Source organism: Microtus oregoni, unplaced genomic scaffold, assembly GCF_018167655.1.
Source record: "Microtus oregoni isolate MIOR12 unplaced genomic scaffold, Mior012 000003F_ref0000135, whole genome shotgun sequence".
In the NCBI taxonomy this organism is placed as follows: Eukaryota; Metazoa; Chordata; class Mammalia; order Rodentia; family Cricetidae; genus Microtus; species Microtus oregoni.
The window spans coordinates 21,409,024-21,528,685 of NW_024543062.1; the positions used below are offsets into that span (position 1 = coordinate 21,409,024).

General features: G+C 43.8%; 2 protein-coding genes across 6 annotated transcripts; both read left to right on the forward strand.

The window, feature by feature from the left end:
* The first annotated feature begins 17,379 nt into the window (after window positions 1-17,379).
* Window positions 17,380-93,854, forward strand: Ift81 (intraflagellar transport 81). Of its 5 annotated transcripts, none has more exons than XM_041649338.1 (19): window positions 17,380-17,403; window positions 22,778-22,945; window positions 23,807-23,910; window positions 24,763-24,943; window positions 28,560-28,649; window positions 32,310-32,375; window positions 32,682-32,792; window positions 34,523-34,607; window positions 40,498-40,661; window positions 41,855-41,950; window positions 44,235-44,381; window positions 68,807-68,956; window positions 73,166-73,294; window positions 74,737-74,826; window positions 81,962-82,048; window positions 82,961-83,032; window positions 83,454-83,539; window positions 88,647-88,692; window positions 93,268-93,854. In XM_041649338.1, the coding sequence occupies exons 2-19, from the start codon at window positions 22,802-22,804 to the stop codon at window positions 93,448-93,450; spliced, it is 2,031 nt and encodes a 676-aa protein (XP_041505272.1). In that variant the 5' UTR covers window positions 17,380-17,403; window positions 22,778-22,801; the 3' UTR covers window positions 93,451-93,854. The 5 variants fall into 5 exon arrangements, with proteins under 5 accessions (XP_041505272.1, XP_041505271.1, XP_041505270.1 ...); XM_041649337.1 differs by lacking the exon at window positions 17,380-17,403 and adding an exon at window positions 18,955-19,015; XM_041649336.1 differs by lacking the exon at window positions 17,380-17,403 and adding an exon at window positions 18,975-19,285.
* Window positions 91,543-91,995, forward strand: LOC121446614 (NADH dehydrogenase [ubiquinone] 1 beta subcomplex subunit 4). Its single transcript, XM_041649341.1, has one exon. The coding sequence runs from the start codon at window positions 91,543-91,545 to the stop codon at window positions 91,930-91,932; it is 390 nt and encodes a 129-aa protein (XP_041505275.1). The 3' UTR covers window positions 91,933-91,995.
* Window positions 93,855-119,662: the final 25,808 nt, after the last annotated feature.

A 119,662-nucleotide genomic window follows, 5' to 3' on the forward strand; every position in this document is an offset into this window, starting at 1 on the left:
ACCCCTGAATTCAGATGAATTAGAGCCTGCTACTCTGATGGCAGAGGCTAGGAGGAAACTCTGGATCTAAACATGCTTTTCCTTAAATAAATAAATATGCTTTTCACTGAGTCCCAAGCCTCTCCCACATGCAGCTGTTTTTTAAAATAAAATAAAAGTAAAAGCTTGAAGCATTCAGTTGCACTAGCCACATATGCCTAGTGGATCCCCTTTTAGAGAGAGAAGAGGTAGAGGGTTCTATGGGGTCAGTCAGGAGGAAGAGGAGAGTGTCGTGATAGGTCAGTGATGAAGGAGAAGGCTGTCTCAGGTCAGGGAGCCTAGGGGTCAGGGAAGCAGAGTATCCTAGGGGATGGGGAGGGGAAGACACAGGACTGGGTGGCGGGATGGGAGAGCAGAAGATTCCGTTGTTGCTATGGTGAAGGAGGGGAGAAAGCCAACAAGGAGAACAAGAATTCCAGGGTGGTGTTGGAAACTGGAGCTCATGAATTTGTATTGCAACAGTCTGGGTGACTGCACAAGTGACAGGGGTTGGGCCTTCCTCCCAGTACCACCCAGCCACCCCTCAGTGCTTGCCAACGGGTCAAGCGACCCTTAGGACTTGTAGCCGTTGGTACCATCTGGGTGTTATGAGCATCTACGGTGGTTCCTGAAGCTGTGAGCACAGCCCCAGGAACAGATCTGCTTCTCTTTATACAGCCCTGGCTGCCCTGGAACCCCTGTGTAGACCAGGCTGGTCTTGAACTCACAGAGATCCACCTGCCTTTTCCTCCTGAGTACTGGGATTAAAGGTGTGTGCTACCACGCCTGGTTTTTCATTTTATTTTGTGTTTGAGACAGGGTCTAAAGTACCTCAGCCTACCCTCAAACTCCCTATGAAACTGGGGATAACTGCAAATTTTTGACGCTCTGAGGTCCCACCTCCCAAGCACTAAAATTCTAGACATGTGCCACCATATTAAGCTTGACTTTATTTTTATTGGCACATGTCGATGTAGGCCAGTGCACGTGTGTGGAGACCATAGGACAGCCTGTGGAAGTTGATCCTTTCCTTCTAGCATGTGGGTCTGGGGAACAAACGCAGGTCATCAGACTTGGTGGCAAACCTTTTTACCCACCGAGGATCTTGCCCCATCAAGCCATCTTGCCTCGAATTATGTTCAGGTATACATTAAATAAACACTCTTTGTTATCAACCATCACCAACATCTGTTTTAGTCTATTACTGTTATAATAGCAAAATACCTGGGATTAGCAATTTATAAAGTCCAAGGTCATGGTGCTGACATCTGCTTGGCATCTCTGGAGGGCCTTTGGCTGCATCAAGTCGTGGTAGAGGGCATCACATGGTCAAAAAGCAAGTGTACGTCTTAGCTCTCTCCCTGACTCTTGCTATCAGCATCTTTCTATGTCGGCAAACTGACCTCAACTCCTGACCCTCCTGTCTCAGCCTGGTAAACGTTGAGATTACAAGTAGGAGCCTCCATACCTAACTGTTTTGTTTTGTGAAGACAGGGTCTCACTCTGCAGTCCGCCTTGGCCTCACTGTGTAGCCCAGGCTGGCTTTGAACTTGGGACAGTCCTGTCTCAGTCTCCTGAGTGCTGAGGTGACAGGTGTGAGCCAACACACCCAGCTCCGACCTTTAATTCCTTGCGGTATAAATAGCTCCTAGAGGGATTGCTGGACCATATGGTAATTCTATATTTAAGCTTCTGTGGACTGGTGGTGCTGTTTTTTGTTTAATCTACCAGAATATCCACACATGCCTGACAGCACCTCCTTTTTTAACCCCAAAGCTGCACTCTCAGGGATGGGAACACCCTTGTATTAGTGAGCACCATTAAAACTGAGCTGAAAAGACATTGGTTTGATTCCAGTCAGGCATTCTACCTCATAGAACATAGGGGAAGGCAGCATGAAGTCATACTGGATAGATGACAGTTCAAGGTGGGAGGGAAGGGAGACAATGGCAGAAAAAGGGAAGAAGAGCAAGGAGGGAGGGAGAGGCTGTGATGTAAGCAGCTACCAGCTTCCATCTTCCTGGAATAACCCCAACAGAGACTTGTGCCCAAGCAAGCCTGACCTAATTGTGACTTCCCACCAAGTTCCATCCCACACCATTCTTCCTTAGCATAATAATAAATCCTTATTGTGAGACATAGCCTTACTGTCAATTACTTACAATCAAACCACATGAACTCATTCTGTGTAGACAGAGGGCACCGTTCTACCAGTGGCTTGACTTTCTTGGGCCTGTGCTGTGGGCCTTCATCAGGGAAGTCTCAAGACCAAAGGGACCAGGCTGCAGCTAGGAGTGAGTTCCCAGACCACGGTACTATAGGAAAAGGCAGGGTCAGCAGACAGGAAGCAAGATGAGAGCCAAGGAACAGGTCAGGGAGCTAAGCTCAGGATTTTTTCGTAGGTGGGGGATGGAGTAAGAAGGGGGAGAGAACCCCTTGTTTCTCCCCATGCTGAAGAGAGGAAGGCACGGCTGCAGAGCCCAGGATTCAGGCTCTCCTGTCCAACTCATTGCTCTCATTAAAACTTTTCTTCTCACTGCCCATCTTATCAAGTCAAGACATTCTCTTGGTGATTACACTCCCCCCCCCCCCAACAGTCCCCCACTTAGCATCTACATGCCCCTGCCTTTTGCCTTCCCTTAAGCTCCACCCACCACATCTCTGGTTAAGTGCCCCCTGGGGCTGTCATTCAGGAAGAAAGAGCTCTGATTGCCTGATTCTCATTAAGGGAATTGTGAGCTTGTTAAGAATAAGCACCATGCTTGAAGTCCAATGAACCACAACTGTTAACATGATGGTGGTGGTGGGGATGATGGGGAAGATGGGGAAGATGAGGATTATAATGGGAAAGATGGGGATGATGATGATGGTGGGGATTATGATGATGATGATGATGATGGGGATGATGATGATGATGATGATGGGGATGATGGTGACAGACTGTAAGTTCTTAGAAGACAAGGATAGTGGCCACTCCATATCCAGGTTCAGAGCCGCAATATTTAACTGTTGAATTGTTGCAACGATTATTATTTTTTTCACGATGAATGCCTATGGTGGTTTGAATAAGAACGACCCCTTATAGGCTCATATATTTGAATGCTTAGTCACCAGGGAGCAGAACTCTTTGATAGTATTAGAAGGATTAGGAATGGCCTTGTCGGAGGAAGTGTGCCACTGGAGTGGGTTTTGAGGTTTCAAGAGCCCATACCAGGTCCAGTCTCGCTCCCCCATCTCTGCTTCGGGATCAGGATGTAGCTCTCAGCTACTTCTCCAGCACCACACCTGCCTGCCACCATGCTCTCTGTCATGATGATAATGATCTAAGCCTCTGAAACTCTAAGTGAGCCTCTAATTAAATGCTTTCTTCTTCCTTCCTTCCTTCCTTCATTTATTTATTTATTTATTTATCAAGACAAGGTTCCAATGTAGCTTTAGAGCCTATCCTGGAACTAGCTATTGTAGACCAGGCTAACCTCGAACTCAGAGATCCACCTGTCTCTGCCTCCCGAGTGCTGGGATTAAAGGCATGCGCTACCACTGTCTGGTGCTTTCTTTTTTCAAGAAGAGTTGACTTTGGCTAGGTGGTGGTGGCGCACGCCTTTAATCCCAGCACTCGGGAGGCAGAGGCAGGCAGATCTCTGTGAGTTTGAGTCCAGTCTGGTCTACAACAGCTAGTTCCAGGACAGGCTCCAAAGCTACAGAGAAACCCTATCTTGAAAAACGAACCCCCTCCCCCCCCAAAAAAAGAGTTGACTTGGAATTCGAGGCCAGCCTGGTCTACACAGCTAGTTCCAGGACAGCTAAGGTGGTTACACAGAGAAACCTTGTCTTGAAAAACAAACAAACAAAAAAAATTGACTTGGTCAAGCTGTCTCTTCACCACAAAAGCAGTGACAAAGGCAACGCCCTGCTTCCCTTTCTAGCTTTATTCTGAAGTCAACGGCCCTTTGTGCCCTTAGCTGTGGCTCATTGGATCAAGGAAGAACTCTAGCCAGGAGAGTCAAACTGTTGGCTGGCTAGTGGCTAGTCATGACTTCTTTATCAAGAATATGAATAAGGGCGTCAGAAGGATGACTCTGTTTAAGAGTACTGGCTCCGTCTCTGGGTCATTGGGCACTGCGCTACTCTACGTTACTCTAGGCAAGCTCCCTTTTGCAAGGACTTGAGTGCCTGTTTTCAATTCTTTGGAGGTAAAAAAAAAATTCTAAGAGCAGAATTGTTGCACCATAATGTCACCAGGACACAGTAGGTTTTCTAAAGACCTTCTCTCCGTCAAAGCTTCATCACAGTTTGCCCAGCAAATACCATTTTGAGTATGTAGGCATTCAAATCATATTAGTTTAAATCATATTTTTTCTTTATTTCATTTATTTATATTATTTGATTTTTGGAGACAGGGTTTCTCTGTGTAACAATCCTGGCTGTCCTGGAACTCAATTTGTAGACCAGGCTGGCTTCAAACTCACAGAGATCCACCTGCCTCTGTCTCCCAAGTGCTAGGACTAAAGGAGTGTGCCACCACCGCCTGGCTTATTTATTCATTTTTGAGACAGGATCTCCCCGTGTAGCTCTGGCTGTCCTGGAACTTGCTGTATAGACCAGGCTGATTTTTCTTCATCTAAAAAGAATTACCACATTTATTCACGTGAGTGTATATGGCATGTGTGCTGTGGTGTGCAAGTCAAGGTCAGAGAATAATGTGTGGGGACCTGGGGATTGAACTCAGGTCTTCCGGCTTGTTAGCATATACCTTTCGTCACTGAGCTGTATCAACCAGTTCTTGTATAATATTTTCAAGACAAGTCACCATAATGGCATGCTTTCATAGCACAATGTTTACTCTAGGGTGGAACCCAAGTCTGGCATCTGCATTTATTGGTTGTTGGATCCCAGACACGTGTTTTAACCTTTCTGAGCTTTGGTTCTTAGCCTACCTTACAAAAGATCCCAGATAAATAGGTACCCAAAACTCAACAGACTTTAGGGCCTCCCTCCGGTCCATAGGCACCTACTATATGAGTAAAATGAGAAGAATGTCAGTTGGTCTGGGGGCTTCCCTTTCTCTAAGAAAAGCAGCTCCGGGGAGAAAGGGTTTATTCGGGTTCATAATTCGAAGTCCACCACGGCAGAGAAAGACAAGACATAGTGTTCAGAAAGCGGGGTAAGAAGAATGAATGTGCCTAGCTCCCTTTCTTTTTACATGGACTATGAGCCCAGCCCTGGGAATAGGTGACACCCACAGCGTGAGTGTTCCCACATCAGGGAGCCCAATCAAAAAAAATCCCTTCCTCAGCCCCTGGGGATGTGCGCAAATACATCTCTTCCAGGTGATTCTAGATTCTGTCAAATTGACAGTTAACACATTAACACAGGTGGCAAAGGAGAGAGAGAGAAAGAGAGAGAGAGAGAGACAGAGACAGAGATTCCAGGTTGTTTGGAAAGCCTTGAGAGCCCGAGAGGCCTATAATGTATAGGTTTCCTGTCCTTTACTCTCTCTTTACTCAGATCGGAGGAGTCAGTAGTCCCCAAGTCCACCGTTGGTCCAAGGATAGCTCTGTGACCTCAGACAAGTCCCTTCCCCTTTGATGTGCCTGTTGGCCAGCGGCCAGGGATGTGACCAGCAGAGGGCAGCAGTGCACCAACATTCACTATGGAGTCTGCGCTGCTTTTGTCTGACCCTGGCCTGGAAAATTGCTGAGATGCAATACGTCACTCTTTTCGAAGAAGGTTATTTTGCTCTCAGTGCACAGTTAGAACAAGGTCTTCCCACTGTGTACGGATGAAAATGGTGAGTCTCCAACGCGTAAGAAATGTAACAAGGCTACGTATAAACAGTGGACTAACAGTCGGGGTCACAAGTGTCCTACAGTTAGACCGTTGGGAAGTGCTACTGCTGTGTCTGGGCCACTGAGCACTGAAGACCTTTCACCCGCTTTGTTTCATGAGGGTCTTTCTGAGCCTCGATAGGAGAGAATTCTCATCTTAATTCCCCAGTTTACAGCTGAGCAAACTGAGGCCTCTAAAACTCATTTGTTTTGGCACTTGGCTTAATCTTATAGGTTATTGTAGAATCTCAGGAATCGGAGCCCAGTAACAACGCAGTCTAGGCACTCTGCAGCGTTGCTGTTTTTAAATTTAACTTTGCAGGTGTGCATACCTGTGTAAGTTTGTGTGCACTGTGTCTGTGTACCATGTCTGAGCAGGTGCTGGGAATCCAGAGAGCATAAGATCCCCTGGAACTGAAGTTGTAGACGGCTGTGGATTGCCTGATGTGGGTGCTGGATATTGAACTTAGGTTGTCTGCAAGAACAGAGAGCTTTTAACTACTCTCCAGACTGTTTGTTTTGAGTCGTATGTGTGTGAGTGTGAGTGTGTCCATTTATGCATGTGTGAGTGCAGGTATCCTCCGAGGCCAGAAGGTGTGGGATCCCCTAGAGCTGGAGTTACAGGCAGCGGCCACCCAGTGAGGGTACTGGGAACCGCTCTCAGGTCCCCTGGAAGGGCAGTACTGAGTGGTCTCAGCCCCCTCTGCAGTTTTGATGCCACGATTCAACATGACTTCTAGTCCACGTTCTCAGTCCTGACTTCAGACAGTAAGGCGAGCTGCTTCTTTGGCTTAGCACCTGCACCAGGGGTTGGCCAACCTTCTAGAACTGGAATGGCTTTTGATCAACAACGGTCCTTAAAGGACTATCAGAGGAACCCGGCAGCTGGTGCCGCTCCCCACCCTCTGCGGCCCACTCCCTTGCTGATGGCTGTTGAGCCAGTTTGCGTGTGCAATGTCTTCAACAGACGCTTGGGCTGGACAAGCACGACTCAAATTAGCTTCAACAGAAGGAACATGTAACTTGGGTTTAACAAGCAAATTGCAAGATGGTGCGGGCAGACGCTCACCAACCTTCAAGGGTCTCTAATTTCTTAATACCGTCCCTTACCTTCGTCTGAGCGTTCTTCCTTGCCAGGTCCTGGGAACAAAGAACTGCAAGACCCTGAGAACAGTGACTCTGAGCCACCATTTGTCTCCTTCGAAAAGAAATCACCCTCCACCCATTTGCTCTCATTTCATTGGCTAGAAGTGGGTCACATGGGTTCACCTAACCCAATCCCAAAGTGGAGTAGTGAGATTGTCATAAAGGCTTAGACCAGGTTACCAGTTTGAGATTTGGCTTTGTGGGAAGGTAATTAGCAGTGTCTGTGGTAATCCCCGGTGTAGTTACTCTGGCTCACAGGGAACAATATCCAGCTCATACACTGTGGTGCCTGCCTTTAGGAGTGAGGAACTGCGAGGGAACCACGTCAGAGTCCTGGTCTCCCATGGCCCAGCCCGGGGTGTTTATACCACTTCCTTCCGTCTTCTACTCACGGTGGAAAACATGACACGGGATAAAAAAAAGCACAATCCCGATTGCCCAGACCCCACCCCTCAGATTGCGGCTACCTCCGGCTTCCCTCCCAACCCTGGACTAAAGTCCTAAAGACTGAAGTTCAAGTGCAGTGTCTCCCCAGACTTCTTTTCAGCCCCAGTGCTGCGGTGTGCGGCTCGGGTTCTCTGCGTCCCGGGACTTCTCAAACAGTTTCGATGAGCCCAGGGAGGTTGAATATAGTTAAGTGGAGGAAGGATACAGGTTTAAAAAGGGCGGCCTTGCCCAAAAAGACGGCGGGCAAGCTTCAGGAACACTGCAGGTGGGGCAAACATCTTTTTTGCATGGGAGGAGGGGTCACCCAGCACTCAGTCCCCTTTTCTGCTAACAGCACCAAACTGTCCTTGAGATGAGTCACTGTTAACCCTTCGTCCTTTCCTCCAGTTCCACTCTGCTCCCTGAGTCGCAGTGATTGGTTCGCGGAAGGGTGGGCACATGACTAGATCAGGCCAATGAGGTTCAATTCCTGTTGTTAGGACAGCCCCGTTGGATTCCACAGCTGAATTTACCTTGCCCTTATATAGGGCATAGAGGTGTGGCTCAGTTAGTAGAGCGATTGCCTAGCGTGCACAGGGCCTGGATTTGTCCCCTCGCATGCAATAAACCCGGTGTGGTGGTACATGCCTGTAATTCAATACAGGAAGTAAAAAAAGTACAGAAAGGGGTACCGGAAGTTCAAGGTTGTACTCAGCTACATAGCAAATTCAACACCTGCCCATATGAAGTCCTGCCTTAGAATGAAATAAAGCCAATATGGTAAAGAGTAGACGTAAGAGAGACCACAACCAAGGGCAACTTTGCAACTCCTCCATTTATGCTGAAATCCATGGCCTCTTCGGGTTTTAAATTACATAAAGTCAATTGCTGTTTATTCTATATATGTGTGGATTTTTTAAATAGGTGCTTGCCGTGTAGCTCATATGTCACTGAACTCATGAGCCTCTTGCCTCAGCCTGCTGAGTGCTGGGATTATATATGTGCCCTGATGACTAACTAGTCAATTGCCTATCTTCGCATAAGCGAGTTTTAGTGAATTTCTGTCATGTGGGTTGCAAGGTGCTCCGTAGATAAAAGTGCTTGCTGCACAGTCCCCTTGGCTCCATCCCCCCAAACCCACAGCAGGAGGACAGAACTGACTCCCAAAAGCTAGGCTCTGGCCCCACGCACATGTTGTGGCATGCGTGTTCCTGTACACAACCCCCCCCCACACACACACGGTAATTACAAGTGAACTAAACATTTCTGCCTCGCACAACAAAAGCTCGAATCCATTTTGTTGCTAAAAGGAAAGGAGAAAATGTCAGGCCTGAGGGTCGGGGGGGCTTCGCTGTGCCACAACGCCATCCAGCTTGGGATGTGGGTTAATTCTGCTCACCTCTCCCTACGCAAGTAGAGATGATCTGTCCCTTTTGGGGGAGGGGTAGGAGATGTGATTGACTCTGTAGCTGACAGAGCTTCATGGAAGCCATGAGGAGTGAAAATGCAAAGGGCTCTTCTGAAATGTCAGGATAATTTTAGCGATCCCAGAAGGGCTTAGACGGGTGGAGAATTGAGAAGTAAACACATATGCTGCAGGAGCTAAATGGCCTCGGGAAGGGATGATGTGACAATAGGGATGAGAGCTGGAGCTGGGCACGCTGGTGGCACATGCCTGGCACACACCTGTAACCCCAGCACAGAGGCAGAGGCAGGTGGATCGCTGAGAGTTCAAGGCCAGCCTGGTCTACGTAGGGAGTTCCTGGCTAGCGAGAGAAGCCCTGTCTCAAAAACAAAAACAAAGAGGAAGGAAAGATCCTGGGCTTTCTGGTCTACCCTTTCCTTCCCTTTTTGATAGACAGGAGAGACAAAGGGCTATTACCTTAAGAAAATGCCAGCAAACTGGAGATGTGGCTCAGCTGAAAAAGTACTTGTATAGCATACAGGAGACCCTGGGTTCAATCCCTAGCGCCATATAAACCAGATGTGTGGTGCATGCCTCTAAGCTCATCGCTTGAGAAGTAGAGGCAGGGAGATTAGAAGTTCAAGGCTATCCTCAGCTGCATATGGAGATTGGTGACAAGTGGGATGTATGAAGCCCTGTCTAAAAAAGGGTAGGAGGAAGCTGGGCAGATGGCTCAGTCAGGAAATTGCCTGTGATGCAGGGATGGGGACCTGTATTCTTATCTTCATGACCCACACGAGAGCCTCCCCTGTAACCTCAGTGCTGGTGCTGGGGTGAGCCGGGCAGAGACAAGTGATCTCTGGAGCTCACTGGCCAGCAGCCTAGACAAATCATTGCGCTCCGGGCTCAGTGTGAGGCATGGCCCAGATGGTAGAGCGCTTGCCTAGCATGTGGGATGCCCCGGGTTCAAGTCTCAGTACCACAAAAACCAAACCTTTGAGAGCCAATTAGAATCTGCCATACCCTTCAGAAAGGACTTCACAGAAGTTAGCGTGGGCTTCTCCATCCCTCTGCCCTCCTGCCCATTTCACCCACTGCGTTGCTGATATCTTGGTGCTGGGAACCAAACCTAGGGCTGCCTGCACACACTCTGCTTGCCCATGCCCCTACCTCCTTATGGTACCTTTTTGATCTCTTTCCCTTACAGGGACTGTAACCACTGGGCAATGCTAAATGACACGTTGGTTGTGTTTCCTCCTGAAATTCTGTTTCTGAGAGTACCTCTGCCTCTAAGTTCATACTGAGGCCAACCTTCGTCCCCCTTGGGGAACAACCATAGTGGCGTCCCTGTGCCAGCTCTTCTGCTGGCAGACAGTTGATACCTTTTCCCGCCTTTTGCAGGCACCCCTAGCAAGGAGGCCGAATGTCTTTGGCTAATGTGACTGAGGCCCCCACTCACCCTGCCCTTGCACTGCCCACAGCCCCATCCTTCTTGGTTTCCTGTGTTTGAGCACTTGGTCCCCAAGCTGGAACATCTAAGAGGCGGAGCATGCCTTGAGGAAGTGTATCAATGGAGGCAGGCTCCCCTCTAGCCTCGCTCTTCCTGATTGCAGGTGCAATGTGACCAGCTGCCTCCCCAAGTGGCTTCTCGTCAGGTATTTTGGTCACGGTGACAAGAAAAAGAAAGAATACAGCGTCCATCCCATCACCGCTCACTTTCAAGTTTGCTCCTTCCTTGGGGTTTGCTTCTCAGAGGATCGAAATGTCCAAAGCTCTTTGGGAAGTGAACTCATGGGGGTTTCACCCAAACTCATGATCATCTATTGTCAAGGAGACAGGGTTCCACTCCGTAGTGGTTAGGACCAGAGGCTTAGGATCGGGTGAGCCAACTTTCTCATGACTGTTCAAAAAAAGAGGTAGTTGCTACTGGCATCTAGCAGAGGTCTGAGATACTGCTGGATGTCAACAGTATAGACACAGGCCTCTACAACAGACTATCCAGCCCCGATGTTTACCACGGCAAGGTTAAGCAGAGATACTCATGGGACCACTCAAAGAGCTGTCTTTAGAACCTGGGGGTCAACAGTATGTCACTTCTGCTGGCTTTCAGCCTCCTGAGTCCACAGTGGCAGAGGCCAGAGGACTCCCAACCAGTGTTCTGTGTCATCAGGGGTGAAAAGAGCACAGTGAAGAGAACAGTTATTAATTGTTGAAACCTTAGTCAAGTCTTTCCAGCCCCTGGTGCAATGGCTGCAGCACAAATGAATTCTGGTGTTTGTTGAATGGCTGAATGATCAATGCAAGGCTTTTAAAACTCATCACCCACTAATTTATGTGCATTGAGGGAGTCACTGGAGACTCTTAAGAGACAGGCCTGGTCTTCTCCTTGTGCTCTGCGACAAGGACTATGGTTCGTCAAAGAAATGACTTCAAAAGATTGGGACCTCTGTGGCCAACCACGGAGCAGGGAGCCAGAAGCAAAGTCATGGGAAGTTTTGGATGAAAGTCGCGCTCCATTTAGGCAAGAAAAAAAAGAAAGAAAGAAAGAAAGAAACCCAGCCAGGCTTTGTGCAGCCTCGCTGTGGAACAAGAGCTGTTTTCTGGGCCCAGAACCTGCTATGTCCATGTTTAATTTCTTCCATCTGTCTGGTATCTGACCTCTGCTGCCCTCCAAACCATTGCCACATATTGTCTGCCTATGTTCCCATATAAGGCGATCTCTCTCTCTCCCTCCCCCTAGTCCTCTCCCTCTCTCCCTCTCTTTCTCAGGGTTGGTTAACAACACAAGCTCGCTTCCTCCGCCCTGCTCCCCCCCTCCTTCCCTGGCATCCTGTGCTGCCAGGATGGAGGGCTGAGCGGGAAGGGGCAGGGGCTGCCAAGGAATGCGGCAGGTTTATTTTTTACTCAAGCTGCATTCTTCGCCTGCCCTGCAGGCCTCAGCCACTTGGGGATGTCACATGCCGATAAGCTGGGGGGTGGTGCTGTGTGAGTGAGATCTGTGGCTAAAATCTACAACACCCCAGGTGTGAGCCATCGTCATGGAGTTGGGGTGGAAGGGAGGGGGCAGGCAGGGACACCGAGGTCATGGGATTCGCCTGTTCCAATTGCTCTGGCACCAGTTCCCAGAAGTTTGGTCTTTTTGAGAAGCAATGGCAGGGACTGAGATCTGTCACCACCGAGGCCCCCCTCTGGTACAAACTCAACACCTGCTAGGACATGGGGTGGATTTAGGTATCTGAGGGAACTGAATAGCCTTGTGACCCTTTGTGACCCCGCTGTCACTTTCCTTCTCTATCAAAATAGTAACATCTGTTGGGTACTCTTCCATTGTCCTAGAGAAAACCACACTCTACCCGGCAGGGTTTTCAGTCTCTCTCGTTCCCGATCGCGGCAGTGGCAGTTGTACTAGTGCCTGGCACACAGGAGGTGGCCAAATATGTGTAGAGCAACTGGGTGAAACAATACTTTTCAGTTTGCATCAGCCACGAAATGATAGCAGATTTGCCTGTAGCCTATTGCGTGCCCACAGGCATGTGAGAGACACTAGTTAAGAGCCAGGTCAAAATATGACAGTGAACAAGGCAGAGAGAACTGGGGGGAGGCTCACTGGTTAGAATGCTTGTTAGAATGTTTGCCTGTTCAGGATGTGTTCTTTGGGATGGATTCTGCTTTGTGCACCGTGTCCTCCAGGCTCATCCACGGTGCAGCGTGTATCAGTGCTCCACTTACATTTCTGTGTGTGTGCATGTGCGTGTGTGTGTGTACAGATTGTGCAGGTTCATCCATGGTACAGCACTATTTTATTTCTGTGTGTGTGTGTGTGTGTGTGTGTACAGATGTGTGCAGGTTCATATGTGTGCCCATGCTAATGGAAGCCAGAGGTCAATGTCCGGTGTCTTTCTCAATGACTTTCCACCTTATTATTAATTTTAATATGGTCTCTCACTGAACCTGGTGCTCACTATTCTGACCTGGACTGACTAACCAATGAGCTCCAAGTGTCCTCCTGACTCTGCCTCCTGATGCTCCCTCGCGTGCCTGGCATTTTCACAAGGATTCTGAGGATCTAAATTGGGTCCTCATGCCTGTGCAACCAGCACTTTACTGACTGAGCCATCCCTCCAGCCCCTAAGTGCTTTGCTTCTTTTTAAGGCAGACTCACATTTGACTGCACACAGACACCCTGGCTTCCTTGTCCGTTTGTCAGCTAACCCATTGTTTGGTTCCATCACTCCATCTGTGACTCTATCAAAGACCTTGACTTGACATCATCACTTCATGGGGCTAAGAAGGTCTCAGGCACGTGTGCTCTTGGCCTTCTCTCACCCACTCCCACCCTCCCTCCAACCTTTTCCTGCATGGTTCTGCGCTTTCTGATGGCCCCAAATGCAGCTCTATTGCTGGCTACCTTTAAATACTCCCCCTGAATTCTATAAATACACCAAACATTCAGCTCAGGCAAAGAAGATGAGGAGAAAAAAAATCATCCAAAACAAAAATACACTTTTTCTTTCCCATCAATGGCCGAGGGTTTCTGATTCACATTTTCTGCATTGACTCTGAGGTTTGTGCTTGGATTATTTTTCAACCATTAGCTCTGTATGGGTAGGAGACTAGGCCGCTTGGCTGGGCCTAGCAACACACACCTGTCCTCAACTATTCGAGAAGAAGATCATGAGTTCAAGGTCAGCCTGGATTCTGGGGTTCTATCTCCGAAAAGGAGGGGAAGCTGGGCAGGTAAAAGTGCTTGTCACACAGGCCTGATGACCTGGGTTGGATGTGGTGGTTCTTATCTGTAGTCCCAGGACTCCTGCTTTGGGATGGGAGGGGGAGACAAGAGAGTTGCCCCAAAGTCCACAGGTCAAGTAGCCTGGAGCGTGGAACAATAAGAGACACTGCCTCACAAGGTGGAAGGGAGGAACGGACTTCTCAGTGTTGGTGTCTGACCTCCACATGGTGCCCATATATGTGTATACATGAAGTAATATCAATAAAAGTTAGAATAAAAGACAGAGTGAGAGATTGCTGCTTAGAGAGCCCCCAGAGCCAAAGAAAGTCCCGTAATGAGTTCATGTCAACCCTTGTAGAGACCTTTGACTACCTACCTTAGTAGTCTGACTGTGGCCCTTTCTTCTGTCTATTCTAGGCCAGTGTGAGGCAGTTTAGTGGACCGGTGAAGATGGCTTTGGGATCGGATAGATTGGTGTCTGAATTTTGGCTCCATCAGCCATCAGCGACATGGTTGTGGGATTGGTGTCTGAATTTTGGCTCCATCAGCCATCAGCGACATGGTTGTGGGATCTCCGTTAGCTCAGCAGGCCTCAATATCCTTCATCACAGAATGGCATGAGGGTGAACGACTGGCCTCCAAAAGCCTCTTTGCTCATCATTTGGTTTCAGAATTCAATCTACAGAGAACCAGTCTGACTGTCCAGGTCCCCCTCTACAATCCATGGAGGATGAGTTACATGGTTATGAGAACCTTTCCCCTTTGGCTACCTGTTGGGGTCAGCCTGCTGGGAGATCAGGCAGGAGACGAGGGGTTGGAAGAAGATGGAACTGGGACTGTCTGCCTACAGACACTGCTGGATTAGCAGCTCCTACTAGTAGCCCTCTGATCCTTTCTTGAACTTCCTGCTTTTGACTCAGGGACTCTGCGACACCTTTGTTGCTGGTCCTCTGTAGGGCCACTTAAATCCTGCTCAGACCTTTGTGTACAGTCCTGTGTGGTACTCTAGTTGCGCAGGGTGAGCTGTTTCTATTGATGGAATTGCCCACTGACAGAAGTCCTTAGTCCGTGACTCAGATCTGACAGAATTACTTTATTTTGTATCCGCTGAAGTCTGACCTTGAGCCCCTCTCTGTTAGGTTGGAAGGCAATGCAATCTCATGGTTGAGTGTCCTCCCATCGGCACACACGCCGAGGGGAACCAGCTCCCGGGGCTTTTCTGGGGTAATGAGGCTTTGGGGCATCACATGATTGCTCACTCACTCATCACCCCACCCTGCAGCTCTGTTCTCTTACAGTGGCGCTGCTGCCTCTGTGCGACAGACTCCTTGTAAAGCCCAGGACAAGGAAAATGTCACTGACCATTGGTGTGTCCTCTGTAGAGTATGATCACCTCCTCTTGGGCTCTACGGCTGGCCTGGGTACCTCAGAGCACCTCTTGTGCCTGCTGATCCCCCTGAAGGAGGTGTCATCGTTGTCTGTGTCCTCCCCCCCAACCCCCCCCCAAAGACTTCACAGCTTATGTAGCAAATGCAGGTTTTCTTTGGAAGCGCAGCTTGCTAGTAACAATTGGGATTGCTTCTGGAGGAGGGGAAACAGACCACATCACACATGCTAATATCAGGGTCAGTTCTGACCCATTTGTATTTCTCAAGGCTGCTGAGAAACAGTAAGCTCTCAGCAAGGGATGACTTGATGGCGGCTTGAGCTGCTGGGAGAATGTCGGGCAAGGACTATGTTTCAATCCAAGTGGATTACCACGGAGTCTATATAAATTGTAATAGAAATTTGGCTACTTTATATAGCCCATTAATCTCATTGGTGATTTTCAGAGTTTGAAAACTGTAGTCCATTTGGAAGCAATATCCATTACCAGGAAAGCCTGAGAAAAATGTAGTACCAGGCATGCATTTAATTAGGCCTCTGGAATCTCATCCATTTAGCTGAATGTTTCACAGGATATTTATCTTTCTGCCTTTTAAGAAAACACATCCTGCTACCAAATGTGCCCACAAGATCCAACTGCCAGATCAGAGCGAGCTTGGGGTATCTCCAAACCTCAAACCTCAATTCAGGTTTCCATTTAAACCTAATGGCTTTCATCTCGACATAGCCTAAATGGCAAGGGGGTTAAATGACAATTAATGGGTAATGAAATGACCCACTTGTGAGCACATTCCGGTGTCTGGGTCATTTTCCCCCTGTTTTCAAAGGCTGAGATAATGTGGGCAGCGTGCGGAGCTACCCCAGATGGGATGGCATCTTGGAAACTGGCGTTCACTGAATGCTCGCTCAGGATCCAGAAATATCTCCTGGTCAGGATGATAGGTCTAAATTTAATACCCCAAACAGAAAATTAGCTTGGATTCCTTGGATTCTGCACAGGAAAGTTTTTGTTTGAAAGTTCTGAACTGAAAGGGGCTGGGGACGTTGTGTTTGTGGCGTCCCTCTGATGGCTGTGAGGATCTCTCCTGGCCCATAGTAGGAGCCTGCACTAGAGACAAATGATTTGTTGGGAGGAAGCAAAGGAGCAAGTTCCCATCGACACAGACACTCCACACAACGAATATCTGTTCGTTTCTTTTTTTAAAATCATTTTACATCTATTTGTGGATTTATGTGTGTATGTGTGCATGTGCACTCGTGTCCATGTGTGACGGTCAGAGGACAAGTTTCACCCCCCTTCTACTCTGAGGATTCTGGGATCCAAGCTCAGGTCACCAGGCGTGGCAGTGCCTTTACTACCGAGTCATCTTGCCCTACCCCCATTTTTTTTTTTAAGATAATGTTACACCTAGCACAGGCTGACCTCAAACTTACTATGTAGCTAACGATGACCTAGAACTTCTAGTCCTCTTGTGTCTGCCTCCCCATGCTGAGATAACAGTCATGTACTACCAGGTAAACATGTACCACATGGGTTTTATGCGGTACTGGGGATCAAACCCAGTGCTTTGTGCGTGCTAGGCAAGCCCTCGACTAATGGAACTACATGCACAGCTTTTAAGACGTAGCAGTCTTTCGGGCCACAACTGCCCCGTGTGGCTCCTGTTGACACAGCATCTCCCCCACTGCCAACAGGCCCAGCTCCTCCTTCTGGAGCATCCTCGCCACTATTACTGCTGCAAGAAGAAAAGAACCAGAAGATTCAAGAATGGTTTGAAGTGGGTGTGGTGCACATACGTGAGGTGGAGGCAAGGCAGAGTTTGAGGCCAGCCTGGGCCACACAGTGAGTTCCTATATACTAAATACCCTGTTTCAAAAAAAAAAAAAAACCAAGCACACAGGATGGAGTGTGGCTTGGTGGTGCACACCTGTAATTCCAGCTACTCAGCAGGCCCGAGACAGGAGGACTGAAAATTCAAGGCTAGCACAGGTGATTTAGCAAAATAAAATATGGCCAAAGAATTTTTTAAAAATTTAAAAAGAAATTGGTTAGGAGCTGGAGAGATGGCTCAGCAGTTAAGAACACTTGCTGCTCTCCCAGAGAACCCAAGTTTGATTCCCATCACACAATCTCACACACACACACACACACACACACACACACACGTTACAATCATCTGTAACTCCATTTCCATGAATCTGATGCCTCTTATGGCCTCCATGGGCACTGCATGCACGTGGCATACACATGCAGGCGGAAACACCTGTACACGTAAACCAAACACGAAAGTGAGAGTGTGCAGCCCGTCTGACGGACTTTGTACCGACAAGAGTCTGCTCTGGGACCGTTCTGAAACACGAGGCTGTCACTGCTAGCAGCCCATTCAGAGCAAAGTGGAGAGGAGCCAGAGAGGTGGAGGGAAGAAGTCAAGCTGACAGTGAGCGCTTACAAGTCACACCCGAAGGTAGTTTTATCCTTGAACTTAACAAGTACACAGTATCTAACCACCTGCTCTAATTTGCTTCTCTGTGGCTGTGATGAAATACCACAACCAAAAACAAACTGGAGAGAAAGGGGTTTGCTTGGTTTAGAGATCACAGTCCATTGTCAGGAAGTAAAGGCAGGAGTTTAAGGCCAGAGCTTGAAGCAGGAATCGCAAAGGGATACTTCTTACTGGCTTGCTTCTCCTGGCCCACATGCCCAGGGATTGCCCGCAGTGAGGTGGGCCCTCCTACACACAATAAATAAATGATAAAATAAAAATTAAAAGAAAGGGTGACGATGTACCTTCCTAGCATGCGCAAGGCTAACAGCAAGAGGTAGAGGAAGAAGAGGAGGCGGAGTGGGAGAAGAGGAGGTAGAGGAAGGGAGGGGTGAAGTAGAAGTGACAAGCCTTCAGAACTACTGTCACATAGGGTTAGAATCTATTAAAAATCTCAAATACAGTTCAGTTAAAAGGTGCCACTGGGAGATTACATGCAAGACTTGACCTGGCATCTGGGGAGTGGGGTGGGAGGGGCTAGCTTGCTTCAGACAGAATCAGCAATGCCTGCCTGTTGTGAATCTGTTATCGGGAATGTCTTCCTAGGTGAGTCCCACCAAGGTTTTATCTTGTGTCCCAGAGAGGAATCCGTTTTCTCTTAGGTCTGTCGACAGGCAGTCTGTCTCCATTTTTGTGGTTCCCGCCAAGCACCTTTTACCAGCTGAGCCGTCTCACCAGATTCTTTTACTGGGCCTTAATATGGCTCTTTCGGGTGGAGGTTTGACAGTATTGCTCCTTCAGCCCTCCCGTCCCCCAGTAAGCGCGGGGCTCGTCATCTGGGCTTCATCATCACCGGAACATTTTGCTACATGTCTCTCAGTTCTGGCCTAATTTGCCGTCTGTCTTACCCTCTCACTCCTACAGGGACAGAACCCCGGTGGGTCTTGTTCTCTATTGAATTCTCTAATAGTCAGCAGTATGGGGCATATAAGAAAGGTCTAATTTATCATTTGTTAGTTTTAGGTTGTGGTAAGTTTCTCCAAAGATGGCTGATCAACTAACCCAGTTTTCAGAGTGGGGCTCCATTTGTCAGTCTGTCTGTCTCTCCCTCCATGCGTCTCTTAATCTATACTCTATAATTGTTCCCATGCATGGTTTAATCTGGAGATACTTACATCGAAAACCTAAACTTGAAAACCATGCCCAGTGCTTCCTGACCCCAAACCCCATCTAGCCCTGCTTCAAAGAAGTAGTCGCCTCAAGTTTGGTAAGTAAATAAATGTATGAAACAGCACAAGCAAATAGCACAGGTTAAGTACTTTGTCAAGTGTGAACTGTAGAGGGTTCGCGACGGCTATTATCGCCCTAAGTGGGACCGGCAGCCCGGGACACCCCAGGCTTTCTGCAGTGATTCAGAACTGCAGGCAACAGGTCCAGCTTCCCAGCCCGAGGCCCCGCCCCCGGTGAGCGCCCTGAACCATGGGAAGTGACGTCACCGCATGGCAACCGTTGCCAAGGAGCCGTCTCTAGGAACCCGCTAGCGCCCGGGTGCCTCCGGAGGGGTGGGGAAGTGGTTTCGTGAGGAGAATTTGAGGTAACCGCGCCAACTCGCGGTCGGAAACTCGGAGAACCCCCAGTCCCCTCGAACTGCGCCCGCTCCCGGCCGGTGGCGGCGCCAGGGCCTGGTCGGGGGTCGGCCGCGTGGGGACCGGCGGGAGCGGGGTCCCTGGCCCCCCTCGGCCCCGGACTCTGTTCCTGGGACTCGCGGGAGCCAGTGGGCCTGCGCACGCCGCCCCGACTTGAGCCAGATAAAACGCGCGTCCTGGTTTTAATTCTTGCCCCGGCCCCCTGGGTGCTGCTGTGGGTGAGTGCTGGTGAATTAGCGCGGCCAGTTGCGCTGGAAGAGGGATTGTAATTGCTTTTGCTAATTTTAGCGCGCAGCGCCCGCCGGGCACCGACAGCCTACCTGTTTAAGAACATCCTTGTCCTCTGAAAGCTGGTGGGCGACCTGGGGTGCGGGAACCCCGACCGATTTCTTTCTTTAAAAAAGTTTTTTTGGTTGCCATATATTAGTTATGCATAATGGGTGCCATTATGCTATCTTCATCTTCATACATGCATACAGTGTCTTTTGATTATACTGCTCCGACTTCCCACTCCCCTGATTCCCTTTCCATTTCCCAACTCATCTCCCTTCGACTTTAATGATCCCCCCCCTTCTTTTTTGGTGGTCCTATGAGTTTAATTATGGTTTCTTTCAGGAGCATGGGTTACTTATCAGTGGCACACCATTGAAGAAAATATAGATCCCTCCCTTAGCAACCATTACCTGTCTATAAATACTCATGATCCCCCAGAACCCTGCTTTTCTTCTCTCTTTTTAGCAACATTTTACTCATTTATTCAGATATTTGGTTTGATTTTGTGTTTCTGAAAGAGAAAAAAAAGACCTGATAATTTCAAAATTGTTTTAAATTAAATATATGTGGATATGAAGATGTGTATTGATATATTTTTACAGCCGAAAACTTGAAGCTCCACAGTTTTAAAAAAATAAAGATAATTACTTTTATTTATTTTTGGTTTGTGTTTTGAGACACGGCTTCTCTGTGTGGGTTTCTCTGTGTATCCCTGGTTGTCCAGGAATTCACTCTGTAGACCCAGCTGGGCTCCAACTCAGAGATCTGCTTGCCTCTGCCTCCTAGCACTGAGATTAAAAGTGCAAACCACACTTCCTGGCTAAGATATTTTGATATAAGCTTAAAAGAAATCTTAAATTTAGAAGCTATGCTGGTTATGCCATCCTTTTCTGACTTTTTACTGTTTTATTTACTCATAATCGTATTATTATGAAATAGTAATATCTTTAGTTTTTTAAATGTTTTCTAAACATAAGCTTCACCCACCCAATTAAGGAACCCATTTCACGCCATGCTTGGTGGACCTTGATTTTAATCCCAGCATTTAGGGAGGTAGAGTCTAGGTCTACATAGTGGGCCTGTAGCCCAGGCCACCTAGGCCTACACAGCGAGATCTTTCAAAAGGAATTTTTTATTTTTTTAAGAGCAAGATGCTCATGGCTTCACTTTATATCTTGAGTGAAATAGTATCTATTTCATAGTTTTAACTAAGAAAGCATTAAGATAACTTTTGCTTCCTTTGTCTCACTTATCTTTCTAGTTTAATCGGGTCTTATGTAGCCCAGGCTGGCCTCAAACTCTGGCTCCTTCTCTCTCAGCCTCTGCAGTCCTAGGGTTATAGACCAATATACAGGAGTAGCAGTTCAGTCTGGGGTGGTTTTGATAAGGTCTCAAGTGGCCTACGCTGCTTTGACCTCACTGAGTAGCCAAGGTTCACCTTGTACTTCTTTTTGTTTTATTTTTTGAGACAGAGTTTCCCAGTAGCTATGGAGCCTGTCCTGGAACTCACTCTGTAGACTGGACTGGCATTGAACTCCCAGAGATCCGCCTGCCTCTGCCTCCCGAGTGCTGGGATTAAAAGCGTGCACCACCACTGCCCGGCCCACTTTGCATTCTGATTGTCCTGTTTCCATGTGCAGCCACTTCCAGTTTAGTCAGTGCTAGGAGTTGAATTCAGGGCTTCCTACATTTTAGGCAAGCCCTCGACCAACTACGCCAAGTCCCCAGCCCAGTTCATTTTAGTAAACAATTTCCCGTGGTAAAGCCTTTTCAGCAGTTGAATCAGATACATTTTTTTTTTTTTTTTTGGTTTTTCGAGACAGGGTTTCTCTGTGGTTTTGGAGCCTGTCCTGGAACTAGCTCTTGTAGACCAGGCTGGTCTCGAACTCACAGAGATCCGCCTGCCTCTGCCTCCCGAGTGCTGGGATTAAAGGCGTGCGCCACCACCGCCCGGCCAGATACATATTTTTTTAGTTTAGAATTTAAAGTATTTATTTTAGGTGTATGTTTTGCCTGCATGTATGTATGTGCACCACATGCATGCTGATGCCCGTGATGTTCAGAAGAGGATGTTAGAGTCCCCGGAAATGAAGTTAGGGATGGTTGTGAGCCACCACGTGGGTGCTGGGAACCAAACCCCAGATCCTCTACAAGAGCAACCAGTGCTCTTAACTGCTGAGTGTTCTTTCCAGTCCCAGAAACTCAGTTTTTTTTTTTTATAAGGTTATGGTCTTTCATAAAGGCCTTATTTCTTCTTGACTTAGGCTTCTGTGTTTTATTTTTTTTTAATTTGTTTTGTTTTTTGGCTTGAGGCCTATGAACAAGTTCATTCAGTCATTGTTTCCAGCTCAATGTGTATTCACAATGGAAATGTGATTCCTCATGGAAAGTACAGTTTTGCAAAGAAAGAAACAATGTACACCTAAGAAAGTAGAACAACATAAAAAGTAGCCTAAGGAAAGCCGAGTAGCCCATATGGTGGGGGTGGAGGGCAGACTCTGTTTCTTTGCTGCAGAACTTGAGGGTTTCCTGAGATAACTTGAACCTGAGCTTGGTGAGAGTCACACCCAAACAAGGGAAGCAATCCTGCCAGGCAGAGAAAAGTAGGTGGAAGCAGGGAGCAGTGACTGGGCCGGCTTCAGAGTGAGAGGCTGAGTTAGATCATAGAGGATCAGCCCTCAGTCCATAGGAAAGAGAGCTTACAGGTGATTTGGGATGAGAGGTGGTGGCCAAATGCTGGAGACAGTTTCCTCGTTGGAGGTAAAAGGAAACCAGGGCTTGGATTACCCAGAGTTGTCTTCTCCCAGGCTAATCCAGTAATAGCAATGGGTGGAGAGCATGTGCTGGAGACCTGAACAGCACTAGAGAACATGCCTGGGCTGTATGTGGTGTGTGGGCCCTGCTTGCATTCTGTGGGTGAGGCTAAGCACAAATAGGGGCTCCATCGCCAGATCTGCTTGCCAAAAGGAACAAGATCTAGATTGTTACCATAAAAATCTGATATTTTAATGTGAGTTACCAATTTAAAACAAAAACTAAAATTTTGCCTGTAATTCTTTCTTTAACTGTGTAGCTGGACTGGAGAGGCTTTGCCTGTAATTCTTTCTTTAACCCAGGGTAAAAACTGTGTAGCTGGACTGGAGAGGCTTTAGTGTAAGTGGACCGTGTCCAGGTGACTGCTGCCAGAGCTGATGTGTGGACAAAAGCAGTCAATATTAAATGTTAACAGCATATATAGATTCCATTAGAAATTTCATAGTTTGATTTCTTCCAACAAACTGGCCTTTCCCCCACATTTTGTATGCTGTACAGACCTCTCTGTACCCCTCTGTATATAGGATTATACTTCCTATAATCTTAGTTCTGATTCTCTCCCAACACTTTCTTTAGCTATCAAGATTAAGGAATCCCCTCCTCTTTTTTTCCCCACTTTTTAGTTTTAAGCTATAAAAGACTTAATCATGAGTGACCAAATCAAGTTCATTGTGGATAGCCTCAATAAGGAGCCTTTTAAGAAGAACTATAATTTAATCACATTTGATTCTCTGGGACCAATGCAACTATTACAAGTTCTCAATGATGTTCTAGCTGAGATCGATCCCAAGGTAAGTTTTCTCTTCAGTTCCATTTTTTATTAGTTTTTTTTGTTTGCTTTGTTGTTGTTGTTTTTTAACACAGCCCTGGTTGTCCTGGAACTCACTTTGTAAACCAGGATGGCCTCACTGAGATCTGCCTGCCTCTGCCTCCTGAGTTCTGGGATTAAAGAAGTGGCTAAATTTTCTCCTTCTTTGTAATGAAAAGTCTGTTAGGACAGCCCGCCTTTGCCTCTAACTATTGTGGGTCTGCAAAGCCCTCCTCAGGTCTTGTTTACCCTGCTTGTAAAGCAATAGTAAATGATCCCTACTAACGCACATTTCAGTTGTCTACGAAAAAAAGTTTGTTTGTTTTACATTTTATTTATTTTATGTGCTTGTGTATGGGCATGTACATGCTTATCAAACCCAAGAAAGAGGACAACTTTCAGGCATCAGTTCTCGCCTTCTACCATGTGAGTCCCTGTGATCAAATTGGGGTTGCCAGGCTTGGTGGAAGACCCCTTTACCCATTAAGCCATTTCGCTGGCCCCTCAGTTTTCTATTCAAACCTTATTTAGACATTATTTCTCTACTTTTAGACACAAATAGCTTTGGTCCTGGAATAAAGATGCATTTTACAAAAGGTTTTATTGTACTGCAGGTTAGCTCATGTCTTTTATCCACTTTCTGTGAAGCTTGACTTTCTAAACGTGAATCCTGACCTGACTTGTGTGCTCCCTCACTTGGAATCTGAGCCCTGCACTTATTCTGCTTTATGAAGAGACCATTGTGCCTGTTAGCTCCACCAGAACAAGCTTGTCAATGAGTTTAAATATTTTTCTTTGTTAAATATACAACAATGACATATTTTTCAATTTATTTATTTGTTAGCAAGATGTTGATATCAGAGAGGAGATGCCAGAGCAGACAGCCAAGAGAATGTTGAACCTTCTTGGTATCCTTAAGTACAAACCTCCAGGAAATGCTACAGACATGTAAGAATCTGCTCATATATCATGTTTTCTTAAAGCTCAAACCTCCAGATGCTGTAGTTGGTCTTTTTAGGTAACACCCGGCCCTCCCTCTTCTGATTGCCTTAGGACATTACAGAATTTGAAAACCATTTTAATCCTTCGAATGCTGTGTTGTCACGTAGAAAGTCGTAAGTGGGTCAGTTCTTCCCCTCTGGCCAAAAAAGTCAGGTGAATACCATTTTGTGATTTATGCCATTCTAGATAAAAATAACTGGGGCTGGAAAATGGTCAGTGGTTAATAATGTTTGCTGCTCCTTCAGAGGACCTGAGTTTAGTGGTCACAATCATCTCCAGCTCCAGCTCCAGGTATCAAATTCCCTCTTCTGGCCTCTCAGGGCAGACACACACACACACACACACATGCGTGCGCACGCACACACACACCTGCACACACAGCATGTACTTACACAAATATACACATACATATAAATAAAAATCTTAAGAAACCAAAACAACTTAAATGCTGCCCAGCCAGCATTAAGAATTAAGGCTTTGCTTTGGAAACTAGCTCTTGTAGACCAGGCTGGCCTCAAACTCACAGAGTTTGCCGCCTGCCTCTGCCTCCGAGTGCTGGGGTTAAAGGCATGCGCCACCACTGTCCAGCTATTTAATTTTTTTTCAACACAACTTCTTGGATACTTTAGTAATATATTGAGGATTTAGTTTTCTGACTAATGTAAGACTGACTTTAGCCTCGTATTCATATTTTAAAAATTGTTCTGTAAAGCAATAAGGACCCTGTAAGTTACGCTGTGAATCAAGGCTGTCTTTTCCAGTTATGCTGACTGCATCTGCGGTGTGTTTTCTTCTTAGGAGTACCTTTCGTCAAGGTTTGGTGATTGGAAGTAAACCTGTAATTTACCCAGTGCTCCACTGGCTTCTTCAGAGGAGTAATGAACTAAAGAAAAGGGCATATTTAGCTCGTTTTTTAATAAAACTGGAGGTGCCAAGTGAATTTCTACAAGATGAAACTGTGGCCGACACCAATAAACAGGTACATATAGTGAACAAAGCTGCTTGGCTTCAGTGATAATCTCTCTCTAATTGTTACTTTAGGGTTCCAAGTGACACCAAAGAAAATGGTGTCAGCTGTGGTCATATCTTAAACAGTGACTTTCACACACAAATACTATTATTTGGTGATAGGAAATGGATGGTCAAGAGCTTTCTGTACTAGGTCATTCTGGGTAGATGGACTCCTGGGCTGGAGACTGCAGAGCACTGTGCCGATCAGTAAGGTAATTATGCAGTTTGCCATCCAAATGAGAGAGAAGCTGCTGTCGTGATAGTACACCAGGACAAATGATAGACTTGTGGGCGCTGCAGCTGATGCAGGCTTGCAGTTCTTTCAGGATAGAGAGTGCATTTTTCTCACCATCATTGGCTTCTGGCCTTGGATCTTTCTTTAAGCTCTTCACTACTGAGGTCTAATTCCTGGGTCCTCTTGTCAGTACCTGGCTGACCACAGACGGCAGAAGCAGAGAAACCAGGCTGGATTTCAAAGAATTTTAGTTTTTTTATACTTAGATTGATTTTGGGGTCAGTTTGTTATGAAGTTTGTAATTCTGTCTTTTCCAGTAGACTATGAGGTCCAAGGAGACAGGTGTGTCTGTCTTTGTTTTCTTCCAGGCTTTAGTATAGTGACTTCTGTATATTGGTTGCTTAGTATTTGGGCTGAATCAAAACAACCAAATATTTTTATTTTTCATCTGTGTATTGTTATAGCTGTCATCAAAAGTAAAGTTAATATTGGTCTCTTAAAGCCACGGCTGTATGTACATAGGTCAAATGCCATAGTAAGCACTTATGTGATAAAACAGGGATATGTAAGTGTGAAGTATTTCTACTCCCTTCTCACCCCCTTCATAATGGGTTCATATGTATTGCATAGATCACTAGCAGTGATTTTAAAAGACTGCATTTTGGATATCTGTTTGATATGTTTTGGTAATGTCAATTCCTTTAGAGGAAGTTTATTAATAGTATCTCTTAATATACTTAGCTAATTAAGAGGATAAAAGGCAATAAAGATGTTGTTCTTGAAGCGTGTCTGAGAGGTATGTGTATTTAAAAAGAGCACATTTAACAAAGATACTAATAAAAATGATGCCAGGTGGTGGTGATGCACACCTTTAATCCTAGTACTAAGGAGCAGAGGCAGGAGTATCTCTGTGAGTCTGAGGCCAGCCTGGTCTACAGAGCGAGTTCCAGGACATCCAGGGCTGTTAAACAGAGAAACAGTATCTCGAAAAACCAGTATATGTATGTGTATATATACATACATATAATACATATATATAATACACATATACATGTGTATATATACATATATTATATGTATATGTATGTATATATACATATACATATATGTGTATGTATACATATAGAGGGGAGGGAGAGGAAGAATGTTGTCTTTCTGAATGAAAAGTTTTAGAATGAATGATTTGTAGATTTATAGAATATGATCAGTCAAAAATATTAATTTCTTGATGTTATCATTTAAAAAATACTGTGGTGTGTATGTGTGTGGTGCTAGAGATTGAAACGGTCTTTTTTTAAAAAAAGTAATTTTTTATTTTATGCGCATTGGTGTTTTGCTTGCATGTATGTCTGTCTGAGGGTGTCAAATCTTGGAGTTACAGACAGTTGTGAGCTGCCATGTGGGTGCTGGGAATTGAACCCAGGTCCTCTGAAAGAGTAGTTATTAGTGCTCTTAACCACCCAGCCATCTCTCCAGCACCTGAACCTAGGGTCTTATGCATGTTAGGTACATGTTCTACCACTGAGCTATACTTTCAGACCATAGACTACTGCTCATTTAAAAATTAGGGTAACAGCTATGGTATTATTCATTAATCTGACTACTGTTTATTACAGGCCCGTGAGGATTATGTCCTATAGTAAGCCCTGGGGTTCTGAAGGTATTCATACCAAATGCATTCTAGCCCTCCTGGCTATTGCTGTTTCCTGGAGGGAGGCAGACAAGTAACTACTCTGTTATGACATGATCTCTACTCTGATAGACAAGGGGCCAAAGCAGGCTTCGCTGAGAACAGTGGTAGCTATGCTCGGACTGTGAATCTGTTATCCAGGTTAGCAGGGATGGTGTTGCAAGTGTTCTCAGAGGGAATAGGATAGGTAACCTGCAGGTGGGAGCCAGGGCTGTTCCAGGGACAACATAGCAAGAGTTGAGATCATGAGAAAGAAAATAGCCAGAAATGGAGCCAGAGAAGTATTTAGTGAGGAGACCATGCAAATCTTGTTTTTATATGCTGTATGGATTGTAAGAATATGCAGGATTTTGTTTTTGATTTTTGATATGTAGCCCATTCTGACCTTACACCCCTGATCCTTCTGCCTCAGTCTTCAAAAGCCTAGAATTACATTATGCAGTCAAGACTGCTTTTTTTTAAAAAAATATTTATTTATTTATACAGTGTTCTGTCTGTATGCCTGCATGCAGGCAGAAGAGGGCGCCAGACCTCACTACAGATGGTTGTGAGCCACCATGTGGTTGCCGGGAATTGAACTCAGGACCTTTGGAAGGGCAGGCAATGCTCTTAACCACTGAGCCATCTCTCCAGCCCTTTTTTTTTGGTTTGTCGAGACAGGGTTTCTCTGTAGCTTTGGAGCCTGTCCTGGAACTAGCTCTTGTAGACCAGGCTGGCCTCGAACTCACAGAGAGCCTCCTCCCAAATGCTGGGATTAAAGGTGTGCGCCACCACCGCCCGGCTGCTTTTTGTTTTTTTTTTTTTTTTTTTTTTTTGTTTTTTTGATTTTTCGAGACAGGGTTTCTCCGTAGCTTTTGGTTCCTGTCCTGGAACTAGCTCTTGTAGACCAGGCTGGCCTCAAACTCACAGAGATCCGCCTGCCTCTGCCTCCCGAGTACTGGGATTAAAGGCGTGCGCCACCACCGCCCGGCTTGCTTTTTGTTTTTTAAGGCAGGGTTTCTCTGTGTAGCTTTGGAGCCTGTCCTAGAATTTGCTTTGTAGACCTGTAGACCAGGCTGGCCTCAAACTTACAGATCCACTACCTCCTGAGTGCTAGGATTAAACCTAGTGTGCCACCACCACCTGGCAGTAACTGTTTTTTGTTTTATTTTGTTTTGTTTTGTTTTTTTTTTGTTTTTTCAAGACAGGGTTTCTCTGTAGCTTTGGAGCCTGCCCTGGAACTAGCTCTTGTAGACCAGGCTATCCTCGAACTCACAGAAATCAGCCTGCCTCTGCTTCCTGAGTACTGGGATTAAAGGTGTGTGCCACCACCGTCCGGCTCTAGTAACTGCTTTTAAGAACATGTATTTAAGCCGGGCAATGGTGGCGCACGCCTTTAATCCCAGCACTCAGGAGGCAGAGGCAGGCGGATCTCTGTGAGTTGGAGACCAGCCTGGTCTACAAGAGCTAGTTCCAGGACAGGCTCCAAAGCCACAGAGAAACCCTGTCTCAAAAAACAAAACAAAACAAAAAAAACCAAACCCCCAAAAAAACCAAAACATGTATTTAATGTTTTTTTTCTAAGGATTTAAGTGATTGCAGCAAGTTAGTGGGCAGCTTGATGAAGAGAACATGACTGGATGTAGTCATAACTGGTAACCTGCTAACTTCCTCTTTCAGTATGAAGAACTGATGGAAGCTTTTAAAACTCTGCATAAAGAATGTGAGCAGCTCAAAACATCTGGATTTTCTACAGCAGAAATAAGAAGGGTAAAGAAATATCCATTTGGACTTGAATGATACTATATTCAGATTTTTGGTAAAGAAATATCCATTTGGACTTGAATGATACCTTATTCAGATTGTTTGACTTTAGTTAATCCAGGCTGAGTTTTAACTGTATGAAAACTAGTGATGGTAAATGAGTGCTTTGTGGGCTTTAGTATTGGTGTGCACATCAGTTGGTGGTGTGCACATATGTGTCTGTGTGTGCACATAGAGGCCAAAGATGTCTGGAATCTTCCTTTGCTTTCTATATTAGTTTTTGCGGCAGAATCTCTCACTGACCCTGAAGCTTAGGTTAGCCTGACTGGCCAGCGATAGCTGTCTGTGTCTAACCCCAGCACTGGAATTCCAGGCACACTCAGTCATGCCCAGCTTTTCCTTTGTAGTTCTTTACTGAAAAAAATCAGCGAGGGCTGTGAGTTCATGTTTCATGTTGACAGCTAGCCGGGATTTAGAAATACTTCATTTTGACTCTTTATTTGGTATATGTTCTATATATGATATAGAAAATGCAGAAAAGAACAAAGAAGGAAAAGTTGTGTTGTGTGTATATGAGATCATGCAGTACATTATTACCTGTCTTGCTTTCTTTATGAAGGCTCGAGGACTACCTCAGGTGTCATCATCAGGGTGCCGTTATCCTCCTTAGAGACAGGGTTTCTCATTGGCCTGAAGCTCATCAATTAGGTGAGACTGTCAGGCCAGCCAGGCTCAGAGAACCCCCTGTTTCCACCTCCCTAGTGCTGGGAATGCAAGTGTGTGTTAGCATGCTCACTTACTGTGCAGGTGCTGGAGAATGGGATGGGACTCAGGTCCTGCCTTTTGTTTGCTAGACAGGCTTTACCATCTGAGTCTCCCACGGTCTCACTGCTTTCTTAAGGTTTTTTTTTTTTTTTTTTTTTTTTTGAATTTTTGAGACAGGGTTTCTCTGTAGCTTTTGGTTCCTGTCCTGGAACTAGCTCTGCTAGACCAGGCTGGCCTCCAACTCACAGAGATCCGCCTGCCTCTGCCTCCCAAGTGCTGGGATTAAAGGCGTGCGCCACCACCGCCCAGCTAAGGTTTGTTTTTATGATTTTTAAAATGTGTCTGTGTGTGTGTATCTGTGTTGGGAGTATGTGCATCTGTGTGGGAGTGTGTGCATCTGTGTGGGAGTGTGTGCATGTAAGTGCATGTGCCTGCAAAGTCCAGAGATGGATGTTGGATTCCCCAGAGCTGGAGTTACAGGCATTAAAAGCGGCCTAACATGGATGCTGGGAGCCAAACTCAGGCATACATGCTCTTAGCCCACTGGACCATCTCTTCAGCCCCTTGCTGCTTTTTAATTATTACTTTGTGAGTGTGTTTTCATTGTTAGCTTTCTATGAAATTATAGCAATGTCCAAATTAGTTTTCTATAGTACATATACATTAATCATATTTAGGTTTTGGCTTAATTTTTTTGCTATTATAAATAATGCCATGATTATCAACATAATTTTTGTATGGCTGTGATAGTTTCTTTGCAATATTTTTTAGATATATAATTGCTTGTTAAAGCACATAAATTATTTTAGGGCTTTTAATACATGTTTTCCAGAAAATATTTTTTACTTTCTGCCCAGGCGTTTAGGTACTTTCCTAAACTTGCTATTCTGACTTGCATGAGTCTTGTATTTTTAGAATTCCTGTGTTATGAGTGCTATCTTTATATTCTCATTAAATCAGAGACATCAAAGTTTCTTCCTCAGGGAAGCCGTCCCTGACTCCCTAAATAGATCACTTTCCCTAGTTCTTTTCCTGTTATGGCATTCATTGCCCTTATAATTGCCTTAATTTCTGTCTTTCTAAATGCATGAAGCCCTAAGAAGGGAAGGGATATGCCTGTGCATCTTCACCACTGTCCTCCCAGTGCCTGACACGGGGCCTGGCATTTGGCAGGCCCTCAATAGGAGTTTGTTGATTAGAAATGGAAGGTGAGCTGAGCTCCGGTCGATAAGAAGGCCTGGTGAGAGAGCCTTTGCTGTGCTCTGGGAATGATGACTCAGAATGCAGAGTCTGATTTTAATTTCATTCATTATTACTAAATATTCTTGAACCTCTTCTCTGTAGCAGATTTAGATAATATGGTTAAAAAAGAAATAGAAAAGAATTCACTCACAATCATGTGCTCTTGAGGTACCTATTGTTGACAATTTCCCTTGGAATTGAGCTATATATAAGTATTGTAATTTGCTTCTTTCAAGGAATGTCATTTCATGCCTTTTCCATGTCATTAAACACTCTTCTAATGACTTTCATTTTGTTACACTGTAGTTAATCATTGTCAGACATTTAGATCCTTTCAAATTTGAGCTTCATCGGCATCAGTATAATCCTTATAGAAAAGTCTGGATTTAAGTGAACATTTTTATTACATTTATTTGTGTGTGTGTGTGTGTGCGTGTGCGTGTGCGCGCGCACGCGCCAGCATACATGTGGAGGGAGGTCAGAGGACGGCTTATGGGAGTTATTCTCTCCTTCTACCATGTAGGTCCTAAAATTGACCTTAGGTTTTTCAGTGCCCTTACCCACTGAGTCATCTTGCAGACCTTAGTGAACATTTTATTAGGATCCCAAGTGCAGTGTCCCTGATGCATCTTTATTCTCACATTATCCTTTAACACAGCACTGTCAGTAGTGAGAGTGCCCATGTCCTGACGTCCTACCAGTTCTGGCTACCATTGTTTATGTTACCTAGTATTAGTGAATAGGTTTTTGGTTTTTGTTTGTTTGTTTAGGAAGGATGTTAGTTTTTCTGTTTTCATTACCAACTATTGTAGAGCTGATTTAAGAAAGAAGGCAGTTTATTTTTAATTTTTTTTTTCAGAGAGAAAATTGGTTGACAAACCCATATACAATTTTACTTTTTTGGTTTTTAGACACAGGGTTTCTCTGTAGCTTTGGAGCCTGTCCTGGAACTAACTCTTGTGGACCAGGCTGACCTCGAACTCACAGAGACTCACCTGCTTCTGCCTCCTGAATGCTGGGATTAAAGGTATATGCCACTACCGCTTGGTTTTTAAGAACACCAAATGGGTCAGACATGGCGGTGCATGCCTCTGGTCCCAGTACTCGGGGGGCAGAGACAGGTGGATTTCTGGGAGTTCGAGGCCAGCCTGGTCTACAAGAGCTAGTTCCGGGACGGGCACTAAAGCCACAGAGAAACCCTGTCTCAAAAAACAAACAAACAAAAAGAAACAAAAGCCCACCATAACCTTAAAAGTAATTTTGATGGGAAATCAGCAAGATATATGGTTTGTTATTTAACAAAGTAGATGGGATGTCAGCAGCTGTTCATGTATTTAGGCCTATATACATTTCATTACGGAAGATTTTTGAAGAATCATGTAGCCGTATTTGGAATCAGAACACAAGTGTGCTGGCTGGCAGCTTTACCTTGCTGTGCTATCACCTGCTTTAGTTGCTTTTCTAGATGAACGCCAAGCTGCCAAAAAAAAATTCTCTTGCATAAAGCCCTGGGGGAAATGGAAATGCCCTTAAATCAAAAGAGGATCTTTGTTTCTTGCTGCTCTGGTTGTGATGGGATAGTAGAGCAGGGCTTGTGCAAAACCCACCTCAAACCTGTAGACTGAGAGTGTTTTTAATGGCCTCTTTACTACTGTTTAGGACATCAGCGCAATGGAAGAAGAAAAAGACCAACTCATGAAGAGAGTTGAACGTTTGAAGAAAAGGGTAAGTCGGGAATTAGCCCCATAGACTTCAGTGAGTCCCAAGGCCTGGCAGAGATTTAGGAATGCAAATAAAGATTAACTCAGGCATGGGCATCCAGGGGAGGATGGACTCAAGTAACACTGGGGAAAGGGAATCTCCCAGGCAGTAGCCCAAAACTTTCAAGGACCTGGAGTTGAAAGCTTGGCTGTCATCTCGGGGAGTACTGTTTACCAAAAGGAAATGATGAGTGGATGTGGGAGTCACATGACTTGCTAATGCCTTCCTCAAATGTGACAGTAACATGTACTACTTATTCCTTTACTGTAGGTGGAGACTGTTCAGAATCATCAGCGGATGCTTAAAATAGCAAGACAGCTTCGGGTTGAGAAAGAGAGAGAAGAATTTCTTGCACAACAGAAACAGGAACAAAAGAATCAGGTATCCACAGAAAGTTTATACTCAGGATCACAGAAGTAGCTCCTCTTAGTAAATATATATATATATATATATATATATATATATATATATATACATACATATATGAATTTTAGAATTTCGTATTTCCTCTTGGCAGCATGATGGACCTACTCTTTTTCTTTAGGACTTTGTGTGTGTGTGTTTTGCTGGGAATCAAACCAGGGCCTTGCTTGTGCTGCGCATGTACTATATGACTGAGCTTTCTTCCTAGTCAAGACTACTGTTTTTTCTTTCTTTCCCTTTGTTTTTCCCTTTTGCAGTATTTGAGGAGTGAACCTAAAGCACATGCTAGACAAGCACTCTGCAATTGAGCTATATTTCCAGCTTTCTTTTTACTTTTAATTTTGAGGCATGATTTGCTTATTTGCCACTGGAGTAAAATGTGCAGGGTCCTGTGATCTCCGAAACCAAAAGAGCATTTTTAGTGCCTTAGATGTAGGATGTTTGTAAAGATTCTGTTCCACTAGCAGCTAATCTTCCTGATGCACAGTAGAATAATTCTCTGCTGTGTAGGAACAGCATGAGTCAACTACAGTCAATACTTAACCACATAGTATGGAGCCCCAAATAAGGTGTTGCTGCTGTTGACAATGTCACAAAATACTCTTAATTAAAAATACTCTTGAGTCCTCAGAATCACCCACACTGTCATGTTTTTAAGCTTCACCTTAAAGAAGAAATTATTTGGCCTGAAAATTTTAATTTATTAAAATCTGCCTTAATCTTTAAAAATATATTTCAAATCAGTGTAATTTCTAAATTGCCAATTTAAACTGGCAGCTGAGTGATTTAGTTCCATGGGAACTTGACTTGGCACCACAGCAGCTGCCCTGCAGCGGTGAGCTCTGTTTCCTGAGCCTCAAGTGGTTATCTAATGTCATTCTCTGATGCTGTAGAGTACTGAGAATGGTAACATCTCCCAAGGCCAAGGAAACCACGCTTCACAGAAAAAGCTCTGCATGTATCTCTCCAGTGATTAGTTAGTTAGTTAGCTTAGTTTTGGAAGCAGGGTCTTTTTATGTAGTCCTGGCTGTCCTGGAGTTTGGTACGTAGACTGGCCTTGAACTCACAGAGATCTTCCTGCCTCCTAAGTGCTGGGATTAAAGGCAAATGCCACCACACCAGCCACAAAGATTTTTCTTTAATCACCAACTGAAACAGCAACTAAAGAAAAATGTGGAAGCATGTCTTAAATTTTGTATGAGGGACTAGGTAGATGGTTCAGTAGATAAGAGCACCCAATATTCTTGCAGAAGATCTGTGTTTGGTTCCCATTACCCACATAGGATGGCGTACAACTTCTTATAACTAATCCCATGGGCTCTTCAGATCTGCATGCAGTGGCACACACACACACACACACACACACACACACACACACACAAACACTCAGGTACACACACATTTGAAAAAACTAGTTTTTTGATTTTTTGAGACAGGGTTTCTCTGTGGCTTTGGAGCCTATCCTGGAACTAGCTCTTGTAGACCAGGCTGGCCTCGATCTCACAGAGATCTGCCTGCCTCTACCTCCTGAGTGCTGGGATTAAAGGCATGTGCCACCACCGCCCGACCAGTTTAATGTACTTATTTTCTTAGTATTTACCTGTTTCTTCTATAATGTGAGAGTCCCATGTATCCCCATTGCTTGCCTATGTGAGCATTGTTTCACTAAATCAAATTGTTGTTTAAAGCTGTTTCACGCAGTGCAGAGATTGCAAAGAGTGCAGAACCAGCTGAAAAGTATGCGGCATGCAGCAGCAGATGCGAAGCCTGAAAGTAAGTGAACTTTATTTAGATGTTTTTATGATTCCCTGTGGCTTTTTTCTTTAACATTTCTTTTATTTATTTTTATTTTATGTGCATTGGTGCTTTGCCTGCATGTATGTCTGTGTAAGGCTGTTATAGACAGTTGTTAGCTGCCATGTGGGTGCTGGGAATTGAACCCAGGTCCTCTGGGAGAGCAGTCAGTGCCCTTAACCACTGAGCCATCTCTCCAGCCCATAAGTGAAGTTATTACATGATGTAGAAGGTTAGAAAATAGTAATTTACACCAGGATATTCCTTAAAGTGATTAGTGGGAATTAATTATCTCACCATTTTGGAGCATCATTTCCTAGCTGATCAGTAGGAATCAATAAAAACATCCATGGGTTTTCTGCCTGTATACAGAAGAGGCACCAGATCTCATTACAGATGGTTGTGAGCCACCCTATGGTGGCTGGGAATTGAACTCAGGACCTCTGGAAGAGCAGCCAGTGCTCTTAACCTCTGAGCCATCTCCGCAGCCCCCATCCATGGGTTTTCAAAATCATTTTTGGCCTCCTATTTCAGTCAAAGTGTAAAAGTAACATTAGCTGTGGAAGTAAATCCTCCCCTGTGTGCTTAGGGTGGGCGCTGTGAGAAAGATGCAGGGAAAAGCACAGATCCCTGTCGAGGCTGTAAAGAAAAAAAATCAAATACTAGACTTTAGTCTGAATGTTTTCTATGGTCTGGTTTGTAGAATTACAGGGTTAATGATGCGGGTGTCCCTGGCTGAGTTCTATATAGCTTTGCACAGATGAATTGTTCTCATAACCCACTTAAACCCATCCCAGGCATTTTGAAAATGTTCTTGCACATCAGCAAGGAGATTAGCCAAGCTAAAAATAATATAAAGCTCTCATTTGTGTTAGAGAAATATTACAATGTAATCATCTAGCTAAGGGAGGGACAGTAATCTATGGATAGTACATACCCATAGAATGACAGGTGTGTTGGCAAAAATGTACAGAAATTTGGACTCTCATATTTGTTTGTGGAAATGTAAAGGATATAACTGCTTTGAAAAACAGTTGAAAACTTATCAAAAATACTAAAATTTGTCATCATGTGAACTTCTATTTCCATCTTTCAACATTTATCTGTGAGTGGGCACAGGTGTACGGTGTGAGTGTGGAGGTCAGAAGACAATCTGTGGGAGTTGCTTTTCTCCTTCCATCACGTGGACTCCAGAGGTGAAACTCAGGTCATCAGACCTGTAGGCAAGCACCTTTGCTAAATGAGCCGACCCACCAACTCCTGACCACACCCTCTAATCTTAGGCACATACTAAGAGATCTGAAGCACCTATTCATACAGAAACTTGGACATGCCCATAGTAGCATTATTTGTGAGAAGCAAAAGAGTTGCAGGAACCACCTGTTCCTAAACTGATGTATATGGACTAACAAAATATGGCATATCCATACATTGGAAGATTATTCTGCCACCAAAGTGAATGAAGTACTAATATATACTTATGACATACATGAGCCTCAAAAACGTAACTGTAAGTAATCAGCCATAAAAGACCACAATATTGTACAGTACTATTTATAAGAAATATCTAAAATAAGAAAATTCATAGATAGAAGTCAACTCAGTAGAAGAAACTATGGTTGGGAGAAGTCCAAGTAAATACCTGTGAGTTTAGAGACTTTTTTGGGAGCTGATAATAGTGACCTAACAACTGTTCTGGTGGTGGAAACCTGCTTATATACTGAAACCACTGAATTATACCTATAAATGGTTGAAAATGCTAGCTCAATAAAGCTATTAAAAGAGATAATACAGGGGCTGGAGTGATGGCTCATTAGTTAAAATGGCTTAGCTCTTGCAGAAGACCCAGGCTTGGTTTCCAGCATCCCCATGACAGCCTACAACCATCTGTAACTCTAGCTCCAGGGGATCGGATGCCCTTCCCTGATCCATGGGCACTAAACACATGTGGTGCACAGACATAGAATGCAGGTAAAACACCCTAACACATAAACTAAACACTTCAGAAAAAAAGATAGGAGTACAGAACTCCTATTTACAAGATGAATAACTCATACGTCTAGTTTCCGGCTTTCCAAATCACCTCTTGCTCATCTCAATCTAAATTCCAGTTTAAGCAGTAAGCACACATTTAGGTACTGGTGACCTTTAGTTCTTTGTTTACTAAATTTTACTTTTTCATATGCTAATTTTCAGCAGGAAGATTTTTGTCTTTATGTGGGACGTGTTCTTTATGTGTTTCTATTATAAAAGGAAGATGAGGGGCTGGAGAGATGGCTCAGCGGTTAAGAGCACTGACTGCTCTTCCAGAGGACCTGGGTTCGATTCCCAGCACCCACATGGCAGCTCACAACTGTCTGAAAATGCAGTTCCATGAGATCTGACACCTTCACACCAACAAACATAATAAAGTTAAATAAATAAAAAAAAAGTTTTTTTTTAAAAAAAAAGGAAGATGAATGCTCAAAAGACTCCACTGAATTACAGCTATTAAATGATTAATATCAAAAAGTAATTTGTGTGTATAAAAATTTACTAAATACTCTGCTTTAGTAGTTGGGAGGTGTTGTGACATACACTTGTCCTGGGGAGATGCAGTACACATCCAGACAGGGAGCCCACGACGGACTAAAACAAGGACACCAAAGTCCGTAAGTTTTATTGAGGCTGCTTAAGAGGAATATGAGTGAGGCGTTACTTACAGGAGCAGAAATGACTCAAAGACAGCTGCATCACCACAGCCCACTCGAGCTCACAGAACTGGGAACCTGCAGCATACTCCACAGCCTGCAGGCAGCTCAACAGATTGGCGAGTGTCCTTTCCAAGTGACTCTGTTCTAAACTTCCTCCAGGAAGCAAGGGAGAGCTTCTCCTTCCAGGCAGCTGGTCTGTCTCAGTCTCTGCAGCTTGGCCAGTGCATTAGTCAGGGTTCTCTAGAGCAGTCGTTCTCAACCTTCCTAGTGCTGCAACCCTTTAATACAGTCCTCATGCTGTGGGGGCCCCAACTATAACATTATTTTATGGCTCCTTCATAACTGTAATTTTGCTACTGTTATGCATTATAGTGTAGATATCTGAAATGCAGGATATCTGATGTGTGACCCCCAGAAAGTGTTGCAACCCACAGGTTGAGAACCACTGCTCTAGAGTAATATAACTTATAGAATGAGTACATGAGTGTGTGTGTGTGTGTGTGTGTAGAAAGGGGATTTAAATTTTTGGGCAGTGGTGGTGCACACCTTTGACCCCAGCAGTTGGGAGGTAGAGACAGGCAGATCTCTGTAAGTTCGAGGCCACCTTGGTCTATAGAGTGAGTTCTAGGACAGGCTCCAAAAGCTATAGAGAAACCCTGTCTCGAAAAAAAAAAATAGGGACTTTATTAGAATGACTTACAGACTGTGGTCCAGCTGTGAATGGGAAGTCCAAGAATTCAGTAGTTGTTCACAAGGCTGATGTCCCAGCTGGTCATCACTATATGCTGGAATCCCAAAGAAGTAGGTTCTAATGCCAGTGAAAGAATGGGCTTGCTAGTAAGGTGAGAGCAAGCAGGCAAAGAACAAAAACTTCTTCTTCCGTGTCCTTATTTAGACTTCCAGCAGGATATGTGGCCCAGATCAGAGTGGGTTTCTCCAGCTCAAAAGATCTGGAATAATTCCTGATCTCTCTCTTCCCACCCAGGCTAGCCGGTCTTGGCCTCTCCTCTCCCCTCTCCTCTTCCGCCCCCCTCTGTCTCTTTGTTTTTCTGTCCTTTCTCATTCTCTCTTCCCTCCCTTTTAATAAAACATCATATTAAAAAAAAAAAAGACCTGCAATAAAGGCATGTCTTCCTACCTCAGTGTCCAGATCAGAAGTGGATCTTCCTACTTCAAATTAAGATAAAATCCCTCATAGGTGTGGCCTATATTTTGGGTTCTAGTTAATATCAGATATAGCTAGGTTGACAACCAAGAATAGCCATCACAACTAATCTAAGAGTAACTCTCAGCAGCTTTATTGCTTTCTTTGGGAGGGAGGGGCTTAGTAAATCTGATCAGTTTCAGGAACATCCTGAAGCTATTTTGGGTTATCTTCTAGTTTAAGGAGCCTCACTGCAGGGTGTCGTGCTTCTAAAGGACAGTGTCTAGTAAACCGCTAAGCAACAGGAGGTGGGAGTTGAGACTTAAGCTTGAGTAAAAAGAACGCAATCTTTTCTACAGACAGGGAGGAAAAATCAAATCAGGAAAATGGCTGAAAATCTAGATTAAAATAAAATATTATATATAATGCATACACTTTGTGAGTGGACAGGAACTGGTGCCTGGGATTCCCTGGGATTCCCTGGGCTTCCCTGCTCACAGCTCATGCATGCTGGTCAGATACTGTCTTAGGTCTGAACTCTAGTCCCTGACTGTCCTCAGCCTTTGATGAAGGTAGCAGACGTGCTGCTTACCCTGAACTTCCTTTGTAGCCTGTGTCTCAGGACCCTCCCCTTTCTCCAAGCAGTCAGTCATCCAGTTGCTTTTTGTCACTGTAGTGGTAGTGTTTTCAAAACTTTTTAAAATAGAAAAATATTTAAGAATTTTATATTCAAAAATTATTTTAGGCTTTGATTCCATGCACCTGTTACGGGAAGTGTGTAAGTGCCTGGGAATGAAGGTCCTCACGTAGCCAAAGAAGAAGGGATGTGAGAAAATGCCCCGGAATGAGTGCCTGAGTGGACCGCTCTTCATTAAACCTTCTTCTCCAAAGGGGCGGGGCGGGAGCATTAAAAGGATGAATAGGAAATTTGTGGATTTGCATTAATAAAATTTTGCATGTTCTATTTGTACAACAGAACTAAACATACATAATTTTAAAGCTTTGGGCCATATTTATCATTCAATCTTCATACATAGATGAGTTAAGCTGGAAACTTAAAGTTTTTAAAAGTCAAGCCAGAATTTGTAAATGTGTAATGCAAAGATCAGAAATAAACTATACAAATCTCTTCAGGCTGGGGATTTACAATAAAACCATTATTCACTGAAAATCTGTGTATAGTTGTACATTTGCTAAAGTAAGAAAACTATTAAATCTTAAAAACATTCACTATAAACTAATACTTAGGAAAAATCAAAAGCAACCAGATGTAAGATATTTATGAAAGTGAGCACTCACTGTCTCTTTTTTGGATCTAAATTTGTTGACCCCTAGCATCTTCTTCACCGGTTTGATGCTGACAAATTATTATGTGTTACTGTTTATGAGATATTAGAAGTAGAGATACCATAAAAAAAAAAGAAGCCAGTCAAACCTTTAATCCCGGCACTCAGGAGGCTGAGGCCGACGGATCTCTGTGAGTTCATGACTAGCCTGGTCTACAGAGTGAGTTCTAGGGCAGCCAGGACTGTATAGAGACACCAACTAAAAAAACAAACAAACAACAAAAGAAAAGAAAGATTAAAATGTCTGTTATATAGGAGAGGACCTGGGATAGATTTCATTTGTGTTTTTATTTGGCTCACTGGCTTCTTAAATACTTAGTAGGCAAAGAACAGTGGTAGTTTTGATTCTGCAGCTGTTACTTGTATGTATGTTGTGATTTAAGGAATTAGGTTATGAAATTAAAACGATCATAATATCACTTTTACTATAATTCTCTAAATATTCCTCTATGTAAATTGTGATTTGTGGTCATACTAATTAACCTGGAAGGACTTCTGTGGGCTTTTACTGCACTCTGTAAGTGCTGCATGGAGAGCTTTAACCCCGCCCTGTCTGCCTACTCATGAAGCACCACACACACTGTTGGCCTAACCTGTCTTCTTTTTTAGTTTTTCAAGACAGGGATTCTATGTGTACGCCTGGCTGGAGCTTAACTTACATTTCCTTTTTTTTTTTTTTTTTTAAGGCTTAATGAAGAGGCTAGAGGAGGAGATAAAATTTAATTCATATATGGTCACTGAAAAATTCCCAAAAGAATTAGAAAGCAAGAAAAAGGAATTACATTTTTTGCAAAAAGTGGTTTCTGAGCCAGCTATGGGCCACTCTGACCTCCTAGAACTTGAGTCTAAAGTAAGTAAAGATCTTCTAGTTCCCAACTCTGTCTGTTTTGTGAAGAATACCTGCACTGTTCCTACTCGTGGCTCTAGAGCTAGCCTGGGCTAAGAGCTGACGCTTTGCTGATGAGTTGTCTCAGTGAAAATTCTAGAATGTTGTGCTCCTACTTCAGAATAATCATAATATCAGATTTTAAGTGTAATAGGACAGCTTCCAATTTAAAGCTTTTCTTGTGTGCTTGGGCTAGACTTTATTTCAGTGCTCACTGAACCTGGCAACATATTAGAACATTTTGTTTCCTATAAATAAAACACTGCTCATTTGTATATTTTTAAAGTTATGAAAATTGATTGAAAGGTTTTATTTCCTGGTTCCTTAATTTATTCAATAGCTTCGGTAATTAAATATCTAATTCTAACCATATTGCTTTTAATTCACTTAGACAACGTAGATGTCCAAGTCAGATGTGGCTTAAATTTAAGGACCTCTTTGGAGGGATGCATATACTGGAATGTTTTCTATTTCATTTTGTTTTCCTTGTTGAGAAGCTGGTGGTATTCAGTTTTATTACTTTACAAAGGGTTAATGAACAGTATAAATGATATCTATCAAAGGAACCACAGACATTAGAATAGTAAAGTTTTGGATATTCCACATCAACTTTCTCGACTGGGTTTCTGAATTCCCTTGGGGAATGTCTGTCTGGATTCACACTGTGCCTTAGTGATTTGTAAGTCACAGTCAGGTGTGTAGAAAGCAGATACCACATTATGGTGTAAGACTATTTTCTCCTAAATACTTCAGGACTGTGTAGGCCTGTCAGATTCAATCTATAGAAGTAATCAAATTGTACAAATATTATTAAAGTTGTTTCTAAAAGCACTCATAAAAGTCCACTCATACAGTAGTTGGAACTCTGCTCCTCGTGACTTCAGAATTGGTAAAAACTATAAACTCAAGATGAGTGTGTCCTGGAGTCATTACTGAGGTCACTAGTTTGTGTAATCATTTGGAGAGTTGTATGCTTGTCTGTTTGATTGGTCAGTCAGTTGGTTTTTTTCAGAGGATTCCACTATATAGCAGAAACTGACTTTGAAGTACCTATCCTCCTGCCTCAGCCTCCCAAGTGCTGGAGTTTCAGTTACACACCACCACTCCTGGCTCTCATAGGGAGAGTTTTAACATGTCTCACGTTTACGGTCTTTTAGGTCAATGAAATAAACACAGAGATCAATCAGTTGATTGAGAAGAAAATGATGAGAAATGAGCCAATTGAAGGCAAGCTCTCACTGTATAGGCAACAGGTAAGGCCTTTCTCTCGCTCACATACTTAAGTCTGTAGTTTATGGGGAAGGCTGTGTTATCTGCAGGTAAGGCCTTTCTCTCGCTCACATACTTAAGTCTGTAGTTTATGGGGAAGGCTGTGTTATCTGAAAGGTGAAGAGGAAGTAAAGAACAAAGGCTTTTCTGTCAGTGCTAATCCCCATGTTATAACAAAGAAGTAGCAGACAGCAGGAAGGCCGAGTTTGAAATGCAGTGTGCCAATTTCTGTGAATGTGGAATTCTGTCTTCTAAATGGCAAGTTTATGTTAGGAGGTGTAAGTCAAAATACAGCCAAAATATGTGTACACTCTCAGATTAAAGTATTGATTTGTTGCCGGATGGTGGTGGTGCACGCTTTTAATCCCAGCAATCTGGGAGACAAAGGCAAGTGAGTCTCTGTGAGCTCAAGGTTAGCCTGGTCTGCAGAGTGAGTTCCAGGGCAGATGCTAAAGCTCCACAGAGAAACACTGTCTTGAAAAGCCAAAAAACAAGACAAACCAAAAAGAATTGATTTGTTGACTGTAATTTTGCTACCCATTTTCCAAGAGATATAATTATATGATATACAGGTTCCAACTTTCAAATTCTTCTGCTTCTTGTCTGTTGGAATTAATTAATAGCATCAACATAATGTTGGCTATAGGAGATGCTGGGCACTTTGATCTTGAGGGATACTCGCCTTTCTCCACTATGTGAGCTCTGCCTCGGCTTGGATCAAAGTTTCTATTTATATTACCTGCCTACACCGCAGTTCCACACAGAGTGCTGCTTCACTCCCTTGTCTGTTAACCTGGAATACTTGCAGATGGGAAGACGCTCCTTCATTGCTTCCCTTTTATACTAAGAAAATAGACTTTTTAAAGGGTTTGTACTAGAGAGTGCTCTTCTGTCACAGTTGTTTCACTCTGTGCTGTTTGTGCTATGCCACAATTTGGCTGATAGCTCTCAAAAACGTGAACATTGTGATTCAGCTGAGAAAATTCCCCAAGGCTGGGTATAGTAGTGTTGGTGCACACTTTTAATCCTAGTGCCCAGAAGGAAACTGCCAGAGGATCTCTGTGAATTCAAGGCCAGCCATAGTGAGCTTCAGGATGGCTAGGAACAGACAGAAATTGTGTCTCAATCCATGGAAGAAAGGAAGGAAAGAAAGAAGAAAGGAAGGCAGGCAATTTTTCAGAGTTCTAGCTCACATAAATGCTCATTCACCTTTAAGAGCAGCTGCTTGGATTTTGTAAACTCATACAATTCTGATGATTCTGATGTTTAACTTAAAAAAATATGTTTATAGTGTTTTGTCTTCATGCATGCCTGCTCACCAGAAGACGGCATCAGATCTCATTACAGATGGTTGTGAGCCACCATGTGGTTGCTGGGAATTGAACTTAGGACTTCTGGAAGAACAACCAGTGCTCTTAACCTCTGAGTTATCTCTTGAGCCCCCTGATATTTAACTTTTGACCTACATCTTATTTATTAAAATGCTGAAGAGATGGCTCTGCATTTAAGGGCAATTGCTGCTCTTGAGGACCCCAGCCCTGTTCCCAGAACCCAGGTCAGGCAGCTCACAACTGCCTGTGGCTTCAGCTCCAGAAAATTTAAATTCAATGCCTTCTGGTCTCCAAGGGCATCCATATACACACATTCTCTCTCTCTCTCTCTCAGTGGTTAAGAGCTCTTGCTGCTCTCATGGAGGGCCCCAGTTCAGTTCCCAGCTCCACATGGCAAATGACAACTTCCTGTACCTCCCATTTCGACGTCCTCTTCTGATCGCCATGAGTTCATGAACACACATGGTGCCATGCCAACACTGAGGCAGACACACATATGCATAACAAATACTTTTTTAAAAATATTTTTAAATGTACCAAATGTGTTTGATATCTTGGCTTTTCATTTTTAAAATATTGGTGTTGATTTAGTGAGCTAAACTGCCTTGCAGTTCTGAAAATAGTGTGTTTGTTTTGGTTTGGTTTGGTTTGGTTTTGGTTTTGGTTTTTCTAGACAGGGTTTCTCTGTAGCTTAGATCCTGTCCTGAACCTCACTCTGTAGACCAGGCTGAGATTCGCCTGTCTCTGCCTTCTGAATGCTGGGATTAAAGGCAGAAAAATCCTGTCTCGAACCTACCCCCTACACACACAAAAAAAAAACCAGCAAAGTTCATTCTGAAATTTTATATTGCTAAAAATTCCAAAAAGTAGATAATTTTACAAGATAACAGAAAACTGAATGTATTTCTTATTTTCTTCTCTTTAAATATTCAATTAGGCATCTATCATTTCTCGTAAAAAAGAGGCCAAGGCTGAGGAACTTCAGGAGACCAAGGAGAAGTTAGCCAGCCTAGAGAGAGAAGTGTTAGTAAAAACAAACCAGACCCGGGAATTCGATGGCACCGAGGTTTTGAAGGGAGACGAGGTAAGCTGAGACATCTCATGGATCGATGTTATGACACTGGGGTTTTGTGTGAAGTCACTGACGTTCAGTTTTCTTAAGTTTATGTTGATGAGAAGTTAATCGCATTTTGTAAGACTTACTGAAAGCTAAAATATTAAATATTAATTCTTTTTGGGGTAATGTTGAAACATTCTGGATGTAAGATACAAAAGACTGGTGTTCTGTGAGATAGTATTCTAGAATTTCACTTGCCTTTTTAAAATTGTGTGTGTAGTGTGTGCATGTGATTGCAGGTACCTGCAGGGGCCAGAGGTGTTGGAGTCCTTGGAGCTGAAATTACAGGTGGTTCTGAACCACCTGATGTAGATGCTGGGACTTGAACTCAGGTCCTCTGCAAGAGTAATACATGCTCTGAGTCATCTCCCCAATACTTTCACATTTTAGTTAAATGAATTTATATTGGATTTATTTAAGTATTAAATTATAAAAACAAAATGAAACGAGTAGAATCAAATAGATAATAAAATTTCATCTTTGTTGATAAATGATCTTTATATTTCTATAAAGAACTAAGAAAACATCACTGAACTACTCTGTCATGGTATGTATTTGAGCAGCATTCATCAAAATGACCTCATCTGACTGCTCACAAGTTTTAAAATATTGCGTTTCTTTTTTCTTTAAGTTTATTTTATTGATATTTATTGAGCTCTACATTTTTCTCTGCTCCCCTCCCTCCCTCTACCCTTCCCCCTTCAATCCTCCCCCAAGTTCCCCATTCTGTAGGCAAGTTCTAGTCCTTAAAAGTTTTTATCACAGCCGGGTGGTGGTGGCGCACGCCTTTAATCCCAGCACTCAGGAGGCAGAGGCAGGCGGATCTCTGGGAGTTTGAGGCCAGCCTGGTCTAGCAGAGCTAGTTCCAGGACAGGAACCAAAAAAGCTACAGAGGAACCCTGTCTCGAAAAATAAAAAAAAAAAGTTTTTATCACAAACTAATTGGGATAATAAAGAAATGCAGATTAGTAGTTATTTATCTATAACAATCAAATTTGTAGCCATGTTAGGGATGTTTTCAAGGTCAAATATATATTTTAGGTAGATGGTCTTCAAATTACCTCAGAGATATACAGAATATGACATTTAAGATGTTTTAATAATATATGGCCTTGATCGACTGCTGACAGTATGCTGTCCAAATTGGACAAGCATGAGACAAAAGAAGGTGACTGCTGAACTTTTCCAAGACAAGGTAGGATAGTCTTTCAAAATTCCTGCTTCACATGAAAGTCTGACTGGTGTTCTAGGCGTGTAAACTGAAGATGGATGCCCCAATGTTGCAGAGGAAACTTGGGTAATTGTCCAGGCAGCTAGATGCTTCTCATTTCTACAGTTTGGGAAGTTGTTTGCTCTGCTCTTCTTGTTTACTCAGGTAATATTATATCCTCCTCTGATCCTTGATGAGGTTGGAGACTAGATAGTTATACAGTTTTCCTTGTTACCAAACTCAGAAAAGAAACTCACAAAAGAGATGCAAAGGGTATAAGGTTGATAGATGTAAAAGCTTAAGTCATTTACCTAAGAAAATGCTTTAAGGTCTTCTAGAAATATATTTCTAAGTTGATAATAGAAGTCATGATAGAAAGTGAATGGGGGGGGGGGGGGCTGGAGAGATGGCTCAGAGGTTAAAAGCATTGCCTGCTCTTCCAAAGGTCCTGAGTTCAATGCCCAGCAACCACATGGTGTCTCACATCTGTAATGGGGTCTAGTGCCCTCTTCTGGCCTGCAGGCATACACACAGACAGAATGTTGTATACATATTAAATAAATAAATATTTTTTAAAAAAAGAAAGTGAATTAGAGACAAAACTTTGAACTCACCAAGACAGGATAGATAATGGAGTATTTTCTCCAAATTTGCCAAATACAATTGGACTGAACATTGTGAATGTAATTCATACTTAATAATTGTTATTATATATAATTTTACTCTGTTAAGTTAAAAACCTTTCCTTTTTATTTAGACAAAAAGGGAGAAATGTTGTGGGGTATTTGTTCACATTGACACTCAAAGACTGACAATAAAGTTTACTTTGAATTAGAGGGCAGAATTAGTGACTAGCTGACAATAATTAACCATAGAGGTTTTGGAGGACCCAGGATACATATAAAGAAACACAGGAAGTAGTAGGAAGTTGCTTAGAAAAATTCGTGGGCCCTTTTGGATTAGTGGAGAGAAAGAGAAGGAGGGAGAGAGGGAGGGAGGGAGGGAGGGAGGGACGGAGGGAGGGAGGGAGTCATTTGGTTGCTTCTCTACTGCTTCTCTGATCAATCAGGTTTTTATCCCATATCTGACTCCCCAAGTTTTATTTAATAATAGAACAATGTAAGTAATGCTTCAGCACCCATAGAATGACTATTCTACATGCTACGTAGAGACTGTGCCTATGAGAGTCAGAAGCTTTGATACCAATTATTTAATGTGAGGAAAAGCTAGAGATAATAATCTTCATTTTACAGATGGAAACTCCTCAGACAAGTCAATGAATCCATTTAAGATTAACAGAAATATAGATTCTACTCTGTACAAGTCTTAGCTATGCAATGCTAACATTAAACTAAACTAAAAATGATAATCTCGTTCTTATAATGAGAACACATGTTGTGTGCAAACATCTAGCACATAGCTCACATGAGAAGCTCTCAAAAAGGTCAGCCTTGCTTGTGGTTCAGTCGTGGCACTTTTCACAAACACTATACTCTCCCTCCCTCCCTCCCTCCCTCCCTCCCTCCCTCCCTCCCTCCCTCCTTCCCTCTCTCTCCCTTCCTCCCTCCCTCCTTCCCTTCCTCCCTCCCTTCCTCCCTTCCTCCCTCCTCCTCTTCCCTCCCTTTCTTTCTCTAAGATAGAGACTATGTAGTCCTAGTTGGCCTGGAATTATGTAGCCCAGGCTGATCTGAAACTTTTGGCTAATTCCCTGCCTCAAACTCTGAGCTGTATTTAGACATCCCAGGTTTGTGCCACTATTTCTTTTTCCTTCTTCTTTTTTTTCTTTCTTTTGGTTTTTTGAGACAGGATTTCTCTGTGTAGCCCTGACTGTCCTGGAACTCAATTTGTAAACCAGGTTGGCCTCAAACTCAGAGATTTTCCTGCCTCTGCCTCCTGAGTGCTGGGATTAAAGACGTGTGCCACCTTGTCCAACATGCCATTATTTCTTAACACCTCACTACGTGCTTTGACAATTAATTTTTAAAGTATGAGTTGGTTTTTCTTTTTGGTGACTACCATGTGACACCAGATAAGAAACTTGAGTGAAGGCCAGATATCTTACATAATTTTAAGGAGAACAAACTTCTTCCTTTTGCCCATATGGCCTATCACTCTATCAAAGTTGAAAATAAAATTGGTCTACCAAGATTTGTTCTTTATAAAATTATGCATATTGTTCCCCAATACCTTCTGTTCTTTTAGGTAATTGCCAAATAATTTACTTGATTTGTTCTAGTTTTGATCAAACATTATGCAAAAATTAAGTTGACCATAGCATTTCCAAAGCTATCTTTTCCACTTAAAAAATATTCTTAGTCTGCCATAAGATACCCCTGCCCAACATGATACCTCAAAAATAAAGGCTTACAGTTTGCCACTGGGTTCTTAAACCTCACACTTGCATAGAGAATTCAAAGCATTACCCATGGCCCCGTGGTCACAGCAGTTAGATTCTCATTCACTTAGAAAAAAAAAAACAAAAAAACAAAAAACGCTAGCAAGCAGCACAGGCCCCCTGTAAGCAAAACTGATATGTAACTAACCTTTTTGTTTCTTGCACATCAAAGATGCCATGAAACACATGTTCTGCTTCCAAGAATCATTTAACATATGTGGTGTCTGACAGTCATTTGGAAGAAGATGCTAAAAGTCAAAGAAATTGGGTTTTGAGGTTTTTTTTTTTTTTTTTGGTTGTTGTTTTGAGATACTGTAGCCTAGGCTAGCCTAAGAGTCCCAACATTCCTGTTGCCCAGGGCCTCCCAACACTATGATGATAGGCACAAGCCCTATGTTGCCTTCCCAAAGTCACTACTTCCCCTTGAGACTAACTGCCAAGCCACACTGGCAGGTCACACGCAGACACACTGGAGGAAATTATCTGCAGCAGGGGAACAAGTCACTTGTTTGGCACAGTGAAGGAACACTGCCAGTTTTTCACAGTGTGAACTCAAGAACTTTTCAAAGTCCAAAATGAGATATGGACATGAGCAGCCTTTGTTGAGGTACAGGAGATGGGACAAAATGCAATTGTTTGTAAGAGTAAGAAGAGCACAGGCAAGGTGTCAGGACCCAGGTATGGCCATCACTTGAACTGCTAAGTAAGAAAGCAGTGGACTGAGACAAGACTCTCTGGGCTTTATTCATTCCTTTATCCAAGATGTCTGGCTTTACCCTTCAGTGACTCTTGAGCTAACTTTATGAAAGAGGATCAAGAACGAACTTTTGTTGCTTGAGGTTGACCATCAGTAATCAGTATTATTTGTCCCATTCTAAGTGCAAGTCTGATGCAATAAATGCAATTATTAAAGCATTGCTCAAAACTTAAAGAACAACCAAAAGCAATTTATAGATTCAACACAATACCCATCAATATCCCAGTAAAATTCTTCAAAGACCTCAAAAGAACGGTACTCAACTTCATTTGGAAAAGCAAAAAACCCAGGATAGCCAAAACAATCCTGGGCAATAAAAGAACTTCTGGAGGCATCACAATCCCTGACTTCAAACTCTACTACAGAGCTACGGTACTGAAAACAGCCTGGTATTGGCATAAGAACAGACAGGAGGACCAATGGAATCGAATAGAAGACCCAGATATCAATCCACACATCTTTGAACACCTGATCTTTGATAAAGAAGTAAAAAATATCAAATGGAAAAAAAGAAATCATATTTAACAAGTGGTGCTGGCATAACTGGATATCAACATGTAGAAGAATGGAAATAGACCCATATCTATCACCATGCACAAAACTCAAGTCCAAATGGATCAGAGACCTCAACATAAAGCCAGCTACACCGAACCTCATAGAAGAGAAAGTGGGAAGTACACTTGAACGCATTGGCACAGGGAACCACTTCCTAAATATAACCCCAGCAGCACAGACACTGAGAGAAACAATTAATAAATGGGACCTCCTGAAACTGAAAAGCTTCTGTAAAGCAAAGGACACAGTCAAGAAGACAAAACGACAGCCTACAGAATGGGAAAAGATCTTCACTAACCCCACATTAGACAGAGGTCTGATCTCCAAAATATACAAAGAACTCACGAAATTGGACACCAAAAGATCACAAAATCCAATTTAAAAAAATGGAGTACAGACCTAAACAGAGAACTCTCAACAGAGAAATCTAAAATGGCTGAAAGACACTTAAGGAAATGTTCAACATCCTTATTCATCAGAGAAATGCAAATCAAAACAACTCTGAGATTCCATCTTACACTTGTAAGAATGGCCAAGATCAAAACCACTGATGACAACTTATGCTGGAGAGGTTGTGGGGGAAAGGGAACACTTCTGCATTGCTGGTGGGAATGCAAGCTGGTACAACCCCTTTGGATGTCAGTGTGGCAATTTCTCAGAAAATTGGGAAACAACCTTCCTCAAGACCCAGCAATACCACTTTTGGGTATATATCCAAAGGATGCTCAATCGTGCCACAAGGACGTGTGCTCAACTATGTTCATAGCAGCTTTGTTTGTCATAGCCAGAACCTGGAAACAACCTAAATGTCCCTCTTTCGAAGAATGGATAAGAAAAATGTGGTATATTTCCCAATGGAGTACTACACAGCAGAAAAAAATAACACCTTGAATTTTGCAGGAAAATGGATGGAGCTAGAAAACATTATTTTGAGTGAGGTAACCCAGACACAGAAAGACAATTATCACATGTACTCACTCATAGGTGGTTTTTAAACATAAAGCAAAGAAAGCCAGCCTACAAACCACAATCCCAGAGAACTTAGACAACAATGACGACACTAAGAGAGACTTACATAGATCTAATCTACATGGGAAGTAGAAAGTATAAAAAGACAAGATCTCCTGAGTAAATTGGGAGCATGGTGACCTTAGGGGAGGATTGAAGCGGGGAGGGGAGAGGCAGGGAGGGGAGCAGAGAAAAATGTAGAGCTCAAAAAAATCAATGAAAAAAGGACTAGAACTTTACATTCCTTTGTTAAATGAGCTGCATAGGTACAATATCTTAAATAAGAGTAGAAATATATACAGTAGAACAAAAATTACCTTAAAATTTATCAATATACAAAAATCCATACTAGTGTAAAATATTTGAGACTAGTAGTTGCTATTCAATAATAAACCCTCTTATCCTATTATTTCTGTATCTGCCCTTTTTCTTTTAAGATTGAGATTTCTGAATCTAATTTTTGATTAGTTTCCTTCTTGACCATGACCAATAACAACTTGAGATCAGCCTGGGATACATAGTTCCAGGCCAACTGGGACTTCATAGTCTCTATCTTAGAGAAAGAAAGGGAGGGGGGAGGGAGGAGGAGGAGAGAAAGAGAAGAGGAGAAGAGAAGAGAAGAGAAGAGAGAACACCCACCATACCTTTTGGGAATGTGGATGTCGTGTTCTTAAATTTACTTTCTGTTGTCTGAAGGACAATAGCATCTTTAGGGAACCCCGAGGAAACTGAGATAATGGTCAATTCCTGGGAGAGTTAACTGTTGTTCAGTCTCAGTGTGATGGGAAAGTGCAGGGCTTATCTGAAGTCCTGACTGGAGTACCCTATGAGTCTGGACCATCTTTGCTGTTTTCTTTGATCTGTTCGTTTCTCTATGGTGTCCTCAGCATCTGAGAGTCTTTCTTCTAGCTCTTGTATTCTATTGATTATGCTTGTTTCTGTAGACTCTGCTCGTTGGCCTAGATTTTCCATATCCAGCTGGTCCTCAGTTTGTATTTTCTTCTTTGCCTTCATTTCAGTTTTCAATTCTTGAACTGTTTCCATTACCTGTTTGATGGTTTTTTCTTGGTTTCCCAGGGTATCATGTACGTATTTACTCATTTCTTCAAACTTTTTATTATACTTCTCATCCATTTCTATAAGGGCATTTTTTACATGTTGTTTAAGGGATTCTATTATCTTCATAAAGTCGATTTTTTCCACTTCTTCTGTGTTAGGTTGTTCAAATACTTCTGTTGTAAGATCATTGGGTTCTGATGTTTTCATGTTGTTTTTTGGATTATTGGGTGAGTTCTTGCCTTGGCGCCTGCCCATCTCCTCCTATTGATCCTATCCAATGGATCCTTTAGAAACCGGATCAGGTTTCCCTGCTGGCCAAGGGCTCCGCTTACAAAATGCCCTCACTCTCTTTTGTGGTTCCTGCTGCAGGCCAAGAACCCTCTCACCCCTCCGAAGGATCTTCAGGACAGGACCAGGCTCCCCTTGTGCCAGTGACCTGGCCAACCAAAGGCCTACCTCTTTGATTCAATTGTAGTAGGGCGATCTGCTCTCCTTATTGCACGCCTGTCCCAGCCGCTTGGGTCTGGCCGCCGCTCAGCCGCGTCTGGCGCCGCCGCCGGCGGCGCCGCTGCGCCTCTGTGCGTCTGGCGCCGCCGCCCCCGCTGCGCCTCTGTGCGTCTGGCGCCGCCGCCCCCGCTGCGCCTCTGTGCGTCTGGCGCCGCCGCCGCCGCTGCGCCTCTGTGCGTCTGGCGCCGCCGCCGCCGCTGCGCCTCTGTGCGTCTGGCGCCGCCGCCGCCGCTGCGCCTCTGTGCGTCTGGCGCCGCCGCCGCCGCTGCGCCTCTGTGCGTCTGGCGCCGCCGCCGCCGCTGCGCCTCTGTGCGTCTGGCGCCGCCGCCGCCGCTGCGCCTCTGTGCGTCTGGCGCCGCCGCCGCCGCTGCGCCTCTGTGCGTCTGGCGCCGCCGCCGCCGCTGCGCCTCTGTGCGTCTGGCGCCGCCGCCGCCGCTGCGCCTCTGTGCGTCTGGCGCCGCCGCCGCTGCGCCTCTGAGTCTGGACCATCTTAACTAACCATTTTGAAGTTGTCCAGAGCAGTTTATAATCCAAAACTGATTTTGGGTGATGTTTACCACAATTCAGGTGAATTTATTGTTACAAGGTCCCATCATCATCTTAGAGACCTCAAAGGTTTACCTGGAATGGTTATGGTTCACTGTAGAAATGTAAATATTTAAAATTCATATGCAGCCGATATTCAAGAGGTTAAAGACCACAATTTGTTAAGTATATACTAGGTGCACAAACGTAGTTACTAGTTACCTGCTTCAGACTCAAGCCCAAAATCACATACAAGATGTTAAATGAAGCCTATTCCTAGATTAGTTAGTACTCTATATGAACATTAATATCACAAGAGAATGTTTATAAATTTTGAAATATTATTATGTCTTAAGAAAAGTTTTTTTTTTGTTTTTTTTTTTTTACATTTTTCGAGGCAGGGTTTCTTTGTAGCTTTGTTGCCTGTCCTGGAACCAGCTCTTGAACTCATAGAGATCCACTTAAGAAAAGTTTTAAAGTGCCAAAATAAAAGCAAAGAGTTATGAGATTAGTGGCAATAGAATGGTCCCTTAAATTTGGCTTTTCTATTTTATATCAGGTAACTTTTCTGACATGAGAGAGAGATTTTGGAATATTCTTTAGCAAGCATGCTTGGGTTTAGAGAAGGAGAGAGCCACACTCCAGCTCCAAAGCCAGCTTTAATTTTTTATTGAATTGGGACTACAAAAAAACCATTTGCCTTATATGTCTGTAGAGAACAGCAGAAACAAACAATTGGGAAGATTTATGAAATTTTATCCTTTTGGAGGTGTGCTATACCATTATTTTAATTGATCCCTTTTCTTGGGACATTTTCTCTTGATATTTCATCCTTCATCCTCCGATTTCTCATTTGCCCAATGATCTTCAGATTCCTTGGTTGAATGCTTTTCATCTCCTAGAAAGATAAAAACAAAATCCAGCCTCAACCCTAACTCTGAGGAGTTTCCTTTTTTGGCAGGTTATATCTGATCACATGAAAGACTTTTGTTAGTCTTGTAAATTAGTTTAGATGGAATGGTCATGCTTTTGATGAACTATTGCCTCTCCTAAGCAAGAGGTCTTCTTGTTCAAATCTAATCTTTATTAATTTTGGTAGTATCCATAGATTTTCTTCTCCCATGATTACAAAAGCAAAACCTCTTCCCCACTGGAACACATATCCTGGTTTCCATTCTGAGATCAATGCATCTTTAAAATATACAGGGTGTTTTCTACTATCTAGTGTTTCCACAGCTGTCATTCCTTTCTCATTAGCATTTAAAAATTTAGTTAATAAAGCATTGTGTAATCTATCTCTGGGGGTCTTTATAATCCCTTTCTGTTTATTAATCATATCTTTTAAAATGCAATTGGATCTTTCTATAACTGCTTGTCCTTGATTGTGTGGTATGCCTGTAATATGCTTTATGTTGTAATATGCAAAACTTTCACTTTACTAGAAACATCTGCTGGAGCAATGTCAGTCTTTACTTAAATGGGTATTCCCATAATGGCCATAACTTCTAATGAATGTGTAATTGCAGAATCAGTCTTTTCAGAGAACTCAAAGCAGTTGCCCACTGAAATCCTGAAGATCTATGGTATGGTACACATTGAATTGAATTGAATTTTCCAAACTCCACAAAATGAAACATATCCATTGCCAAATTTTATTTCATTGATTACCCTTTGGATTACTTCCCACAGGTAGTGGAGTTTGGTTATACAAAGAACAAGTAGGACATTTCTTTATAATTTTCTTGACTTGTTACCAAATGATAGAAAAATCTTTCTTCAAGCCTTTGCTATTGATATGGTGTTTCTTATGAAATTCTGAAGCTTCTAGCATATTTACTACCAATAGCTGATCAATTTCATTGCCTTGTGCTAGAGGGCCTGGTAGACTCATATGAGATCTGATATGTATTATATACAAGGGATGATTTCTATTTCTTATTATTTCTTGTAATTTAAAAATAAAAAAGTTAATTCTGAATCATCCGGAATAAGTTCAGCAGTTTCAATATATAAAATAACTCTTTCTGCATATTGGGAGAGAGAAACTATATTAAGAGGTTCTGAAAAATCTAATAATACCACGAGAATAGCATATAATTCTGACTTTTGAATGAAATCATGAGCCACTTTACTTATCTTTCCTTACTTATAACATGCCTTTCCTGATTTATTTGCATCCGTATAGAATGTAGGGGCTCCAGAAATTAGTGTTCCTCATACAATGTGAGAAAGGGTCCAATTAATTCTTTTTATAAACTGAAGTCTCTTGCATCTCTCCCAAATTACTGCAAGCTCTTTGCCAGTGTTCATTTTCTGCCCGTAATGAGGCAATTTCAACATTAGTTAAAAGAACCATAGGTTCTGTTGGGTCTATTCCTGTTACTTAGCAAAGTCCATTTTCCTTTCAGAATCAATTCAGAAACTTTTTTATATAGGTCTTTAATATTTACTCTTTGTGTTAAAAAAATATCCATTCTAAGATACTATCTTCTCTCTGCATAAGAATTCCTGTAGAAGATGTGTAGAAGGCAGTATGATGCAAAATTAAAAAAATCAGTAAAAGCTTCTTTGGGGCTTGTATAATTTTAGTAAATGACTCAGTCCTCTTTCCTGATTCTTCAACCCTGTCCCAAGCAGTCAAGGTTGTTGTATGACATAGGGTCAAGGTGTGATCATCAAATACAAACTGTCTTTGCAAATTAGCAGACTGACCTTCATTGAGAAGCTTTCCACTATGTTTACCATTGTAACTGTGGGTCAGCTTCCAGTATTGCTGTAGCTAAATGTTTTCTATCTTGGGGGATAATTCTGTCCCCGTGTTGCCCATGAACTTAACGTCTGCTTCACACAAAGTGAATGCATATGAAATGACTTCTTCCTTAAATTTCCTCAAAACTAACACTTCTACAGGATTCCAGTTAACTTCTGCATAGCTTTGGGATTACCTAAAATGATCTGGTGGTCATTTTTGTATGGTAACCAGATAAATTAAGGTTGGTTTTCTGATAACCTTTGGCCTCTCCTCTTCAGTTTCAACATGGCATGGTGTGGTAGGTTCTGCTCTAAATTCCTGTCTGTGTGCGAATACTTTTCTTAGTTTCATTGGTAGGTCTTTCTAAGACTTGTATCTTATCAATCATTATTTTTATTTGGCATAGGTATCAAACCACTATTTTAAGGATAAAATATGATTACCAAACTGATTATAATTATAATTCACATTATGTCCATCCTAGCTATGTTGGTTCTTCCTTCATTTATTTTTAAAAATTTTAAACCATCCATTGTGGAATCACACAGAATCCTAACTCCCTACATTGTAACAGTCCCCATTCTTTTTTTTTTTTAAGATTTATTTATTTATTATGTATACAACATTCAGCCTCCGTGTATGCCCAAACGCCAGAAGAGGGCGTCAAATCTCATTACAGATGGTTGTGAGCCACCATGTGGTTGCTGGGAATTGAACTCAGGACCTCTGGAAGAGCAGCCAGTGCTCTTAACCGCTGAGCCATCTCTCCAGCCCCAACATTCCCCATTCTTAATGTGGGAAAGATTTTTCATTTAAATAAAACCCAATTCCCTTCGTAAGAATTCCCAGGTGTCTCACGAGATCTGATAACTTTTCAGTTTTTCCACAGGGGCAACTGTGGTGATGCCAGAGCTCTGTGTGGTGGGTGTGGGCAGCTGTAGTGGGGGTCCTGTGTGCAGGAGTGGTGACTAGGCAGCCAAACTAGCTGCTGGGGCTGCAGCGGGCTGCCACTGTGCTTCACGGGCTGGCCACGCTAAGGGCACCTGCAGCTGCTTGCATGGGGGCCGGGGCTGAAGGTGTGAGAGGTGACAGTGCAGCAATAGAAGCCTGAGCAGCTGTTGTAGCAGCTGAGCTGTTGCAGCAGCAGCAGCAGCAGCAGTCCAGGGAGTGGGTCCAGGGAAAGCCTGCTACCATAGGGAGAGGGACAGGGGACCTGCAGGAGAAACGTGTAGCAGAAGGTAAGAGTATGGGCTGCCTAAATGACAGAGCTGGCTGCGACTACAAAGCTGGTGGCGAGTGGCTACCGCATGATCTCGTCCCCCAAGTTGGATACCAGATGAAGTGTGTACTTATTTACTCTATATAAATAAAACTCGGGAGTCAGATATTGGGGTAAAAACCTGATTGATCAGAGAAGCAGCACAGAAGAAACCAGTGATCTCCTCTCTGTCTCATTCCATGATCCAAAAGGGCCTACAAATCTTTCTAAGCCTCTCCCTACTATTTCCTGTGTCTCTATATGTATCCTGAGTCCTCCAAAACCTCTATGGCTAATCCTGGTCCGCTAGTTGCTAATCACCCTCTGATTCAAAATAAACTTTATTGGCAGTCTCGGAGTATCAGGGCAAACAAATATCCAGCAACAGGGTGCCATTACATATAGCGTGTGGAGTAATCATTGTGTGCAGGAGCTTCTACATGTGGGAGGAACATACAGTGTGCAGGAGAGGTTAAGAACACGGGCTCTGGGATTCGGTCCTTTGAGCGTCCCTCGTCAACTGAATGGCCTTGAGCAGATGTCTGCTTCTTTTCCCACTCAGCTATAGACTGTGGCTGTGCAGAGTGTGTGGAATGAGAGCAGTAGCCAGCAGTACTTGATATTCAAGGACGAGATGTGTCTCCACAGTGACTCTGAGGACTGTTCGCATTAGTCCCTGTGGCATTCTCAGAACACCAGTGACTGTAGGAGAAGCTCCAGGGTGTTGGTTCCTGATACTTTTATGTTTTTGTTATCACTTAAGTGGAGAATTGGAAAGCTAGAACTATATTTACAGCTTAAATTTGAAACCAGTGTTTCTCAGACCGGAACTATTAGAAATAAATAGGAAATATTTTCTTCTTCTAAATAACCTAGATTCAGGATTGAGTAAGGTAGTGCAGGTAAGAATTATCTTAGTAACTATTCACTGAGCAGTTACCATGGGCTCAGTCTTCAAAAACCTAGTTTCGGCATGGTTGTCCAGCGGTAGGAATATACTTTGTGATGGTAATCTTGTTAGTGTAATTAGAGTATGAGACATGTATATCAGGGAAGCACCTATGAGCTATGTCTGTGACGGTACCGTGCCCATTTAAAACTTTTTTATGTGTATGAGTGTTTGTCTACATGTATGTTGTGCGTCATGTGTACACCTGGTGTCTGTGGATTCCAGAGGAAGGAGTTGGAGCCCCTGGAGTTACAAAGGCATGTTAGCCACCATGTGGGTGCTGGAAATCGAATCCAGGTCCTCTGGAAGAATGGCCAGTGCTTTTAACTCCAGAGCTGAGACATCTCTCCAGCCCCCTGATTAGATTCTTGTGGTATGAAGATTGGACTATTTACTATTGGACTGTTTCCCATCCCCAACCCAACCCTCCCAGAGAGAAACAACTGACAATATAGGATTAAGCCATTTTAGGTCTGTCTCTAGAGACAGAAATAATGTTGCTCTGTGAGTCTGAGAATTTTGAGTAGCATTGTACCTTGTTGATTGTGCATTTTGCTTCTGAAAACAAGTCTTAGAGCCGGGCGGTGGCGCACACCTTTACTTCCAGCACTCGGGAGGCAGAGGCAGGCGGATTTCTGTGAGTTTGAGGCCAGCCTGGTCTACAAGAGCTAGTTCCAGGACAGGAACCAAAAACTACGGAGAAACACTGTCTCAAAAAATTAAAAACAAAAAAAAAAACAAGTCTTAGATCTTTCCATGTTAGTACAGAAGAGAAGCCAAAGAATATCCCAGATCACCTATGTGTAGATTCTAAAAATAATAATTCCATGTGTTTTTGACATATTCTAATGTAGTTTTGTTTGTTTTAACAATGGAAATAGCTTTATCTATTTAGTTCTTTGAATTTAAAAATTCTTTATGGTGTTAGCTTTTTGGTATTTTTCAAATGTTTATAATTTAGGTTATATTTACAGTTTTTGCTGTTACTTTTAAGGGTTTTGAGAGATTCAGGGTTCTTGTGTGTACAGCCTTTCATCAAGCTCAGACTTCTCGGTAGTGTTTTTCACACACCCAGAGTCTGAAGAAGTGTCTCAGCAGACAGTTGGGGCATGTCCCCATCCCTCTTCTGCCTTCAACTACCCTAGTTCTGGTTTTATCTGAATGATATATTGGGACTTCAAGTAATAGTTGGTTTGAGAATAAAATTTCACTGTTAAAAATGCTTTGAAAATCATTAAATAAATGGGACTTTGAACCTCCCTCCCTTCTTCCCTTTACTATCTAATGGTCTCACTATGCAGTCTGGAACTCAATATGTAGACCAGAGTGGTCTCAAACTCACAGAGATCTGCCAGGTCAAAGTTGGTTGTTGTTTTGTTTTTGTTTTTTTGTCATCAGGATATTAATATTTTAGAAATGTCTTGGCACTATTTTGCAAGCTTCAGTTGAGAAAATTAGTCATATGTAACTCTTCACCCTAACCTTTACTGTTTATTTTCTCACAGTTTTATGTACCTGATCAAAAACTGAAATTTGCTATTTAATTTGGTAACCTGTAGTCAATTCTTTTGTATGATTTTTGCCATTTCTTAGTCAACAACCTAAGCTTGTACACTGTGTTCCCAGGGCTCATTCAAATTGATGTGTGTCTTCTGGGTCTGAATTTTTTCATAGAAACAAATGAACCTCTGGTTACTGTTCCCTTGGTCCGTGGGTTGAGAGGTCACCCTGGTTTGCAGCCCATTGCACTTTTCCCCCTCACCATCACAGGAAGCTTAGCAACTTGGAAAATGTGCTTAGTCAAATACTATTATAAGTGGCTTTAAACACAGCCAAGCATTTCATTCTGCAGCTACCACCAGAAATCCTAGCGCTAAATAGGGAAGATTATGAAATCTTCTTTAACGACTTCAAAGAGAAGCAGCGTGGAGATAAGGGAATCCTGGCAAGATTTGCTGCAGCTGTCAGTTCCCGGGGAATCAGGAACCAAAATTTGACACTTGGAGTTGACTCATCCACCATTCCAAGTGAGCCTAGGCAAACCTGAGGTATTTTTAGAACCTTTCAAATCACATTGTGCTCTTTATCATAGCAGGGCTGCGGGGCCTCAAATTTCCCAAGAGATAGAACAAAACAGGACCAAATAAATTTGGCTCAGCCTACTGTAATAGCAGTAGTATTTGATGCATGCAATTGTAGATGTAAAACTTTTCATCTTTTTTCCTGGGGCATTAAGACCACTGGGACAGCAGCTGAAACATTCATAGAACAGTGACAGCTGTGAGGTGGTCTGATTCTAAGACTCGCAGGGACTTGGGAGGGTGTTGTCAGCCCTCCTTCAAACAGATGCTGGGCCAGCATTTCCCTTAAGGCTGATTGCTACCAGCGTGTATCACACTGTTCATTATAGTCTGCAGAGCCGGCACAGTTAACTAGCCACTACCATATGCACAGAATTGTGTTGTTCATGCTCAGCTGCCGAAACTTCCTAATTTAAAGTTAAAAATGTAATACGAACAGGTTGGGAAAGGTTAGGATAGAATTTGTGTATGTGTTTATGTCACACTAGTTATGCTGGGTATTGTGAACAGACGGCCATTTTAGCAGAAAACAAAGGCTGCTCTGAAACATTTTCTTTTTGCTTAGACCATGTAGCAGTTCTGAGAGCAAACTTCAGAGCCTGTGAGTCATCTGCAGAAGAAGATAGCCTGGATTCAGACAAAATGGCAGATACTGACCAGGGAGGGAGGGATGCTGCCTCTGGACGCAGCCATGCTGCTTGTAGATGGTGGCATCTTATCTCTTAACTCCTTAGCTCCCTCAAGTCCATGTCTATAGAGTTTTTAATTTAAGTATCAATTGACGAGGAAATTGACAAAGATATGATTTAATTGAGACATGGAAGATAGCATTGATGTTGGACTAATAGGATTTAAGAACAAAAAGTACTTATTCTGGTCCAGTTGTTCTAAGAAGAAACTTGAGAGTTTTGGTGAAATTATTAATTTCTCTTTTAAAATATGCATAGCTCTCCATAGTCTTGAACAGCAGAAATTACTTACTGTGCAGTTGTCTTGTAAAGCCCTTCCAGCTAATTACTTGGAAAATAACTTTCATGCTAGATCTTGAAGCAGAAAGTTTGCAGCAGAGACAGAGTCTGTTTTCCTGTGAGTGTGCACTGTAAGCTTGGGAGTCCAGTAACAGCCCTGTCGTTGCCAATAAGCTTGAAAGGTGTCAGGCTAGCACAGACTCTGATCATTGCTGTAAAAGGCTAGAAACACAGTGAGTAGAAAAAGGAGAAAGAACATTTGTCAAGTTCCATTTTAATCAGAAAGGAGCTGAGTCTGTAATAGTGTTCCTAAAGACATTAATCCATTACCCACACTCATTGCATGCAGAGAGATTAAAGCTCCCAATAATAGAGTGTTTACTGAGCACCCTATGGCCCAAACCATACAGCATTATTTCTACTGACCTAAGCATGGAGAATGAGGGCTGACCTTTCAGAAATGACAGTGTTAGATTCCATATGTATATTGGTACACAGGATGACTGCTAGCTGCTCTAATGCACTTTTCATCCCAGTGGCAAGCTTTGTATTTTACTTTAATGGTAGCACATGTGTTTGAATGACCTATTATAATGCATAAAAGGAAGCTTTTATCTTAACTTGCAAAGATTTATTGATTATATCCTATGATCTTTTTTTCTCCCTTTAAAATGATTGCTTGTTTTTTTCAAACTCCTGTTGACTGGTGAAATGGCTTATCAGTTAAGAGCATTTCCTACTCTTTCAGAGGACCAGCATTCAGTTCCCAGAATCCACATCAGGCAACCCACAACCACCCACAACTGCAGCTTCTGGCCTCTAGGTACCAACTTACAACACCAGCTGCAGCAGCAGCAGTGCTAATAAAATGTTTTTAAAGAGCCTGGAGCTGTAGAGCTGGCTCTAAGTTTATGCACACTGCTGCTCCTGCAGAAGACCCAGCTTCAGTTCCCAGCACCCACACAGTGGTTCACAACCATCCATAACCCAGCTCCTGGGGATCTGCTGCCTTCTTCTGACCTCCTCAAATACCAGGAACACCTTTAAGATTATTTTTGTGGCTGGGAGGGTGGCTGGATCAGTAGTGCTTGCTGTGCAAAATAAGTGTCTGAGTCAGTGTGATATAATCACAGACATGTGCAAGTTCACACACATAAACACACACAACAAAACACTTTATCTTTTAAAATTGTTTCTTTTAAAGTCATTCTTTTAAATTTCCATCTTTATTTATATGTATGTATATTTGTGTGCTACAGTGCACTATTGGAGGTCAGGCATAGCAAGAGGGAGTTGGTTCTCTCCATTCACGCTTAGGGTCCCACATGTTTGAATGTAAGAATGCACATGCCCAGCAAACATATGGAAGTCAAAGAATAACTTTTGGGACTTGGTTCTCTCCTCCTGCCTCATTCTTGCATAAGGGTCTCTGGTCTCTGTGCTATGTACACTGGTGTAGCTTAGGGTCTTTCCTCTGATTCTTCTGTCTCTGCCTCCTGTCGCTTTACGAGAACGCTAGGATTACAGATGTGCATGGATACATCAGGCCTTCTACATGGGTTCTAGGGACTGAACTCAGATCCTCAGGGTTGCATAACAAGGACTTTAACCTGCTAAGCTGTATTACCACCCGCTTAAAATTATTGTTGTAAATATCTAGTTCGAAATTATTTTCTAAAATTATTTTAAATATCCTCTTAATTTTTTAATTTTTAAAGATTTATTTAATTTATTTAATTGTATAAGTGTCTTGCCCACATATATGTATGTGTAGCACATGTATATGCCTTGTGCCTTCAGAAGTCAGAAGAGAGCCACAGATCCCCTAGAACCTGACTGGAGATGGTTGTGAGCACCATGTGACTGCTGGGAACCAGGTCTCTGCAAGACTAGCCAGTGCTCTTCCCTCTGAGCGAGCTCTCTAGCACTCCATGAAATGTTTTTTAAAAACTTTTACAAGAAAAAAATGTTTAGGGGCTTTTTTGGAGGGTTTTTTGTTCTTGGGGGTCTCTATGTAGTCCTAGTTGTCCTGGAAATCACTATATAGACCAGACTGGCTTCGGATTCAGAGATTTGCCTGCCTCTGCCTCTCTAGTGCTGGGGTGAAAGGCATAGGCTACCTCACCTGACCAAGGTTTTATCTTTCAAACATAATCTCAGAATAAAATTTTCAACTAATTTTTAAAATTAAGTTGCTTTATTTCCTGAGTGTAGTGGCACACACCTTTGATCTCAGCACTTGGAAGGCAGAGGCAGGCAGATCTATAAGTTTAAGGTCAGCCTGATCCTACATAGTGAGTTTTAGGACCACTAGATCTACCTAGTGAGACCCTGTCTCAAAACCCAACAAGACAATATCAACAAAAAGATTCATTTATTTACAATAATCAACATAAAAACATCAGTCCTTTCATTTAGGACCAAGGTGTTCTTGCCAGGCAAGAATAGGGTATAGGATCTCAGTTTCCTAGCCAGCCATTTTCATAGAAGAATGCATTAATGACTTCCTTCATGGCCAACTTGGAGATGAGGTATTCCTGGGTCAGAGTGTCCCAGGACACAGATTCAAAGTGGTCCACACCTTCAGTTTCTCCTCAGTGTCCTTTGCCATCATAGATGATGCCACAGGGCGTGCTGCAGGCTTCCTGCATCCGTTCAGAGCTGGACTTGCCACACCACCAGTCAGACATACTTCCTTGTTTCCTTCTTTTCCACCCGAGAGAAGAACCCATCTGTGTGCCATCTATCTGCTGTATTTGGCCTCAGTGTAGGTCTGCTAGGCCTGAATGTGGCTGTCGTTCTTGCCTCCCTCATGGTTCCCAGGATACATCAGTTCCCTGTCTGGCTCAGCAGCAGTGAGTCTGGTGAAACAGAAGTGCAGCTCACTCTCTTGAGAGTTGTGCTGTTCCTCAGGACTGTTCCGGTGCTGCTTTTGATGCAAAGGGGTTGGGGATGTCATCTGCATGAGCCACTGCTCCTTGTCTGCTTATGGTGGCTACTGAATCTTCAGGGAATACAGGGCCCAGTTAGCATAGTACATCATCACTGGTGTGTTGCTGGTAATGCTCCAGCCAAAGCAGGCCACTGCCTCCAGGTACTTTCAGGGCCCAGCATCAGCACCTCCATCCTTTTCCTCCTGGCCCAGTTCCCGCAGCCTGTAGAAACAGTTCATACAGTGAACAAACACCTTAAGGTAATGTTGAGGTATGTTCAATGGTTAAAGTTCTAAGAAAGATGGAATACAGGAGATCATATAGTTCCTAGTTTAAAGATGGAATACAGGAGATCATATAGTTCCTAGTTTAAAGAAACTCTCCAGATGAAACATTCTTGCTCTCCCCTGTCTGTCACTAGTTCCTCCTAAATTACTTACAGAGATGGATTATGGGAAGCAGAGTGCACCAGGCTTGGATTCTCACTTGCAGCTGCCAGTTTAAAAGTTTCTGACTATAAATATAAAACAAGATATGTTGGAGCTGGAGAATTGACTGGTTAAGGCCTCTGTTCTTCTAGAGGATGTGGGTTCGATTCCCAGTACCCACTTAGCAGCCATAATTCCAGTTCCAGGGGATCAGGTCCCTCTTCTGGTCCACAGGCAGTACACATACATATGTATAAACAAACTATTCATGCAAATAAAATTTAAAATTTTCTTTTTGTTTGTTAGAGACAGGGTTTCTCTGTGTAGCATTGGCTGTCCTGGAACTCACTCTGTAGACCAGGCTAGCCTCAAACTCACAGAGATCCTCCTGCCTCTGTCTCCCATGTACTGGGATTAAAGGCATGTGCTACAACCACCTGGTACAAATAAAATTTTAAAAGAATTTTTAGCTCCTCAATTCTATCCATAATTATGGAAGTGGTCTCCCTCCCATAAATACCCCCAGCCCCTCAGTTATGACCCACTGGTCCAAGTCTGTGTATTTCCCCTCTCCACTCATCTCCCTTTGGTCTCTGGATCCTCCTGCCACGCCACTTTGCTGCTGAGTCATCCTCTGTGGCCGCCCAGGTGCAGCTGCTGCTCCTCTGCAGCAGGAAAGGGGGGCTAGTTCTGACTCTGACCCGGCAGAGTGGACAGAGAATGCGCTGGCTTTTCTTGAGTTTTAGAATCTGTGCTGTACCACGCTGCTGATTTTCATTTCTAGTATGGCAAGTATCAATAGATAGCATCTACATAAAATCTTCACATCTTTGATAATCTTAAAAGGTTTGTTGGGCATGGTGTGCACTTCTGTAATCTCAGCTCTTAGGAGAGCAAAACAAGAGGATGATAAATTCAAGACCAGGCTGGGCCAAATAAAAAAGACTACATAAAGGGTATTTGAGAGTAGATAGTTTGAGAATCTCTGCTACAGAGTCACAGTAACACAACAGGCAATGACAAAGGGAAGCAAGGGCAAGCCAAGTTCCTTAAGATCCCTGCAGGAGCTCAAGAAATGATGAGAGACCAAGCTTCCTAATAAAGAAGTACAGGGGAAGCCGGGCGGTGGTGGCGCACGCCTTTAATCCCAGCACTCGGGAGGCAGAGGCAGGCGGATCTCTGGGAGTTCGAGGCCAGCCTAGTCTACAAGAGCTAGTTCCGGGATAGACACCAAAGCTACAGAGAAACCCTGTTTCAAAAAACCAAAAAAAAAAAAAAAAAAAAAAAGAAGTACAGGGTTAAAAGGATGCTTGTATCACTTTTTAGATCAACTGTGAAAGCATTTAAGAGCAGTTTGGCAGAATATCAGAAACGCGTGTCCCTTTTGATAATTTCTGGAAAAATATCCTGCAGAAATTATGAAGTGTGTATTTAAGGCTGGCATGTGACACAGAGTTGTAATCTCAGCACTGAGAAAACAGGAAGATCTGGCATTGGAGGCCAGCCTATGTCACATAGCAAGATCTTTGTTTCCAAAGAAATAGTGTTTGAAAAATCAATATATTTGTATTGTTTTATATGATACTTAAAAGCCCAGAAATAACCTAAAGTCCAAGTGGTGATTTCAGTGTACTGAAAACATGAGTGATGTGTTTTTTTTGCCGTAATGAGTCAGAACCAATAGAGTTGTTAGAGGCCTCGATGACCACCTATTACATCTTTGTGTGGAACTGTGGCTCATGTGACCCTGACTGTATACCTTCCCCTAGGTAGAATGTGTAGTGAATCCCAAGTAATAAGCAGCTCTCGTAGAGTCTGGTGAGCAACATGTGGGGTTGTTCTCCCAGCAAACCATTTCTAGCTGTTAGCTTTTAAAAATAGTCCTGGAGCTCAGCAAGATAGAGAGGGAAGCTGGCCTGGACGTTACACAGGAGAGCAGATGAGCAGGGCTGATTTCATGTTGGGCACTTTGCCCAGGACACTTTTAATAGACTGTATAGTTAGTTACTCTAGGGATTCTGAGTCGGTGGTTATATCAGGCTTACACATTTATGCTTTAAAAGGAAAATTAGCAAGTTATTAGACTCTAGGTGCTTTGCTATGGCTCATATTTTTTGAGCAGCTTTTGTAACCCAGCCATTGAAAATTTGCAGTGTGGGGGCTAGATTTCTGAGTAGCAAGACTAACTTAATTATAGAGAAATATTTGGAGAGCCAGCCATGGTGGTGCGTGCTTGTAATCCTAGCCAGGGAAGGATCAGTTCAAGGCCAGCCTGGCTATAAGAGACACTGAGACTGTCATCTCCCCGCTTCCCAATATAAAATTAAACCCACTGTGGTGTCACGTGTCTTTGATACAAGAACTCTGGATGCCAAGGCCACGTGTCATGTTCAGGTTCAGTCTAGCCTGGACTACCTAGGGAGACCCTATCTCAAAAACCCTTGGCAAAGAGAAGGAAAGGTATTCTGAATTTCCTTCATCTACAGCTCATTTTCTGAAACTGTGGGTGGCAAGTTCTTGGGGTGATGTAACAGAGTTGGGAGTCACAAAAAAAATTGACAGGAGCAAAATATTTTTGAACATGCAATAACCAAAATTAATTCAAAATCAAATATGTACAAATGAAATGAATTTGCAGTATTCTGGCAGTGCTCACCCATGTTGTGTGCAGGACCTCGCTGCAGCCTTGTTTGGAACACAAACATACACACCGCACTGCACATACCAGCACACCATGACTCACCTTCGACACCATTGGTCTATTAGAAATTGTAATGGTTTTACTGTCCATACAAAACTTTCTGCTGTTATAGAAACATAGTGGTCTGATTATAGAAAACAAAGACTTTATATTTTCCCACCGTCATTTCTCAGTGTGTAAGTATCAAATTAGTTTATCTTTGGACTGGATTGTGTTACAGTGTTTGGTCTTAAAAATGGCTGTGTGACTTACAGTCTTGAATTTCATTGAAAAATACTGTTAAATTAACTTTAGCCTAGGATTAAGAGAAAATTTTCAACCATTCTGTGATGGCCATAAACATACTGCTAATATTTTGTCCTATGTGTTTATGTGAAGCAGATTTTTAACATTAATGAGTATAACATCAAAATATTGTAGAGAGTGGATCAATAGGTAAAAGCACTAGCTGTTATAAGAACTATAAGAGAGGACATGAGTTTAAAACTCCCGTGGTGGTCACAACCATCTATAACTCTAGTTCCAGGTGATCCAGTGCCGTCTTCTGGCCTTCACCAGCAGCAAGCACACACAGTACACAGACATACATGAAGGCAACACATCCAAACACATAAAATTTTTAAAAATCAAATATTTAAGTGGTGCATGGTGTTACACCACACACCTTTAATTACAGCACCAAGGAGGCAGCCTCGTCTACAAGGCAAGTGCCAGGCCAGCCAGGGCTACACAGAGAAACCCTATCTCAAAATCTAGAAACAAAACAAAACAAAACAAAACAAAAAGAAGCACTCTGCTTTCTCTCCAGTTGCTAATGAACTGTCTCCTGTTAGGTAATACAGGAGCTTGTGTTATGTGGAAGCGGTTTACGGCAGACGGAATCCTTAAGATAAAATATTTCATTATTGTATATTTAATAAAATGCTACTTAGAGTAGAAAAAATATAGTTAGAAAATAAGAAATGAACTGAGCAGTTATGGTGCACACCTCTAATCCCAGCAGTCAGGAGGCAGGGGGATCTCTGTGAGTCTGAGGCCAGCCTGGCCTCCAAAGCAAGTTCCAGGACAGGCTCCAAAGCTACGGAGAAACCCTGTCTCGAAAAACAAAAACAAAACAAAGCAAAAATTAAACAAAAAAAGTTACTTGAAAAGAAAAGTAGAAATGGTGTATCATAAGAGTGTTATAAGTGTTCCTTTTCAGTAGTTTCTCGACTTCTTAAATTTTAGGATGAGTCCCTATCCCGTGTCTGAGATGTTTCCTAAGGAAATAGCCACAGTTCACTCCGCAGGAGACAGTAGTCACTGTTGCCGACCCTGGTTTTCTTTCTTTTTTGTTTTGGTTTTTGTTGTTATTTTGTTTTTGTTTTTTTGAGACAGGGTTTCTCTGTAGTTTTGGAGCCTGTCCTGGAACTGGCTCTGTAGACCAGGCTGACCTTGAACTCAGAGATTCACCTGCCTCTGCCTCCAGAGTGCTGGGATTAAAAGTGTGCACCACCACAGTCCGGCAACCCTGATTTTTCTGTATTGAGCCCAGCAAATTGAGTGCACTTCTAGCAGAACACAGTCATTTGTAAAACTCTGTTATAAGACCAGTCCAGAGCTGCTCATGGCCTCTTCCTTTTTCTGTAGGCCTTTGTACGGTTACGGGGTTTCTCTGTAGCTTTGGAGCCTGTCCTGGCACTAGCTCTTGTAGACCAAGCTGGCCTTGAACTCACAGAGATCCGCCTGCCTCTGCCTTCCAAGTGCTGGGATTAAAGGTATGCACCACCAGCATCCAGGAAAGACTTTCATATAGGGATTCAGAATATTTGAGTTAAAAATGAATATGTTTATATATGTATATAGTTTAATTAAACAGTTAGCTTGATGCTGGAGAGATGGCTCAGTGATTAAGACACTTGTTGCTCTTACAGAGGAACCAAGTTCATAGCTGGGCATGGTGGCACATGACTGGCTAGTCTGGTCTATGTAACAAGTTCTAGGACTGCCAGGGCTGCATAGAAAGACCTTGTCTGCATAAACAAAGAACCAGGTTCAATTCAGAGCACCAGGTGGTGGCTCACAACAACCATCAGTAACTCCAGTTCTGAGGAGTCTGTCACACTCTCCTGACTTCTCTGTCTCCTGCGTGCACGGACTACATACACAAGCATATTAAGTGCATAAATATTAAGCAATTAGTCTTTCCTGGTTTTCTAAGAAAACTAGGAAACTGTGTATTTGTGATACATAGACTGTAAGGCGGAGAAGAAAAGCTTTCTAATGAGATGAGTTCATTTATAATACTTGGGTTCTTTTTTTTGCAGTTCAAGAGATATGTCAGTAAACTTCGAAGCAAGAGTACAGTTTTCAAAAAGAAGCACCAGATAATAGCTGAATTTAAGGCTGAGTTCGGTCTCTTGCAGAGGACAGAAGAACTTCTTAAGCAACGTCAGGAAACCATTCAACACCAACTGGTAATACAGCTTTATCTTGGCTGCTAAAATACAAATGTCAGGAGGTTTATAGTTTGTAACTTTATGCTGAGGTCATTGTTTTTACTGGAAAAATCATACAATTATTAATTTTCTTTGGCTAATTACAGAGATGTCATGTAAGCTGATTTATTTAGTTTTTAATGGAGCAGAAAGCACTGCCTTTTAAAAATATGTGTGCTCAAGCCGGGCGGTGGTGGCGCACGCCTTTAATCCCAGCACTCGGGAGGCAGAGGCAGGCGGATCTCTATGAGTTCGAGGCCAGCCTGGTCTACAAGAGCTAGTGCCAGGACAGGCTCCAAAGCTACAGAGAAACCCTGTCTCAAAAAACTAAAAAAAAAAAAAAAAAAAAAAACCAAAAATATGTGTGCTCACTTGGGGGTTATTAATAGAAGCTGGAAGTCCAAGTTGGTTTTTCTTTTGGTTAGCTAGTTAATATGAGTAAAATTATCATTCCAAGTGAGTGACTGTAAAACATTATTTACCATGGCCTACGCATGCATTTTCAAGGAGCTTTGGAAAGAAATACCTAGGGAAGGCACTATGTGGAGTTTGCCTGCAGCCTTGTTCTGTATGCTTGTGCTGTAGGCAGGAGTTGAAGCTTTGCTGTGGAGCTTCTCTGAATGCCAGGTCCCTGCAGTTCTCTTGGTGTGACATTTCCCCTCCTTTTCGCCATGGGGAAGCTATTTCATCAGGACACTGCTCTGAACTGGCAGTGCTGGTAGAGGTAAAGGGCATTTCACATGTTGCTGCTGACAATATAAACTTTTCAGTTCAGTGATGAAGAACCTGGAACTGAAGATTTACCATGACCCAAACGTGGGTCCTAACAACACCAGTTTCAAAATTGGCAGTGATAATTACATTATTGTTCAGATTATTTCCTAATTTCCACTTGATTCCCCTGGCCTTGACTTAAAATCAAACTTCTGGGGATTTTTCAGGTTCTTCTTCAGCTGTGGACTTCTAATTCTACTGTGGCTATACCAGTTATCAGTGCCTCTCTTCCCTTTTACCTGGACTCCCCTTGCAGCTATGTTAGACTTGGTCACTGTAGCACAAATTCTAATTGGTCTTACTAATAAAAACTTAGAGTCAGATTGTAATGCCCAAATGAGCGTGGCATAGCCGCCGTTGGACAGAGCTGCCAGAGACTCAAGTGGCCCACGAACCGGGCACCAACTGTAATTGTTTCCTCAATTTGGGAAATAACCAGGCCAGCTTAAAGATAAACAATTATATTTTTAATTGTTATAAGGGGAAACTCACGCCACAAGAATGGGAAGTCCGAGTTCCGCTGTGTCTTGCAGGAATCACCCAGAGAAAGGGAGCACCTGGTCCAGTTTTTCTTCCTGGGTTCCAGGTAGCCATGCCCTAACTAGGTTCCATGTCTTAAAGGTGATTGGTTAACAGAGCTTCCCCCATCATCAGATATCAGAATAAATGCTAAAAGATCAGAGAGGTAAAGGAGCCAACCACTAGAGAGACCTTTTACTTCTTCTGAATCCTCAGACCAAAGTGGGTGAGATCCTGTCTCCATGAATCCTCAGACTGAATGCACTGAGCTTCTGCCTGCTCCTGCCTTGTATTCCTCCCTTTGCCCAGCCATATCCCTTCCCTTCCTGTCTCTACTTCCCTAGCTGGGATTAAAGGTGCAAGCCTCCCAAATACTGGGATTAAAGGTATGAGCAACCACTGCCTAGCTCTATTTCTCTTTTAGACTGGATCAATTTCATGTAGCCCAGGGTGGCCTTAAACTCACAAAGATCCACCTGCCTCTGGCTCCTGAGTGCTAGGATTAAAGGTGTGCGCCACTACTGTCTGGCCTCTGAGGCTAACTAGTGGCTATCTCCACATTCTGATCTCCAGGCAAGCTTTATTTGTTATAGCACAAACAAAATATCACCAAAGTCACCATTCCCCATGGTCCTTTTTTATTGATATTACATTTGTTTGTTTGTTGTGTGTGTTCGTATGTGTTTTCATTTATCACTGCGCATGTGTAGGTCAGAGGACAACTTTTAGGAGTCTGTTCTCTCCTTCCACCATGTGGGTCTCAGGGATCAAACTTGTCGGGCTTTGCAGCAAGCGTCCTTACCCCTGAGCCATCTCATTGGTTCTTTTTTTTTTGATTATGTGTTTCACTTTTTCTTTTTTTTTATTCCATATTACTGTTTCTCATAGTGATTCACTTTGGATTGTTCTATTGTTTTATGTTTTGCTACCTTTTATTCTTTTAGATTATTTATTTGTTTTGTTTGGTTTTTGGTGGGGTTTTTTTTTGTTTGTTTGTTTTTGTTTTTGTTTTTTTTTTCTGAGACAAGATTTCTCTGTAGCTTTGGTGCCTGTCCTGGAACTAGCTCTTGTAGACCAGGCTGGCCTCAAACTTCCAGAGATCCACCTGCTTCTGTCTCCCGAGTGCTGGGATTAAAGGCATGTGCCACCACCGCCCGGCCTTTATTTGTATTTTTATGTGTATAAATCTTTAGCCTGCGTATATGTATGTGTATGACATGTGTACCTGATGTCCACAGAGGTCAGAAGAGGGCATCAGATCCCCTGGAACTAGAGTTAGAAATGGTTGTGAGTGGCCATGTGGTTGCTGGCAACCAAACCTGGATCTTCTATCAAAGAGCAGCAAGTGCTTTTGACTGCTGAGTCATTTTTCCAGGCCTGTTTTGCTACCTTTCCTTATTTATCTGTAATTTTTATTGGCTGTCAGGCTTCACATGTGATATTTTCATGCTCTTGACTATATTTTTATTTTTCTTTGAAGTGGGGTCTTCTGTGTAGGCTAGGCTCTCCTAAAACTCACCATGTAGTCCGAGCTGGCCTTGAACTCCTGATCTTCCTGCATCAGTCTTCTGAGTGTTGAGATTACAGTCTTGTGCCACCATCCCTGGCTTCCAATAGGTTTTAAAACTTTCCATGCCACAGAACCCTGTCACTAGATCACAATTACCTTTGATTTTGAATCCTTTTCTTACTCAACCTTTTAGCAGCATTTAGCATAGCTGGCCATTTCTTCTTCCCTGTAATGTTTTTCTACAGGAACTGGCAGAAGGCTCAGCCAATAAAGCGCTTGCTGTGTAAGCATGAGGACCTGAATTAGCACCCATGTAAAAGTCAAGTGCTCCACTGCAAGCCTGTTACCCTGGCTCCAGGGAGACAGAGATAAGACCATTGCTGTGGCTTACTGGCAAGTCAGTCTAGCCAGATCACTGAGCTCCAGGTTCAGTGAAGAACACTATCTCAAAAGAATGGGGTGGAGAACAATTGAGAAAGACACCTGGGGTCAACCTCTGGCCTCCACACAATGCAGCCTCACACACATGCGTGCACAACACATTTTTCCACTTGTCTTCCAGAATGTTACATTCTGATATTTTGTTCCAAACTAACGCTGCTACTCAATTGTTGGGGTCCCACTTTCATACCTCCTCATAGCTTTGCACGGATGTCATACATTTTCTCGAACAACTTTATGGTTTAAATTTCCATGTCTAGGGGCTGGAGAGATGGCTCAGAGGTTAAGAACACTGGCTGCTCTTCCTAGAGGACCTGAGTTCAGTTCTCAGCAACCACATGGTGGCTCACAGCCACTTGTAATGAGACCTGGTGCCCTCTTCTGGCATGGAGGCAGAAGAGTGTGTACATAATAAATAATAAATAAATAAATCTTTAAAAAGAAGTTTCCAGATCTAGTCTCACCTTGAATATATTCTACTTACTTGTCTTTGTATTGCGTATTTATTTCCACTATTGCTTTTTGAGGGAAGAGTCCCTGTCCTTTTTTGTTCATTATTCTACACTGGTGCCCAGAACTGTGCTCAGAAAAGCTAGTATATAAGAAATACCAGAGGAGTGAATGAATACAACTTGTCACTTACGAGTGCATGTGCTCACCAAATGTTTACTGAGTATATCATGCGCTTTAGGTTTTATACTAAGAATTATTTGAGAGTCTGAAATTAAATATACTTCCTATGCTTCTGAAGATAGCATGGCAACTTTGAACATAGGTTTATAGTGTATAAAGACGAGTTCCTGGATGAAGTAATAGTTGAAGTGAGTGCAGATTGTCTTTTGGGAGTTTAAACAAATTTATTAATTACAACTTTTCAACAGAAATAGAAAGTATTTCCTATGGGAAAAATATGTCAACACTCATGGTCTTTTTGTTTCTTACAGCATGCTATTGAAGAGAAGAAGGGTGTGTCTGGGTACAGTTACACCCAGGAAGAGCTAGAAAGGGTGTCGGCCCTCAAGAGTGAGGTTGATGAGATGAAAGGCCGAACCCTGGATGACATGTCTGAAATGGTAATGACACCTTCTGTCTTGTTTATTTTATTAACTTACATGGTTAGAAGGCAGGTTTTTATGTTTAATTTTCAGTTAAACATTTAAATATTAATCTCTATTCATTATACTTTATATTCTTTTGCCACATGCTTGCATGACTCTAGAGGTTGACCTAACTGGGGCAGCAAGGGAATGAAGAAAGGACGGACACACAGGCACATGTACGGAAAAGCTGGGGTCAGGTGGTCTGAGCGCATGGACAGGGCAGCTGCAGCCCCACACCAAGCGTAGTGTTTATTACATACCAATTCACAAGCAGGCCGGTCGAGTCTGTCTGCATAGGAGCAGTCTCCGTAGGGCTTCAGGCTGTACACAGCTATGGGGAGAAAGCTATGGTGGGTGTGGTCTGCTCTCACTGTCAGCTTTTGCACTCAGACCAGAGGAAGGCTGTGCCGCTCCCTTGGGACTCAGGCGCTGGTCCTCAGCTCGTGTCAACAACACACATTCACTCAAACCTCGCTTTCTTCCTGCATTCTTTCATCTGTTTTTTTTAATCTATCTCTTGAATATTTCCATTACAATATAATTGTTCAACTTAAAACAGTGTATACTTTGAATCTTAATATGACATTAAAGAAGTGTTTATGGTAAAAGTAAGTACTAGAATTATTTCATCTTTGTGTATGTCCTGATGTTCCTCCAAGTGCACTGGGACACTCTCAGAAGGCATCATTTATAACTTTGAAATCTTTCCTTATTTGTTGGTAAATAGTTGTTGCCACAAACCCAAAGACTACCCTGAGTGTTAGCCTAGAACTTTCTGGATTTTGCCCAAATCTAGTTCCTAAAAAGGGTTAGTATTTAGTATAGACGAGGCCTTCAGGACCCCTGTTCTGTCAGGCCATTCAGGTTAAGTATATTGAAAATCCCCCATACATTGTGTGTATTTCCTGTGACCTGAGTTGCACGTGTTTTAACAGACTATATCTTATAGTGGTAGACAAGTAACTGTATTGTCACGTCATGCATTCAGTGTTAACAAACATTTCCTCGTCATGGTTCGCAATCATGATAATTGACATTTGAACCAATAAATGGCATTTCACCTTGCTAAAAAGTTGACATCTACTGGCTTAGTGTAGTAATACATAGCTTTAGTCCCAGCACTCGGGACGCAGAAGCAAATGGATCTCTGTGGGTTTGAGCCCAGCCTGGTCTACATAGTGAGTTTTAGGACAGCCAGAGCTACATCAACCCCTGAAAAACAAAACCAAAAACAAACAAACAAAAAAAGTCAAGAAAGTAGAAATTAACATTTGATAAATCCCTTTTCTATTGTTTGTCACTGAAGTAACTTACAGGTTTTTTTTTTCAATCTTTTTCTAACTGCAATAGTATTTTTATGTAAGTAGCATTTTTTTTTATTTTTGTAGATGTCATTTTTTTTTCTTAAATGACAGGTAAAAAAACTGAATTCCCTGGTATCAGAAAAGAAGTCAGCTCTGGCCCCAGTCATAAAAGAACTCCGGCAGTTACGTCAGAATTGTCAGGTGAGTTTGACTTTGAGATAGTTTTAGCTCTGTCTTGCCCAGATGAACTAGGTGGGCTCTAAGTGTTCCACTTGGGAGAAAATGGAAGGAAAATGATTGTGACTGTGTTGCTATGACATAAGCCAGTGGTTATGTGGCCACAAAGGCTTTACTGAGTTTATGCTACCCACTGTGTTATAATTTAATGAGGGTTCGGATGGAGGAGAAGGAATTTAAATGGGAGTACAAAAATGCAGCCAGATGAAAATTTTCTTTTAAATCATCTGCATTTATTAGACCCCATTCTCTGTGCCTGGGCACCACTGAAGCCAGCCGTAGAGGTAAGCTGACTGTTGTGCAGGCATGTGGAGCAGAGTATAGTAGGAGTAGGAGAAGTACAAGCGCGTTACTGGGAAGCTAACCCTCCACAGCAGGATCCCTACCAGTAATATTAGCAGCTGCTACTTCCTCTTTCTCTGTAGTAATTGGAAGTTTGAGTGCCAGCCATCTTGCCTGTGCTTGGGGATGGAACTAGAAAACCAGTTCCACGTGAACACCATCTGTCAGAATCAGCCCCAGAGCAGAAAATCACATAGACTTTGGAATCAGTTAGACATAATTTCCTTTTTATAGAAAATGCCATGCAGTCTGAGACAGGTTTAGTAACGTAATGGCTCCGGATAGACAAATGGGATACAAAAGTAGGGATCTGACTCTAACCTGGAAATTCTCTCTCTCTCTCTCTCTCTCTCTCTCTCTCTCTCTCTCTCATGGTCTTTCTCTTCTATTATGTGCTATTATGTATCCCTGTATTACGTATCCCTGGTTATTCTGGAACTCTCTATGTAAACCAGGCTGGCCTCAAATTCACAAAGGTCCTCAAGCCTTTGCCTCCCAAGTGCTGGGCTTAAAGGCGTGTACCACCATGTCTGGCTTAAGTTGTCTTTATTTTAATGTCTTATTACACACTGCTACCATCACAGAGGAGATGAAGTGATATAGTACCAGCCTGTAAAGAAATTGAAGCAAGATAAAAGAAAACACATGGTATCATGGAGCTGGTCGAGGAACTCTAGGAAAGTTTGAACCAGAGAAGTTATAGGAGCATTGGGGACTTACGGGTAATGATGATATTTGATATTAATATTTATTAAGTATTAACTATGTACTCACATTTTTCATTTGGGCCTTACAACTACCCAAAGACAGAGACTTCCTTTATGGGAGGGGAGGGAAGGAAGGAGGGAAAGAGAGAGGGAGGGAGTGGGGGAGGGAAGGGAGGGAGGCAGGCACAGAAACTAGGGACTCGTCTAAATCGTGTAGTGGAAACAGAGAGCAAGAGTCTGTATTACAGTATACTAGTGATGTAATGTGACCCCCCCCCACATGAATCTCTTTGAGATCTTTCTATATTTCTGCCACCTGTGAACCTTTTAGCCATCGTTTCTTTTTTCCACCTCTGGCCTCCCTCCTTTTGTGGGAGGCTAGTTATGCCTTGTAGCCTCAGCTTCTACTACTTTATGGTCTGTATCGTATCTCACAGTATGGCCTTTCTACTCCTGTTATGCGAAAATGTTCACTATTAACTTCCCCGTTTTCCTTAATTTTATTTGCATGTTTTACATTGCTAGAGGTGGAATCCAGGGCCTTCCACATGCTAGACAGGCATTCTTTGATCTCCTGTTGAGATGCCCTAGCCTTCCAAAAATTGTTTTGTTTTTTAAAACTTTTATGGTGTTGCCAATGGAATCCAGCATTACATACGTGCTAGGCAAAGCATTGTATCTGTGAGCCACGCCCCCTCTCCTATAAACCATTGTTTAAATTCAAATTTTTGTTGTTTGGGAAAGGGTCTGACTATTGCTCATAACTCTTGAGCTAAGAGAATCCCTCAACTTTTTAAGCCATACCTTTTTATTTTATTTGTTTTAAATCAAGATCTTACTATGTAGTCCTGGCTGGCCTGGAACTCACTCTGTAGAGCAGGCTGGCCTTGAACTCAGATCTGCCTGCCTCAGTCCCCACGTGCTAGAATTAGAAGTGTGTGTCGTCATGCCTGGTGACACTACCATGTGTTTAAAGATCAAGAGTAATTTAAAATAGCGTATCTTTTTCGAGCTGAGGAGTTAGTAAGGTTAAACTTGGCTTTTGTTATGTCAGATCTGGACCACAAATACCAAAGTTATGACTGCTTGACTCCATCTACTGTGAGAGGTTTTAAAGGATCAGTTGATCAGGGTGTTCACTGCAGAGTCACTGGTCAGGCTCGAGGCCTCTGGTTTCTACTACCATATTGATGCTGAACCCTTGCTAGGGCTCCCCTGGGTATCTTGTTGCTGCCCTGTGTTGTGGAGATCCTGCTGCTTTGGGTCTGCAGGGTCATCTCTGCTGTTGCTGCTGGTCAGGGTTCAGTTCCCTCACCATCTCAGCCCACTCTCTTCCTCTCTCTTCAGATTTACCTCTGTCCATAGGACCTGAACTACTCTGGCTCTCTCTCTCTCTCTCCCATGAACCACTGTACCATACCTCTGCTCACACCAATGGGGTTCATTTGGCTGGTACTGCAAGGTACCAGGTGGGCCCATTCTGTCCCTCTGGAGCACAGAGTGGACCGTCCCAGACCTGTGCAAAGTTCTCCTTGTTGAACTCAGGTTGCCCTGGTGGGTCATGCTTCATCACAAAGAGATCACCATAGTGTCCAACCACCCAGCGCCTATGGCTCCTGGTTGATGCGTTTGGTGTTATACCCCACTTTTAAAATGACTTATTTGTTTTCTTGATGCTCAGGGGTTTTTTTTTGGGGGGGGGGGTCTTTGTATAGTCTAGATACAAAGCCTCTGTCAGATGTAGAATTGGTAAAAAAAAAAACAAAAAACAAAAAAAAAAAAACTCTTCCCATTCTGGAGGCTGCCTCATTCCTCGAATGATGGTGTGCTTTGCTGTACAGAAGCTTTCAACTTCACGAGGTCCCATTTATTAATCATTGCTCTTAAATGTCTGCACTACAGGGATCCTGCGCAGGAACTCCTCTCCTGTGTCAGTGAATTCAGTGTACTCCCCACTTCCTCTTCTGTCAGATTCAGGATATCAGGTCTTATGATGAGGTCCTTGATCCATCTGGAATTTCATGCAGGGTAGTAAATATGGGTCTATTTTTATTCTTCTATATGTAATTATCATTTTGTGAAGATGCTGTTTTTTTCTCCAGTATATATTTCCTTTTTAATAAAAAAAATCAGGTGTCTGTAAAATAAAAATAGTGAATACTTTTTAACTTTAATGGGCTACCCTCAAGTATTTAAGGAATTTTACAATTAACTATTGCACTTAGAATACTAAAACTATTTAAAATTAAGAGTATCATCAATTCAAGATTTGCAACTTACAATTTATTTAAATTTTTTATAATCATTTGCAGCTAGAACAGCATCTTGAGTTAATTCATAGCTGTGTAATTAAATGGAATAATTACATGTAATTACTAATATATCAGTTTAAAGTATACAGTCTGGTTGTTTAGTCTTCTTAAAGTACTTTTTACTGATTGTTTGCTTTTTTTCTTATAAAAGTAAAACTAAGCTGAATGTGGTAGAGCTAGAAGGTTCAGAGGTTCAAGGTCACCCTTGGTTACAGCTGCATATTGAGCTTGAAGCCATCATGGGCTCCATGAGATCCTATCTCAGAAAACCCCAAGACCCCAAAACTGTACATAATTCAAGCTGCACAGATTGTCTAAGGAAAAGATAGGGATTGGGGATGTAGCTCAGCTGGTAGAGTGCTTGCCTAGTGTGCCCATACCCTAGGTTTAGTCCCCAGCACCACATAAAACTGGGCCTGAGGCCAACACTTGTAACCCAACACTTGGAGTAGGATGGGGTAGAAGGGAATTGAGGTCATTCTAGGCCGCAGATGCTGCTGCTATAGAGGGGGTAGCTACACCTCTCTGCAGCTCTCTCTATCCCAGGCCTAAGGCTTGGCCTTGTGGCCCATCTAGTTCCTTCACTAAGGTGCTAAATCCCTCGTATGCAGAAGCCATGCTACCTTAGTAGTAAGGCCTTATCTAGCGGTACAGACTTCTCCCCATTAAAATCTAAAAAGTGGACTGGAGACAGAGGTTTCGAGCACTTGCTGCTTTTCCAGAAATCAGTTTTTCCCACAGTACCCACACAGGGTGGCATACAACCTCCTGTAACTACAGCCCCAAAGGATCTGATACCTTCTGGCCTCCATGGGCACCTGCACGGATGTGACAGATGCTCACAGAGACATACATGTACATTTAAATACAAATAAATCTTTTTAAGTCTATAAAGATAAGACTTTGTTCTGTGTGTTGCTGTTGGGTCTCTTGCCCCAGCTGTGAGCTGAGTTCCTGAAGCAGGACTTCTCTTTCCTGAACCCAGAGGAATCTTTGTTATAGAAAAAAGTTCAAGGCCAGCTAAGCTATCGGAGACCTTGTCACAAAAATAATATTTTTCCTATCTGTTCTTCCATCTCTCTCTCTCACACACACAAAAAATAAGGACAACAACACACACACAAATAATAATAACAATTGATAGTGTTTTAAATACTTTCCAGGAATTTTGTGATATAAACCCCCTATGTTTGCTGCTGGGGTCTCTCCTGAGCTAGTCCTATTGCTGCCCTGCTTCAAACAAATGCAGGACCCGAGTTAACTCACAATAAAAAACTCTTTGCTTTTGCATCAGATACGACTTCGTGGTAATGTTTTGGGGATCTGGACTTTGGGCATAATAGTCCTCTGACATTTTATTTTCTTATTTCTTCATCTCTGAGAGCAGCTGTCATGGTGTTTTTACTATCATAATTCCTACTTTATACAGCCATGTTCGGTTTAGATTCACCTCATAGCTACCAGTGCTCACCATTGCTGCCTGTATTTCACACCTTCCTTCCAGCAGCCACCCTCCCTGAAAGTCATTCATTCATTCATTCCTTTGTTTGTTTGTATGTGGGCACAGAGAAGCCAGAAGAGAGCCATAGGTGCACTGGAACTAGAGATAAAAGAGGTTGTGCGTCTCATAACATGGGTGCTGGCAACTAAACTCAAGTCCTCTGCTTGTGAGCCTAGCTTTCAACTGCTGACCCATCTCTCCAGACCTCGAATTCCCTTTTTTTTGGGGGGGGGAGTTCATTTTATTTTTTTTATGTGTATGTATGTGCACACCAATGTCTGTCTATGCTGTTCTGTGAAACAGAGTATGGCTGTGTGACTCCCTCCTCTTCTGTCAGCCTCTCAAAAGCTGGACCACAGTCATGTGCTCTGTGGATTGTTTGTCTCTTGAATTCTGGCAGCAGGGAGTGGTTATTCAGTTTTCTGGCCTAAGGTTTTAGAACTGTCATAAGCTAGAAGCTAGTTTTGAGCTACTATCTCAGCTTGCAAGTTCTTAGACCATGTAGGTGGAGAAATCTAAACCCATTGTCAGCCTGAGTTTAAGCTGTATCTTGATTGGTTTAGATTTCAGATTCACAGGTCAACAAAAGAAAAAAGAGAAGAAAAGCTGTCACTAGCCGTCATTGTGACTCAGGCCTTTAATCTCAGCACTCAAAAGGCAGAGGCGGGCAGATCTCTGTGAGTTTGAGACCAGACTAGTCTACATAGTAAGTTTTAAGTTCCAGACCAGCCATGTTTGTGTGTTTCATTTCTCTTGGTTTTTGAAGAAGGCTCTGTCATCAACTGTAGCAAGTTCATCTTAGTGAGAAGCTGTCTAAGTGCACACAGCTGCTGACCTTTTCTACTTATGGGACATACGATTGTTATAGTCATTTATTTTGGTGTGTGTGGGGTATGTATGTGTGTACATATATGTGCATTGATGTCAGAGGACAACTTGTGGGAGTCAGTTTTTTGCCCACTGCGTGAGTCCCAGGGATTGTCAACAAGCGCTGTTACTCACTGAGCCATCTCGCTGGCCTCTCGTTAGCTCATTTTAATACATAAAGCCATAATACTCTCTCAGTCTTTATGCCATTCTAGTTACCCCGAGCCATATAGGGTCTGCACAACAGAGACAGCCCATACAACACTCCTCTTCCATGGTAATGCTCGATTCCAAGAGTGCTACTATGTAGAACCAAGGTCATTTCCAGGCTGATTTTACCCTTACTCTTTAACCACGGTCTACTATGGGGTCCTCAGTTCCAACTCCTCACCCTCATTTCCCCAGGAGAGCCACTGTCCATCTCTTGTTTCTGGTCCTGATGATTCTGATTCCTTGGCGATTCAGTTCAGCTCTGGATTTTAAGAGACATTTGCTCTTCCTTAACAAGCATTTGCAAATACTTAGCATCCTTGTATATTTGCAGCAGGTTTTTAGATTATATCTTTCAAAATATGTGACTAAACTTTGAAGCTCTTAGATGAGCCTGAATTCACTTTGACTCTGCCCTTTATTGATGCATAGTCTTGGCCAGGACCTGGCCTTCTGAGTGTTCTCTAAGCCTCGTGTGGAGGTAACAGTGAGTACCTCCTTCAGGATATTGTTTATGTGCCCTGGTAGGATTCGCAAAGTTCTTATCCGACACCCACATTCATCGTCATCCTTCTCTCGATATTCTCAGATACACTGATAATGGGCTACTCTTACATTCCTGAATCTTTCATCTCCTGTACTTCCCAATCCTTTACACACGATGTTCCATTGTTGTTGTTGTTGTTGTTTAAGGGGGGGGGGAAGCATCTTCTTTCCCTTGCTTCCCTTTCCCTAACCATTCTTACTAATCCCCCATTCTCAATTTAGATATCAGTTTCTCCAGGAAGTCAGCTCCACTGGTCCCCAAGCCTGGATTAGGTCTGAGAGTCCTGCGTGCTGTTGTGCAGGTTGCGTCTGTCCGCTAGAGCTCTTACAGCCTGTGCACTCTGAGCGTTACTTAGGGGAATGCTGTTTTGCCCGTTGTTGTATCCCCAGCTCCTAAGCAAGAGCCTGGCACACAGATGAGTACATGGTAGCTATTATTCTTATCAGCACCCCCATCTGTCATAATTCTCAAATGTCCAATTGTTGTATAAATAACTCATAAGTATGCCAAGAAGCTTAGACTCAAGTTACAAGACTGACAAGGCCATGCATTGTTTCAGAGCCACATTTTATGCGTTTGTTTTTCACTTAATCATTTGCCCTTTTCAAACTAGGAACTAACCCAGGAGTGTGACGAAAAGAAAGCCCAGTATGATAGCTGTGCAGCAGGCCTTGAAAGCAATCGGTCCAAATTAGAACAGGTAAGAATGGAGTTTTTATTTCAACAGTTTAGCGAAAGCTACCTGTGTGTGCACATTCTCACTCAGTGTCGCGAGTTCTTACATCTTTATCATCGTCTCCTAGACTGCCTCCAAGGCTCAAAGACCTTTATTCCTTTGAACTTTATATTTATCCACTGAATTTTTCCATCTGTACCACTACCACCGAAGCTTAAGGTCCATACTCTCCTGCCCAGACTCCATAGTAGCCATCTATCCGATCTCTTGTCTTCTGACATTTAATCTCCTATAACAGACCAAGAAGCTAGTTTCTGATATAGGCCACCCTCATTGGCTTCCCACTACACTCGAGTGAAACCTAACCTCCAAATTCTTTTATGTGGGGCTCCTCCTACCTTGTCAAGGTCATACCGTGTCCTGCAGTCCTCCTTGTCCAGCACTCCAGACTGGCCAAGCTCAGTTCCACCTCCAGGCTTTTGTATGTACTCTTCTCTCTGCCCAGGACACTCAGTGTCTTCTCTCCCCTTTTATTTTTATCACATAGATCTCCATCTGAAGGTAACTGCCTTCTCACAGACTTTCCTGATTGTGCTCCTTAGTATTTCCCATTCTCCTCATCAGCCTGGCCTGCTGACTGAGCCATCTACCCACATAACACCTGTACCCATCACAAATAGTCTTCATTCCTGTTTTCTTCAGTGCTGTGTCCCTAGCTCCTACCAGAGTCTAGTCACGTAGAACTTGGTGAGTGAGTAGCTGCGCCAGCAGGTTAGAAAATGCCAGGAGTCACCTGGCGGCCAGCGGTACTACACTGTTAATGTAGACAAGCTTGTGCTGGGATGGTTCTGATGACCATTCTTCTGTTGTGCATTTAAAGCCAACTTCTCTTTTATTCTTTCAATAATTTGTTACCCACTTAACATTATATTGTAGGAAGTACGAGGACTGCGTGAAGAATGTCTTCAGGAGGAGAGTAAATACCATTATACAAACTGTGTGATTAAGGTGAGACAAAGAGTATGCAGCGAAAGCACTCCTGAAGATGTTTAAAATGGTTATTTTTTGTTCGTTTGGTTTTGGTTTTTGATTTTCAAGATGGGGGTCTCTTAATGTAGCCTTGGCTGTCCTAAAACTCACTATGTAGACCAGGCTGGCCTTGAACTCAAAGAGATCTGCCTGACTCTGTTTCCTGAGACCTGACTAAAAATTATTTCATTGATGGATGGATTGATTGATTGTGTGTATGTGTGTGCCCTGGTGTGTCTGTGGAGGTCAGAGAGCAGCTTGCAGGACTCAGTTCTCTCCTTCCACTGTGTCAGTTCTGGGGATGGAACTCGGGTTGCTAGACTTTACCTGCTGAGTCATTTTGTAGGCCCTTCTGAGGCCCCAACAGTAAAGACTTCCTGAAGCCTGTCTTTGCATTTAGAACCTGGAAGTTCAGCTTCGCCGAGCAACTGATGAGATGAAGGCTTACGTCTCTTCTGATCAACAAGAAAAAAGGAAAGCAATCAGGCAAGTTATTTTATTTTTGAATTGACTTATTCAGTGTTTTCAGCTGTAGGTTTATAAATAAGATAGAAGCTTACAGAGCATTTGAGCTATTACTGAACCTTAGTGATTCTAGCCCTCCTAATGGGGTACAGTTGTACATTTTATTACAACTTGCAATTTAGCTATAAATGCATTTTAAGGCAAGAGTTGATTCAGTACAGTATGCCACAAGTGGAGACTACAGAGAGTCGCCATTTAAGACTAAGCAGTATTTGCACACCCTTTCCATTTCAAAGGCTGGCAATGCTGCAGTCACAGGGTTTCTAGCTAAGAAATTCTTTTCGTCATGTAATAAATATATATATATATTTATGTAAAATATAAAAGTTACACTGATTACATTTACAATGTGGCACTGATTACATTTACAATGCTGACTCATCACCATTATCTGGTTCCAAACCCTTGCACCTTCCATTAACCATTAACCCCACTCCCACCTCCAAGAATATGTGACTTGTGTATTAGCTCTATGTAAGCGTGAACGCTTTAATGTTGTCTCCGTAAGCACACATGGCTGGGACTCTGGCCATCTGCCTGCTGATTGTACGGTGTGACTTCTGCCTTAGCTAGAAACCCTGTGACTGCAGCATTGCCAGCCTTTGAAATGGAAAGGGTGTGCAAATACTGCTTAGTCTTAAATGGCGACTCTCTGTAGTCTCCACTTGTGGCATACTGTACTGAATCAACTCTTGCCTTAAAATGCATTTATAGCTAAATTGCAAGTTGTAATAAAATGCAGTAATGGAGGTGTTTTCTTTTTTTTTCTTTCTTTCTTTTTTTCTTCATTTTTTTGTTGGTTTATTTGTTTGTTTTTTAAGACAGGGTTTCTCTGTAGAGTTTGAGCCTCTCCTGGAACTAGCTCTTGTAAACCAGGCTGGCCTCGAACTCACAAAGATCTGCCTGCCTCTGCCTCTGAGTGCTGGGATTAAAGGGATGCACCACCATAACCCAGCTCAGAAGTGTTCTTTTTACTGTCAAGTAAGAACACAAAAGGGTAGGTGTCACACTTGCGGCTGCAGTTGAGATTTTGAGTGTCTGTGCATTGGTGTTCCCAGGGGGGAGCCTAGGAAGTAGCCTGTCGCACTGTCCATGTGGTACACCAGAAGGCACGGCCGACTGGAGCTCCTCTAGGAATAGGGCGGCTTTAATGCATGCTCTCCATACTAAACTATAAACATTCTTAATCAGATTCTTTCAAAGAATGTAAACTCTGCTCTCTTAGTCTGTATTGTCAGTGGTAAGAAATGAGAATAGTTGATTTGTTCTTGAAAAATAGACATTTTAGAAATTTTATTCACTTCTTCAACGTTGTCAGTCTAAAAAAGGAAGAAGGAAATAATTGCTTCTGAACTGTTAAATGTCCAGTCATTTTCTGACAGGATGTACTTCATCACTAAAACATCCAGTATGGGGCTAGTGGGGTAGATTAGTGGGTAAGGGTGCTTACTACCAGCCCTGACAACTGGGGTTCAATCCCCAGAACCCATATAGCAGAAGGAGAGAACTGAGTTCCACAAGTTGTTCTCTGACCTCCACGCATGTGCTGTGGCACAGGCGTTTGAATGTGCATTCACATACAAAATAAGTAAATGTAAGATAGTTTTTATTTAGAACAAAGTCCGTATGGCTGAGGAGTAAAGCACTCACTGTACGAGCATGAGGAGCTGAATGTGAGTCCCCAGCACCCACACAGAGCAGATGTGATGCACTGGGGCTCAGACAGGCACTTCCCATGGAGCTCACAGGCCAGCCAGTGAGGCTCAATGAGAGAGACTGCTTTAAACATGAGGAACAGAGGCAAGGGAGGAAGCTAGTTGAAATCAATCTCTGGCTTCTGTACGGCCCACATGGGTGAGTGCACCTGCATGCATACATTAACACAATCATAATAAACTTGCATATTCCTCAAGTTATTTTGTGGAAAAAAATTGTGCCATGACTATAGCATTACATTCGAATATTGTAAAAAGGGGTCAGCAAATGACTCAGAGGGTACAGGTGCTTGCCACCAAGCCTAATAACCTGAATAACACCCTGGGATCTACACTGTGGAAGATGAGGACGTGCTCATGCAAGCCGTTCTCTGATGCAAGTGCACACACATACATAATTGTAATTAAAATAATTCTGAAGATTATGTGAAAAAATAGTGTTGGTTACATTCTAAACTCACGGATACGTTCTTACAAATATTATTACAGAGACAAAACTTATTGTCATTCCATTTTCAATATTGGTTTCTTTTTAATTAACCCAAAGATTTAGGAAATAGCCTGCATTTGTTGTTGTTGTTGTTTTAACCTCGCCCCCGACCACCATCTCAGCAAAGTACCAGGTACAAACCTAGAGCCTTGTGCATGTCAGGTTGGGGCTAGCATACTACTATAATAAGCCTGTTGGTTTCCTGAGAAATTGGTATGTAAATGAGAATGCTAAAACATTGTGGACAAGTCTCAGACCTACGATACTAGTACATTCCTTAAAGCCATCTGAGCTCTGACCATAGTCTCCCCCCACCCCTGTTGTCCCCACAGACAGGGTTTGTCTGTATAGTCCTGGCTATCCTGGCACTCACTCTGCAAACCAGGCTGGCCTCAAACTCAGAGATCCGCCTGCCTCTGCCTCCCAAGTGCTGGGATAAAGATGTGTGCCACACCTGACTCCATACATTCTTCTTGGGTTACGATGTCATTTAGCTCATCCTAGCATCATTTGGAGATCGTGGACAGCAAGCAGTTGGGCCTTGTGTTTCATGAGTAAGGACAAAATGAAGGCTCATGGGACTGTTGGCCATTTTCACCCTTGTTCCTGTGTACAAATACTTCCTGTGCTTCTCTGCAGGGACCATGGGTGCTTTCTCTGCTGTTCCCCTGTCCTAGCCACTTGTTTCCTCGCACTACTGAGGTGTGATCTTTCTCTGCTGATGCTGTGGTTTATGATATCCTCGATTCTTCATCTTTTCTTGCTTTATTCTTATAATAGTATAATCTAAATTGGCACAGAGAAACAAAGACAAGGTTTGCATTTAAATATATGATCTAGCCAGGTATGGTGGCGCATGCCTTTAATTCCTGCGCTTGGGAGACAGAGGCAGGTGGATCTCTGTAAGTTCAAGACCAGAGCTGTTATACAGAAAATCCCTGTCTTGAAACATCCCTCCCCGCAAATAAGCAAACAAATAATTTTAAGATCTAAGATCTCCTCCCATTCCTTCTTTAATTAGGGTTTCTATTGCAGTGATAAAAATCCATTGACCAAAATCAGTTTGGGGAGGAAAAGGTTTATATCAGCTTATAAGTATTTGGAACAGGACAGGAACTCAAGTAAGACAGGAACCAGGAGGCAGGAACTGAAGCAGAAAGCATGGAGGATGCTGCTCACTGGCTTGCTCTTCATGGCTGGCACAGCCTGCTTTCTTTAGAACCCAAGATCACTGCCCTGGAGTAGCATGACCCACAGTGATCAGGGCTCTTTTACATTGATTCTGGATTAAGACAATGCATTACAGACTTATCTCCAGCCTCATCTTAGGGAGCATTTTCTCGATTGGGAATCCCTTTTCCTACGTGACTCTAGCTTGTGCAAAGTTGGCATAAATTAGTCTGGACACTTGCCATCTGTTCCTTAATCTTTACCTTCAGTCTTTTGACCTTAACACGTCACCTACTTTAAATCTTGCTTTTAAAAAAAGCAAGCAGCATTAAATATATTTTACATAGCATTAAAATATACTTGTACTTTGATTTTTTTTTTCGAGACAGGGTTTCTCCGTAGCTTTTGGTTTTGATTTTTTAAATACTTTTTTTTTTACTTTAAAATGAGTTTTTTAGCTTATAAAAATATTTGTAAAACCAAAAAGTAATCATTTGGAGTAGCATACACAGATACTGAGTGCTTTCAAGATGAACTTGATGATACACACCTGTAACCTGGACACTTGGAAGACTGAGATTAGAGGATTATGGGTTAGGACTGGCCTGAGTTACCTGAGTTTGAGGCCAGCCTGAGAAAAATGGTGGAACCTCATTAAAGGTATATGTATGTGAGTCACGCCTTTAATCCCAGCACTCAGGAGGCAGAGGCAGGCAGATCTCTGTGAGCTTAAGGTCAACCTGGTCTATCCTAGGTGAATTCAAGACCAGCCAGATATTTAGTCAGACTCTGGTGGTGGGGGAAGGGGGTAAAGAGGGTGGAGAAGGGAGGAAGGGGGAGAGAGGGAGGGAGGGAGGGAAGGAGGAAGGAGGAAGGAAGGAAGGAAGGAAGGAAGGAAGGGTGGTGGCACCTCTGTAATCACCAGCACTTGAGAGGTAAAGGTCAGGCAGTCAGGAATTCAAAACTGGCTTTGGTTATACACTTAAGTTTGAGACCATACTGAGCTACATGAGATCATTAAAAAAAGAAACGCAAATATGTCTGCATGTGTGTATGTTAGCAAATGCATGAGAAATGTATGTAGACATAAATGTGTATATAAATTATCTTTATTTATTTAGAATTTTCCCTCTTCATTATGTGTAGACTTGTCACATTCTTTGTCACAGCTCTGCATCATTCCTTTGAGTAGACAGACTGTAATCTCCCTCAGCATCTCCCTGTCTACATGCCTTCAGCCTGTCAGTCTTCAGGGTTCCGTGCACTGGTGAACCAATAGTATTTGCTTGGTTTCCTAAGTGATGGGAGTTCCTCTGAAGGGTGATTTCCTGGAAGCACTGTAGAATCACACACTGTTAGCGTGTGTTTAAAGTGCGCCCTTCTCTCTGCAGACTCTAAAAGGCAATGTGTAATTTAAGCACATGGGTTGCCATTGTTTTAAGGATAGATTAACCAAAAATAGTACTTAACATCTTAATTTTCTTAACTTAATTTCCCATGTAATGCTCTGCCCTCCCCCTTTTAAATTACTGTTCACTGGAAGAAATGACTGAACATGAGGAAGAACAAAGTATCCAATGGGTTTCATTCTGATCCTGCTGAAACTGTAAATGTATATAGCTTTGCTAATATATAGTTTAATGGTGTTTAAATCAATTCAAGTTGAAGTTAAATCATTGTGTTGACTCCCTAGGGAACAGTATACCAAAAATATTACTGAACAAGAAAACCTGGGTAAGGTAAGAATTATTTTTTAATGTTTCTAATTCAGACTATTGCACAGTTCTGACATTGTCATTCTTTTGGAAGGCTACAGTTTTTGGGGTGCTAATTCCTTCTTAAGAATTTAAAGGGGTAGGCCAGGCATGGTAGCTCACACCTGTAATCCCAGCACTCAGGAGGCAGAGGCAGGCGAATCTCTGAGTTCGAGGCCAGCCTGGTCTACAACGTGAGTTCCAGGACAGGCTCCAAAGTTACACAGAGAAACCCTGTCTTGGAAAAAAAAAGAAAGAAAGAAAAGAAAAGAAAAAAGACAGAAAAAAATAGCGCTGAGTGTGGTTAGCCTGGTGACCTGAGTAAATTCTCCAGAACTCACACTAGAAGGAGGTTCTCTGACGTCCAAATCCATCTCAAGTGTACGAGCACTTGAGTATGCACGTGCACAGGGGTGTGTGTATGTGTGCGTGTTCACTTGCCTGGTGGTGGTGGCACTCACCTTTAATCCCAGTACTTGGCGGTAGAGGCAGGTGAATCTCTGAGTTCAAGGTCATCCTGATCTACAGAGCAAGTTCCAGGACAGCCAGGGCTACACAGAGAAAACCTGTCTTGCAAAGCCATTAAAAAAGAAAAAGGAAGGAAGAAAGGAAGGAAGGAAGGAAGGAAGGAGGAAAATAAATTAATACATTTGAATTAGTTTATATAAACATTCATTTGTAAAATACATTAACAATAGATTGTTTAGATTTTTAGAAATTAGTGTGATTGTCAATAGACTTTAAAGATTCCATGTTATATTAATATGAAACTATTCCCCTGTTTCTCTTGTTTAGGAAAGTCCTAGGGCACTGGAGAGATGGCTCAGTGGTTAAGAGCACTGGCTGCTCTTCCAGAGGACCTGGGTCCAATTCCCAGTACCCACATGGTAGCTCACAACTGTCTATGACTCCAGTTCCAGGGATTTCAAAGTCTCCTTGTAGACTTTGTGGGCACCAGGCATGCATGTGGTGCAGACATACATGCAGAGAAAAGTATCTGGATAGATGTTGATGTGTACAGAACTGTTTATGAAACCTTAAGTTCCTTTACAAGCTTAATTTCTAAGTCATTTACGGACTATTCTTCGGCTGAGGGAAGCTCAGTAGTAATACATATGCTGATCATGTACAAAAGCCTGGTTTCAATCTACAACATCAAGAAGAAATTCTTGCTCCTTCCAGTGTAATTTTTTTACTTAAGCAAGATCTCGGAGAAAGCTGTAGGAGCAATGGGATATAAAGTATTTTTAAGCAGAATGAGCCAGACTAACCCATAACACAATTATCCTCACTCCTCATTTCCAGAGAGAATCTAAACAGCCAAGCCAACCCCGAGTAAGCTAGTGTTTCCAAGTGTGTGTTGTGCACACACATGCATAGGCCAGAGACCCATAAGTGCCCTCTTCTAGTCCTTTGAGAGGGGTCACACTGAACTGTGAGATCTAAGGTTCTCCCTCACCAAGGCCCTGGGATCCTCCTGTTTCGTCCCCTTCCCAGTGGTGAGGTTACAGGTGATGGGATCCCAACCCAGATCCTCAGGCAGCAAGCATCTTACCCATGGAGCCATCTCCTCTACCCATAGTTGCTCCTTTAAATAATTTTTATAGGTTGTTAGCATTTCTGGTAAAGAAATTGTTTTAATAATATAAGAAAAATTATAATTTAAGTTTACTATATCTGAAAAAGTCATGCTCAGAACTCTTAAAATTCCTAACATACTTTAATGGTTTTTCTAGATACTTTTAATTTGTGAACATAAACATGTTTGTGTTTATGTGAGTGAGATACATCACTCACAACATAAAATTTTCTCACTCGGAAGGTAGAGACAGGCGGATCTCTGTGAGTTCGAGACCAGCCTGGTCTACAGAGCTAGTTCCAGGACAGGTTCCAAAGCCACAGAGAAACCCTGTCTCGAAAAAAAAAAAAATTCTCATGCTAATCCTGTGCTTTCTGTATTGTATAAACATGTTACATTAGAGTTGTATCTGAAAATTCTCCTGTGTGTTCTCTCATTGTTTTCTATTATATTTACTTTTAGTAGCCATAACTGGGGTGGGCAGTATTTAATCAGTGGTTTAAATCTCGCCTTCATCCTGGTTTATCCTCTTATTTGTGCAAGCATCGGCCACCGGCATTCTCATTTGTCCTGATGGTGGATGAGCTGTGTCCTAAAAGAGGAAAGATGAGTGTGTTCCTGTGCAGTGGCTGCTGTGTCTCGCTTACCTCTCCCTCCTGGTGTTCTCCTGCCATCGTCCCTCGGTTTTCTGTCATACTCTTCCGTATATGTACACTGCCAGCCCCACCTTGTTTCTCCTCGTCTCTTCACTCTGGCTGCTCTTTTTAATCAGCCTTCCTTGGTTTACAGAACCCATGTTTATTTTTGCAATTAGTTGAAAACAGTTTTTACTTCTCTCTATAATTATAGTCAGTAAGTAAAGCAGCATTAGCAGGTGAAACTTTGTAGACTGTTAGTAACAAAGTAATTGTGGGGGCTGCAGAGATGGCTCAGTGGGGAAGAGCGCTGTCTGCCATCCCACAGACCCTGACTCAGTCCCCAGCACCGGGCATGGCAGCTCAGGTGTCTCTGTAACTCTAGTTCCAGGGGTCCAGTGCCCTCCTCTGGCCTCCATGGGGACCAGACATACAGTCAAAACACCCATACACAGAAGTAAAAATAAAATAAATGGATTTTTGGTTTTTTGTTTGTTTTTTAAGACAGGGTTTCTCTTTGTAGCCCTGGATGTCCTCACTTTGTAGACCAGTTTGGTGTTGAACTCACAGAGATCCACCTGATTCTGGTCTTATTTATAAAAGATATTTCTCAGAGCCAAGATGTCGGGTTCCAAGTATAAGCCCGCGCCCCTGGCCACTCTCCCCAAAACCCTCGATCCAGCCGAGTATGACGTGTCTCCGGAGACCCGAAAGGCGCAGGTCGAGCGCTTGAGCATAAGGGCCCGGCTTAAACGGGAATATCTGCTTCAGTACAACGACCCCAAACGCCAAACGCACATCGAAGATCCTGCCTTGATTCGCTGGACCTATGCAAGATCAACAAATATTTATCCTAATTTCAGACCCACCCCCAAGAACTCACTTTTAGGAGCTGTGGCGGCATTTGGGCCCCTCATCTTCTGGTATTACATTTTCAAAACAGACAGGGACAGAAAGGAAAAACTTATCCAGGAAGGAAAATTGGACCGATCTTTGAATATCACCTATTAATTTTGGCAAGGATGACACAATCCTTGTATAAATAAATCTATTATCACTGAACAAAAAAAAAAAGATATTTCTCATAAAAAATTTTGGCTTATTAAATAGTAAACACCTTTTTTAAAAAAAAATCACTGATTGCCTGGCGGTGGTGGTGCACGCCTTTCATCCCAGCACTTGGGAGGCAGAGACAGGCGGATCTCTGTGAGTTTGAGGCCAACCTAGTCTACAGAGCAAGTTCCAGGACAGGTTTGATAGCTACAGAGAAACCCTGTCTTGAAGAAAAAAAAAATCACTGATGTCTCTGAAGAAGATATGCAAAAGTGGTTTGATAATTTGAATTTACATAGAATGTACGTTATTTCAGGGTAGAATATAGCATCTACTGATAATAACATGCACAACACAGCCTAGGTCATGCAATGTTCCGGTCTGTTATCAATGAAAGAAGAAGGGTAGGAGGCACACATTTGCATTGCTCCCTGTTATTCCCTGCAGCTGAGAATTGAGAAGGCTAAGATCTGGGGACCTAAGCGCCTTGCTAATAATGGGACAAAGCCACAGCTCAACCTCCGGTCCCTTGATTTCAAGTCCTCTGCATTCTGTGCTCAGACCAGACTGTTCCCTCCTCCCTTCTCTTCCCCTCCATTCCCCTCTGTTACCCTCCCCTTTTCCTTCCCCTCTCTTCCTTTTGTTTTTCTCATAATTTTTTGTTTCTTACACTTGATCTTGCCAAAAGGCTGAGAAGCAATATGTTTGTTTGTAAATGTGTGTGTGTATTGCCTGCACATATATAAGTGTTTCACATGTATGCATCAGAACCCCTGGACTGGAGTTCCAGCACTGTGTAGGTCTAAGAATCAAACCTGAGCCTTCTGCAAGAGTAGCAAGTGTTCTTAACCCCTGAGACATCTCTACAGCTCCTTTTTCTGTTTTTTTTTTTAACATCAAGTTATTTTACATATATGTTAATTTTAATTAACTTTTAAAATATTCTTAGTGTAAATGTTTTAGAGAACATAGTTGCCTCTTAATCCTCATAAAATATACAAAACATATCATACGTCTCTGCCTCGTGATGACAGAAGTAAATCTCTTTCTTTTGGGTTTTTTTCTTTCTTTCTTTCTTGTTTCGGTCTTTCAGGACAGGGTTTCTCTGTAGCTGTGAAGTCTGTCCTGGAACTAGTTCTTGTAGACCAGGCTGGCCTCGAACTCACAGAGATCCACCTGCCTCTGCCTCCCAAGTGCTAGGATTAAAGGCGTGGGCTGCCACCACCACCAGGCGACAGAAGTAAAAATCTTTAACTAATACTTTATTGTTACTTTTTCTGTTTTTAATGATAGAAACTCCGGGAAAAACAAAAAGCTGTACGAGAAAGTCATGGTCCAAACATGAAGCAAGCAAAGATGTGGCGTGATCTCGAACAACTAATGGAATGTAAAAAGCAGTGCTTCCTAAAGCAACAAAACCAAGCTTCCATCGGTCAGGTAATTCAGGAGGGCGGAGAGGACCGGCTAGTGCTCTGAGCCTGTGCAGGCTATGCTTAGCCGCGCCGCTGGCTGCGAGTGCATCACCAGCAGCGCATGCTTCCTCCCTGGAAGGGATTCGTTCATCCTTTTGCTTTCAGACTCCTTTCTCCTAGTCTTGGAAAATGAAGAGAAGGCGGATCAGGTTAGAAGTCTTTTTAACATGAAGAAGAGGCTTGCGTTGTTTGTTTAGTTTAGACATCAAGTGGTGTCCTGAGTTTTATGAGAAAGGGACTCCGCTTGCTGTCTGTAATGTAAACATATGTCCATTAAGACCCATGCCGTTTTTAAAGCTGTAGCCGGGCGGTGGTGGCGCACGCCTTTAATCCCAGCACTCGGGAGGCAGAGGCAGGCGGATCTCTGTGAGTTCGAGACCAGCCTGGTCTACAAGAGCTAGTTCCAGGACAGGCTCCAAAACCACAGAGAAACCCTGTCTCGAAAAACCAAAAAAAAAAAAAAAAAAAAAAAAGCTGTAATAACTGGGGGATTAATGTTTTTCTCGATCTTTTTTCTGACGTTAGAGGACTCTGAGGAACTAGTATCTCTTGTTTTGAAGAAATATTTGTCTGAAGTCAGCAATCCCTGTGGTTTCACTTCAGTTTCTTTCTCCTCTGTTAATGCAAACCAGTTTAATATTTTGAAAAGTGTTTGTTTCTTCATGTGATTTAAAAGCAAATAAAGCTTGGTCCATATCATGGCTGTTGATCTTAAATAATAGAGCTGTGTTGATCTTTTCTTTTCAATGTGTTTTCTAATATTCACTTCTCATCTCACAGAATGTCTCGCCAGACATCGAATGGAGAGCTAATAATACAATCATATGCTTGCCCTGAGGACTGTTATTATAAATATTAAAACTTTCCTAAAACGTAGATGCTACGTGGGCTAAAAAAGTTAATACAGGATTCCTAGTGAAATTCAGGAATCCAGAGTGCATCCAACCTCTGCTTTATTTGAGCTAGGTACATAAGGATTTCTTTGGTTTTCCTTAAAGAAAGATATTAAACTTGTATTCTCTTTCACTTCATTTTGGTTTCAATCTGTTTTCAAAATTCTTGCCTTTATTTTTTTTTAAAGATTTATTTATTTATTATGTATACAACATTCTGCCTCCATGTATGCCCACATGCCAGAGGAGGGCGCCAGATCTCACTACAGATGGTTGTGAACCACCATGTGGTTGCTGGGAATTGAACTCAGGACCTCTGGAAGAGCAGACAGTGCTCTTAACCACTGAGCCATCTCTCCAGCCCCAAATTCTTGCCTTTAAATTTGAAAACTCAGATTTTAAATTGCTAGTCTGGCCTTTGTAGGCTAGTGCTTTTTTATTTTTTTAATTTTTTTTTCGAGACAGGGTTTCTCTGTAGCTTTGGACCCTGGCCTAGAACCAGCTCTTGTAAACCAGGCTGGCCTCGAACTCACACAGATCCACCTGCCTCTGCCTCCCGAGTGCTGGAATTAAAGGCGAGCACCACCACCACCTCCTGGTCAGGCTAGTTCTTTTTAACTGCCCTTAAAAAAAAGCAATGACCGTCTGTACTGTGTAAACTATACAGACATGCATCTCTTTGTCACAAGTCTCATTTGCTCTTAATATTGGAAGCCTATTTGTGGTCAGAATCGCAGAGTCAGCCTCTGTTCCACACACAGATAGACACTTAAATGCATTCACACACAGGTGTGCACATGGGCACACTCATACACACTCACACTCACAAAGAAGAGAAAGGGAGGAAGGAGAAGATGAGCATTCCAGCTCATGGTTGAGTCTGGTCACCGTCTTGGCTGGGCAGCTGTCAGCTACCAGCACTCTCATGCCTTCCTCTGACAGATGAGAAGCCAAAAGAGGTAAGACTATGCATTGGTGTGTGGAAAGAAACCCTTCTTAATTCAGTAATAATTTTTGGACACTGAAGTATATTATGTTCATGCCAGATTAGCTGTAAGCTTGGTGTTTTCAGTAGTATATAATGCTTCATTAGCCAGAATATTAATTCTGCAACAAATATTTGAAAGACTAGGTGGCTTTTACAGATACCACATTTATTCCCCCAGAGATAATCTCACAAGATTATAAACCTAGAGGCTACTGTGTTCTAGCCCTATACTCCCTCTGGGACTCCTTTTAAATTCTGGGGTTGTGAATGGCAGCCCGCAGGCCTGCTCCTCTGGGTTCTGATTGATTATCACCCGCCATCTTTGCTCAGCACAGAACAAGTGTGCAGATTACACACAAAGGCAGCTCCGAGATTGTTTCATTCATTGAGGCAGAGCATCGCTATTACTTCAAGAAAAGCAAATTGAAAAAAGAAAAAACTCTAAAAGAACAAGTTATTTATAGCTTTTATGTAACATTGGACACTTAGTAATGCGACTTAATGGGTTTCATGCAGACTTCCTTCCATTCGTCCGTGATTTGATTGGAACATTAACAAGCCTTAACTAACCCTGACAGGTTTTGACAGCTGGCACTTAGTAAAGAAGAGGTTGCTCCAGTTTTTCCTCCAAGGTTAATATTCTAACTGGCTAATTGATGAGAGTACTTAATCATTTTAGAAAATAGTGTGTCTTTCACGTGATGGCCCAAATAAAGGAGAAAAATGTAGCCCATGAGTCTGCCTCTGCAGTCAGATTTCCTTCTCTGGGGCTGCTGTTGCCAGCTGTTGTGAGGACTGACTGTCAGCCGCAGCTCCCTCCCGCTCACTCTTGGTTAAGGAAATAATCCTGGAAAGGTTACCCTTTACAAGAATCTAGAATTAAGACGTACTTCCTGTTAGAATCGGCTGGATTCGAGGTCACATTTTCCAGAACTGGGGAGCAGCTGGAGGAAAACCAGACCGGAACCTGCTGCCCCTCTAGCTTTCCCCAGGCTGATGCTTCCTGCCATGCTGCTCTAACTCAGCAGGCAGCAGTTCTGAAGATGTCACTGAATGACATCTGCCTTTATTTGATGCTTGTTGTTCTGCTGGATTCTTAGCGTGCATGACATTTATACATCTTTGAGAAAATTTTAAGCTCTGTGCACTTTCCAAATGTTATTTCTCAAGTTTTTAATGCTAAAACGATACCAAGCATTTTTTAAAATAATTTGAGTAAAATAAGAGGCTCTATATGCACTCCAACTAAAAATGTGTAAATTGGCAGAATTCTCTGGATTTGAATTTGGAAAAAAATGCATCATGAGTAATGCAGGCAAAGCTGTCTTTACAGAGGCAAAGTTTGCCTTGAAAAATAGCTGCAGAGGTGTGTGTCTCAGACAGCCCTCATCTTACACAGGTCTTGCCCAGTGTGCGCCTGAGAGTGTGAACAAGAGGCTGGTTTCTGCAAAGAGTTCTAGGCGCTTACATCATGCCTCCTGCTTGGCAGGAAGGAGTTTGCCTCGGGAGCAGGTAATGGGCCCTGCGGATTAGCCTGCCCTGAGCTTGCTTGCCCACAGCTTGGCCGTGTTGTGGTGAGGTAGGTCTGGAGTATATGTACTGCACCGTCTTCCAGGCAGCCTCCAGCAGCCAGAAAAGGGCAAGATCGGCACCTTTGTCACAGGCGGCATTACCTCCCTCCCTTGCCCTAAATGAGGGCGGTCTAATTAGAGCTGTTCGCTGTGGTGGCCAGGCATGAGGTGAGTGTCTTGTCTGGGGAGGGCAGAGAAGGATCATTAGAGGTGATCTGTGTGTTTTGATGTCTGACTTTGTAGTCTTTAAAAAAACAAAAACAAAAACAGGTTTGTTGTGTAAGAATATGGTTTATTCTTACCCAGGCCTTGCAAAAGAAATAAAAAAATAAAACTAAGAGTCCAAATAAGTAGTTTTTGAGAGGCCTGAACAAACACGTGCTTTCTGCTCCCATGCTCCCTCTTTTGGCAAACTGCAAGTACTTTCTTGGTCACTGCTGATTTCACAATTTCCGTCACTGAGCTGGTTACTGTTACGGAAGTTCACTCTTCAGAACACAGGGAGAAATGGCAGGGTTCTGTTTCTCACTCCAGCTGAGGATGGAACTGCTGGTCCCTGTGAGGAGCTACTTAGGCTGCACTTGGGAGCTAGCATAGACATCAGCAGAGTCCAGGCTCTGGTACCTGAGAGGAGCCCGGGAATGGCTGACATCGACCTCTGAGGGAGCCCTGCCAGCCGGTGCCCAGTCGGTTTGCTCTGCTCCTGCAGCCACAGTGTCACTCACTCCTCACAAGGGAACCTGCTCCCTCCTTAAAGAGCTCAGGCACATGGACTTTTTTAAAATGCGAATTAAACAAATGAGCAGATTTTATCTCCCAGAGCCTGCAGACATGATGATAAAGAAGAAAGTACTTGAACCCTTACTGAGTGCCGGGGATATGCCCTGCAGAGTCTAGAAGCTTCTGTGCGGGAACCAAGGTGATTCTCAGTGAGGTAGGACAGTCTTCCATGTTTATAGATGGAGAAGCTGGCGCACAGGGACTTCCCCAGTATGACTGACCAGGTAATAAGTGGCAGAGCCAGCGTCCAAAACCTGCGCTCCAAACTGCTGCCTCAACAAGTAACCCATTCTATACACGGTATTTATTTGTAAAGAAGCTAGTGTCTGTTTCTGAACTATCATCTGCGTTAAATTCTGCTTAGTGCTGCTTATAAAGTTAGAGAACCTTTTTAAAGAAGTGAGAGGGGGGCTCCATGAGTGGCCCGGCTGCCAATCCTGTGATAGGGAGAGGAAGGGCACCAGTCTGTGCCCAGCTCCTCTGCTCTGAGCACCGGCCCCTGCTGACCCACAGGTCTGCTGTCTGGTGCTTCACTTACCTTTGGTCAACTCTACTCCAAAATTATAAATGAAAAATGTCATCTAATAGTTCATAAGCTTTAAATAACTTTTATCACAGCATATGACTTTAATTATATTTTGTTACTGTATTCAGTTAAAATTTACCATACGTATGATATATAGAAAGGACACAGTATACAGTATAAAGGATTATTTGGCACTCCTTGGCTTCACGTATCCGTAGGAGACCCTCAGCCTGACTATGAAAAGGCGCGTGAAAAGAAAAGGTGTGGCTGCTGGCTTAAAATACATTAAGCATCCAGACCTAATTACCAGTGTTCAGAATGCTGGCGCTGTGGAAGGCCAGCCAAAGCAGTGATCTGGAGTTCTTTCTCACATTTCCTAAATCTATGCTCACTCTGAAAAAAAAAAAAAATCTGGGATCTGGATCTAGCGCAGTGGCTCATGCCTGCTGTCCTGGGTCTTGAGAGCTGGAACAAGTGAGACAAGAGCGTCCACAGCTCAAGTTCAATACCACCCTGGGAGTGAGGAGGAGGCTAGTGAAGAGAAGAGAAAAGAAGAAACAAAACCAGGGACGTAGGAGAGACCAGAAGATGTAAGAAACGTGGGGAGGCTTCAGCCGAGAGGCGGGATTGACTTGGGCCTGGAGGATAAGAGAGACAGTGAGGACAGCTGGAGCCAATGTACTGCGGTGCCCACTGCCCCGTGAGCCAAGGGAGTAGGAGAAGCATGGCGTCTAGACACCAGTGTGAGCGATAGAAGTGCTTGCAGTGCTGCCCTCGCCTATAAGCAGAAGTACCCCAGATTTTCTCAAAGTTTATTACGGAGAGCAGAACTCTGTTGGACTTCCAGACGCTTGTTTTATGATTTAGTTTATTTCCTTTATGTCGTGTGGAGGGCGCTGCAGTCCTTTGGGGGTTAAAGATCAATTTAGAATTCAAAGGGAAGAAAGCCCTTTTGGGTGAGTGACCTAGGCCAACCCAATGAAGAACAACGCTCGTGCTTTGGCCTCTCCTGGAAGCACGCGTAGAATCTGGCTTGGAGAGGAGCTGGGACTCCATGGGGAACATGGAGCCTCCAGAAGAGAATGACCCGGGGTACAAGCCAGCACCACTGGGCATGAGGGAGGGCCTTCTGGGGTAAGCAGCAGCTGTCGGCATCTTGGTTCTCACTGTCCAGCTTCCTTGTGACTGCGGACAGAACGAGAGGGTCACTGTGTAGAGAAGAGCACATGATCATCTCTGGGCTTAACTGGGGGTGGGGAGGAGCTACAGACAGTCGGCCAATTAATTTGTTTGTTTGTTTGTGTTTTGGTTTTTTGAGACAGGGTTTCTCTGTAGCTTTGGATCCTGACCTGGAACTAGCTCTTGTAGACCACGCTGGCCTCGAACTCACAGAGATCTGCCTGCCTCTGGCTCCCGAGTGCTGGGATTAAAGGTGTGTGCCACCACTGCCTGGCTAATTTGTTTATTATATTGGGAGATAGTTTTACACCCAGACAAAGATCCAGACTTCAAGGAGGTATCATCCACACTTTTAAAAAAATTGTATGTAACCGTTTTGGGTTTGTGAAAAAAGATTTGATAATGCTAAAGAATTTAGCTGAGGAACAATTATCTTAAAGAGATATTTTTGTTGGGAGAGATTTTTATAAGTTTATATGATTTCCTGTGTTTAAAAAAAAATCAAAGCTGGTGTTTCACAGTGCTTGGTTTCTTTCCCTTGAGAGCCGGGAGAGTTTTCATTGGAATAATTGCCCAGTTGCCAGGGAGAGCCTCAGCCATCAAGAAGACCACTTGCCAGGAACTTGGCCATGTCAAACAAATGTTCGGCTTTTATTCTGACACTTCTTGCAGAATTTGATTGAAACTATATATGTCCAGATAACACTCAGCAAAGTGCCCTTCTTACATTTGTTTCAAGATATATTTGGAAACACGGGAGATGACCTTGGGCCCAGCTGCTTTTCCAATTTAGGACTTCTCCCTGGGTCTACCGAATGATACTCCCCAACACTGCAAAGTCACCAAATGGAAAAACATTTTAGTTACTTTGTGCCGTAAGTCCCGGAATGGAGGACATTTTTCCCCCAGCAATATGTTCTGCCTTTAAAGGAGGATTATATTTAGCCATACACTCTATATTAGCTTCCTAACCATCTACTTCAAAATACAGTCCGGAGCACATTTGCTTTTCATCAGAGTACCTTTGGTGATCTAAATTGAGCTGTCCTTGGTTTTTAAAATATTTTAGCTTCTAAGAAATGAAAAACAGCCAACCTTAACCCTTTGCCTTTGCTTTTTGGCATTCAAATTTTGGTTTGAAGCCAGAGTTCACTGTGGCTTGATGTAAGGTCTAAAAGAAGACTTTGGAGGCACCAATGTCCCCTTCTAAGGTTAGTGCCACCTGTCCCAGATGACAGTAGAAGCCCTGCTGGTCCAGCCCCAGCCTGAATGCCAGTTGGCATTCAGCTGTACCTGCAGTCCGCCCATGGAGGGGGATGGTTTATACTGTTGCTATGGTGACATCCTTTCAAAGGCTATTTTGTGTATTTTGAAGGCATTTTTAGTTTGTTATCGTGGCCTTTACATTCTTTTCAGATTTATTTCTTTTTTATTTTATGTGCTTTAGTGTTTATCTACATGTATGTCTGTGTATATTTGTGTCTGGGGCCTACAGTGGTCAGATGAGATTGCTGGGTCCCCTGGTACTGGGGAGTGCAAACCTACATGTGGGTGCCCATGTCCTCTCCAAGAGCAGTAAGTGCTCTTAGCCGTGGAGCCGTCTCTCCAGCCCCCATCATATGATGTAGACATGATGTAGACATATGATGTAGACATGATATAGACATGATGTAGACAGCCTTCTTGAGAAGGTGTGTTTACCTTTAAGCAAATAATCACAGTTTGATTATTGTTTTATCCTACTTAGCATATCACCAGGGACAGTATTATCTTCTATTTCATACAGTTTCCTAATGTGTTACAGGCAACCAGAGCATTTACAGAGATGGTTATGTTGTGAGCAACAGTCTCCTGCACACACAGTACATTAACTTCCACTCAGATGCTGTGCACACCCATACCACACGTGGAAATAAAGACGCCATATTGCAATACTTAAAGGATAGCTTGTGCTCAAGAATTCCTTGCTGTTTGCTTTGGAATCGAGCTTTACGTCAATTGTTAGCCACAAGGTAAATGATCTTGACCGGATATAAAGTCAACACAGAACTCTTACCTACAGTACTGTTACAGATGACGCTTCCCATCTGATGACGGACTCATCCCAAGAGTTTAATTATTGCAGATGGTTACACCAGTGTTACTTTGTAATTTCCTGACTCAGAAGCTGAAAACATTTCTTTAATCCTTTACTTCTTTATAAAAACAGGCTGTGCATGGTGACTGCTCTGTGTACATTTCCATGATTGTATTGATGTTGAACCAGGGCCGTTGCTAAAGTCACGACGCTGACCCGATTAAGCAAATAAGAGCTCATGGTGCCCGAGCTGATTGATTTGTATGCGGGGGGGGGGGGGGGGGGGGGGGCAGTAAAGTTTGCTTTTCCTGGTTCGAGAGACTCCTCCGGTTGCATAACTTTGGAACTGTGATTTTAGTAATACGGAAAAGAAAATAAAGAGATAATCTACAAAATGTCCCAGGACCTGGAGTGCTTAAAGGAAATTTTTCATAAAGAGAATGCCTCAGAAGAAGAGTAGATTTTATTTGAAGTGAGAAAAATGTAAATTTGCCAAGTGTTTTCAGAAATATCTATTTTCTCACTGAACCCAGGGCCTCACAGCCACTGGGCAAGTGCTCTACAGTTTGAACCACGTCCTCAGTCCTTATCCTTTCTCTGGGAACACATACAGGGCTGAGAATGTGGCTCACGAGTGGGGGCTTGTTCTGCTCGCACAAGGTCCTGGGTTCCATCCCCTGCACTGGAATAAACAACAACAGAACTTTAGGCTTGAGACTTAGGACACCCTGGGCGGTTTGTGCTTATGAAGCTGGTTTCAGGGCTTTTTTCTCTAGCTCTCCTGTTTTCAGATTCTCATGTCCAACAAGTGCTTGTTGCTTGAGACCGAGCACCTCTCTGTCAGCCTTCTTACAGTGGGAGAGTTCCAGAAACCAGGGATGGGACCCACCCAATTGCCTGCAGATTGATGGAGAATCTGGTTTACCTAAACATCCAAAGCCCTGCCCAACAATGATTTCTAAAACTTTCCTTTAGATTTATTTGTTTTGTTTTATGTGTATGAGTGTTTTGCTTGCATGTTTGTGCATCGTGTGTGTGTCTGGTGCCTTCAGAGGTCAGAAGAAGGTGTTGAATGGTTGTGAGCCATGACTGGGCGCTGGGAATAAGAACCAGGTCCTCTGGAAGGGCAACATGTGCTTTTAACCACTGAGCTATTTCTACAGCCCAAAGGTTTTTATTTTTCTTGTTGTGCCTGTGTATTTTATCTCAGCCTTTTGATGCGAAGTCCGTATTTATTTACTTAAGGAAGCAGATATTGCTTGCTCATTTAGAAGTTAATTTTTCAGCACCTTTCTATCTTTTTTCCTTAATTGTATGGGTGGATATAGGCTTGGTCATGTTGGGGAGGGGGGTGTGCACATGAGTGTTGAGTGCGCCTGCTCTTGTGTGCATCTAAATTGAGGCCAGAGGTCAACCTGTTTCCTCATGTCTCCTCAGGTACCATCTACCTTATTTTTTGAGATAGGGGTTTCTTGATGGGACCTTCGACTCCCCATTTTCAGGCTAGCCTGGCTGCCAGCAAGCCCCAAGGATCTGCGTCGCGCTCACTGCCCAGGTGCCGACCTTACAAGTGTGCACCACCACACCCTACTACTTACCTTACTATTTATTTGTGTGCTGCAGGCCACACTCTGGTCCCCGGGCTTGCGGGGCGATCTCCCAGCCAGGGCATCTTTTGTTGTTGGTGGTGGTTTGTTGTTGCTATTGTTTTGCTTGTATTTTTCCTCCCTGTTCATGTGTCTTGACTGGTTCTTACTCAGACTTTCCAGAGCTTCTCCCATGTACACGGCTCCCTACAGCTACTCTGTGACTTTGGACCTCCTCTCAGAAATGTTTTCTAGATTTAAAAACAACGAAGCCATATGTGGTGGTGTGTACCTGTAAGCCGGCTCTGGGGACCCTGAGACAGAAGGACTAGCAGTCTGAAGCCAACACGGGCTACATGGCAAGACTATGTCTCAAAAACAATAAACCAACCCCCAAAAGGAGCAAAATCCCTGAGGATGCCTGTCCAGCTCTGAGTGTGTGCAAGACCACAAGACACGTGCCCATTGACAACTGATTTCAATGCATGTTCTGTGTAACCAAGTCCACATAGCAAAGAATATTTTATTAAAAAAAAAATGTTGGGTCATAGGCCAGATATGGTGGTGATGGTGGCGCACGCCTTTTATCCTTGCACTCCGGAGGCAGAAGCAGAATCTCTGTGAGTGTAAAGTTAACCTGGTCTACAGAGCAGTTCTAGGACATCCAGAGCTACATACCATGCCTCACAAAGCAAACAAACAAAAAACCAGGGCCAGCAATATGGTGGAGTGTGTATAAAGTGTTTGCCAAGCCAGCCTGGTAGCATGAGTTGGATCACCAGCTCCAGTGACGAGGTAGGAGAGAATAACTCTTCAGAACTGTCTTCTGACTGCCAGACTTGTGTCACAGCACCTATTCTGCATGCACACACACATACACACTAATAAAGTCCAAAATTAGTGCAGTTCTAACAGAAATGGAGCATGGCGATACATGCCTGTATTCGAGAGGTGAGGCCGATGGACTGATCATAGGTTCAAGAGCATCCTGTTTGGATGGGTAAGGAAGGAAGCTGTAGCTGGATAGAGCTGGAGGAGGAGTAATATGATCAAAACAGGTATGTAATTCCTAGAGAACTAATAAAAATATCTTAGAGCTGGGCGGCGGTGGCGCACATCTTTAATCCCAGCACTCGGGAGGCAGAGGTAGGCGGATCTCTGTGTTTGAGACCAACCTGGTCTACAAGAGCTAGTTCTAGGACAGGCTCCAAAGCTACAGAGAAACCCTGTCTCGAAAAACCAGGGGGAAAAAAAGAGGAAAATTTAAAAGGAGCATCTTGTCTCAAAATAATAAATAAATAGGTAAATAGGGCCAAATTACTGCTCCGAAACTGATACCAATTTGTATTTCCATCAGCTGAGTACAACAGTGCCCCGTTTGTTTGTTGTCAGCTTGCCCCGGCAGGTGTGAACGATACAGTATCTTTGTAGATAACATAGGTTTAAAGAATTTGTAATTAGCCAGGTGTGAGAGTGTATGCCTTTAAGCCCAGCTCTCAAGAGCTAGTGCCAGGCCTGGTCTGCATAGCAAGTTCCAGACCAGCCAGGGCTAAACAGTGAGACCCTGTCTCAAAAAACCAAATAAACAGATCATCTATAATCTCACAGATTGTCATTATCTGCAGTTTTGCTCCCAGTATCCTTTCTAGAAAACTTATATATAATAAACAATGAAAGACAGAGGTTTTGTTTTTCTAAGTAATGTATTCTTCATAACAAAGCTAAGAGGCTAAGCGTGAAGCAGCCAGTGGTAGCATGTGCTTAGCATGTGTGAAGCCCTAAACTTGATTCCTAGCATCAAAGGGAGAAAAAGGATTACAACGGAGCTACTTGGTGAGCTCTTTTAATCAGGGTGAGTATAAATATTCAGTGGCCTCTGCTCCCTCTGCCAAGCTTTTGAGATCAGCTTCTGGAAAAAGCATTAACATTCTTTCCTGACACCTTCCTTCCCTCCCAGGTCTCAGGCTGGTGAAGATTTCCTAGGAGCCTGTCGGACCCTCGAGGGGGTGGAGCTGGGTGGGTCCTGTGGGTCCCAGGACGACGGAGGACTCTGTACCTCATCACGTATTCCTGTCAGGTGTCCATTTGTGACTATCACGCACGGTCCTTACTATCGTATGCACACACAGATGCTCAGAGCAGTGGATGAGCGAGCTAGGACTGAGTCGTACAGTTTGGGTGTCACCTAGGAACAATCAACAAGTGAAAACAAGGTCAGCCATCCCAAGTCCTGTTTCGTGTGCTGACTGCATTGTTGTCTGACCTTTTGGATTACAAGCACAGGAAAAGCGGAACTGAGTCCCTGGGCCTACTAGGCAGATGAGCCCCTTTGGTCAATAAATATTGGTAAAAAGCAAAGGAACAGCTTTCTTGAACAAATCTTTCTATGGCCAAGGAGTCACTGACAGAATTAAATCAGGGAACATGATCCTTACTGGTGGGTGAGGCCGGGAGCCCTGTCCAAGCAAACTGTAGTTATCCTGGCACAGCTGCGTGCGGCCCCAGTTGGTGAGAACTCACTGCAGATTCCCTAACAAGCAATTTCTTGGCTAGCCTGATGGAAAGTAAATGTAAGGTAGCTTTATAATTAAAATGTTATTATCTTAGGACCGGGCATTGGTGGCGCACACCTTTAATCCCAACACTTGGGAGCCAGAGGCAAGCAGATCTCTGTGAGCTTGAGGCCAAACTGGTCTACAGAGTTCCAGGACAGCCAGCACGACAGAGAAACCCTGTCTCAAAACAAACAAACAAAAACAAAACAACAACAACAAAATCATCTCTAGGTTTTTTGTTGGTTTGTTTGTTTGTTTTTTAGGTAGGTGGGGGGCTGTCATGCAGCCTTGAACCCACTATGACTTGAGCTGTTCCTCTTGCCTCTACTTCCCAAGTGCTTAGGTTTCAGACTTGCTTCCCCACGCCTGGTTTATGTGGTGTTGGGAATGCAACCCCGGGGCTTCATGTATGCTAGGCGAGGACTCTGTCAACTGAGCTACATCCCCAGCCCAATTAACCCCTGGTATTTATAGGGAGTTTGCATCCTACATGGAAACACCTATCTGTATCCACCCGCTGCCACAGAGAGAGGCAGCCAGTGATCTTACCACAGAATTTACCAAAAAAAAAAAAAAAAAAAAAAAAAAATTGAAGAGACTGTGACTGTCGTGGTAAAAGTTGATAGAGCAATGGTCCCCAGCCTTCCTAAGGCTGCGACCCTTCAATACAGTACATCTTGTGGTGACCCCTAACCATAAAATGATCTCATTGCTACTTGATAACTATAATTTTGCTACTGTTATGAATTATAATGTAAATACCTGTGTTTCCTGATGATCTTAAGTGACCCCTGTGAAGGGTCGTTTGATCCCGACTCCCCCAAAGGGGTCTCGAATCACAGGATGAAAAGCACTGCAATAATGTGGCCTGTGAACTTTGAACTCTTAGTCACTGACTCTTAGCATCCAAGAATATATAAATCTGGGGCTGGAGAGACGGCTCGGTGGTTAAGAGCCCGTAGTTCTCTGCAGAGGAACCAAGTTTGGCTCCCAGTACCTACATCAGGTAGTTCACAACTTTCTGTAACTCCAGCACTCTTCTGGCCTCTGGCAGGCACCTGCACACATGTGCACATGCTGATTTAAGAACATACACATAGCTAAAACTAAAATATCTTAAAAATATGTGTAAATCTAACACTAGAACAGCCATGAGGCTTAGGAGGAAGTTCACAGACCGCGAATGTGACTGTGTCTTTAAGACACTCGGCAGTGCCCGGATGGTATTTTTCAAAGGCAGGGTGGCAACTCAGAAGCCACATGGTGTGTTATGTGACAGAAAGTGGCTGTTCCCAGAGTTCACCTTCTGCCCCAAGTCTCGTGAATACCTGTCCTTTGGGAAAATGGTTACATTTTGGGGTCAATGTGACAAAAAAAATTTAATCTCAGCAAGATTTTGTGTGCTACTCAAGATGGGTTCTGTGACCTCTTAGGTTTATTGAAAGAGGAAATAGTTCCAGGGGCAGGAGAGGTGGCTCAGCAGTTAAGATACTGACTGTTCTTCCAGAGGACCTGGGTTCAGTTCCCAGCACCCACATGGCAGCTCACAACTGTCTGTAACTCCAGATCTCCTTCATCAGGGGATCTGATGCCCTCACACAGACATACAGGCAAGCAAACACCAATGTACATAAAAAGCAATAAATTGTAAAAAAATTAAAAATAACTTCAGTTAATATGTCTGAAGTACAGTAAGAAAGAAGATACCTTACCTAGTTGTGAATCCCCCCAGATTCAAATTTACTTAAAGAGAATTTTTTTTATGGGAACATTATGTAGACCATAGGTGGTACTCCTGTAATCCCAGAACCTGGGAGGCTGAGACAGGAGGATCACATCAGCTTCTAGTCCTGCCTAGGCTGTGGAAGGCCAGCCAGATTACATAGGGAGACCTTGTCAAAAGTTATCTTGATGTGGGAGCTAGAGACATGGCTCTTGAAGAGGATCTGAGTTGGGTTCCCAGTACCCACATCGGGTGGCTCACTGCTGCTCCAGTCCCAGGACACCCTATGACCTTTGACCTCCAGGGGCACTTGCACACACATGGTACACATAACCTTATGCAAGTACAGGCATACATAAATATTCTGCTTTAAATCTTCATTTAAATGAAAACATTTCTCATTCCTCTTTAGTGCAATACCATGAAAAATATCAGGCTGGCACACGAACTTTTCCTTTTTACCCATTTGTAACCCCAGAATTGCATAATCAGGAGGAACCAGGAAGTAAAAAATAATCACAAAATTAAACCAAGTGGCCTATTTCCATAGCTCCATCACGAGTAAAAAAAAAAAAATTTAAAAAGATAAACACATCAGCAGGGTCATCACACTTAAGAATTCTTTCCATGGCAGTCATAATGACAATAAAGTGAACTCAGGCTTTTAGCTCGGCGCTGTATTTTAAATCTTGTTAAAATGTGGCAGAAACAAAATATCCCAGGCATATCCCAGGCTGGCCTCAAAGTCTGTCCCCCAAGTGCTGAGCTAATGACCTGAGCTCCGTCCGGGCGGCATCTCCCCTGTCTCTCAGTGTCCCCGTCAGCAGTCTCTCATGAACCCGTTCGTTGCAGCACGTGAACCCTGCAGACTCCATCCTGCAGGAGCGAAAGCGCTGAGATTGGTCCAGCAGCCCTTTCCTGCTCTCCTTCCCTGCTGGCACCTACCCTGTCGGTTTCTGTCATCTTGATGTTGACCGCAGGCACCTCGCAACCGGCATCCTCTGTCTTTTCTGGCTGGTTTCCTTCTCTCAACATACTCCATTTCATCCGCGTTCCTGAGGCCGGATACTGCCCGACACTGCCCGTTCTATGTCTGTTCTATCTGTAAACTCCAACCGCCAGGCCTAGTGCTCCGAAAGTAAACACTCTGATGATCGCATCTATCGTACTCCCCCAGCGTGTAATTAAGTTATGGAAAAAGAAATCAAAAGGCACGTGTGGGTCTCTAAAATGCCCCGAAATCAAGAGAGATTTATAAAGTGATTAAGCCGTGTAGAACGTCCTGAAAGTCCTTTGGTGGGCCCCTGCATTCTGCCCAGGGCTTGGCCCACCCAACTATTCTGGAAGCTTCTCGCACCACGGCTCTGGCACTGGGTGTCATCCCTTCTACAGCCACTCTTCTGAGTGCTTCAGCTGAGGTAGCTTTATTCCTGTTTGTGGAGAGCACGCCTCCCCTTTCTGTGACAGCAACAGCCTCATGACCCCTTCACCAAGAGGGAAAAGTACCAGCCTAATAGTAACTGGGGTTTAAAAGAAACAGACTCCGTTCTGTTCTGGGCCTCTAAGCGAGTGATCCGACAGTTCTCCTTCCCCCAACCCCCACTTATTTATTTATTGTGAGGGATGGGCCTGTGTATTACAGCCCTCCTGTGGGGGCCAGAGGACAATTTCAGTTCTAGCGGGTGGTCTCCGGGGGTCGTGCACAAGTCCAGCCGCAAGCACCCACACCTGCTGAGCCATCTAGCCAGCCCCCAATCTGTTGAGTGTTGTGCCACCATCATTACATTCATTTCTAGAATATTCCACCACCCACCCTGAAGAGAAACCCGCGGCCGGCAGCTATCACTCCTGCTTCTCCCAGTTCCCCCGTATTGAACAACCGCTTACGTTCTGTCTGCACATTTAAATGATAGGACTGTGTGATGTGCGTGTTAGTGCAGGTGTGCACATGCCGCAGTGTGTGCTCGGAGGTGGGGGTAGCTCTGTAGAGTCTCTTCTCTGCTTCCACCTGTGTGGTCGGGCGTTCAAACTCAGCTCTTCAAGCCTCTTAACCACTTTTTATTTTATTTTATTCTTTATTAATTTAATTTATTTATATAATATATAATGTGTAATATTATGTATAATATATAATACATGATATCTCACATATTACATTGTATATTATTTATTTTTATTTTATTCTTTAAGACTGGCCTTCAACTCACCAAGAACCTCCTGCCAGTGCCTCCTGAGTGTTGGAATTAAAGGCCTGAACCACCATGCCTGGCCCCTTAGCTACTTTGAAGTTAGGGTTCAGGGAAGTACATTGCTTTGTTTTGCAGGCCAGACCTCGTTTCCTCTTGTAAAAACTGTGTATCCATTTACATAACCAATCCCTGCCTTCCCCTCACACCACCCCGCTGTGTTCTCTCTCTGTGTTAGTGTGGTTGTTTTAGGTACTCTCTGTAAGTGGGATCTCACAGCCTTTGCCCTTTTCTGAATGGCTTGTTTCTCTTAGCAGGTTGCCCTCTAGGCATGGCATTTGAGTCCCGGGGTAACTCTGTGTTCAGTTTCTCAAAGCTACCCTCTCACCAGTGAAGCGCTCTATAAAGATTGCCATTTCTCCCACCTCTGCCAGCAGGCCTTGTGTTTTGTTTGTGTTTGTTTGTCGGGGGGTTGAAGTTTTGATTTGGGTGTCTGGTTTGGTTTTGTCTTTTCAAACAAACTAAGTCGCATTTCATGCAGGTTAGCTTTGAACTGACCTTGGGTGTTGGATTTTCCTGCCTCTATCTTCGGATCCCAGGCTTGGGGCACCAACCCAGGCTGCCAACACTTGCTGGTTTATTTTTCTTGCCCCGGCTAGAACCTGCAGAACAATGTCAAGCAGAAGTTTTGAACTTGGATGTCTTTGTTCATCTTTCACTGTTAGCTAAGATGTGTGTTTGGAGTGTCTGGTAGACATCCTTGAGTGTCTCTCTCCTAAAAGGGTGTGCTGTATTTTTTTCTGCATCTTTTGAGATTGAGTCTTGGTATCATTTATTCTGTTATTGGGTGTGTGCATATATGGAATATGTGTGTGGTCATATATATATTTATGCATATATTACATACATCAGCTACTGATTCCACCTCTGCCCAGTCCAGCTCTGCCCACTCTGAGCCCCCTGGGTTGACTGGCATACCCGTCATACTTATGACTCACAGTGTCTTTTGAAATCAAGTCCATTCCATTCTCTTGCTTTTACAGGAAACAAAGGGGCATCCTTTTGTGAGAGTCAGAAATGAGTGTCCCTGAAGCCTGTCTCTGAGAAAGGTCAGCAGACTGATGGCCTTGAGCTGAGCTGTTCCGCCTGTGTACCCAGTTGTGGGTGCTGGTTGCTCCGGTAGCAGAGGCTCAGCAGCTATTCAGTCTTAGGCAGTGCAGTCCTTGGCGATGACTCTGGGGAGTCTATTAGCATTGCTCCTGAAGTTATATTCCATGATCTCTCAGAAGAATGGTAGAGGAGGAAAAGCCAGGAGCGCTGAGAGAAGCTAGGGAGGGAGGTGCATTGACACTGGTGGGAGCTCCTTGTGGGTTTGTGTCTGTGTGTAGAGCACACTTACCCTGACCCGATGACAGTGGTTTAGTGTCATCACTTCTCCCCTGACTACCTTCCAGACACACGCGCGTGCGCACGCACACACACACACGCGCGCGCGCACACACACATGCACACACACACATGCACACCTAGACACAAAGCAATGTAGAGCCCTCCCGAGACTGGAAAATCTTTCTGCTGGGACATCAGTTGCTTGCCTTGTAATGACAGGTTTAATGATTTTATATCTCTGCATTCCACTGGGACCGCTTACCCAGAGGCCACACCCCACTGACCTGTACAACCAAAGCCCAGGATCGAGCCTGAGCCCCGGGCCCTGTGGGGCTGCTTCGGTTCAGTCTGACTTGCTGCGTGCCTTTGGCTATCTACTCACCCTTTCCACTACTCGGGGCTCCAGATAATACAAGAGGACTGATGGCTCCCGTCTCCTAGCAATGTAGGGAGAACAAAGTAAATTATGATCCAAGACAGGGGGCTCCAGACAGCCAGTGTTTTCCTCTTGCTTTGGATGAGATGGTGAGGATTTTATGGGCTCTCTTATGCAAGTCCTTAGGAGGCATTTAGTCAGCGAGCAGACTGAGAAAAGGTGAGCCTGCTTCCGGAGAAGGCCTGCAGGTCTCCCTCCCATGGCTCCTTCCAGAGAGGCCCGGGAGAATCCGCAGTGACTGCTGGCTGGCAGCCTGCAGTGGAGGTGACTTGTTTTGCTAACTTCTGGTTTCCCTTTCCAGTCTGATCTGTTTCTGGGTCACTAGTTGGATGGGTCACAAGTTATGGGAGAAAATACAGCATCCCAGCTGCTGAAGATAATCTATTGACCAGCCTGCCCTGGCAGCCGGTGAGAGGACAGCTGTGAGGTGGAGGCAGGAAGAGAGAGCATAGCCTTTTTATTACTGTAGGTGACTATTAAAGCATGGTTGCCCGGGGCCAGTCCCTGGGGGTCCACCTGCTGTAAGGTGCCAGAGGTGGAGGACAAGTTTTGCCTTCCCGGTCTGGTCCTGAAGTGTAGTGTGCTGAAGAACAAACTGTGGGTTTCTTGACTTCATCAGAGTGCCACGGGTTCTACTTTTTGTTTGTTTGTTTGTTTATAATTAATTTTATTTTTATTTTATTTTTTTTAAAAACTATCTTTTCTCATTTTACATGCCAAATCCACTTCCCACTCCCTCCCCTCCTCCTGCTCCCTCCACCTTCCCCCTCCTGCCCCCCATCTGGTTCTACTTTTAATATTGTATTGTCTCCTGACATTGTATTTGTCTCCTGATGTTGCCACACAAATTATACCAAACTTGACTGTTTAAGACATTGGTTTTTTTTTTGGGGGGGGGGGGTGGCGCACACCTTTAATCCCAGCACTCGGGAGGCAGATGCAGGTAGATCTCTGTGAATTCGAAGCCAGTCTGGTCTACAAGAGCTAGTTCCAGGACAGGCTCCAAAGACACTGTCTTAAATTTCTTAGGCCAGAAATCCAAAGTGGTCTTACCAACCAAAAGCCAGGGTGTCTGCTTGGCTGTGTTCCTTCTCTGGGCTCTGAAGGGCATCCATCTTGCTTTTCCAGCTTAAAGAAGCAACCAACCACATTCTTGACTTGAGGCCCCTTCCTCCTTCCTCAAAATACAGAGATCCAATCCCTGACTGGAGCCTCCTGCTCTGGCCGTGTGACCAGTCACAATGAAGCTTGGCCTCGGCCTGTCCTACCTTTCCTTCTCTCTCCAGCTTGTATTTCTTCCCTGTGCTTCTTCTTTCTGAGCTTTCTCTTTTGCTTTGCTTCTGTCTGTGTGGGTCTCAGTGTAAGTCCAGGCCGGCCTAGAAGTAGTGTTCCTCCTTTCCCAAGACCACTATGCTTCTCTTCCTTCTTAGGGACCTCCACGGGACTTCTCGGGGATGGGAGATTACAGGACATGTCCATAGATTATTAATCTTAGGAACTTTCCCGAGAACAGAGAAGCATCTGAGGATGGGGACTGTGGTCACTGGGAAGACAGTAAGTTCAGGAAGAGGAGCACAGTGTGCCTGGGGCAACAGTGAGGGCATAAATGGCTCACACGGTGATGTGACCTAGGCATCCACCTGACGGCCTTCCCCTTCGCCTTAACTGCAGGGAGATTTCACCAAAGCACCACCACGCTTCCCATGCCTTCACGGTCTTATTTTTAGTTTGGGGTATTTTCTATTGTTTGAAGGTTGCCTTGCAACCCGTTCGCCTGGAGGCTTTAAACAATATAGAGTTTCTTTGCTGAGCAGCAACAGTAGCCAAGAGAGACCGAATATAAACTTTTAAGTCTATTTTCTCAGCGTTTATCCTCAGCGATGGCTTTAAACAGAGGAGTGCACGCCCCCAGCTTGCCTCTGGGGGGGGGGAGAGCAGAAGGGTGGCTGGTGGAGAACACTGTGCGCTCTTATCGTCTGTGCGAGCGCAGGGACAAGCACCGGAGTAGGAAAACAAAACATCTGCTATTAATACACCCACGTCCTCAAGCATGGGGGCTGGATTTGGTTATTTGTGAAAGGGAAAGGTGCCCCCCTCTGACCTTCCAGAGCTCTCCCGGCAGCCGAGCCAGACCTGCCAGAGGCAGTGCCCTCCACGATACGAAGGGGATGGGAACCAGGTCTAGCTTTGAACAGGAAAGAGAAGCTCAAGAAAGGCTTCTCCCAAGAGAAATGGTTTACCCAGCTCAATATGTCTGACGCCCTGGTAGCTTCATTCAGGATTGAGAGAGAAGAGAAGAAAAAAAGCAAAAAAACAAAGAAAAAGAAAAAAAAAGGAAAAAAAGAAAAAAAGACTCAGGCAAAAAGCTAGGCAGGGAAGAGCAGAGCACCCCACTTTCCCATCAGACAGGTACCACCGTCTCCATGTTTGTGTCCAGCTCTGGGAACCAGAGGCCCAGGCAGCCTCACCGGGATCCTCAACACAACCGCTTACTTGGCAGCGAGCGAGGCTAAAGAGAGGACAGAGCTGGGGAGGGTCAAGAAGGTTGTGCAGTACATTCGCGGGGCCCCTCGGCCCTTGCTCCTCCCAGGGACAGTGTCCAGGTTGACACGGGTTACCTAAGTGACTAGTTAATGATAAGCCTTCAGCTGGCAAAGAGCCAGGAGGAAGGGATTCAGTGTGGGGCAGGAGCACACACACTGCGTCCAGTCCCTACAGTGTCTCCACAGAGAAGCCACAGTGTCCTAACTGCCTAAAGAAGTCTCTGTCACCCACCAAAGTCACACTGCTGCCTCAGGCACAGAGAACATTTGACCAGCCCAGAGCCCCAGGCAGACACTGGGAGAACAGGGCAGTGCTGGCACGCCAGCCCTCTCCAAGAGCAAACAGGACAAAGGTCGCTGTGCTCATAGCTGCCTCTCCCATCCTGCCTGGCTCCTGTGCTACATGCGTCAGGTTGTCCTGGCATGGCTACACCAGGCAGAAACCTGCTGGTTCACCCCAGATCTCCTTCCCCAGTGGGACACAGTGCCGTCCTAGTGGAAGCGATGGTGTCCGATCATCTTAAAACAGGAAAGCCATCGTGCCCGGACATGTTTAGTTGGGGAGCTGCACTTGTTTGTGGGAGTTTTATGAGAGGGAAGAGTTTTTAACAAAAGTCGGCTCCCTGGCCTGCCAGAAAAAGTAGCTTTCTGTGGGAACAGGGCTCGCTGGGTGCTCTTGAGCTGATTGACAGTCTTCCACTGCCATCTGGGCTTGGATTTGTCTCTCCTCCAGCAGGTCCAAGTCTCCACTGGGCTTCTCTTCGAGAATTCAGATAAGTTGGAGGCCACAGAGTTTGCCAGGAGTAGGCAGGCCTGGCACCGGCTAGCTGGAGACAGAGCAAGAGAAAGCAGGCTGGGGCGTTAGGAATCGCTGAGGTCCTGGCCCACAGCCTTCTGGCTGGGATGGGTATCTGAGAGCTGTTGCTTTGCCTTATTTGTCTGAGGATGGCTCAGCCCTGAAATGATAAGTGTCTAACCACTGGTAGTCAGCAAACACTATGCAGAGCCACTACCTGAACTCTGTTTTATTCTTGTGATAGTTGGGGTTTTTTGTTTGTGTTTGTGGTTTTAGGAGCCCAGGCTGGCCTCAAACTCCTGGTCTTCCTATCTCCATCTCCTAAGTACTGGAATTACAGACGTGTCCCATCATGCCGAGGGTGTCACCTTGTTTAACTCCCCCCGATGATACCTATGAACTAGGCACAGCGCTAATCCGCTCACAAGTGAGGATGGAGGTTCAGAGAAGTTGTGTGTGGTCGCGCACACTGCGACTATGACTTAGCCCCCTTCCCTGTGAGATCAGGAGGGAAGAACCAGAGGACAAGTCTCACTGTGGGCTGTGGCTGTACACAGGCTTCTTAGACGCTGCGGCTCCTGATTTACACTCCTCGACGCTGTCTGAGGAAGTTGTTTAGCTTCTGAAGTGATAGATGAAGGCTGGGTCTCCTGTTTGCAGAGCATAGGGTGGAGGGTAAGTCAGGACAGCTTCTCTCCTCTGGTCCCCATGGGCTCCAAAGGCTGACTGCTGGGGCCATGCTTACATCGTCATTTTTAAGACACTGGTAGCAGCACAGCCACTCGGAGCTCTCCCGCCCTCCAGTCACCCTCGCTGTGGAGAAAAGCCAACGGGGAGCAGTTCCCACCCGGCCCCCTCCACACAACTGATACAAGTTAGAAACCCAAGACCTAGCTGGAGCCTGGCTAACACATGTGTCGGTACACACACCACACCACCTCAGGCATGGGGTGCTCTGCATCTCTGATGTGAGGACACACACCACCCCACACCCCTAACCCCCCCACCGCCCCACCCCCGCCACCCCAGGAGCCAGCTGGCTGAACTGCTTACTCTACAGGTTGGGATGGGCACAGCAGCTTGCTGGGAGAGTGGGGAGAGGATGCCTGGGGTTGGGGCATTTGTGTTCAGGGTTTTTCTTTAAAAGTCTCTTAGAGAAGCTGAGGGCAGGCAGGGAGGTGTTTCTACAGACGGGAGGAGCCTCCCTCAAGTGCAGCTCTGAAAGGGAAGTCCAGCACCTCATCCCAGTCAGGGAGTGTGCCACCAGCTGCCCCAGAGCCACTCAGGGTACTCTCCTCCCTTCTATGGGCATGCACTGCTGATGGAGGACCCTGGTTCCCCTGGCTGTCCCCAGGAGCCGCAAGACCACAGTCCAGTGCCCCAGCTGGCTTTTCAGCCTTGCCCACACTGCTCCTGGATTATACTGGCTGGCCCTGGGCCCCAGCTCTCCTGTTCCTGTGCCCCGATGTCCTCTGGTTAATAAGCAGCTCAAATAAAGACACGGAGGACTGTTTGGAGATGCGGAGAAAGTCTGTGGTTCCCTGAGTGCAGGCCAGGAAGTCCTGGATTCAGCCCTGGATCTCGGGGGCCCTTTTGTGTTTTCTGCCCTTTCTTGCCTTCCTTGTGGGCTACAGAGGATCCCCACCCAAAAGCCGCGGGAGACAGCGAGGTGAGGCAGTGAGGTAGTTATTAATCACGGGAGGCATGCTGAAGCCTGAGGTCCCTTCCTGGAAGAGCCTTAGTTCTCCTTTCCGAGAGACCAGCTCCGCGAGGTCCCTGCACTTCAAGCCCTAACCTCACTCCTTTCTCCTCTCCAGGCCCTGGAAACTGTCCTGGTGACTGTCTTCTCATTCCCTCCTCCTCCTCCTCCTCCTCCTCCTCCTCCTCCTCCTCCTCTTCCTCCTCCTTCTTTTTAAGACAGGGTTTCTCTGTAGTTTTGGAGTCTGTCCTGGAACTAGCTCTTATAGACCAGGCTGGTCTCGAACTCACAGAGATTCGCCTGCCTCTGCCTCCCGAGTGCTGGGATTAAAGGCGTGCGCCCCCACCACCCAGCTCCTACCATCTTCTGCATTGGGTAACCCCAGGACTTTTAGATATGACCTTGAGATGTCCCTATAGAAGGAAATCCTGGGAAATGTATGTCAGCCTCTTCATTGCCACTAGGTCCAAATTCAACCCACGAGGGGAGCTGGAGCCCCTCCTAGGACTTGCCCCAAGGTCTTGTTTACCTTTGACACCTCCTGCCAGCAGAACTGTTTTCTGTGGGTATTTTTTTTGAAGCCCAGCAATGTGACAGGTTGAACTTGAGATCACTGGACAAATGTTTCTCACTTAATCCTCCCTGAGTTGGCCTCAGGCTGCTTAGCCAAATTTATCAGACACCACTAGTGCCTGCAGGAAACATCGCCTTTGTTCCAGGCTTTGTATTTGGAGGGAATGTCCAGGGTAAACAAGGTGAAGTCCCTGTCCTTGAGGACAGACTGATGGAGAAGTAGTGGGAAAGCTCTCCTCTCCTCTGCCCTCCGCCCTGCTGCCCACCCCTCCTCTCACTCCACGGCCAGTCAGTGGTGGTAACTCAGGCCTGGAAATCCAGCACTGTGGGGGCCAAGGAAGGAAGACCATGAGTTCAAGCCCAGCCTGGGAAGCATAGACAATGAATCCTTACTGCAAAATGAAATAGAAAGAGGCTGGCGAGATGCTCCACAGGCAGACACTTGCTGCCAAGCCTGATGACCCGAGTGTGACTCCCCCAGCCCATGCTGGAAGGAGAGCACTGACTACCGAAAACTGTCTTCTCATCTCCATCCATGCACTGTGGCGATGCATAGCCAAGCACATCCACAGGAAAAAGTGGGCTGGGGAGATGGCTCAGTGGTTAAACCTGACATAAAGTTGTCTTCCGATCGCCACACGTGCACCGCGGCACATGCATGGACATAAACACGTGCCCAAGGGGAACTTAAAGGCCTGGGTTTGAAACCCACACTGCATAAACTGGATGTGGTAGTCCATACCTATGATCCCAGCACTCAGAAGATAAAGTCAGGGAAATTGGGAGTTCAAGGTCATTCTCAGCTTCATATCAAGGTTCAACTTGGGATATGTAAGACACTGTCTATAAATAATAAATAAATAAATAAAATGTCATGAGAATAAGGTTGTGGCTCAGTAGTAGAGCACCGACCTATATACTGCATATGGCTGGGAATCCCATTCCAGCACCAGAGATGGACAAACAGACAGACAGGTAGCCATTAAAGCTCCCAGACTCTAAACAGAATGTGCAGCCTCTGGGAAGCCTTGAAGCCTGAAGGCAGAGAGAGCTGGGAAAGAAGCAGGCGGGCCCTTTATTACTCTCTCCATTAATCCTTGAAGCTTGACCTCCCTGGTTTGGTCCACATTCTCCTAGAGAAAAGCATACCCTGATAAAATGTTCCGTCCCTTGGTCCTCTGTGCCTCTTTATGGAGTGCCAGGAGGCACTGGGGCTGTCCACACTTAAGCCTCACCTGCCTGAGATGGGCATTCCGCTCCCTAATCACTGCGCAGCTCAGCCACCCTGTCCCGACCCCCTCCCACCTCCCCCATCTCGGTTCTTTTCCCTCAGCTCCTTAATCAAATTAAGGATAGGAGAGGGTTTAGATAGGGTTGCTAAATATATTTCTGTTTAGGGGATAGAAAAAAAGAAGAGCTGGGAGGAAGGAGAGTGTGAAATTCTTTAATGGAATGTGTCCTGAGCCTCCTTTCCCTGGAGTGAGCCTGCCTGGATCACCTCTCCGTGGTAAAGTGCTTGGACATCTGTTATCTTCTGGAGATAGGCTGGTGGCATCGCGCCCACTCAGGGAAAGGTCTGCTGAGGTCATCAGCCCCTGTGAGCTGGGCTGACCCTGTCTATATAGTTCACAGTACACTCTGACCCCACAGGGTGAGTGGGCTTTCTGTAGAGTGTGACACAGCAGAGAGACTGTTCACAGTTGGAGGGCACAGGTCACTGGGAGCCCTCTCCCCACATCACATCTTCTGTAACCTTCTTTTCAAGGTTGGACCTTTACCCCTCTGTGAAATGCCTGTCCATGCTTATGGACTATGTATTTCTTTTATATTTACCTATGGCTTTAGTGTTTCAGTTCATCAACATTTCTTCAGAAATATCTCTTTCTAACTCTAATTTCTATTTGCGTTGATTTGGGGGGTGGGTGGGTACAGGAGTCTCCGTGAATGTATAGAGGTCAGAGGACAATCTGAGGGAGTCAGTTCTCTCTTTCCACTATGAGGGTCCAGGGTATCAGACTCAAGCTCGGTAGCAAGTGTCTTCACCTGCTGATCCACTTTGCCAAGCCCCCCAAATCACATTTTGTTTGTCTGTTTATTTTATGTGCATTGGTGTTTTACCATGGCTGTCAGGTCCCCTGAAACTGTAGTTACAGACAGTTGTGAGCTGACATGTGGGTGCTGGGAATTGAACCCAAGTCCTTTGGAAGAGCAGTCAGTTGCTCTCAACCATCTCTCCAGCCCCTGGAAATCATTTCTAAAATAACACATACCTCGGATTTATTGCTCATTTTAAAAGGTGTATCGATACTGAGATAACTATTGCTTACACAATCTAGTCTCAGAAACCAGGGACTCTAAGGATGTTAGGTGTCATGTAACATTAATTCTTGTTGTTGTTGTTGGTTGGTTGGTTTTGAGACAGGGTTTCTCTGTAGCTTGGAGCCTGTCTTGGAACTCACTCTGTAGACCAGGCTGGCCTCGAGCCCACAGAGATCCGCCTGTCTCTGCCTCCTGAGTGCAGGGATTAAAGGCATGTGTCGGTGCTGTCTGTTCTGTGACATTAATTCTTATAGTGACTCATGTTAAAGGTAAGGATGGTGAATCCCAGTGAGGTGAAGGAACTTGTCCTCCGTCCCTAAGATCCTGCAACAGGGACACAAACATTTGTTTTGTTTTGCTCCCCCCACCCCCAACCTTGTGCTCGTAATGAAACTCG

What these genes read in the sequence shown, in the direction of transcription:
- Ift81 (XM_041649338.1), top strand. Translation starts at nt 22,802, where the DNA reads ATGAGTGACCAAATCAAGTTCATTGTGGATAGCCTCAATAAGGAGCCT. An exon ending in CCAGGAAATGCTACAGACAT is followed by an intron (nt 23,911 to 24,762) that starts GTAAGAATCTGC and finishes TTTTCTTCTTAG; the next exon opens with GAGTACCTTTCGTCAAGGTT. An exon ending in GAAAAAAGGAAAGCAATCAG is followed by an intron (nt 83,540 to 88,646) that starts GCAAGTTATTTT and finishes TTGACTCCCTAG; the next exon opens with GGAACAGTATACCAAAAATA.
- LOC121446614 (XM_041649341.1), top strand. Translation starts at nt 91,543, where the DNA reads ATGTCGGGTTCCAAGTATAAGCCCGCGCCCCTGGCCACTCTCCCCAAA.